General features: G+C 46.2%; 1 protein-coding gene and 1 non-coding gene across 3 annotated transcripts; one reads left to right on the top strand and one right to left on the bottom strand.

Annotated features, from left to right (window-relative positions):
- Positions 1–43,470: 43,470 nt before the first annotated feature.
- Positions 43,471–121,148, bottom strand: Cnksr3 (CNKSR family member 3). 2 transcript variants are annotated; one of them, XM_051205982.1, is made up of 13 exons: positions 120,938–121,148; positions 76,365–76,528; positions 69,806–70,008; positions 68,581–68,668; positions 61,864–61,905; positions 59,478–59,597; positions 57,686–57,745; positions 52,962–53,030; positions 52,359–52,505; positions 48,258–48,382; positions 47,536–47,744; positions 47,010–47,099; positions 43,472–43,847 (listed from the first exon to the last, which is right to left on the bottom strand). In XM_051205982.1, exons 1-13 carry the CDS (start codon positions 120,987–120,989, stop codon positions 43,552–43,554), a joined length of 1,665 nt encoding a protein of 554 aa, XP_051061939.1. In that variant the 5' UTR covers positions 120,990–121,148; the 3' UTR covers positions 43,472–43,551. The 2 variants fall into 2 exon arrangements, with proteins under 2 accessions (XP_051061940.1, XP_051061939.1); XM_051205983.1 differs by lacking the exon at positions 61,864–61,905 and having other exon boundaries at positions 43,471–43,847.
- LOC127237762 (small nucleolar RNA SNORD5) lies at positions 82,372–82,444 on the top strand. The gene has a single exon (XR_007835875.1). It is a non-coding gene; the product is annotated as a small nucleolar RNA SNORD5 (small nucleolar RNA).
- Positions 121,149–144,179: the final 23,031 nt, after the last annotated feature.

The following is a 144,179-nucleotide window of genomic DNA, read 5'->3' as shown; positions in this document are numbered from 1 at the left end:
CTTTAGACTGTGAGGATAAACAGTACTCCCCGCCACATCTCCCTGCATGAGCTCATAACAAATATACCTGAAATGTAAACACATGACTAAATTCCTATCGCGTCACTCTTGGTTACTCTTGGTTCCCTAGCTATAATTAAATGTACTGCTTGGAACTGGAATGAAGTACACTAATTTCCCCCCCAAGCCTTCCCCTTTTGTCCTCACCCAAAAGAATCATGAGCTATTTATAAAACTTCCAGTCTCCTCATCTGGTTCTACTTAGCCGACCTCATAAACCGTGCGTGGCAAATTTCAGACCTATAATTTGTGGCTTCCTGTTTCCCAGGTTACTCCTGAGAAGTCTGTGTGTGACTGTTTTCCTAGTTAAATATTTACACACATACTTGGGGTCCATGGCAGCTCATATTTGACAGGACTTAGCGACACCTACATCTGTTTCTCGTCATAACGACTTAAAAAAAAAAAGTGCCAACTAAACATTTTCTTAAATTTACTTGTACAAAAACATTGTCTCCACACTAGTTTTGAGACATTTCCTATGTAAAGGAAACAAATAGCCCCTCCTGGACCTCCCCCTTCTCAGTTCCCATCCTCCAGCTTCAGGGTTCTGTCTGGCCAGCAGAGTGATTCCTTTCCAAGCCTCATAATAGAATGTTTCGTCTTATTTTTATCAGTGTATACAAAGCACAAAACTCAATTGTGCTACAAAGGGAAAGAATGTTGTATTTACATCTTAAAGGGCCTCAAAAAGTAACAGCTGGCTTTGGGAATGACACTTCGGGTTCAGCAAGGTCAAATTCAGGCACTCCATGCTGGTATCAACTGCCCAGGGTCTGTTCTACACTCCAAAAGCATAGCTCAAGCATGGGCTTTTGAGAAAGAAAATTCTCAGCTTTTACAAAGGTTCTGTCCTTATTTCTTAGTCTCCAAAAGTTCAAATCAGAACATAAATATTTGTCTTAACTCTCTCGTAATAGACGAGGCCAATGGCGTCTATGAATCAGGCGTTTTCTAGCACAAATAGAATACATAGTTTAGACGTGACAATATGGCCTTCACAACACTAATTCAATAGACTGGTTTGAGCCAACTTTCAGTTCTGTTGTTTTGAGTTTTAACAGGCAAACGTGACTCCTCCCATTTATTCATATGTGGTTGTCCAAGCAATAACAAGGAGAGGTAGGGAAGAATGAAAACTGCAAGCTGACCAAAATTCGTGTGCATCCGAGGTGTGCAAAACCAAGAAATGACCCAGCGATTTTGAAATGCAATTTTTCCGTCTGTGTCTAACTCAAAGCACAGCCTTTTCTTGCGTGTGTGTCCTTTACCTTCCTTTCAGACACGCTCATTAGACTCTGGAGAAAGGGGATGGGACAAAAATAAAACTACAAATGAGTACAACTCACAGCCATAGCCTTGAAGAAAAGCTGTGTTCAAGGAGCCTTCGAAACCCAGCTACGTGGCACCTATGAGAATTTTATAGTCTATTAAGAATATTAATTCTTGCCACACTCACAGTAGATGTTCAGATACTTAGTCTGTGGATATTCTAGCTTATGATATAATGTGAAAACTACTTATTCCTGATCGATATCTCAACAAATCATGGTCTCAGCCAGCACTTCTGTACACAAATAAGACATACTTGTAGACACCCAAAGTGTCTTATGTTGTCTTTAGAGGAAGGCATGTAATTACACATTGTGGATAAATAAAACCTATAGGTGTTACAAAATATTGGTACTCATGAACATACATTACGTAGTAGATAAGCATCCCAGGAAACTTAGGTGAATGTCCAAATTTATCCCATGTTAACAGTTTTTTAAATAAAACACTATGTTAACAGGGGGAAAAATGGAAGGAAACCATGATTGAATCAATAGCAAGAGGAGGTCCATCTGCCAGAAATTCACAGTACATTCATGATTAATAACTAGCATGTAAAACACATCCAGGCATGTAAGTGCCAGGAAGGGATGTCATTTTATAAAAGGCTCATATACTAAAATTTACCATGTCACATTATGGTGACATGGTAAATATACATCTATGGTTGGGGACAAAGCAAAGGTACTTTATCTCATTACTCCTACTATAAGGTTACTAGTGTATGAGCCAACACAATAAGGTAAGAAAAAAAGAAAAAAAAATGCTAAGTAAGAGAAAAGGCTATTCCTTGGAAAGAACTTTGATATTGTTTTTAAAATGTGCAGAAAATTATAACACATCTACACAAAGCTCTTAGAAGCCGTCTTCGGATTTGGAACATCATAGGATAAAGGAACAACATAAAAGGTCAATTAAGTTTCTATGTAGAAGCAAAAATGTATTGGAGAAACAAATTTTGAGGGATTTTTTTTTTCATTTTTATAAAGGCTAGCAAACCTGTATACTAAACTCCCCTGGACACAGCTGAGAGAAGAGTTAAATAAAGGGAGGGATAGGATCGTGTCAGTGATCAAAAGACTTCTTTACCAAAAGTGACTCCTCCCCATTAACAGGTAACCTCTTCCCACTCACAATCCTATCCACCATTTTCAGTAGAGATTCGCAAGGTCTTTCTGACGTTTTCCGGGAAATTCAGAGAACCTGGGACAGGAAATTCTGAAGACGAAAATGAAAGGCAGAACGTTCCATTGCTTTTTTTTTTTTTTTTTTTTTTTTTTTTTTTTTTTTAAGCTTTATTTATTTTTGACTGGCAAGACGTCTCACTGGTTAAAGAACACTGGCTGTTGGTCCAGAGATATAGGTTCGATTCCCAGAACCCACACGGTGGCCCACAACCATTAGTAACTTCAGTCCCAGGAAATGTAATACCTCTTCTGGCCTCTTTGGGCACCAGGCACATATGTATTACACTGCAGACAGAAACACCCACGTACATAAAATTATAAAAAAAAAATAAAGGAATACAGAAGCATGGGCCATGCCAATTTTTTTTATTTATTTTTATTTCATGTGTATGGATTGTTGTTGATGTATGTCTGTGCATGATCCCCTAGAACTGGAGTTACAGACAACTGTGAACTACCATGTGAGTGCTGGGAACCAAACCCAAGTCTTCTGCAAGAGCAACAAGTTCTCCTAATTGCTGAGCCATCCTTCCAGGCCACACTCCACTACTTTCCGATTTCAAAATTGGCTGCACAGTTTTGGAATTACAGCAACATGTTGCTAGTGTAAGGAATGATTAATGACTCAATAACATGGAATAAAAAAATCAAAACAGAAAACTGACAAGAGTCAATGTATATTTAATAAAGTAGCTGGAACTATTTAGTGCAGAAAGGAAATTATTTCATCAGAACTAGACATTTAGGTATCCCTTGAGAACACCCCCATCCCTCCATCATGCGAGGTCGGAGATGGGAAGGGTTGTCTACAAACCAAGAAACGGGTCTTCCCCAGACCCGGCACCTTTATCTTAGAATCCCAGCCTCCAGTACTGACTGTGAGAAGCAAATGTTTAAGCCAGTCAATTTGGGGTATTTTTTGCCATCATGGCCTTTCCAGATTAAGACAAGTATTCACGCTGTAGAAACTAATAAGATAAGTCAAAAGGGCATATGGGCGCCAACGAGAAAGAGCCAATCATCAGACCGTGAGTTTGTAGTTGTACAAATAAAAGATTGGCTAGTAAGCAGGGAGGAGAAGATAGATTCTTCTTGAAGAAGTACATGACATGTGTAGATAATTCCAGGAAGTGAGCATCAGTTTGTTCCCCTCCCCGCTCCCAAAAAAAAAAAAAAAAAAAAAAAAAAAAAAACAGAAAGTACAAAGGGAAAAAATAGGAATTCCAGGTAATATGAATAAAATCAAACTCAGATATAAGTCACAATTATATAACAACTTTCCTGAAATTTTAAACCTTTAAGAAATCCTGAACAGCCAGTGTGGTGGCACACACCTTCAATCCCAGCAACCGGGAGGCAGAGTCAGGCAGATCTCTATGAGTTCAAGGCCAGCCTGGTCTACAAAGAGAGTTCCCGGACATCCAGAGCTACACAGAGAAACCCTACACAAAGCCCCCAGATTGTGTACACAAGTGTGTATGTCCACCGTGGTATGTGCAATGTATTCTTGTCACTCTTCACTATCACACAATACTGAGTGTGGTGGTGCACACCCTGTCACCCCAGAGCTGGAGCAGTGGAGGGTCAGAAGTTCAAGGCCACCCTTGAGTATTTGGGACTGGATGAATGAACTAAAAATGGAGTTATCACCTGTACCTTTTAGAATAACTAAAGCCAAAATGTGACCGTGCATACAAAGTACTAAGATCTACAGTTGTTAAAATCCCCCATGTACTAACTGTGAAAATTCAAAATGGCTTAACCACTTCCGTTAAAACTAGACGTATCTAACCCAGGCAGTTCTCCTGGATGTTTGTCCAGAAGAAATAGAAAGATGTATGTCTATTCATGGACATGTTTACAAATTCCGGGGCTTTACTTTTGATAGCCAGAAATTGAAAACTAACTTAAGTGTTCATAACTAAAAGAGATTATAGCTTACTCGTCCCTATACCGTCTAACTATGTAAGTAAAATATTAAAAGTAGCAAGATATTGGCAAATGTAATCACATGGACAAATCTCAGAATCATTAAGATGAATGAAATAAGTCCAACAGTAAGTGGAAAATTCAAACACAGACATAGTAATAAGAGCAGGCCAGTGAATTCCTGAGGATGCAAAGGCATCCTCTGGAAGACCCATTTTTCCAGAATGTGTAGATGGTTACATGGGTAAACACATATGGCAGAAATTATCAAATTGTGTGTTTTTAATGTGCCATTAATCTATTGTGTCTCAGAAAACTGTTTAGATCTTATTTTAAACATCCTGTTGCGTGGAATTTGGATCTATAAATTTGAGAAACAGGAAAAAGGTTGGAAGGGGCTGAGCGTGGAAGAAATGTGAAAGGCAAAGTCACTGAGGTGGGGGGGGGGGAGCGACGACGGACATAGCCATGTATCTCAGGCTCTGGCCAGATGCCCAGAACTCTTAAGTGGAGGGTCATGATGCCATCTTTTTCATCTGAAATGGTCCTTCAGCGGACTGAGGGAGCCCAGAACATCTCTGGCTGGGAACTCTTTCTTATTAATTTAATAATGCTCATTAAAACGGGAATACATATGGATCGTAATTTATTCTAGAAAAAATGACTTCTCTGCTTCCACACCAAAATCTGTAAAGAATACATTATATTTATGAAATAGTCCATTATGAAGTCTGCCTGTTGTTGGTGAGCTGTCTCCCCAGGTTTTTGGCCTTTATTAATCACATTGTTCATCTTTTCATTATTTATGTTTAAGAATTTATTACATATTTTGGACAACAGTTCATGACCAGACACATCTTTGGCTCCTAGGCTACGGTTTGGCTGCTCATCTCTGACAGGATATACCTTATTGCAGCACATTTTGAGGCTTACTGTGTCTCCAGTTCACCAAATCAAAATATTACTAAAAACACCAATTAACTTGATATATTCACTATCATTCAGATGATGGGTGCTATTCACAAGCATACAAAGAAAATGTAGGAATGCATTTACATTCTTTACAAATGATTGAGTTGGGCTGGAGAGACATTCCAGGTGGTAATGTGTTTGCATCCCAAGCCTGGAGGCATGAGGTCAACACCGGGAATTCACACCTGAAATCCTAGTGCTGGAAAAGCATAAATGGGTGGATCCCTGGGGCTGACTGGTGAGCCAATCTTGCCAAATCTGCAATTTCTAGTAAAAAAAAGTAAGCTGTGTGATACTTATAGAATAACACCCGAGATTGACACTGACCTCTACACACACACACACACACACACACACACACACACACACACACACACACACACACGCACGCATTCAAATACACTGATTAATCTTTCAAACATTGTTCTTTGGGAAGCAGCATCTCCAAGCTCACAGAGCATAGAGAAACAGAACAGTATCGACACAAGGAATAAAATTATGGCGTCCAGTAACTCCCTCACCCCCAATAATCCACTATTTCAAAAACCACAGAACTTTGGTGGTCTCCTCTGTGGAGACGTGGAGACGGTTAGTTTTTCATTTTGTTGGAAGCAATGTGAGTCACATAGAACATCCTGGCTACTTCTAAATTATACAACAAAAGGTTAAAATGGAAAGAAGATGAAAACATCCAGGCTCAGACAAGAACAAAACTGTCCAAAAAAATCTTGCCGATCGGGCCATTTTCTCTACTACTCACTTGCTATATGACCCTATATACCAAAGAAGTTTGAGGATAAAATGGTTTTTATTGACAAATGAAAGTTACTGGGGTGAATTAAGACCCTCATACATGGCCATAACCTCACAAGTCTCCCATGGCTAGACTCGTGCCATACAGTTCCTTGGGGCGGGCTCTGGTGGGTATCCTTAGTTCCTGGCAGACTGTACTACACCTGATACGGTCTCGCTGATCATCCTATGCATTCAGCTTTCTCAATAATCATGAACTCCTAAAATAGGTCCTATTTTGTTTTACACTTATGATGTGGCTTTTACTCACATCCTTGACAGAACTGGGTTTGGTTATATTGACATGTTCAATAGGTTCTTCTAGAAGAATATATTTTTCTCAAAATAGGAAAATTAAAACAAAAGGATGCTTAGAATAAAAAGTTCTATAGAGCAGCCATTCCTATGAGTCAGTTTTGCCCCAATAGCAATCCAAGTGTTCTCTGGGATTGATGATTTAACCTGTCTGCCTATTTCTCTGTGGAGAAAACACATATTTTTTAAGACATCTGAAATGGGGAGATTCAGTAAGAGACGCTCGTCAATTGCTTAATTTAAATCTGATGCATTTATTTTATTTTCACCCAATAAACGTTAGCTACAATATTTTGAATGTTTCTTTTAATAGTTGAGAAGGCTTTTCCGAACAACACATAAGACCTCAGTTCCAAAAGTGACTGAAGGAGAATGATCAACTGAGAGAACTATTTCAACACATAGCAATGAGCTCACTTCCTTAATACTGGGGACTTCTCAGAGGCCAGTTCTAAAAGACCATAACCCAAGGGACCAGCTGACAAAGAGCTTACAGAGGCTGTTCACAGAGAACAACAAAGGGCGTGCAAATATGGGAAAAGACCGCCACTCCCCCAAGTACAAAGAAACGAAGAATAAAATATTAATGAAGGCATGTTTCCACTTACTGGAAGGCTGTCCTCATAATACAGTCACAAGATGGAAAGGAATCAGGACAGTGTGAAAAAAAAAAGACTACGTGGGTAGGAACACACAAGCACACACATGTGCGTACATTTCTATACTCAGTCATCCCTTGGTTTTCAGGGGGATTGATTCCCATCACATGCTAATATGCACAGCTACTAAAGTCTGCTGTATAAAATGATAGCATTTGCATAGAATCTACACACATCCTCCTGTCCGGTTTTAATTCTCTCCAGGCTACATACAATGCCTAATATAGTAGAAATGCAATGCAGATAGTTCTCATGCTGTATTACTCAGTAGAAAATAACCTAGAGGACCTTAATACATACGTATCACAGGCTTATTTTTCTAAAAATATTTTTTATTCAAGGTTGGTTGAATCCCTGGAGTCAGAACTGCACTGGGAAGACTGCTTGGCGGGTAAAAGGTCTTACCGCAAAAGCCTAATGACCTGATATGATCCCTGCAAAAACCATGATGAAAGCAGAAAACTGACTCCTCAAAGTAGTTCTCTGACACAAATGTACGCTCCCGTGTGCCCCTGCCTGTGCAAACAGATTGCGCATATGCATACGTACTCTCTCTCTCAATAATATATACAACTTTAAGTAAATGTTTTAAGAAGAACTACAACTCTTCATTGCTACATCCAACCTCTCCACCTAAACCTTCCCCAGGGTCTAGCCTGACCTAAACTTTCTGCATGCCCTCTCTTCTGTCCAAACTGCTCTGTCCATGTCAGACTTAGAACTAACCAAAGAAACGCACATGCCCAAATCTCATTGCAAAAAATACCAACAATATGAAAGATCAAGCCAGCATCTTCTCTCCAAAGCCCACTAGTTCTAAAAAAAAAAAAAAAAAAAAAAAAAAAGTTTGCCAATGAGAAAAACCTGTGTGAGCCCCAGGACACGGGCGTTAAAAAGAGCAACCAATGCCAGGGGTGGTGCTGAAAGATTTTAATTTTAATCCCAGCAGCCAGCCTGATCTACAGATTGAGTTCCAGGACAACCAGAGCTACATAGTGAGACCCTGCCTCAAAAGAAAGGAAGGAAGGAAAGAAGGAAGGGAGGGAGGGAGGGAGGGAGAGAGGGAGGGAGGACAAAGAAAAAAGGAAAGAAAAGACAAAGGACAACTATAAACTTCATCAAAGCAATCAAGGAACTCAAAGGATATGCAAAGAAGCACCTCACGGAAAATGAACAGAAGGAGCTTCATGAGAATAAGTACCTGAGAAAACACGAACATAAGGGAATGACGTCAGTCTGGGACCTGAGGCTGAAATTCGGTAAGGAGATAGGAGCATTGAGGAGAACTCAGGCTGAAAAGATGAAACGGAGAGAACCATTTAACTCAGCATGAAAACTCAAACGAAAGCCTTACACATAGAATGAGCCGTGCAGAAGAGAGAATACTCGAGTGCTTGATGATGAAGCAGAGGGTCTAGACCAAATAAGCAAGGGGTGGGGGGAGGAGGTTAAAAACACAGGAAAGGAACGTACAGTACCCAATGCGGGAGACCCTGAAAAACACCAGACCTTCTCATGATAGTGATAGAAGGCAGAAGAATCCCATGTCAATGGTATGAGATCATAGAAGAAAATTTCCCAAACTAAGGGAAGACACACCTATGCAGATAACAGAAGCACACCAAACAGACGAGATCAGAGAGAAAATTCCCACGACGCCGGACCTCAGTCATTGTTGGGCAATTGCCTGATGGGATATTCAAATGCATCAAGAGGGAGGGAAAGAATTAATACTTTTACAGGCAACAAAGCATACATCCCAAAAGAGGAGAGTGTGAAATATTCCCAGACGCTGGGCTACACAAAAAGACTCAGCTCAGATTCCATTCTGAGCTATGAAATGAAATAAAAAGCGTCTTTCAAATATTGAGGAAGGGTGGTGTTGGGGGGGGGTACTTATCCACAGGAGAAACTATTCACAAAGCGTTTTCCACAGCCTGGATCAATCGCCAATCAGTATCAGCTGACCTTGTGCCAAGAAAGGTCAAGTGCTTTCAGAGCCATGAAAAGAACAGATTTATTTTTTTTCCAACATCAGAAGAAGACATGATCTAAATTCAAATTAACAAGTCTCAGTTTGAAATATGTGTTTTCCTTCAGCAAAATGCCCAAGTCCTTCCTGGTCCAGACCGGGGTCTCTGTGCTAGGAGGAGTTCTTATCAGCTCCCAGCTAACCTGCGGCTCCCATCTGTAAAAATACCAGAACATACCTCTGTCCCAGGGAGCACACACCCAGAGCCCTGGCAAGAAGCAAGTGAAAAAAAGCAAAGCTGTGTGTGTGTTGGGAGAGGTTGAGACATGGTAACTCCCACCAGGTTACTTCCTCCTGAGAGTCCTCCTCCTCTTCCTCCTCGCTGCTCCAGCAACAATGAGCAGAGCAAAATGCAGAGAAAGTGAACAAAAACCAACAACACAAAAGAGACCCAACCCCTCAGCAAAGCATGGGAAACACGCTCTGAAGGGACCAGCAGAACTTATGAAATTACAGCTTTCCCTTCGGGCCACACTCTGCCTAAGGAAGCTGGAGTGTATGCGGCTACGTGAAACCTAATCCAAGAACTTTCTCCGACCTAAGGCTTTGTAAGCAGGTTCAGCTGTGGAAAGGGCTGGGGGTAGGGGAGGGCTTCACACCCTGTACTGCCCTCAGCTTTATCCGTGTCTAATTTCTAGCCTTCCCTGGGGGGGGGGGGGGGGGGGAAAGTGGGAGAGCTTGTTTATTCCTGAAGGCTGACGAAGCATTTCTACACCCTAAAATGGCCAAAGGTGACCAGGACAAAGAAGCCCTTTGTGGCCTCCTTAAAAGTGATCGCTCTTACAAGGATCCCTGCCATGGCTTTCATTTAAAAACATGCAGGACAAAAGCAACTGAGAGATCAGGAACTGTGGCATTTTCTTGGGGCCTTTCTTCCAGCTTCGTCAGATCTGCTGGTCCTGTTTTGACTGTTTGGAACACTTGCCGTCTGAAGGACAAAAATAGTTGCCACGCTGTTTCAGCTTCATGTATCGAGAAGCTAATGTTGGTCATTTTTATGTGACTCTGTTTCAAAGCCTCCTGATTAAAAAGTGGTGGAAAACTTAGAAAGGTGTCTCTCCTTTGCCAAACTCAACTAAGGGCGGGTCGGCACGGGTCTGCTCCTATTAGCACAACTCCTGTGCTCATTAAAATGCTCTCCCACCCACAGACCCCTAAATCGCTGATACGACCACAACGTGGAAAGTCAGCATAGATGCCCTCTGGTCTGAGAGAAGTTGTCACTCTGTGATGGAGGCTTAGGAGAGCCATGGAGACGAGGCAAGGGCCTTTGTTGTTAAATGGGTGTGCCAGAAAGTCAGGAAGAGATGCCAAAAAAAAAAACATATAGGACATAGGACTAAGGGTGTGGTTCAGGCCAGCCATAGTGCGCCCTCTTAGCATGCATAACACTTGAGTTGAACTTCCTAAAACATGTGTGTGTTTGTGCATGCTCATACATACATGTACATGTGTGTGCATGCTTGTGTATGTATGTATGTATGTATGTATGTGTATGTTCTCCCCCAAATACCCTATAATGTCTCAAACATCTGATCTTGTGGCAATACTAGAAGACATATCCTGGAGAGAATTAGGGATAACAAGAGGAAATTCCATCTACAAGAAACTCCAACATGTGTTACTCCTTTCTTCTGGAACTATCGGGAACCTGGGCTCACAAAGTTATACCAGTATCATTGACTAATTCTTGTCAGGGTGTACTGGAGTAAAGGTCACAAGTCAGATGCTGAAGCAAACCAGCTTAGACATTTCAGAGCTCCGAGGTCAAAGAGACCTAGATTCAAATTCTGACTCCAGAGTCAAGATACTGGTGCTGGAACCTTCTCGCTGCTCTTTCCCCCAGATCTTTACCCGGGGTCCCTGGTTTGGGGACCTGTTTTCTCGTCAAAGAAAGGCAGCAAGCTAATAGCAACAGTGATTCCTGGAGCTTTCTGATCAAGGAACTAGATAGTGGGTATAAAATTTTAACACCTTCCCTGGAGGAACCAAGTAGTCATTTCCCCTTAGAGATAACAGCAGTATTAAGTGTGTCCATCTCTGAGGATGTGGCCATCTACATAGTCTTAAAGAACTCTGGCTCGGAACCCCCTTAGACTCTACTGTCTACCTTTGCTCTAGGGTTCGCCTCAGTGGCTCTCACTGCCCCAAAATTCCAGAAATAATCTTGGGCAGCTCACTGCCTATGGACATCCATCCACTGGCATGGCTACATCTGAAAATGTTGCAAAGTTTTATGAACTGATACTGAGCATGTGCAGTTGAATCAATTTCTTAGACATGGGGGGGGGAGGTAAAAAATTATGGTTGCGGCAGATACATTGTATTCATTCACTCAGAGTGCAGGCCTTCTTATAGGTGGGTGCAGGTGTGTGGACAAGCATAGGCACACAAACAGCACATACACAGAAAGAAAGCGGAAGGAAGAAAGGAAGGGGGAGGGAGGGAGGGAAAGAGGAAGAGAAAGGAAAGGAAGGGAAGGGAGAGAGAGAGAGAAAAAGAAAAAAAAGAGAAAAGGAAAGGAGGGAGGAAAAGAGAGAGGGAGAGGAAGGGAGGGAGGTAGGAAGAAAGAAAGAAAGGAAGGAAGGAAGGAAGGAAGAAAGAAAGAAAGAAAGAAAGAAAAAAAGAAAGAAAGAAAGAAAGAAAGAAAGAAAGAAAGAAAGAAAGAAAGAAAGAAAGAACATGATACACAATCTTATAAGTCAGTGCAGGAGGGAAGGCTCTCCTGCATACAGCACGTAGAGATTGAAATCAAAGTGGAAGATTAACAAACCCCACATCTAGGATCCTAACACCAGGCCCAGCAACTGAAAAGCAAAGCCACTCACCCGGAGTCCACAGCTGCTGAGTCGGAACTGCTGTGGTGACTGTGAATAACCAGGGGGTCTGCTCCTGCTCTCTAGGCAACTGTCCTGCACATCACTTTGGAATGTTAGCTGGTGTTCACAAAATAAAACTAAGTAGCGCTCTAGTGCCTAGTTCAAACCTTGCTGGACAAGTCCCCGGGGACCGAGGCAAAGCTGCCCTGCTTGATTAATCAAGTTGAAAATTCAAGTGCAAAATAATCTCAGAGGCTATGTTCCAAGGTAAAGCCCAGCTCTAGCTGGATAATACTGACCTTATTTACAAAGCAGTTCAAGCTCTGGTCCTTCTTTTGGAGGCTGTGGCTGTCAGAGGACCTGACCCAAATGAGACAATGTTAATTTACATGACTACAAAGAAACTGCGAAGGTGAGTTTGCATTCTGTTGCAATGAGACTTCTAACACATTCCCTGGGAAGTACTGGATAAGCCACAGGCACTCAGCAAATGTTAACTGCTCATAAAGGAATCTTGGCCATTTACAGGAAGGTGCTAGCTGTCATCCTCACAAAGGAAACCCTTTCTTTCAATCTTTGGTCACATGTGTAGAGAGATTAGGGATTTGTGACCTAGTGAGGAACTAAAAAATAAAGTCTTTATATCACATCCTTCAGGCTTGTCATGAATGGAAAAAACACTGTTGTTTTTAATGACCTGCACCCTGAGTGAATGGACAGAACGTTCCTGTGGCAGCCATTAATTTTCTACATTAATGGAATCTCCCAGCATGTCTAAGAAACTGATGCAACTACATATACTTCCATCAAGCCACAAAAACATTGCAACATTTCCAGTCTGAGCTATCCAAACAGAGTAGTCCTAAGGAGTCTAAAATGTATGGTTTTTTGTTTTCAGGATTTTTTTTTTTTTTCAAAGAAATCAAGGGTTCTTCCTTGAAATACAACTTTCTGTGTTGCCCAAGCGTCTTTTGAGTGAATCGTGATAACGTGCATAGAATTACTGCATGTTTTAGCAGAATAAAGAATGTTGAGATTCCCAAAGAATTATTTTGAGTTGATTCCCTTCTGAAAGGACTGTATTTCTCTACTTACACCAAGACTCGATACTAGCATCTGTTTACCTATATAACATCACTGCCATCATCTACCTCGCAGATTATATAATAACAAGTCGAAAGAAAAGGAAGCTTAGCCTGGTGGCATACGCTTGCAAGCCCAGTGACTGGAAAGTGGAGGGGGGATTACAGAAGGATTGTATGTTAGCTTGGGGCCTGTCTGGACCTCACGGCGAGTTCAAGACCTGTCCAGGCACCTTAGTGAGACCTCAGCCCAAAACAAATAAGAAGAAACCCAGGTTTTAGTTCTCAGCCCCTAAATGCAAGAAGGGAGAAAGAAGGGAAGGGGGGGGGGGGAGTGGAAGGAAGAGGAGGGAGGAAGGGAGGAAAGGAAGCAGAGAGGAGGAAGAGACAGACCAAAAAAAGAGAAGGGAGGATAGGAGGGGGAGGGAAGGGGAATTCAGAGGCAGAGTGAACAATTGTTCCCGCTGTGTACAGATTAGGTGTACTAGGTTTCTACAAGGATGTCCTTCCATTACAAGTCTGTTGCTCTGTTAGCAATATTGTGGTAAAAGGAAGTAGAGTCATTTAAATTCTGCTGAAAGGAGCCATGCAGAGGAACCCAAGAACATGCTGGAAACCTTAACTGTGCAGGCTGTCACTAAAATCTCTACTGAAGTGCCATACTAAGCTTATGATGATCTCCATAGAGGAAAGTCTTGTACGGATCCAGCATGCTACAGTTAAGAAATCAATGCCAGCCACATGCTTAGATTAGAGCCTTGAATTGTTTTCTTGTTTGGAAGCCAAAAAGGTGGCTCAGGGAAGAAGGAGGCTTGCAGACAAACCTGAGCACCTGAGTTCGGTCTCTGGGAGTCACACGATGGAAAGAGAAAATTCACACACACACACACACAGAGTGTGAATAAAATAAACATTTAAATTTGTTTGTATTTGGAACCAAGTGCAATCGTAGCACCTCATTTTTCCATTCATATTTCAAGGGAAGTACAGTGTACAACTTGATAGAATTAATGACCTCCCAAATAGAGATTGGTGTTCTGTGTCTGGCCAATGACCACAGTGACATAACAATCCAAGATTCCCAGTCAGCTCCATTTATGGAAGGATGTCATTTACAATTGTCACAATCGCCCGATTTTCATTCTATAAATGAGTTTCATTGTTTAGTCGTCACTCATTCCCATCCAGTAGTGAACCGAGCCTACCAAAGCCCCAGAGAAATGAGTCACTTCTGGATCCCGTCTTTTAATGACTTCTATTTCTACGTCTCTGTCACCTCTTCCTCTGCCAACCGTCTCATTCACGGGTCTCTAAGACAAATACAGGAGATTCCTTAATACCTGCAAGTTACAGTACTTCACTTTGTTTAAGACTCCATAGTGGCACAATGAGATGACAGGAACAATGTTTCTTTTTTACTTGTGTGTGTGCATGGACACGCATGTGCACATGTGTGTGTATGTGTGTGCATTTCTGTGCACGCTCAGGAGCAGGCAATACACGTGGAGGCCAGAGGCTGAGTCAGGAGTCTTCCTCTGTCTCTCCCCACTTTGGTCTTTCTTGAGGCAGGGTCTCTCACAGCACCTGAAACTCAGCAATTCAGCCAGACCGTCTGGACAGTGAGGCCCCAGAATCCGCCTGACTTCTCTGCCCAGCACAGAAGTTACAGGCCCACACGCCTTGCCTGGCTTCTACAGGAGTTCTAGGGATCTGAACTCATGTCCTCATGCTTACACAGCAAGCATGTTACCCCCTGAGCCATCTCCCCAGCCTGACAAGATCTTCCTAACAAAAACATAGTGAGTCTTCAAAACCGTGCTTTTACCCTCTCCTCGAGTGTCATAAGATCATAGGGCACCCCTATCGATATTCAATTTTCATGTTTGAAAGTCTAAACTTAACCAAGAGCTATAAACTACTGAACTACCTACAGAACTTTCTAGAAAGCCATTCACTGCACTCATTCAGAGAAAATAGCCTATTTTCATGTATGTCTAGGAATTAATCAACCCAGTCAGCCCCAGGCGGAATCTGGCTTGGTTGTTCTCGTTTGAGAGCAAACACATGATTCTGGACCAGCCCTGATTGCTAAGGGGATGCCCCACAAAGCTAAACACCGTGACTCTGAGTCTTTTCTGAGATGGCAGTGATCACAGCATCCCTGGAAGCTGATTGTGTTTTACCTTTAGCAGAGGACACAAAAAGGGCTAAGATTTTGGTCATTCATTTTCATGTGATACCTATTTTATGGCAAGTATGTTTCGCTAATAAAGAAAACTTTGGAAACAAAAACCACAAAACAAAAAAACAACCATCAGCTATAAACCCACTCTTCATATAGTTTAGCATATTTCACTGAAGTCTTTTTGGATTTTTTTGTTGTTTGTTTGTTTGCTTGTTTTGAGACAGGGATTCTCTGTGTAACAACCCTCGCTGTCCTGGAACTCACTTTGTAGACCAGGCTGGCCTTGAACTCACAAAGATCCACCTGCCTCTGCCTCCCAAGTGCTGGGACTAAAGGTATGCACCACCACCGTCCGGCTCAGTCTTTCTTCTCTGTAGTATTTAAAAAGTCCTGCTCCTATTTCTTTAAGCATTTTATGGTAACATTCCCAAACTATCATTTTACTGGTGATATTCCTTGATTTGGACACATTATCAAGCAGGCTTTTAGCTATGATGTCTGTGTTTAATAAATGATTGTCTTGGAGGTCATAGAGGCTGAGAAGTACAAGGTTTGGTGCCTGATGAGGGCTGAGTGTCAACAGATAGGGCCATGTGTCCTCATATGAGGGAAAGGAACAAGGGCTTGTCCCTCAACCCCGGCTCCCGCCTCCTCGTCACCTCCCAAGAGGTCCCAGATGGAGACTGAGTATCCACACGGGGGTCACAGCAGGCACTCGACCACAACAGTGGCTCCCTTAAAACACACAAGTCTGTCTCCGGAAACTTGGGAAACAGGAGGAAGCAGAAAGGAGGCACCATAGGAATGCCTATAGAGACTTGAAAACTGAAGAAAACACCGATGGCTGGCATGCGGAGAAGCCCGTCCCATTTCATGTCTAATTCTTACACAACTCAAAAAGAGCAGTGGTTTGTGGTTCGTAGAGGCAGGCGGTGGTGGAAGGAGATCTTGAACAGGTGTGCCTGACTCCGAACTGTGTCTTTCTGGTTATGTCATGATGTCATCGCCTTCACCACGGTCACGTCCAACAACATGCCCACGGTTTCCACCAGCCCCACTACAACCACCGCCATCATCTCTATCCTCAACACCACCTTACCATCTCTATCATCCCCTCCCCCATTACCTCCACCTACCCCTACCCCTCTGCCATCACCTCTGTTGCAGAGAAGTGTAGCCTGGGTAACAGTACTCTAGGTGTAATCTCCATCGCTACCACCGCCCCCTCCAAGGTCTCTACTCTCATCGCCACCTCTACTGTCCCGTCACATCTGCATGTCACCTACGCCATCTCTGTTGTTATCCCTCCTACTGTAATGACTTTCTTATCCTTGATTTCCTACACATCCTTTCTCCGCTCACACTTTCAGATCCTGGCCTGCTTCAACTTAACCTCCTCTAACTTTTGCTTGCTCGGTTGCCTGGGGAACGGAAAGATTGGTTACCTTTCTGTGACTTTTATGACCCATCTTAATCCTTCCTGCTTCCAACTAAAACCACCAGGAGCATATGCTGCGAACGTTATTCTTCTTGGCCTTAAAGGTATAGCAAATACCCCTGCTGGTGGTATTGTCTTCGGTGCACAAATCTTATTTTTTAGATTCCTCTTCACACATACACACCCATTATTTAAATATCACAGCTACTAGCAAATTGTCAGCCTGTGCTTCAGCCACCAGCCCTCATGGTCTGGCCTCCAAGCTAGATGGAAAGCAGAAGTGATCCGCTCAAGAAGGCTACACAAGTCAAAAGGAAAGTCTCAGGCAATAGCCATGAAGTAATTTCTTATCTCTTGTTGCCACAGCAAGCTACCTCAGGAAAGAACTTCCTAGTTCCATATTCTAGCGATGCTCATTTGCCCAATGCGATTTGTCTGAAATGGTCACACATGGACCTTCTACAGAAAGGACGCCTAATATATAGCATGGTAGATAAAAGGGAGAAAGAGTAGACAAAGGCACACCAACAAAACTTTACAGCCACACTTGTAACACTTGTATCATATGAGCAAAAAAGAAAAAGGTAAACCATTCTGCGTCTACTTTCCGTGCAATAACAAGTCACCACACAGGAACCAGATTCTGTCTATTACTATACTCTGCCTGGGTTTGGACTAGGAACTCATGAGCCCCTTAAGTCTAATGAAGTGTACTGCTAAAGAGCTTAGTGGGTTATAAATCTGCCACTATAATTAAATCCTATTTTTTTTTTTACATACTCATAGGCAGAAAGCTGAGCACTTCCTGTGTCTTTCGTAAAAGCCTTTGAGTCAGCAACACCTAGCCCTAGCTTTCAAACCAGAGATGTTCTGTCTACCCTATATCCTTCATCTAAAAGCAAAATCCCCTCCAGTTGCCTGTATGCAAAGGAGAATTCTCCACAAAGAACACACTTCTCTACTCTGTGAGGGGTCACAGAGTGTTCCTCCCAAGTGAACCTTTCGGGACTCAAACAAATGCTGAAGCGAGCGTTTCTAAACCAAACCACGGGCTGCAGCCCAAGCACATCTCAGTGCAAGCCTCGCGTACCAACAGAACGAACAGCAGATGCGCAGTCCTCTCCAGAGCTCTGGCAGAATCAGTGCCCCCAGCATGGTGTTGCAGAGCCATGTGCTCAGCAAGAGCCCAGCCAACTTCACATCCCAAGAGCCCTATTTCAGGTCTGGCTGTTCTAAAGACGGTTGAAGAGTACCTTCATAACACCCAGCAATTGCTTCTGTGTCAGTCAAAGAGTGAGTTTACTTACGTGCAATATAAAGAGAGCCGACTCACCAAGAGCTGCCTCTGGGTCCCTGACTTCAGAAAGCTCATAATAGTCTAAGGCCAAGACTGGAGATTCCACTCCACGTCTCCTCCACAGCCGTGGAGGCTCGGCGCACACCAGACTACCATTAGAAGCCAGCCAGAAAGCAGGGCTATTTCGAAAGAAGGGGAAGTGTCACTCACCTCTACTTCCTCAATTCTGCTCGTCTCCCTTCTCATTCTTGTTGAACCCTCCTGGATACAGCACATCCAATCAGGCCTGTCCCATCTGCCTGACTTCACTTGTCAAGGAAGACCACCCAGCGCGCTCCTCTCCAGGACACATGGACAAAACCCCCCGTGGCTTTACCTTCCTGTTTGGGAGGCAATCCGTGGGCATGAGGGGGGCAGTATGGGCAAAGCTTCTCTTGCCTTGCTGGGTTAAGGGCTGGAGAGATGACTCAGCAGTTAAGAACAAATACTGCTCTTCCAGAGGACTGAGGTTCGGTCCCCAGAACCAACATCAGGTCACTCACAACCACCTGTCACTCCAAATTCAGACAGCTCCAACAGCATGCCAGGTTCAGACGTCGCATCCTGTCATCTTTAGATTTAATCATTTCTATATTCTCATTGCTTCTCTCCCAACCATTTGGGATCCACTGAAGAGAAAGTCCAATTGAACTTGCTAAAAGCTGTTCCTAAATAGTAAGTCTGAGAGATGGCTCCGTCAGTGAAGTACCAGCCAGGCAAGCATGAGGACCAGAGTTTGGATCTGCAACATGCATATAAAAATCTAAGCACAATATCGCAGAAGCATGCCTGTCACCCAAGCAAGCACCGTGTGGCGAGACATGGTGCAAACACATCCCATAAGCTCACTGGATAACCAATCTAACTATTGGTAAGTTCCACGTTCAGTAAGAGACACTGCCTCAAAAATAACAAAATAATAGAGGAAGACAAACACTGTTTCCATACACACACACACACACACACACACACACACACACACACACACTACCAAGTCTCAGAGACCATCATAGAAGATGGGGCAGAAGGTTGTAAGGGCCGGAGATTGAAGGGGAATGCTGAGAACCAGTGATCGCCAAGCATCCCAGGGCTGTGATCTCACAGCAGCTGTGAGTACACACACAATGGCATGCACAAGATCTGCACAGGATCATGCCCGTCAAAATCCTAGCACGGACTGGGGAGGGGATTCATAAAGCCTCACCCCTAGCTGAAAAGCTTTTGGAAGTTGAGTCCATTTTCATCGGGGATATGGCCCCCTGTAGGTCTCCCATGTTCCACTAGATGGCCCTACACGCATGCACATGCCGGCAGCACTGGCTGGACTGCCCCTGCAGGGTTAAGAAGAGGAAGAGAAAGGAAGCGCTCTGGAGCTGGAAGGAGATTGGAGTGGAAGGAGGGGAGTGTAAGATAGCACTGATTGTACACACTGTATTCAGACGTGACATTCTCAAAGGATAAGTAGATATATCTACTTCTAAAATGTTAAAAGTCTGTCATAACTTACAACAACAGCAACCCACTCTTGGACCCTCGACATAGTTACCAACCCCTGGACTGAACCATGAACTAAGCACCAACGGGGACCATTCTGAGACAGGTGAGAGGCGACTCAGAAAGATGACCTCCTACGTGTCCCTTCTCAGGAAGCTACTTCATGATAAAAAATATACCAAAGTAAAGGAGTAACCAAACAATGAAACCCAAGGGGTGGAGAAGCACTCACTCCCACTCATCCAAGGAGTGATGTGAGGGGATGTCCTCTGGCTGGTGAGGGTGAGCCACTGGCCTAAATACCAAACCAAGACACTGGACAACAAGACAGAGCTCTAAAAGTAAGGCATCCTGGGTAAAAAATGAGTCACAGAGTCAGTAACTACGTTTGAAATTATTTCGCAAACTAAAAAGGGCAATAAAGTCAAGGCGGGAATATTAGAAAACAAAATTAGATGCCACTCCGAAATATAATCTGAGGATTAAGATATGGGGGAGGGGAACATTGGAAAAAGATTGCAAATAAGCTTTGATAATAGCAAAGCTAATAATGCCGGGCTATAGACAATATAACTAGCTTACCCCTGGGAAACATACCTGAGCTGACAGTTTAAGGGATTATTTTGACGTGTAACTTCATAGGTTTAAACCTGAGGTCACTCAGCTCCATCACTATGCCAGGACAAGATGTATCCTCCAAAACACGCTCATTCATGATGTCCTCCTCCATCCATGGTCCCCCCTCTCAATGGCCTGCTTGCTCCCTTTTGAATCCAACAGTGGAAGAATCTATTTGAAGGCAGAACTCCTGTGACCTGGTGAGTTTGTAGGACTCTTGCCTCTGATCTGTGCTTCCATCAGGAGCCAAGCCTCAAGTAGAAAAGTCATTTAAGGGGACACGGCATATCCAAACTATCACAACTCGTTACTGAAAATTCAATTTAATTAGTTAACCCGGGAAAGATGACTTGGTGGGTTAGAGCACTCGTTGCTCTTGCAGAGGATCAAAGTTCAACTCCCAGCACCAACATGGTGACTCACAACTGGTTATAACTCCTGCTGTAGAGGATCTCACACCTCTTCTGATCTCCAAGGGCCCCATGCACATACATGGTGCACTTACATACATGCAGGCAAAACACTCATATACATAAAACAAAATAAATACATTTTTAAAAAACGAATTAATTAAACGAAATTAAAACTAGAACAAGCACTTGTATCCAGAGCCTTCCATAATGGATGGCCCAGTTATAGAACATTTCCTTCAACACAAAAGGCTCTGTTGGGGAACAATGGGAAAATGGGAGGTGGTAAAAGGTATCTGAGGAGCCACCTTCCAATGTGGGGAGTCAAGAAGCAAAAGTGTGTGTATAATTGTTAGAATAATGCTACCCCACAAGTTACAGACACAGTCGTGGAGAACGAATCACAATGGGGTGTAATTATAAGGGAGCTGAGGGCATCCTCAAGCTCATCGCTCAACTCTTGTCTCCGCTTACCTGAGGTTGCCAGGCAACATCAGAGATTGGCAGATTGAACCCCAGAGCATGACCCGGGATGGCATGATCTAAAGATTTCTCCGCCAGACTTAATGAAGAGGTGGCAGAAGAGAATTCTCCCAATACCTGCTGTACTTGTTACTTTTACTGTCACTAGACACAAGATACCCTGGAGAGAAAGAGAAAAGTTGAAGGAGAGAAGATTTATTTTGGCTCGTGGTTTCCATGATAACAGTCCATCATGGAGGAGAGTCAATGGCTGAGCAGCTTGGGTCAGATCATGTTAGAAGGGTGTGCAGCATAGGCTGTTCACTTCACAGAAGACCAGGAAGCAGAAAGAGAGGCAGCAGCCAGATACAACCAGCAGAGACCCAAATATAACACTGCCTGCTGGGAACAAATTGCCCCCATGGGAAACAGTTCAGATTCAACCAATAAACTCCCCATGTAGAGCACTCCAGGAATCCCAGTTGTCTGAGGAACGGGACTTTATTTTCAAGGTAAAGCTGTCCTGTTTTACGTTTGGCCTCCTAACTGGACTGGCAGCTCTCTAAAAGCAAAGATGGATCATTGCTTATATTGGTAGCTTTGCGTGCTCGTTTAGAGCCCTCAGTAAATGACTGCTTGCCCAGCTGATACATACACATATTTTACTTATGAGGGTTATAATTTAGTACTGAAGGATCCTAGATCCTAAAAGCTATGATTTGTAAGCTCCCTGGGGCCGCTCCAACAGAATCTATAAAATATTCCGTCTCTCTTTGATGTCTGAAATTCCATAATTACAGTTTTACCCCTCCCCCCACCCCCATATCTCCCCTTGTGCTGCCAAGCCTTCTGGGAAAGGTAGACTTTTAAATTTCACTGTTAAACTTTAATGAATGTGAATCTGTCAAATTCTCTTGGAACATACAGAACCAACCCCTTTCCAAAAACAAGTAAAATCATTTTAAGGTGACTCTGAACATATAACATATAGTAATGCCATTATTTAAATGAAAATATTGCTAACACATATATTACAAATACATTGAGCCCCTTTCTAAGCCTTGGACTATTTAAGTCAAAGTAGCAGTCTACTTGAAAACATATCAATTCTTGAACATTCCTGAATAGAAAAGCACACATTATCTCCAGTATATCCAGCAGCATTCTGATATATGCCTCAAGCATTATTTGACCTTTTTCACTAATCAGATATAAACCCTCTTATCAGGTTTATCTATGCTTTTTTGTATTTGTGGAATGTCTATAACCTAAGGGGCTGAGACTAGAAAGGAGGTTACAGAAGTTTATCAGACCTAGCTGGGGACCAGGCAAGAATTCCAGGAATCAGGAATGGGATTTCAGATGACCAAAGTTACCCTCTGGCTGAATAGCAACTTCAAAGCCAGCCTGTGATCCATGAGACCCCCATCTTAAAAGCCAAAAGAAAGTGGAGGAATGCTTACTACGTGGGGGGTAATCTTAAAGAGATGTGCATGTAATTTCCTTGCTCACAGTAACTCTCCTGCCTCCCCCACTTCAGAGATGAGGAAAGTAAAGACAGAGAAACCAAGAAATTTGCCAAGGGTCCCAGGGCTTGCAGACGCCAGAGAATGTGGACATGAGGTGATCAGGAGGATGCCAGACCCTTAGAGAACAATCATTCTGAGTGGACTGTGTTTGCCCAGCATGCCACTGTTTTAATGCAAAAAAAAAAAAAAAAAAAAAAAAATTGTAGAAAGAAGTAAGATTGTCAAAAACAGAGACTTTCTATTTCTTCCTTCTTTCCTTTCTCCCAGACCCCACCCCACCACGCCCTAATTTTTAAAGCTCTAAAGCACAACCTGTATGTAACATAGGGCACATGAGGCCGTGTACTGTTCTATAAATTAAGTACATTTTCCGAAATTAAGCAATAGAAACCTAAGTGTATTTTCCCCCCATCTGCCTGCCCTGTTCTCCACCTCAGGCACACACTTGATTAGAAAGCTCAAGAGCTCCATTCTGATACCTCCAGTACATCTGATTTGCCTATTAGTCTCACCTACCTAGTGGAGTTTCTTTTAGCAGCTTAATATGCTTTTGTGAGAATTCCAAGGCTTAGAATAGTCTTTCTCTGATCCCATAAGTGAGATGCCAATTGGAGCAATTTGAGCCAAAATCATCTCCTTAAAAAAAATAAACAAAGGTTTATTTCTATTCCAGAGTATATGGGAGTATATGCCAGATGTGTGTAGGTGCCCATGGAGGCCAGAAGACTGTCAAATGACCTGGAACTAGAATTACAGGCAATTGTGAGTTACCAGACATGGGTGCTGGGAACTGAACTTGGGTCCTCTAAAAGAGCAGCAAGTGTTCCTAATCACTGATCCATCTAACCCCGGAGTTATCTCTTAATGGCCCCTAACTGTGTAAGACATCACAGAGAATTATGTAAGACTGTTGGTTAAGGACCTCTTACCCCATGATGGTGTCAAACTTTACTCAGTAATGATGGAGACACAATGCCCAGTCAGGAAGCAGCATCTTAGCCTTGTTTACCTCCCTTGGTTTTGAGAACAAAACTGAGCCAAGACTCCGTAGGCGTAGCCAGAACTCAACCAAGACACATGAGCCCCACTCAGGCAGGATCTCGTAAGTGACTCGGGCCTTTACAAAGTAGGGGGTCTGAGCTCTTAAGCATAAAGGCTCCCACCCAAACACCCTTTTTCCACACTCCCTTAGGTTTTTCTTTTGCAGTGGCAAAACACCATGAACAAAAGTGACTTGGGGCGCAAAGGGTTTATTTCATCAGCTGAGAGAAGACATGACAGGAGCTAAAGCAAGGCAGGAACCTAGAGGCAGGGATTGAAAGAGGAACCACGAAGGAATGCTACCTACCATCTTGCTCACTATGGCTTGCCCAGCCTACTTTCTTATACAACTCAGGGCACCCTACCTGTCCAGGGGTTGTAGTGCCCCCGTGGGCTGGGCCCTCCCACATCAATCATTAATCAAGAAAATGCCAAATAACTCTAGTTTGTGTCAGGCTGACCAAAACCAAATGCAAAACAGGACACCAATGCAGGTTCTGGTCCTCTGGTCTTGTGAGGGCTATTGACAACCGTATCCCTTGTGGATTAGCTGCCTAGGAAACATCAGGTAGGTTTGGTCATTGACCTAGCCTCGAATGAGTTCTAGACTCCTGCAGCTTCTAGACTATTGAGCACAGTGAAGGCAAGGTTTGAAGACAGGAGCACAAAAAAAAAAAAAAAAAAAAAAAAAAAAAAAAGAACTGGAATAGGTACCAGAAATGTCTTAAGACACATATCCACAGTGATATATTTCCAGTATAAATTAATTGTTGAATTTTCAAGCTGTTACTGGCAACTCAGTCAGAGTAGTGGCTGGCTGAAATTAACCCGTGGCTCGGAGCTTCTGCAGTCTCCACAGGTCTAGAAATTCACTGTGCTGAAACCAGAAGAACTTCCCTGATGATAGCTCTGCCTCACTCTGAAGGACAGGAATCCAGGGGTAGTGTCTGGTTCACAGGAAAGCTTACAGCTGCAGTCTACAAAGACTGTGGGAGACATGAAGGAAAGATGGAGGAAGCGGCCACGTGAACAACGGGAGAGGGTGCCTGGAGTTCGTCATTGACACAACTTTGGTGATTCAAAATATGAGATTTATTACCTAACAGATAAGAGTCAAAAGTGCTTGATGGGTTGGCAGGCCTGTGCACTGTGGAGGTCCTAGGGGCATTCATGTTCTTACTTGTCTGGTTTCTATGCTCTCTGCCCATTGTTCTGGGTCTCTCTGACGTTTACTCCCTCTTCTCCACTGTCACGTGACCTCCCCTTCTGACTCCCTGTCTTAGGAAAGTCCTTGTAATCACGCTGGATGCACTTGAATAATCCAAGACCATCTCTACATTTCAGCACCCTTCATTACATCATATCTGAAACATCTCTGCTTCTGTGTAAAGTAATACAGTCACAGGTTAGGAAGCCATTTTTTTTTTTCAGCCTACCAACTGTCTACTGGGGCAGACTCCCCCCACACCCCAATTCTAATAGTTTGCAACACACGCTTGTGCGTTCTTCAAGTTGCTGAATGTAGTCAAGCCTCAGAATGTGGGACAAAGGCAATCCCTCCAGTACTCTGTCCCATTAATGGGATGGACAGAGCTGAAACACGCCCTGCCCTAGATTCCCCACCCCCACCTCCCAGGAAAGTTGCCAGCCATCCCAGATCACCACTGCCTCACAGAGACGCTACCATGCTTTATCATCTCAGCTCTGTAGCAGTGACCCTGCAACATCTCCCCTCTGGACCCTGACATTGGCAGAACTGTACCCAGTCCCCAGCCACGCCTTGTAAGTCTCTGTGATCTCTTTAACGACACACGTGTTGATCCTAAAAAGATGACAGGGCCCCAAGAAATATCTGCTGAAACATTTGGTGATACTCATATCACCAAATCATATGTTGATTTGAAAAAAACAAAAAGCTGTCAACAGGGATTCCCGACCATAGTGCTAAACAAGAAGGGTGGTTGTGAATGAATTTCACCTACGTTGCTTGTGGCTGTTTTTAAAAGCATTCTACTAGTCTGGTAAGTGAAACTGTGCAAAAGATTACATGAATTGTATTTGCAGTCGCAGAGTTCTGAGATGCAGAAGGAAAATCAGGAGACTGTCCCTTCTCAGCCTGGTCTGAACCCATCACTGCCACCAAGTGGCAAACACTGACATTGCTTCCAAGTAGCAGAGGCCATGGTGGGTTCTGTGTCCTGTTACTGTCTCTGATGCCTAAGGAAGGTTAAGAAGTACAGGCCAGACCTGCAGTGTCCCAGCAAGAAAGCATGGCTTTCATGCCAAAGCAAGAGCTGGGAAAAAAGATGTCAAACTACTTGGGAGCGACGCCACAGAAATTGTTTCTTTGCCTTCTTTTTTAACTTAAAATTTTAACATAATGCTTCGTTTACTGGACATCAAAGGAGATGTGATGGCATATGAAGTTATTGCCAAGGTAACTTAAGAGTCTGTCTTTAACACATAAAACTTATTTTTCTGTTTTAACTATATATATATATAGTGGTCATTTATAACACCTGTATGCAATGGTGGTTTGAGGCAGTGTGCTCCGAGGCCTGATTCAGCTTATGCTGACTCTTGACACAATTCCCTGAAGCCCCAGGTCAAGACCACACTAGTGGGTACAGACATTCCATTTGAGCCAGATCTGGGCTTCCTGGCTGCAGGGATATGGACTTCCCCCAGTAAGACACACGAGAAGCCTGAAAACAAACATCTTCCTTTGAGATAAGAAATACAACACATCATATGTCAGCACTAGTCTGTGTTTTCTGTTTCAGGGGCTGGAGTCAGGGGCAGAGCGGAGAGGGCGGGAAACACAGATGTCCCTGATGGAAGCTCAGAGAGTGAGGCACCCCATTCATTCCAATGGCGTTTCTGTTAGTGCTCCAGCTCTCATAGTGTGGCCTCCTTCATCTGAGGAGATTCACATCAGCCTCAGCTCCTTGCAAACTGAGGGGTAAGATAAGCATGCTGTTAAACACATTAAAATGGGGTCTTATTTGGCTGTATTTTTATTTAATTTTTCCTTTTTAATTTTAGAATAGTTGAATGTCTTTGTCATGATGATTTACATACCTACCATTTGTTTTTAATTCCCTTACAACATAGTTGGACGATGCAGCCTATATAATTTATGCTTGGCAAAATAGACTGGCAAGTTACTTTTCAAATATTTACATATTTATGTGTATGTGTGTGTATGTACCTGTGTGCACATGCATACAGGAGCTCCTGGAGGTCAGAAGAAAGTAATATGCATGATTTAATCTTTCAAGTGTTACCATCCCTCTTAAAGACCTATTTATACATTCGTTTTGTCTGTATGTGTGTGTGCCTCTGAGAAGTTGTGTGTGCCATGTGCGTGCCAGAGCCCACAAAGGCCAAAATAAAGCTTCAGATACCCTGTATCTGGGATTACAGACAGTTCTTAGTTACCATGTTGGTGCTGGAAACAGAACCCAGGTCCTCTGCAAGAGCAGCTAGTGCTCTTAACCACTGAGCCCACCAGCTCCCGGATCTTTATTTTTGTCTACTTAATCTTATGAACACTGAAGAAAGTATGTGGAATTCTGTGGCCTTTGAGGACTGTCAGTTTCCTTTCATACACCAAACACAAGGTGTCTGGAATGTTTTCAACGTGTATGTTGAGTTCACAGTGGTTCCTCACTATTACATTCCCAGTGTAGCTCACGGTGCCGCCTTAATGTTTTTGCTATAAGACTTATGTCACTTGAAATGAGGACAGTCACTTCCTTTTTCCTTCCCGATTGTATAACTAGTCACCTCCCATCTTTTTTATTTATCGTTTCTAATTAGTCTTAGGTATTTTCCTTCTTTATAGCATAGGGCTTGATGCTCTGTGGAAACACACTTGGAGACATCGTATTTCATATGTTTGTGTCTGCCATAGCCTTGGAGTTTTTTCTTCCCTTCATACTTTCAGCTCTTTCTTATTCAACTGAACCAGTGAATGCCATGTGATCTGAGCTAGAATCAGAAGGGTGAATAGTAACAGCATTTACACTGGAACTCTTCAGAAAGAGCATCTTCCTGCTGGGAATTGACCACATATGAAATCAGTGCAGCTATGGCTACCTCCCAGCTCCAGCAGAAGAACCAAACACAAGACAAAACCAGGCATTGTGAACATCTACTCAATTCAACTAAAATCTAAGACACATCTGCCGCTAGACTAACAGTGGCCAACAGAACTTCTTCCAATGATAGGCATGTGTCATCATTTGTCCTGTCCAGAACATTAACCACGAGATGCACTGTGACCCCCATCACTTAGCAAGTACAGCCATGATGGTACCTTAATAATGGATGGTAAACGCAAACCAAGATCAGTGTCCTGACTAACTGCAATGCCAGAACTGTCCATAAGGTCTCCTGGGAGTCTATTCCTGTGTCCTGAGCTGAGATTCCCAATAATTTACCAGCAAGAAAGCAGAAATTGGAAGAATAAGTGTGTGGTGTGTGAGCTTCTAATCACTTCTTTTTCTGTTCTTCCGTGTTTATGTCCAATGGGGTCAAATATAAATAGCAGATTCTAGAGCTAATTTATCTCTAATTATGTCATCTATAAACAGATTGCTTTTTTCATGTTTTCTCTTATTACGATAATGAGCTAATTCTTGCCCAAGAAAATCTTTGTTTAGAAGACCAAATGAATCTGATTGCTGCATCTTCATTCCTAATTTATATCAGACAATGATTCTCACACACAAAAAGGTAAGGTATTACTGCCATCCTTCAAGAAATAATTACAGATTAATTAGTCACTCAAGAGTTGAGATTGACTATAATTAGATGATTCGATAATAATTCTCACAAATATGTCCCAAGTAGGTTCCCAACAAGCCAGAAAATTCAAGTAATAATAAAAATGGGCATTAATATGTACCTGACTCCTCTCTCTCTCTCTCTCTCTCTCTCTCTCTCTCTCTCTCTGTGTGTGTGTGTGTGTGTGTGTGTGTGTGTGTGTGTGTGTGTGTGTGTGTGAGTGATACCCTGTTTTTGACACAGGCTCTCACTGGGACCCAGGGCTTGTAGATCAAACTAGAGTGTCTAGCCAGTAAGCCCCAGGGATCAACCTGCCTCTTTCTTCCTAGCACTGGGATTACAAGGACAACCCATGTCCTAGTTAAAGTTTCTATTGCTGTGACGAAACACCATGACATAAAGCAAGCTGGGGAGAAAAGGCTTTATGTGGCTCACACTTCCACATCATGACTCATCACTGAAGGAAGTCAGGCAGGGCAGGAACCTGGATGCAGGAGCTGATGCTGAGGCCTTGAATGGAAGCTGCTTACTGGCTTTCTCAACCTGTTTTCTTAACAGAACCCAGGACCACCAGCCCAGAGATGGCTCCAGTCACAATGGGCTGGGCCCTCCATAAATCAGTGATTAAGAAAATTCCTTACAGTGGGAGCTTATGGAGGCATTTTCACAAGTGAAGTTCCCTCCTTTCAGGTAACTCTAGTTTCTAATAAGTTGACAGAAAACTATCTAGCACACCCATGGTACCTCGCTTTAAGAATCACAACAAAACCAAAGTTGTAAGTGCTGTAGCCTCAGCTGGAGATCAAAGGACCACAGTAGCTACAGCCTCAGAGCCTGGGAAACAGGAAGGACCACACCCTGAAAGGTGGGAAAGGATGCTCAGAATTCAGTGTCATTCTGCTCTTGAGCTAATTGCTAGCAAATTCCAGAGATCACAGAAAAAGTTCTTCTCAACTTTCCCACTAAGTAAGGGCCAATCTATCCCTGTTTTTCTACAGACTTGGCAGTTGCTCTAAGGTCTGAATTGTAAGAAGAAATTAGAAGAGAGGGAGAGCGTGAGATGCCCAGCCCTTCCGGATGCTTTGATCCATGCTGGCTACTCCACTCTGGCATCCAGACAGCGAAAGGGAAAGAGAAAGAAGCCAACCGCCATATGGCTAACCTCACAGACACAGCCAAAGCACCACCACCAAGGGAGAGGCCAAACTCCTGTCTCCACCCAAGGGTGGAGGAGCCCAGTTAATGTACCCGGTCAACAACAGACGGCCCTGGGGCAGGGTGGTCTAAGCAACTTGTCTGGGATTCACAAGGCATCTGTCTCCCCAGAGGAATTTACAAAAAGGCCCACAGGCTCCATAAAAAGGAAACTAAAGGGTATGTATGAAAGTCTGAGTCCGAACAAGATTATATGAAAAGGGCCACAATCTACACAGTGCACCTAGGCATAAACTACCACAGTGCTAACATGGAGAATTTGATACATTTGTTGAGTTTCAAATCCAGTTTTTTTTTTAAACAAAAACTAGAGGGAGGAAAATACTGGTAGATAGTGTTTGCTTCTGTGAAGGAATTTGAGGAAGAACAAAGGCGGAGGGATGAAGAGAAGAAAGAAATACCGAGTGCGGAGGAAGTCAGAGCTGGGGAGTTTGGGGGCAAAATCAGAGCAATCGTTTGAATCAACAGCTCATCCGCCTGTCACTCATTCAGGGACCCTTCCTCTCCAACTCCAGCTTTCCTCTCCAACTCCAGCTTTCCTCTCCAACTCCAGCTTTCCTCTCCAGTAGATCTCGAGACTCCTCTGCCCTGGGAGGTTTTTGAAGACCATTCCCCACCGTTAAGAAGCCTGTTCTCACTCACACCGCCTCCTCCCCTATCCCCAACTGAATTTTCCCCTGAGAGGGAACAGTCTGTGCTGCAAATAAGGTAACTCAAGTCCCAACCCCATCCTGGTTGTACTTGCCTGAACTCAACTTCTTTCTCGGAGAGGTTGGATGAGAACTGGTTAAGGGGATGGAGCATTGACTTCCTTTCCCATAATTGATGAATATAAATTAAAAATGTTACAGACAAATGCAAAGCGTGTTAGCAATGATAAGTACAAGCACAATCCTCCCCCTTAGACTCTTATGACAGCCAGTGCCATTTTGTTTCATCCTATCTTCTTTCTCCCATGACCCAAGGGGGGCGCGTGCTTAAACTGGCTGAGTGAGGTGACTAGTTGGACCACTTGTCTTGGCATGTGAGCTCATGCTCCCTATTCATGCTCAGTCTCTGCAGTATAGTGCTTGTGTAAGAACTTGTCCCATGCGAAACAGCTCTGCTCTCCACCCAGGAAACATTACAACTCACAGTCCTATATTCTCTTCAACCTGGAAACGCATTATCAGTGTTATCTGCGTCACTTGCTGCTCACATGGTCTCCTACATATGATTACTGAATGTCCTCACAATATGCCAGTAGTCATAACCCATCCAGTGGTCTGGGGTCCACCTTGACAACCACAGACAATTCTTTCCTTGTCACAATACCCCTATTAGGATCACAGGTCATGTGTATTGAAAGTGGGCTAAAAGTACAGGCGTGCTTGAGAAGCAAATGATGGAGGTCATTGTGTGTGTGTGTGTTGGGCGGTACTCTCTGAAGACTGATGACCTACTGGGTCATTTAAAAGAGCAACAAGTCAAATAAATGAAGCTCCCACCTCTACAATTCACAGACAACCACAACACTCAGGATAAATAGCAGAGTGCAGACTTGTGCGGAGGGTGGATTCTACAGTGTGATGGACGTCACCCCTGTGAGGGATTGTTTTTCTTCATTTGAAGTAAGAAGAGCTACACCTAATTTGGATCTTTGAAGTTGGAAGACACGCCTTCAATCTGGATCTTCTGGGCTGAGAAAAGACACGCCGATGCCTTTAACCCTAGTCTCAAGGCGGGAAGACAGACCTTTAATCTGAGCCACGCCTTCTGCTGGCAGCCTATACAAGGGTGTGGAAGAAGGAAGTTTAGCTCTTGGCCTGCTTGCCCTGACCTTGCTGCACATCCATTCCTTCACTGGTTTGGAGTCTACGTCTTGAGGATTCTAACACATTCTGAAGACCAGCAAGGACATCCAGCCTCGTAGACTGAACAACTACAGGATTCTCAAGCTCTCTGTTCAAAGCCAGTCATTATTGGATTAGCTGGACTGCAGTCTGAGAATCATTTTAATAAATCCCCTTTCTGTAAATACACAGAGAGCCATTCTGTACATTCTGTTACTCTAGAGAACCCCGACTAATACGCATAGTTTTGCAAAACATCTCAAAGCTACGGGGCTCGTCCTGTCTTTTGTTAGAGATCCCCAAACTCCAGTTGCACTTTGTGACAAGACCATGCAGGTGTGGAAACACTGAGGCAGTTAGAGACAGAAGAAACCCCATGAAAGGTTTTTCGGTGCTTCTGGTTGGTGTTTCCACAGGATAACAAAATCATCTTGCTCTTCTACTTTTGACAGTAACTGTCATGGTGGCATAATGCCAGGCTGCATTTTATTTTTGTTTGCTTAGCTTTCTGGAATGCATGAAATGATAGCACCCACAGAATTTCTGGAATTTCCTTACGACCTTCTCAGGAGGCAGAAGCCCTAAGTCTAAAGTTAGCAAGGCAGGATCCTGGCTAAGTTCAACAAAGCACTGACCCAAAAATACCCATAATAGAGCTTTGTTTAGCTGCCAAGCCCTGAAGAACCAGTGTCTTTTCAACACGGTACAGAGAATTGCCAAGTAGTATTTTCTAATTCAAGAGAAATGTGTGAGAGAATCTCCTGTTAGAATATGCCAGACATTCTTCCAGGCTGCCAGGGGGTATGAAGAAAGGCAGACCCATCTTCAGGAGCTAGCCGACCTCTCAGTGCCAGAAAACCTTTGGACCAACTACCCCTTTGTTTCTTGACTCCCCTTAGAAGCTGCAATGATATAAAAACCACAAGAAGGGCCCATTCCTAACTACCCCACCCTTCCCTCTGGCTCCAGGATCCCTCTAGCTTGTAATGGGCCCCATTCAGAGCTTCGGTCTCCTTGTTTCCCTAGACGATGATGCACACAAGTGGCAATCCTGCTCAGACATGGCTCCCCACTCAAAACCATCATCCTTAGGCTCTTCCAATGTTCAGACACAAGGCATTCAAAAGCAGATGTCAGTTCCTGGCCATCTATGCAGAAGGAGTACATTAGGAGGAGGGCCTGGAGGCCTGTCAGGGTTGTGTACAATCTGGGGACCTGTCCTGGGGACAAGAGACAAATTCCTCGCCGGAAAGATAGGCAGAATTCATAGTCCCCATGCAGACTTTCCTATCCAAGGACTTTCCTTGGAAGAAACGCCATCTTCTCCCATTCAGCCAAACCAGATCCCTTCCTTGCACAGCATCTGGATGTGTCAGCTCCCGCTGCCACTCCGATCTTCCAAACCACTCAGAGTTCTTTGAAAAGCAACGAGGTGCAATACAATGGCCTCAAAATTCCAAATCCCAGCCTCTAGTCTGTCTCTTGAGAAACTTCTAAGTCTCCTGAATGGATCTCTCCACTAACGATTCCAAAACCTTCATGTGGCGTAGCAAAACAGAGCCACACCACATAGCTTATCGGTATTTTGCCCTCCTTAGTCCCAGTTCTCAAACAAGGTACATCATTTCTTCCACCCGTATCTTCCAACCCAAGGCAAGACTGTCCCCAGGAAATGTCCCTTTTGAGGAGAACCGAGGTATCAAGACCTAGTCTTCCAAGGGAAAAAAAAAAAAAAAAAATTCCTTCAAAAAAAAATGTGATAATTATCAAACCACTGAAGGTAAATTCATCCTGCTTGGGGAAGAATTATTAAATATGTGTTTATTGTGGTAGCAGCTGCCCTTATGTGTACTGGATCTTTCTATCTGTCTCTTCACACCCACTTTGAGCTCCCTGCCTGCCCTCATGCCCAGCTGCTTCAGACCACCAGCTTAGGCCCTTTGTGGCTCCTATCATCAATAGCGTGTCCCCCCCCCACCCCCGCTCTCTGAACTTGGGTCCCGATAATGTGTGTGGCATTCCCGCCTCGTTGACAGCGATGGTCCATGGAGACCACACCTCCAAGCGAGGTGCCCACTCTCCTCCTGCCACTGCACGCTCTCTGGGTTCCAGGGACCTCTTCCTACCCTCTGACCTCTTCAGCTAGGGCTAAAGAGGTCGTCGTTGGGATGCTTCCACGCCCTATGGGAATCTCTGTGTCTACCATCACGTTTGTAAATAACTCACACGAGGCCAAGTGCTGACTACTCTTTCACACAAGTATTTGTGGTGTGTGACTTACCCCTCCCTTTTGTTAAGCCTTCATTTCATCTCTCTTTAATAAATGAGAGAGAATAAGTTAACCCTGGGGTCTACAACCTCACAGAACTAATAACATAACAGGCGTTTTGCTACAATGAGAACTGAAGAAAAGGTGGTTACTTATTTAGGTTATTTGATTATTTCAATGAGGCAATGGGAAAGGAATGTTAAGCAAAACAGAAACAAAAGTCAAGTCCATGGCCCATGATAACCTCAGATTGCTACATGTCCTGGCATGGGAACAACCCACAACTAATAGGAATGTGTGCATGTCATAAGTTTGCTTTTAATAGGACTTAAAGTCTTGGAAAGTAGAAACACACCACACACAGAGAGAGAGAGAGAGAGAGAGAGAGACAGAGAGAGAGAGAGAGAAGGAGAGAGGGGGGGGAGAGAGAGAAACACAGTTGTTTTTAATAATTAGGCCTTGCTTAGAGAAGATAGTTTTCTTTAATCAGATATTTTCTGCATTAAAATCTGAAATAAGTAGTCATTAATAAAAAGTGCTGAGGAGACAATATAACTTAATCGTTACAGGATAGCCCCATCTTAGCTGTCCCGGGAATAATTTTAAATGAATTAAAGGAGAGTGAGAGGTCCCCAGAATGGAAGAGCAAGTGCCCTTTCTTCAGTTGTATTGTGTTACTGTGGTGAGCGACACTACTGTGGCCTATCCAGTAGAGCACAATGCCACAGATCTCTAGAACTTGCCTAACTGCTTAGTGTGATTCCCACATGTTCCTTCCCTCCGTCTTCCACAGCCTCCGTCCCTTCTTTGACCCTGTGAATATGACCATTGTAGGCACCTCGAATGATGCTACTGAATTAGTTTGCTATCTGCTGCTGTGATAAACACCACGACCAAAAACAACCTGAGGAGAAAAAAAGAGTTCATTTGGTTTACACACTCCATCATCAGGAGAAGTCAGAAACAGAGGTGGGAATCATCGAGTGGTACCTTAGAGTACCCAGGGATGGCCCTCGTACGTGTTATCAGTGTCATCACTCCAGAAAACATCCCAAAGCCCCTCCCCAAGCCTGACCGTCACACTGCACAGGCTACCCAGGCAGGAGAAGAGCAGCACCACACTCTGACTTGCATGCACCATTTTCCACTGCCAAGAATAGAATCCAATCTCAGTCCCCACAAAATGAGTGAGGCGTCATCTCCATTCTCCGCTAATTCTGCAATAACAACACTCCAAAGCACTAATTGGGGAAAGACAACTAAGTGGTGCCCCGGTAATAATCAACATCTTTAAACACCAGCAATAACCAACATCTTTAAACACCATTTGCAAGCGAGGCTGTTTAACTGTTTCCCTTTTCATTTTCTTTTTCTTCCTGGGGTTGGAAGAAATGATACCTCTTGCGGTATTTATCATTTTTTTTTTTAATAGAATGAAGGGTTCACGGGTCCAGGGTTTCTGATTATTTACTTATAACCACAGAGTAGATTAGCAATATTCAGAGTCCAGTGTAGCAGAGGCTATTCTGTTCAAACTAACTTTGAACCAACTAAATTTTGGCTTAGACAACTTCAACGGTGTAGTTTGCTGTTCCCGGGAATATTTCATATAGAGTCAACAAGCCTTGAGGGGTTTAAGTTGTGTGTGTGTGTGTGTGTGTGTGTGTGTGTATGTGTATGTGTGTGTTGGGACGAGGGGACATATGGAGGTCAGAGGGTAACTTTCGTTTAATGGTACTCTCCTTCCCCCTTTCTATGTGTTCTGGGGTTCAAACCCATGTTATCAGGTTTGTGTAGCAAGTGCCTCACCCACTGAGCTACCTCACCAGCCCTAAGGCTTAGTGTTTGTGTGTCTACTTGTATTTCTTGGGTCCAAATTACCGTCCTTGAAGATTCAGATTAAGGGTGAATCTGCATGGGTTAGGCAAGGACTTAAGGAAAGCACGACAGCCAAATTTGATTAGTTCCTCGTTAGAACTAATACACACAGCAACTCTTCACATCCTGGCATTTGCATTTGTGCTGCTGATGCAAACCACTGGATACTCCCTCAGGGTGGCATCCTCTGCATCCCTTCAATAAGGGAATTCTGAAAATGGCACAGTCACCTTTAAAGTAGAATGCAGTGCTAGAAACACCATTAGCCTAAATCTTCTACTCACTTAAGTGCCTGAGGAGTAAAAGTTAAGCCTTGGGATGTCTTGGCTTTAATCCCTTCTTAAAAGTCCTTCTAATTCTGACCGAAATGTCAGCTGACTCTTAGTGATCTTTGACACATCCGTAAGCACAGAGCACATAAAAGCAAGCTGTATCAAGACATCATCACTGCCTTCCCTTCATAGACATTAACAGTGGCAGATCTGGAAACTAATAAGATCAGACCTGGAGGGTCCTCACCAGTGGAGATGAAGGGTCCAGGAAACCATCAGTACGAAGTGAACCTGGAGTGCAGAACCAAGAACAGGCTTGAGTTTTGCTGGGGAGAAAAAAAAAATACTATTTCTGTCTTGGGGCATTTGTAATTTATTAGGCTGTACTGTGGCTTGTAGCCATGAAATAGGGTCAAATACCCACTAAGTCCCCTGGTTCTGCCTACCATGACAGGGCACAAATGAAGCTCTCTAGCAAGAAAGGGACAGAAAAAGTTACCACAAAAAAAAAGTACAGCCGTCGCCCCATCCCAGTCCAGCGGCACAGGTAATTAAACTGATTTATCAGCAGAGGCCATTTACACGAAGTCCCCCCAGAGTCAGCAGAAGGGCCTTGGCATCTGCGCTAGCTAAGCTTCTGAGTGTTGTATCAGCGTGGTTGAAACTGCCCAGATTCTTGAACATCACGCAGTGCTCAGCAACGCTGAGGAACACTAACCAACAGCCACTCTTCATTTCCTTTATCCTCCTCATGGTTTCTCTTCCCCTTTGCCTTTCCACATTATTCCCCTTGAAAAATCAGAAAGAGGCCATAAAAGTGAGCTTGGGGTACCACTGTGAGACAGACATGGGTAACACAGTGATAAAGCCTTCAGGGCTGGAGGGACCAGGCTCAGATTTCCTTTGTTTTCATCTATAACTGATGAAGGGATTTGTTGGGTGGGGGAGATAAGCTGAGACTAAGCCAAGCCCATGGTCCTAACAGAACTCCAGTGTTCAGCGTGTGTCCAATCATAGACTGACATCCCTTCTTGGGTTCTGACTCAGCCAAGCATCTGAGTGACAAAGATAAGTACCAGTGACAACCACAGGCCAAGCCACAGACTCCATGGCAGCCTCTGACAGTGGACAAGGGTATTATTTTGTGGGTTATAGACAAAACGGTGAGTAATTCCCTGTTGGCTGGCCCTGAATGCTTCATTTACTAGAGGCTGAGATGAAAAAGCTCTGTTGTTACCGCAAGACAAGACTCAGCATCTAGATGCTCTGGAGAAAGGGCCCTAAGCGCTGTCACGTGACCGGAGGAAGCTCAGGCAGTAGACTCCAGTGTCATTTCTACACTATCGGTAACTGCAGGGCAGAGATAAACAACTTGCTCAACACCAAGTAAGTGGCATGAGATGGATTCTCTGGCAAAAGCCATTTCCTCAACTATTTCTGCTTTCTTGATGCCAATTTCCAAAAGTCATCGCTTTCTACATCCATGCTACCTCTCCAAGCCTCTTCTCTCTCTCATCCTGGCCAAGCCTCCCTTGGGAAAGTGAAATGCAGCTCTTAAAGGGAGCCTGACATTCCCGAAATTAGAAGAATAATTTACTTCCTGGACAATATTGCTTTTTATTAAACGTAATTTTAAAGCTATGTCCCAACCAAGATATGTCAAAATGGCAAAGAAATAGCCAAGTTAAATTAAAAACCCATTTAACACGTCTATTTGGTAGAACGGCGTTCCTCGTCTTCTAAGTATTTTTCTTCTGTTATTTTTTTTTTTCTCTTTTTTGTCAATCCTTCACAAGAACAATCACACTTGCAATGCTCCAGGCCAGGGGGGGGGGGAAGAGAGGAAGAGAGAGGGAGCAGAGAGAGGGATAATGAGAGAGAGGGAGGGAAGGAGAGAGAAAGGGAGGATGAGAGAGACAGAGGGAGGGAGAGGAAACTCGGGAGAGGGCGGGGCTCTCGTCACCCCAAGATGTCCAGGCTCACTGTCTTTCCTAACTTAAGCTTCTTTTTGCATCTTCTGCTGTGACTTTAGTTCCAAGATTTTTCAAAGAAACGTGACATTCAGGAGAGAGGGCTCCCTCAAAACAAGCCTGACATGCTGGCTTGGATGCTGTCTTCTTCAAAGCAACTGGGACAACAAACTCTCTAACAAGAACATAGGATCGGTATCCACCTTCCATCGCACATCACCTCCCATGTTCTCGTCCCATGAGGTCAGTCACCAATGAGCAGCATAAGGACACCGGATCCACTCAAAAGATGAGCTTCAGAAACAACCATGACCTTTTAGAATACACAGGCACATCAGGGTACAGCCTGAACCCAGGCCTCAGGAGACCTACACCACAGGCATGCATTCCTGCAGAGAGCCCCACAGATTAGACAATATGTAGCCTCTTGCATATGTGGCATTATTTCGCTAGTTCCAAACAGAATTTAGACTCTGTTCTCCAAATAAGTAGGCCATTGGTCATTATTTGAGAAAGAATATAACAGGAAAAAAAAATCCCTCTATAGGGATGGAGAACTACAGAGCAATAGTAATTAGGATAAATTACACTGCCTAAAATTAAGGGAAAACAAGGCTCTTTGGCCAACCTTAATGTGACTTTATTCTCTACTTTCATTACATTTCACACTAAGTGTTCTTTTGTGATGTCAGCCCACTTCTAAAAATACTTCTAATCCCAAATAAACAGAAGCCCTGTGAAATCGAAAACTTTCCAGATAATATTGTTAGTATTCAGGCATCTGTGCTGGCCTGTCCTTGGGGTTCTGACAGGACACGCCCTCAGCTGCAGTCACCTGTGCACATTCACTGCGTTCCCTTTTAAAAGGGTCCCGCCCACCTCCCACCGCCCTCTCTGTCCCCCTTTCCTCTCTCCTGTCCCCGTCCCCAGAGGCTGGTCTCCCCGCCCCCCGCCTTCCCCCTTTTTATGATCCTTTCCCCCTAATAAAAAGAAACTTTCTCTCAAGTGTTGCTTTTCTTAAATTACAACTAATACGATGGTAATTTCCAAGAAAGAAGATATACAAATTCCATAACATATAAGTTACAGAACCCATTTTTTTAAGTCCCTATAGGTCACCAAAAACCTGTGCTCAGCTTTTCTAAGCCTGGGTCATCACACAAGGCCCTCCATGTCCTTGAAGACACATTGTAAAGGTCAAGTTTAGGGTGCCCCTCAAGCCAATCTTTTAGAAGATGTTAAAATGTTCCTCTTCTGGTTGCTAAGTATGAAATACACAGGTAGAATGTCGCCACTTCCCCTCCCAAACTTCCTACACAATAAAAACTCAGCTCCACGGCAGTATTTAGTCGCCTTCTAAATACTCCTTTCATGACAAATCCGGTTCACAACCATCCAAGTCCATTTCTGTGTCAACGCAGAAGACTTTCAGCTCAGGCCCACTGTGTTTTGGGTTTTCCAGGAAAGCAATTGTTCTGTATATCGAAGTACACTTGCACAGCAGTGGTGATGAACATGAACGAGGGCTCTGTAGTCACGCCATTCTGATTTTATCCCCGGCTCTGCCAACCCCAGCTGCACATTCTTGGACAATACCCTCGGATGAAAAACAGAAGCGACCGTGGTACTCGACTCACAGGTGTTATTAGGAACAGTGCCAGGGATAGTTAGCTCTGTATGGCGGTGTCACAGACATGTTTTGTAGAATCCTCCACATTTTAGGGACTTGTATTGCTGTCGTCCTTTGGGTACCCAGTTATTAAATGGCCAATACAGCAGGTCTGTATTGGGTTTCGTTTATAGCTACTATGACCTCGGTTTCTTTCTTTTTAAAAATTCTATGTGTATGAGTGTTTTGCCTCTACACATGTCTGCGCACCACATACATGCAGTGTGCAAGGGAAGCAGAAGAGGACACCATGTTCCAAGACTGTAGTTACAGGTGGCTTTGAGTCACCATGTTGGTGCTAGGAACAGAACCCAGGTCCTCTCAAAGAGTAGCCAGTACTCTTAACTGCTGAGCCATCTTTTTTGACCATGTATGTGTATACACCAAGTACTTTTACTTTACTTTTTACTATAACAATATAGCCATGCTACCTAGGGCACTTGCATATTGAAATATTTCGTTTACGTCTGACTTAACGTAAATATTTCTTTACGTTTCAGCCGTCACATCATATCCAGGTGTACTACCTGCCAAATGCTTTTGTGTGTGCATCTTTTATCACCCATGGTTTTCATTTGATGAATCCTGTAGCACGAGGGCATGAAGAAAACACCCTCTCCATCAACACGAGCAAAGTGTGTGAACTCAGACTAAAGCAGCCTCACGGGGCCATAGGGCTCTGCGCCAGGCCCTCTGTGAAGATGCAATGGCTTTCTGTTTAGTGTTTTTATGGATTTCCTGAGTGCAAATGAGCGGGTCTCTAGTTCTTGTCCCTTCTCTTGGGCTCTTTTCTGGTGGAAGTCAAGCCCAAGTCAGTGGCTCGGTACCCACTGGAGCTGGACTCTGGCATTTTTCCTTATGTTGGCTTGCCTTGTCCAACTTTGATGTGATAGCTTTATCTTATTATGAACAAATGAATGAGTGAGTGAATGAATGAATACCTAGCCACTAATTGCCACGTATATCTGCTGAAAGAGATAAAATCAGTTTTCTCCAGTAGAGTGACACTATGTATAGCAAACACATAAGGACATGTGTCATGTTCAGAAGTAGTTGACCAACTCCACAGGGTGTGTGTGTGTGTGTGTGTGTGTGTGTGTGTGTGTGTGTGTGTGTGTTTTCACTTGGTTACAGTTTGGTGGGGTTTTTTGTTTTGTTTTTTTTGACTGTGGCTTTAGTTTGTTTTCTTGGCCTGGAATATTTTGTTTTTTGAGAAAACTTAAAAGTTTTGTGAGCGAGAAGAAGGAAAGGATCTGGAAGGACTTGGAGAAGAATAAGATCAAATATATCTAAATTTAAAACTTGTTCTAAAAAATAAAATGTAATTTTAAAAAAGTAAGGGGATGGTGTTGGGATGGGTATGACAGAACTAAAAAGCCACTACTTTAATCCACTATGCCATCCTTCATTTTCTGTGACAAACCACTGTCCCCATTGAAAGGGTACTATTGAGCCCAGGAGTGTCCACCCATTTCATTGCATGTATGCGTGTGTGTGTGTGTGTGCGTGTGTGCACATGAACATACATGCACATGGAGATAAGAGGCTGACACTGGGTGTCTTCTTCGTTTGCCCTCCATCTTACATATTGAGAAATGATTCTCACAGAACCTGCAGAGTCCAGCTGATGTAGCTGGCCAGCCTGCTCCTATAATCCTTCATCTTTACTGCCTGGGGACTGCTGGAATTACAGGCAGTCGCCACAGCTGCAGGGGTCTGGGTTGGGGCTGGGCATCCACACTCTGAGGCTTACCTTGGACAACAAGCTTTTTACTCACCCACACATCTCCCCAGCCCCATTTTGAGGAACTATTATTAGCCGTTGTTTACGTATTTCAAAAGTAAAGGTTTGTGAAATATTTTAGCAGCAATAGAGTTCTCAAACGTAATTCAGGTTAAAAAAAAAAAAAGATAAAAACACAAAAGAAAAAAACAAATTGTGGAGGCTGTAGAGGAAGCCAGAACTCTCCCTGGATTTCCTACAGCGCTTCCAGGAAGAGCCTGGGAGGTACCATCTGCTGCAATAATTTGAACTGAGCACTGCAGGGAGTTAAGTCCAAGTTCTGAGAACCCATTCCTAGAATGGTCATTCGATTTAGGAGAAACATTGTCTGCACAGAAAAGTGACCCACCCCACTAACCATGTCCCCCTAGGCCTTGTACACCATTAAGCCATTGAGACTATAATATGAAGAACCCTCTTCTAGACCAGAGAGGGAAAGCAAGCAGTGTGTGGGCACAGAGCCAACTCAGGCCAACAGGAAACTGGCAGGGGCCAGTTCTTCTCGCACGCAGCTCCTTCCTTGCCTCAGGAGGCCCTCTCCTATCCTCTACCCACATTCTGCGGGTTAAGGATCAAGAAGAAGCGACCACACAATCCTCACATCTCTGTGGCGTCATCTGGGATGCCCACCCAATAAACTACCGTCCCAAAGCTCAAGACACTGATGGCAAAACGCTGGTGTGAACCAGATCACACTAAGAAGTGGGTGCAGGGTCTCTTAAGCCCTTGGGAGGCATCTAAGACAGGGGAGGGGCTTTCTAACTCCTCCAGTGAACATCAGGCAGGTCAGCGGACAACCCCAGGGGTGTGGCAGTATGCCGAGGCCTGACTGCTGCAGCACTGCACAGGGAACTCTGGGAAAGGGCCTCTTCCTGGAATTCCGTTAGCATTTAGTTCTCCACGACCACAAATTCATAAGATCCCAAAAATGCTTGGGAGGATTTATTTCGGTTTTTAATATTAGTGCCCGTGCTGGTAATGGCCAGAGCGGTCACTTGTAAATCTGAAAACACTTCGAATGTCCTTTTGCTTGGGTTTCGCTTCACGTATGACGCAAAACATTAATATTTCAATTACATGTGACTTAAGAGTAAGAAAAATATACAACTCTATTTAAAACACTTAAATTAACAAGATAGGACTTTTTTTTTTCCACTCTAGCAAAATATTGTACATTCGGTTTAAACAAGAGTTAATATCCAGACACACATCTTCAAAATACCTGATGCTAGTTGAAAAATCAGTGGCTGTGAGGGCTTTCCGAGAGATTTCTAGTTAGCAAAATGTGTACAACTCGGAGGGGCGTTTCTTCCCCCAAAAGACAGACATCAAACAGGTCAATGATGTCAACCGATCAATATCCCATAACCCTAAATCTTGTTGCTTCATTTTCCCGAAGGATACTTTGGCTCTCAGCAAATCTTATAGTTTCTCTCCATGTGTATGTGTAACACCAGCAACACTCTCACCAAAAAAAAAAAAAAAAAAAAAAAAAAAAAAAAAGCACTTCTTTGTGTGCGACATGCCCCATCCAAAATCCGCTCCAGAGTCTGTATTGGCTCGCCTAAATGGAGGTTGTTACAGAAACGGGGCGTAACAGCCGACCTATCGGTAAAGCCCTGCTCCAAAGAGCTTCTCGCAGTGACCACGCCACTCTGCAAGGAGGCAGTGACACAGCCACACTTATAAATATGGTCTGCAGCTTTAAAAATTTAAAAAAAAAAAAAAATCAAAAGTTTTCTCATTCGGCTTTTTCAGATACAGAAGTTGGACCACAAACCAACCATATATATATATATGACAAAAGCCGTCAACCTTAGTCCCCGCTGCCCGAGAAAACAGAAGTGCACGACGCTGCCAATTCCTGACATTAAGTCGTCTGGCCGATACACCATTTACAGAGTATGTCTCCATGTTCCCACACTGGGGAGGCAGAAACAAGCAGGCCTTGTCATGTCTGTCCTTCCTTCTGCCTCCACAAACAACACCTAAGATCCTCTGGACCAGATGCCCTCCAATGACTTCAGATTTCCAGGAGCAGCAGTAGACAACCTTTAAAACAGAATAAAATGGAATGAAGTAAGGTCGCTGTGGAGCACTGCAGATGAGTCTGAAGAAGCTGTCCACTGAGGAAGAAGGCACTTGCTAGCAGGAGACAGGCAGGAGGCTGGCGGGGCAGCTCAGTGAGTCAACAGCTTGAGGCGCGTCAGCCAGCTGACCAGCAGGGAAGGCTCCCCAGAAGACGCCTTGGCAGAGGAGGCTGACTTCTTCTTGGGCCCTTCCTCCTGAAAGGGAATGGTGGCGCTACTGTGTAGATCAGAGTTGAGATAGCACCTGCTCCCTCGGATGTAGTCCGCACCTCGCACCAGGTGCCGCTCGGTTGAGGGTCTGGAGAAGCGGTACACAGGAGATGTGCTTTCTTCAATGATGGTTGTAATCCGCTCATTGCTGAAGTACCGGCAGAGGGCATCTTCCCCTGTTTTCAAACAAAGCCCGCAAGCCCATGAGAACAAGAACCCCCAGACCTAACACCACTCAAGCAAACAGTAAACAGCCAGCTCTCTTCCATGCAAGGGCCTGTGAATGCTTGTCCTACCCCCCCAGTAGTGTTTGTAAAGCGAACAACAGTTTCACCATCAGCGTTATGGTTAAATCAGAGATGCCAACACCTTCTCCACCTCCACACCACCAACCCACGTACTGACTGTGTGCTCCTCAGTGGCTGGGAGGATGTGGAGCCTTTCCTTTGGGAGGTAGGGCCTGGCTGGCAGATGCGGATCACAAGGGATGGTCCCTTGGAGGCTAGACCTACTCCTGGTTCCTGATGCTACTACTTACCAGTCCAAGTCTACCATCTCATACTCCCACTGCCTTTCCAAGCCCTGATGTGTTGTGAAAAACTAGGTTAATTAAGCAAAGATGTATTATAGTTTCTGCTGGGGAATGTTACTTTAACTACATGAAGGTGTGTCATACATGTCTCTGCTGCCTTTGTTAATGATGTAAAGACGAGTTACTTTGTAACATTTGTGCTGCATTTGTTTAATTATGTAAAGAAAGCACCTGATTGGCCTAATAAAAAGCTTAACTGCCAACAGCTAGGCAAAAGAGAGAAGGGCAAGGCTGGAGAGCATAGAGAATAAGAGAAAAGAAATCTAGGCTTGAGAGAGGAGGAGGAGGAAGAGAATGAGGGAGAAACACAGGGCATGTCTGGAGGCAGAAGCCAGGCAGCTACCAGTAAGACATGGGATGTCTCCATCAAGTCCCTCCCTTCAGGTCCCAGGGAGCCCCAAGGAAGAGGGGGGGGAAGAGTGTAGGAGTCATGGGGGATGGAGGACACCAGGAGAACAAGGCCTCTGCAAAGCTCTCGTGAACTCAGGGAGCACGCACAGGGCCTGCGCGGGTCCGCACCATGTCCTCTGCGTGCATGCGTGCGTGCGTGCGTATCATGGCTTCCAGTTTGGTGTTTTTACGGGATTCCGGAGTGTTCGAATGAGTTGGGTGGGTCTGATTCATGTGCCTTTTCCCTCAATTGGTTTGTCTTGTGCAACTTAAATGTGATACATTTTTCTTTTAATCTTCTATTTAAGTTTGTAATTTTTTTTTTGAATGAATGAATGAACAAAAGAAACTTTGCCACTAGGGTAAAGGTTAACAACTGAACTGTCTATATATACCTGCTATGAGAGGGAAAATCAGTTTTCTCCAATGGAATGTCACTGAGTAAGTATATCAACCACCCCAGGACAGGCCTCAAGTTCAGGAGTAGCTGACCAACATACTAAGCACTCCACAGGTTTTTTCTTTTTTTTAATTTGGTTACAGTTTAGTGTTGTTTTGCTTTCTCTTTATGGGTGGCTTTCTTCCCCCCCCCCCTTGGTTTTGGAGGAGTCTGTCATACTGGGTTTTTGTTTTTAAAGAAAGAACTTAAAGTTGGGCAGGGAGGGAGGGAGAAGTTCTGTAAGGACTTGGGGAGAAGAAGAATATCAAATATATCTAAATTTAAAATTTGTTTTAAACAAAAACGTGTATAATACAAAAGTAGAGTTAAAAAGAAAATCAACAAAACAAAAACTTCATCTAAAGGGGGAAGACAATACATAGTGGCTCTAACTATCAGAGTGTCTTTTCTAGAAGTAAAGGCCTTCAAAATTCAGGTGCTTCTGACAAAGGAGAAAACGCAGCCAGAGCAGAACTCTCCGGTGTGTCCCCGGCAGCAAACATGAGAAATTCCTGGCAAAGGCCTAGTGTCTCTCGGTTCTTCTGACCAACACCTTTCCACCTTGACGAATCCTCACTGGCAGTCTGTCTCTTGTCCAAGTAAAAGAAACACCCTCTGCTACCACCAAAAGAAAAGTCATATACTGTATATACCTATCTACAAAACTGGCAAACTCGAGGCCCAGTGAATGCCTGTCAGGGGCTGTGGAAGGTGGAGTCAGGCATGAGCACCACCAGGTATAAGCTGCTTTACAGGGCAATGGGAACATTCTGAAGTAGACGGTGGTGACTGATGTGCAATTCTCAACACATTAAAACCACCAAGTTGTCCACTCCCAGAGGGGAGGACTCCATCCCAGGAGCACTGCCGTTTTATCTCTTAAGTGGCCATGGGCAGAGAGACAGCATCACCTCTGAAGCAGTCAGGAAGTTCTCACAAGGCCCGATCCCTCCACTACACCTCTCCATATATGAAGGAGGACAGGCTAGATCCACGGCCAGGGAATGGTGATGGAGATGTTGGTGTTTTAAATCTAAACACAGGCCAGCCCTGCCACCTGCTGACGGCTGCAGACTTTGCTCTGCACACCAGAAACACCCGAAACCAGGGACTGGCTGGCATCTGGTCCCTTAGTGTAGCCCAGATGATCCGAGCCAGCACTCAGGTGACAAGGTTTACCTAGGAGATGTCGGGAGTCACTCGCTTGGAAGGTTAGACCTTCAGAGTTCATTCTGTCCTTTCTTTCCCAGGCTGAAGCCCATCGTATGTTTATCTCACTTGTTCGTTTCAACATTACACAGGTAATGCCATAATTTCCATCCAATGTTGGTAATCAGAGCCTATCTAGCAAAAATAGGGAAAGGTCTCACTATTGTAGCCCTGGCCATCCTGGAACTCACTCTGTAGACAAGGCTGGCCTCAAACTCCAGAGATCTGCCTGTCTTTGCCTCCCAAGTGTTGAGATTAAAAGCACACACAACTGTGCCCAGCATAAAAAAAAAAAAAATTTAAATGTTGCCTAAAGATTTGTGTAATAATTAGTAATAAATTACAGGGTGAATTAAAAACAATTTTTCAGACAGTAATTATGCCTCAATAATTTAAATAGGATTTGTTTATTCATAAGATTCAAGTTTTTAAAGAATCATGCAATTGAGGATGTTTAATGGATGATTTGTTTAAAAAGTGGACGGTTTGTGTCTAGAGCCTTTTAAAAAGTCACAATGCTGACTAGATTGTAAGAAGATACAGTGTTTCCAGTTCTGGAAAAAAGCAGTCTTCTAGCAACCTTCAGCAGGCCTGACCCACTGATGACAAGCTGGGCCTCAAGAAATGCTATCACCTTCAGGGTAAAGCATGGGGTGGCCTGGGTTCTGACTCCACTCAGTGCTTTTGGTTTGCTTAGACGAAACATACCTTTCCTCCCATGACCTCGAGGTCTAGCAAATGGGTCCACAATCCCCATCCAGTTCCCATCTGCAGGCATGGACAGAGGCCGGGGTTTGCCTTCAGAGACCAGAGGGTGAGGCAAGGTTAGTGACATTTGTCAACTCGAACAGAAGTCCACCCCTGCCTTCACCTCTAACTTAGCTCCCAACTATGCCCACTTACATAGAAGCAGTGACAATGTTTAGAATAAAACTACTTTTAAAGCCCCACTCTCTTAGTTTAGACAAAGGCATGCTAACGCTGAGTCCTGGAGTCTCCAACACTAAAGTTAAAATTGTAATGTGAGCTCACCCAGCTGGGCTTTGATGCCTGGCAGAGCAATGACTCAACAAGGCTTTGCTTTAGCCAGACGAATAAAGGGCTCATACCTAGAATTTCATTGAGGTTTATGTTTTCCTCGGATCACCTTCAGAGTCTGCCAAGTTCATGCCAGAGCCCCAAGTAAGGGGGGGGGGGGAAGTAAAAAGAAACAGACGCACACCGGAGAACTTACCATACGATGGCGTCTTCCTTCTCATCTTTGTGGGCAGAACGTTGGTTCCCACCGAATAAGCTGGCAACTGATCGGAATCAGTGATGGTAAATCTGCGTCTCTGGCTCTCCTGGTCCAGGAAGGAGTTAGGGGACTCTGAACCCTTCCACCCAGGCATCGGCTGTTTACTCTTACTGGGTCCTCCATAGGCAAAGCTCCCATTCTCGTCCCTGGAAGACAGTGTGTGGTCACTAAGGAGCTCACAGTCCAGCTCTCTCGCCCAAGAACGAACAACAGGAGCCCAAGTTAACATGGGCACATGTGGCTTCCAGCTCCATCCCACTGGAGAAGAAGTACTACTTTGCTAAACTCAAGTCACCCCTTCAAGTACGTACAGAAGCCCTACAGAAGAACAAAAGCCATGAACCTATTACAACCGAGCAAACACGACCTTCTTCCGTACAAATAAATTTATCATGGCGTTGGCATAGCTTAAGCTACAGAGATCCCCAAGCAGCTCCTTCTGAGGCCCCAAAGGCATGCACTTCTGTAAATTTTTCACAAGTGAGATGTGTTGGCAGTCTTGTCTTGAAGGGGCCTCACCACCAACTGTCTCAGGAGGTGAGGCCCAGCCCTGCAGTCCCACACAGTGAGGCTGATCTTGTTCTGTAAAGTGACTTCCTGGCTCAGCAGCTACCCAGTGGAGACAGCCATTCCACCCTACGAGATGGGGACTAACATACCGGGGAGAGTAGGGGACAGCGGGTGGGGGAGGGATGTAGAGGTCCAGGATGGCTGGCTTCTCCTTCTTCAGGGAGGCATCCATGGTGCTCTCTGGGGACTGGGTCGTGGTGGGTGGGGGTGAGGTCTGCAACGAGAGCCACACGGGGAGTTAAAGAGCAGAGGTCAACTTGGAGGTTATTCTTGGTATATTTTCCCCCCCGACCCACCCCAAATCAAGCCAGGCCTGAGGACAAGGAGAGGCTGAGCTCACCCACACACCCACGGCTACTGACAGAGCTCAGCATCCATGCTTCCATGAGGCCATCCACTCACAGAGCACTTGCAGAAGCCGTGGGGCTTTAACTCTAGCCTTAGCTAGAAATCCATGCCTTGGCTTCCTCCCCTGCAAAACTGATAGTAACCACCCTGCTGTTTGAGAAAAGCACACAGCGGGGGTCCTTCAGATTGGGAGTGAGGCCTGGGGCTCTGGGTATGACCTGCCTGCCCTTCTGACTCTCTGTGTCGTGTATGGCAGAGGCAGTCAGTGCCTCAGCTTCTCCGAGTCTCATCTATAAGATGGGAATTCGTGAGAACAAGAGCAGTACCCAGCTGGGCAGCTGTGGAAACTGAGATAACACCACCAAGGGCACAGGGTATGCTTGCCACACAGAAAATAAACCACTCACTCTGCTGACTCCAGCAATGCATGCCCACAGGAAGAACACGTTTTAAGTTTAAAACACGATTTGCGTCTTTACCTTAACGTCGCTGATCTCAGAGGACTTACAGTTTTGTTACGTATTTAATACTCATACATGTACATGTTTAGATCCAATCCACCCCCGTTGTGCACTCCCTAACCCTAACCCTCTTCTCCCTCTCAACTTCTAGTTCTCTCAGGCTCCCTCCCTGTCACCCCGCCCCACCTCCTAAGTGGAACATCTCACCCCAAGCTCAGAGCTCAGAGCTGGGACGTTAACCCATACAGTGCTGCTTGGGGGCTCAAGCAGGGCCTCACCTCCCAGGTGTCTCAAATCATTAGTCATTCATCTGAATGAACCACCTCATCCCTAGCCTGGCTGACAACTTCATAACTTCACATCTGGGCATCCACAGAAGCCACCTGTTTATATGACATTTCTTGTGTCTAGGTATGGTCACAAGATGAACTATGCCCCACTCAAATTCCTATGATGGGGTCCTGTGACCCCGCCCCCCCCCCCCCCGCCCCAGTGTACTTGAGAATGTAATTGCATTTGGACATCACGTAAGAGGTGATCAAGTTGAAATGAGGACACAGGATGCAATCAATCCAACCGTGTCCATATAAGATAAAGATACAGGGGGGAGGGGGAGGATGTGAAGGCAGACAGAAAAGGTAGCTATTTCTAAGCCAGAGAATAAGACCTCAGAAGAGACCAGCCCTGCATACCTGGACCTTGAACCCCAACTACTCAGCCTGTAGAACTTTGTTATGGCAACCCCAGTAAAGTAACAGATACAAATATAAAACTAGGCGTCAACCTGACCCCTGGAGGTAAAATCCACACCTTCTAGCCAGGTACTCTACCTCTGCTATTACATGAACCCAACTAACCACGCCAACTTAGAGGGTTTGAGATATTCTTTGCAGCAGGGGCTGGGAAGGACACTCAGAGCCCACATACTGAGATCTCAGTCCCCAGCTTCTGGACACGGTAATGGCCAGAGAATGGCCCTCAGCAGACGAAGCTCTCCTAAAAAGGGTCAGCAGGCCTGCAGCTGCCTGGTTGCATGGCCCCCTCTGTCCTGTAGAGGGGGCCATGCCTGGGACTGTCCTTTCCTCTCCTGCCTTATCCCTTTCCTTTGTAGTGCCTGCCCTTGATGCCACTTTGACAGGAATAGTAACTCTGCCTGTAGGAACCTAGCCTAAGACAGCCTCTGCCTGGTGGCCACGGGTCCGTGTTGTGGGGTGCGTGGGTTTAAAGACTAAGATGCCTCGCCCTCATCTCACCCACCTTCCCCCTCATCAGTAAGAGGCACTTCACCTAAGCAGTCCCTACAGCTCTCTCTTTCACAGCTCCCCAGTGTAAGACGTGACGACAACAGTTAATGCAGAGTGCATTCTTGCAAACGGCTGAGAGAACAGGCTAAAATACTTTCACCCCAAACAATGGTGTGTGAGGTCATGCGTGTACACGACAATACATACAATGCTGGGAATGTGTATGTAGTTTGTGTGATAATTCATTTTTCTCATTTGACTTTATGTATGAGCGTCGGTTTGTTTCTGTTTTTGCTTAGTTTTTTTGGGGGCATGCATGCAGTGACCATGGGGGCCAGATGAAGGTACGGGATGCCATGGACTAGAGTTACAGCGTGGGTGCTGGAAATGGAACCTAAGTCCCTTGGAAGTGCCTTTAGCTGCCGAGACACCTCTCGGGTAGCCTCCCTTTGATTTCAGAACCTAAGGGACTTAAATCCTGTGACCCATTTGTTCCCTCCTCTACTTTGCACTACTGACTTCCACTCTGTTAGCTGTGGGTACATTTGCAGCATGATGTATCACAAAGCACTCAAACGCACAGCCTGGAAGCACTACACCTTCCACATGAAGACGCAAAGTAAAACCCCAGGCAGCCAGCCCGACAAGCAACAACACAATGCAGTCTAAGACTTAAAGACTTTATCAAGCCAAGGTCTCACTTATAGCCCAGGCTTGGGAGTTACACCTCCAGGTGCTAAGGGTTGAACCACTACATTTGGCTTAAGGACTTGACTTTGCTTTTTTTTTTTTTTTTTTTGGTTTTTCAAAACAGGGTTTCTCTGTGTAGCTTTGGAGCCTCTCCTGGAACTCGCTCTTGTAGACCAAGCTGGTGTCAAACTCCCAGCCTCCCGAGTGCTGGGATTAAAGCCGTGGGCCACCGGCGCTCGGCTTGGCTTAAGGACTAAAAACAAAAGCAAAGGCTTAAAATATTATTGGGAAGTGAAAACTAAGACTCAGTGGCTAAAGGGGGTTTGTTGAGGCTGAGGAGGCGTCACTGGGCCCCTTAAGTTCAGCTGAGACAATAAATGCTGGTAATACTCACAGAGGCTTTAAACAACAAAACTCACCTAAAGTTAGATTGTCTTTTAAACCCTGGCATGGGCTGTGTATTCTGAACTAAGCAATGGTATGGAACCATTTCCAATTGCCTGAGCTAAATTCTCCATCCCCACCTGCTACTTGGAAAAGTGACACTAAGAACTCTGCATCATGGGAGCCCTGAGATCAGGGTTCAAGCTGTGTGTAGTATATCAAGTACTGACTGCTATTCCTTCTAGAAGAAGGGAAAAAAAAAAAAAAAAAAAAAAAAGGCAGCTAGTTCAAGGACAGCCAGGGCTACAAAGAGAAACCCTGTGTCAAAAAACATACAACAACAATAAAAAGTCAGAAAGTAAACATACAAAGTTGCAAAATTCGGAAGAATTTTCCCCAACATTAAACAAGTACTAATAGCTTCCAGGAAGAAGAGACACACACTCTGAGGACTGACAAAGCTGCCTGCCAGCCATGCAGGGAATTCTAAGGATGCTCTTGGGGTGAACTGTCCCACATGTTGGGTTGGGTTCTTCTTGGACAAAGTTGCCTGAGTCACACCATGCTCCTGTAAGTGCACCCAAAAAAACTGAGTGTCTCACCGAGCTAAGTGTCAGTGGGATGATTTCTCTGGCCAGCCACTGGTGTCCTACCTGGGGTAAATGAACATTTGTCCATGTTTCCCCCGGGAGAGGCCACAGAACATGATGAAAACAAGTGAGATGATCTGAACTGAGCCTTCTTTATGCCTGTGTGGTCCATGGTGGCAGCACCAGCCACAGGTGAGTAAAGGGAACCTGGAATGTGGCCAGCGAGATGGAGGAAGTGACCTTTCAATTATTTAAATAGTCACATATGGCAAGTGGCTTCCACACGGTTCAGCAAAGGCCTGGAATTGACATTTTCATGCAGGCAGGGTTAGAGAAAACTGACAGGCAAACCAGTTCCTAAAACAAAAAATTTTAATGTTTTTTTTTTCTTTTTTCTTTTTTTTTTTTTTTTTGGTGGGGTGGGTTTGACATCTAGTCTTTTCTAGATGAAGGTCTACAATGGTCATAGATACCTGCACGAGAGGCGGCTTCCACCGCAGGTTCTTCAGGGGAGCCGGAGTAAAGTTGAAAGAGCCTGTGGGCCTCTTCTTCAAAAGCAGCACCACACCCGTAGGATTCTCTCTCAACTTTCTCACCAGATTTTTCAACTGCCAACCGACCTTGAAAAGGAGAGGGGGAGACTTGCTCGTGAGCCATGAAAATCCAACCCGCGAACTTATCTCAAAGAAATTCATGTTATGAGCAAATAGGTCAATGCAAATATGTTCATCTTAGCACTACTTCAGGCACTGGAAAAAAAATGGGTACAAAGTGTAACTTTAAATATATATATATATATATATATATATATATATACAGGCTGCAGAGATGGCTCAGCCATTAAGAGCACTAGCTGCTCTTGCAAAGGGACTGGAGTTCGATTACCAGCACCCATATTAGGTGGTTCACAATTCCCTGTAAATACAGCTCTAGGAAACTTGATGCTCTATTCTGGTCCCCATGAACATCTACACATGCACTTTCGCACACGTGTGCATGCACGCACACACACACACACACACAGTTTTAAATGTACAGCTATGGAGGGAAAATTACTTCCCAATAAGTAAACTCACCACTGTCTGCCGATTAACTTGAATGACTTCGTCACCAGCGTGAATCTTCTGAGACCTGTCTGCAGGAGACTACACAGAAAAGAGAGAGAGACCTGGCTTAGGTGTCTGACCCTTTCTTTCTGCCTCTTTCTTCTGTAGACAATGACAATAGAAATAAAACTTTCTCAAGAAGAAATAAAAACAAAATTAAAGTGGTCTGTGGGTCTTGGCATATAAGCCTTGTGCAATGTACTATGATGTTGGTTGCAGCATCTCATTAACACCTGAATTCATCGAAATATGAAATGTGGGGGTATATTGTTGGAATGGTTAGCTGATAAAAGTCATATATTTGACTGTAAACAAGTGGGAAAACTTTACATATGTCTTGTGAAAGCAGATGAACCATTTAGTATGTAAGAATCACTGTAATTATTAATAAACACTAATCTTTTTTGTTGTATTTTACAAATTACCATAATGCCATTAAATAAGAAGTTAATGGAAACAAAAATTTTATTTCTTTAAAGAAAAAAGTGTTTTCATCATCAGGCTATGAGTAAGGAAACAAGAATCTTGGGCTGGAGGAAGACTCAGAGATGAAGCACTAGCTAGGCAAGAATGGGTTACAAAGTCAGGTGCCCGGGGCCTCGGTAAGGCTGGACGTGGTCAGGGTGTGTGTATGTTCTGTGCTCCTACTGTAAGACAAATGGCAGAGGCAGGAACCTGGAAGCTCCCGGGATACTTACTTGGGGGACTCAGTGGCAGACAACAGCAGACTCTGTCTCAAGGTCAAAGGCAAGACTGACACCCAAGATTGTCCTCTGCCCACTACACACATGGAGTGAGGCATGTGCACACCTACACTCATAGGAACACACACACTGTTATATATACACAAAAGAGCAAACACACATACCATATATACACACATATACATATATACGCATGTATACACCACATGCACACATCATACACACAGAAAGACTTTTCAAAAAGAAAAAACTGTGGGGCTGGAGAGGTAGCCCCGCAGTTAATTCCCAGCACCCACATGGCAGCTCCTAACTGTAATTCTAGTTCCAGGGAATCTGGGACCCTCACACAGATATGCATGCAGGTAAAACACCAATGGCCACAAAATACAATAAACCATTTAATAATAATAATAATAATAAAAAGGACAGAAAAGAATGTATGCTTTGTCCCTCCTGAATTACCTACTGCTATTACTTTACAAAAACAAAGAACTCCACCAAAGGAAATAAGCCACTCGTCAAATGTGCTGCCTAGGATACTCTTCTCCCTTAAGTGAACAAAAATTATTTCTGTTTAAGACACATCACATGACCTAAGAGGGAAAGATAAACCTTGGATTTCTAATTAAACACTATCTAGGTCAGAGTATTTAATTATGTAACGTACATTGAGCGGGCGGAACTTCAATTTACAGTTCTGAAGACAAAATAGCACTTGGGGACATGGGGGGCAGGCAACAAAACTCAAAACACACTGGCTGTATGTTCCTCACCCAACCACTGTGATAGGCTCAACAAGAAGTTAGCCGGCAGCATTAACTGTGGGAACACTGCCTCTGCTTTATCCGGCTCAGCTGAAGGCACAGGTAACTAGGCTGGTTATTTTCAAAATAGCTCATCGGTTGCCATAGCGACAGCAGTGCCTCATCAGAGACTAGCAACCAGCTCAACACTGGGAGGAGACACCAACCTCTTCCTTTTCAGTTTCTTTTTAAAGACGGATGCTCCTTCCTTTAGCAGTGTGCCAGCTGCTGAGGTTAAGTTCAAACCCCACCAAGCACCATCTACTTCACCTCCATGGGCTGAGGATTCATTTGAGGCAAGCTTCATTTTTATAAGACGTGCCCCAAAGCCAGGAAATGAACTACTGTCCTCGACTGACTTCCCTTCCAAAGCATCCGCGTGTCTTCATTTCTCAGGTGTGCCATCAAGTGATACAGGGTTGTGTTTGGCAGAGTACTGATAACCAGAGAGCCCGATACCATAAATCCCCCAGGCCAGGAGCTCTTACAGAAAAACGATGCTAGTTGTGGTGTGCCCTCAGAAAGGCGGTGACCCTGAAGGACAATGCCCCTTTCTTCTGAAGCACAATCCGCTCCCACTAGAGAGGGCTGTTTGGGCTCCTGAATAAGGTCACGACCTCCAGAAAGAAGTCAGATGAATAGAGAACACCACCACAGAATGATCTGCCTCACCCTGACTGCTGAGGTCACTCCAAAAACACACACTGCGCTGCTAAGAATGGCCTGCTGCCTTTGTGTCAGCCCAAAGCCCAGGGTGGAAGCACACAGAACTAGAGAAGCAGAGGGTGACTCCTGCCCACCACTGCCCCACTTCATCCGGACACTCTAAGTGAAACCACAGTTACCTCTGTCGGCGGCTGAAGAGCTCATCTGGAGCTAGCATTTCCTACTGCCAACCAAGTACAAAATATCCATGAGCCCATACACAGCACCCAGAACATAACCTTGAGAAGCAAGAGCATGACAACTCCCCAGCCACAGCTACAAGACCTAGCCCCGGGTCTAAGCGCATGCCAGGCCCTCAGTAAATGCTTTAGTGTTGAAAGACCAAAGTAATGGACAACACTTTTAATGGATACCCACATGGAATTAAATGAGCTTTTGGCTTTTCTTACTGCTTAACATGATTATAAGTAACTCCCCCATCCCTACCCCAGGGCAGCTTCCATTCAGTTCTAGAACAGATGATATGCAGGTAAATCCTAGGTCTGCCACCCTGGTTTATGAATCCAGTGGGAATTTGGGGAAGATACATTGTTATTCGTGCCTGACATTTCACTTGATTCTAAGGCAGCATTGTTAAGTCTCCCATTGTCTCTAAACAAGAGGGGGTAGCAGAGGAGGAGGGAGCAGCACACGTACAAACCACACATTTATCAAAGAGTAATGTGCCTTCAAGGAGACCAGGGTGAGTCTGGAACCACCCGAGTCTGGTGATGGCAAACAGCACAGTCACCAAATGACAAGACGTTACAACTTCAGTCCTTGGAGACTGAAATGGCCACCATCCTTCTGAGTCCTCCAACTGAACAATGTGGCACTTGAGTCTGCCCTTGCTGTGGTTGTGGGGGACTACACCAGTTCTCCAACAGGGACACGAAGTGGAGGCGGGTTACACAAAGGATGACGCTTGATTCCTCTGGAAGCATGTCTGGACGACATCAATACTTCCTGTGCCTCTGTCACCGATTGGGTGAGAAGGGACAGAAAGTCCTCGTGCAGGCTAGAGAGATGGCTCGGCATTTGAGAGCACTTACTATTCTTGCAGTGGACGCAGGTTTGGTGCCCAGCACCCACATCAGACAGCTCACAGTGCCCTGTACCCCCAGTTCAGGGGATCTGATTCCCTCTGGCCTCTGCAGGCACTTGTACTCTTGAGGTGCATATAAACACAGACACAGACAGACAGACAGACAGACAGACAGACAGGCACGCAGACACACACAGACACACACAGACACACACACAGAGAAAGACACACAGACACACACACAGAGAAAGACACACACACACACAGAGAAAGACACACACACACACACTCTAAATTTAACTTAAAAATCCCTCTTGATTCTCATGATCTTTCTTATCGCCAACAGGGAATACTTAAAACACTCCATCATCCACTCATTTGTCTATCAGAGCTACCAGGTTGATTTAAAACTCACTCACTACCTCTGCAATGTCATTTTCTTACTATAACACTCAAGAGCAAGCATTCATCAAAGCTGACATCACATTTTATCAAAAAGCCTAATATGAAACTTAAATTAGACACACATTTTCACCACAGCGGAGCAGGGGGAAAACTGCCTAATTTCCCCCTATATTTTGGAATTATTTCCTCCCCTATTGGTTGATTAAAGAGACTCATGCCTCAAACATTTGCTTCTTTTACACAGGTGCAGGGTAGCTGTTGTAATATTCCTACTTCATGCCAATGTCCTTCAAGAGCTAGCCATAGTTTAGGTTGCAAGAAAAATACATTTACTTAGCTCTACTCTTTTCAGATTCATAATGTTTGAGAGGATAATGAGTAATCCCAAGGTTGGGGAGATGGCTCAGTGGGTAAAGGGTTTGCTGTGCACATCTGGGACCTGAATTCAGATCTCCAGCATCCGGGCAATACTCTAGGCCCAGCGGTGCACTCCTATAACCCTACAGAAATAGGAGAAACCCTGGGGCTTGCTGGCCAGCTAGCCTAGCCAATCGTAACATCCTATCTCAAAAATTAAAGTGGAGGGTAACTGAGGAAAACACTCAACATTGACTTCTGTCCTCCACACAAATGCACACCCATATATATATATGAGCACGCTCACACAATCATGTACACACGCACACTGTACATACCGCCATCAACCCCAGTTCTACTGGGAATGACTCAACAACAAAGAGATAGTTATTTTTCTGCTTTTGGGTTCACACTTCCATGGTGTAAAAGGAATAATTAGTACAAGGTGGGGGGGGGGGGAGATGCCACGGCACATGAACCAGAACAATAAAGGGCAATTTAAATAATAAACTGACAGTAGCTGGAAACAAGCAGCAGCCAGTCCCCCAACAGAATAACACAACATGCCATCACAGCAGCTCTCACACGTCGCACACACGTAAGCCCAAAGCTCAGAGCTGTGTCAAATCTGTCTAAGCACACAAGGGCTTTCACACCTCATAAGTGCACACTTACATTTTCCGTGGTTCCAGTAATCACATGCAATCCATCATAGGTTGACTTGATGTACATACCCTAGAGGGAGTCACCAACATATTAACTCGTTATCTCAACATTCACAGAGAGCTGCAGCGAGACAGACTTTGAAAACATTGAACAGTTCCTTTGGAACATCGGGTGCTTTTTCTAGCCTTCCAAAACACCAGGAAACTCAACCCAGAGGGCATCGAGAGAGACAACTAAACAACCGAACACCGGTGGAAGAGATCAGATGGGCAATCTCTTTGATATTATAATGTGTGTACTGGGCACATAGGATTCTGCCACAATTCTAGGATGGAGGAATTTTCTCAGGCCTGCTCAGCGAGCGAGCCAGGCATTTCAAACAAGGGCTCCTCTTCTCTGACCATGGCTTTTTTCCCAGGAAAACAATGCAGTTGGCTCCATCTGGTATCAGTGGTACACATGGGATGACTTTTGAGAGCCTATTGTAAGTAAGGCAGAACGGGCTTGCAGATGAAGCATGTGAACTAATACAACACAGATAGCAAATCAGTAACTGCCCATTGCTCCGTCGTAGGGAAAGCCAAAGGATGGGTGGGTGGGAATGCTATCCCAAGAGACACCTTTAGGCAAACTCAGGCAAAACACCACGTTACCAGATGAATATCTCTGATGATAGCCCAAACATCAGCGTTCTTACTAAACTATTACAAGATGAAGGGAGACAGAAAAAGGGGGCAGCTGGGGTCAAACAGTTTTACCTGATTATCTACACTGACCTCGTCTAATCTGTAACCTACACCATTCTGCAAATAGAATCTCATGAAATCCTAAAACCCTCATGGTTCCCAGCATTCCTTCCAAGGGCTTTCAATCTGAAGTCAATGTGTGTCTGTCCTACGGAACTGTCCATCCCCTCCTCCCTCCCCCCGGCCATCACTACGATGACTCTGTGGTAGGAAAGGACAATGCCGGGGAATTCCTCCTACTTTAGACTATGCTAATCAACTCTTTACTTTAGAGCCAAGCAAGAATGCACTTCTACCCACTAAGAAGTTGGAGCTTGCTGACAGTGTTTTTTGTTTGTTTGTTTGTTTGTTTGTTTGTTTTGCCTTTCTATTTAAGAGCCTGTCTTCATATCCCTCATAATGCTTACATCAGTGATGCCAACTTCCTCCTCTGTGTCCATCACTATCACCATCACCAGCATCAGTAGCTACAGCCTCCCACTGCCCAAGCTCTGTGCTCTCAGCACTGGGCACTTGGCATCACCATCTAGGGTCATCCGTTCAGCAGGCCCATGAGGAAGTCCACATGGAAAGCTCTCTGGTTCAAAGGCTCTACGCTAATCAACGAGCCTCCTGGGTTTTTGTAGCTCCTCAAATTAATCCCGTGAGAAGTCACCTGCACTGCACGCATCCTGAGAGTTTGCTATTACACACCTCACACAGGATGAAAGAAACATTCCTGAGAATGTTCACTTCCTTCCACCAGCCTGCTCATACCCATCATAAGTGCTAACAGGGACCTCCAGAATAGATGGTATTCCCGCAGACCATCTCTCCTCTGTGAAAATGTTTTGTATTTCCTTGCATTGCTAAGCCCTAAAACATAAATGTGTAAAGATGGGAGGGGAGAGGTTTGAAATTGGATTTATGCTTGAGAGGTAATTATCTTAACAGAGTTTAAGATGGCAAGTCCCTAACTATATGATATGATATGTTATGATATGACATGATGTCTCCACTACTCCGTGAGGACAGTAAGACGCATTCTACGGCTTACAAACCAGCAGACTTCTTACCAAGCCTTCCCCAGGTCGAACATTCGGTAAGTGGACTTCCTCTAGGCAGGCACACTGGCTCATAACAGGATCCGCAGTCGAGCGCATTGTTTTGTCACAGATGCTATTCAAAACCTTGACCTGCAGTTGAGGGAGGAGTTCAATCGTTAACCAGGTTTATCTCAAGTGGATTTTTAAAGAGACACACCCCAGGCATACACTTTGGCTCTGGCCAGCCCTCGCTATGATAATCCTGCTCAGTGAACGCCTGGCGTTTGGACTCCGTGTCTACAGTCAGTAGGAATCTTTCTACTGTATCGGCTTTCTATAAAAGCACAAGACAGGAAGAAATCCCTTCGGCGTCAAAGGAGAAGTTCTGGGACCACCTACAGCTTGTTAGTATAGGTATCTCACACTCTCTTAAATACTAAATATGGACAAAGGACAAAGAGATTTCACTCTAAATTATATCGTTTTGTTTTTAATAAGCTTCAGGTTGGCAAGGTTCGGGGAAAGGCTCAAGCGACAAACGCACTGGATCCCCACAGACTTCCTCTCTCCGGGCCAGCTTTCTCCATTATTAACCTCTACACGGGGTTGTACATTTTCACAGCTGATGAACCAATATTTAAATCCATAATTGTTAGTAGCATTCACTTTTGTGGTGTAGATCCTAAATGTTTTATATCCAATATGAAAGCTTTCGACTGGGTGATCCCATTGCCGACAGTGTCCCCGTGCTCAGCATAATCCATCATTTCATCCTTCCTCGCCCCGCACTCCCGGGCAGCACTGAACTCCAAGGCTTTGCTTTCTCTACAAGATCAACCAGCTGGATTTACACACAGCATACAGCCTTTCCTTAAGAGCTTATTTCAATTAACAATATATACATTTTTTCTACGTCTTTTCACAAGTTGACAGCTCATTTCTTTTTTACTGCTAAGTAATAGTCTATGTTATGAATATTCCACATATGTTTATCCCTTCACCTATAAAAAGACAGCTTGTCTCCTTCCACTTTGGGGAATAAAGCTGCTATAAGCAGTTCAGGGCAGATTTTTGCTGACATTAAGTCTACAACTCCTTTGGGTAAATACCCGACAGTGAATCTGGTGGATCATACAGTTAGAATACGCTTAGAACTGCCAAACTACCCTCCAAACTGTCCAAGTCTTCGTCTCTCCAAGCAACAAGGGGCCATGCTCCACACGGTTGCCAACATTTGCTGTTGTCCGTTCTGAATTTTAGCCAACGCTACTAAGCATGTAGCAACGTGTCCGGGTTTCAGTCTGTAACTCCCTGATCACAAATGACCACATTTTATGCACTTATTTGTCCTCTCTGTGTCTCCTCTGGGTAAAGTGTCTCTTCAAATCGGATTTTAGCTTTCTTATTAGACATGTCTCAATATTTTGATTCTGTCCTTTAAAACATTTTTAAAATATTCTCCCTCTAACTGTGGCCCTGACACCTCACTGTCTTCAAAGTGGATCTCACAGAGGGACGTTCCTATTCCTTTTTCTTTGACAAGCTCCTCTTTTGGTTTCCTATCTAAGAGCTCCTCTGAAGCCCAGATGACCTAGATTTCCCCTGTAACATCTCAGTTCCATCTTTAGCCCCTTGGTCGCAATGACCCCCTTCCTGTCACTCTACAGACACAGGAGAGTACCCACAGGGAGTGTCTTCCTACAGAGGCCATCTGAGCTACGCAAATATTCTAACAATCAGAGCATCTACCCTTCCAAAATCAAAGGAGCAAAGGCATCCGGAAATTCCAAAGGGTGACTGGCTCTTCTTTCCAAGGTGGAGGATCCATGAGGTGGTACTTTTTCACATCCCTCTAGTTCTGTTTAGCTTCTTTATTTATGGAAAATATATTTATAGCAGTTTCATTGCCAGATTCCTCAATCCAAAAGAAGGAGGGGCTTTTTATCAAAAGGGCACAGGCTGCCTGTGTCAAAAGGAGGAAGCGATGATGAATCCTTCCAGAATGCTCTTTACATAGTCATAGGACATACCCCTCCCCCGTCGGAAAGCTTTTTGCCAAGGTATTTTTCTAAATCACAGTAGTTCTTCAATGAAGCACACACATGATTCTCACCCTGATTTGCATGCTAATTAGCTGCTGCATGATCATTCAGTGCCCTGCTGAATGATCCAGAAGAAACAACAACAACAGTAAAATCAAACAAACAGAGACCCCCGGTGTAGCCAGGAGGCACAGGAATTTTCACAAGCAGTGTCCTCCTTAAACAACTTTCACTCTTCCATCTAAAGTAGCAAATCCCCAGAGCCAGTATTTCAACATTTATCTTGACGTAATTAGCCAGTGCATGAAATTAATATGATTGCTACTGCCTTTGGAGAATGAATTGTACACTGAGTTTTAAGAAAATACACTTACCACATTTAGAACTTTATCCTCCATTTCTGCTACGAGGCAATCCTAAAAGAAGAGAGTTAAGAATGAAAAAGATTAAAAGATAAAGAAAATGGTCCAACACAACTGGTCACAAAGCAAAGAATAAAGGAGGTGGGTTACACAGCCCCAACTGGTGTTATCTACAGTACAAGCCCTACACCTAGGGCTCGGGGAAAATCCAGGAAGAGGGGGCAGAAAGAGACACTGGAGAAGGGCGTCTCGTCTGCTGCTAAATAGAGTCTTTGAGACATGACAGGGAAGCAGCACCCATGAATCTTAACGGTGTGGTTCTCTAAAGAAGACCAAATTATGACAGCACCAACTGCCGAGACAGCAAGGATGGAGGAATGTCAAACTGCCCTAGGAGAAGAGCCCCAGCCAATCAGGGGAGGGAAGATCTGCTTCCTCCAGGGATGAGGCAATCCCGGTGGCCTCCCCTAAAAACATGTGCATGTGTGCAATACTAAAGGGGTTCAGAGGTGTGTGTGTGTGTGTGTGTGTGTGTGTGTGTCATTAGTGTGAGGTAAAGTGGGGGAGGCATGGGAGGAGTTGGAGGGGGCAGAGGGAGGGGTGGAAATAAATGTAAATATAGTAAAGAGTGGGATTTTAGATCTTTTGAGAAATCACCAGTACACTCGGGCTAAGCCAGCCCTGCAGGCCTGGGTATAGAAATGGGACACAGTGGAGACAGCTGACATTTCCCTTCTCCTAAGGCCCTAGCACCTTTTAACCCATGCGACTCATGCTAACAGGTTTTGAAAATCTACTGGGAAAAACAAAACAAAACAAACCCATGAACTGAGAGCCCAGAGCTCAGTGGATGTGTGCTTGCCTAGCACGCACAAGGCAAGGCCCTGGTTCTCCAGTCCAAACAAACTACACAACTGAAGTCTACCCACTGGTAACGAAAAACTTGAGAATCCTATTTATGGTTCCCAATGTGACCCCAGGCTCAACTAGCCGTGGGCCAACAAGCCAGCAGCCCTTTGCTCAAGTCCTGCCTATAAGAGTAACTTCCAAAATAAGGCCTTGGGTAAACTTGGCCACAAAAGTTTATTTTAAGCACCAGTGATATTAAATCACATACTTCAGTCCTTAGAAGATGAAAAAAGTTGAACAAAACAGTCATTAACACGCTGCCAAAAAAGTGGTCTTGAGGCATGCTATTGATGACATTAAATAAAAGGCTGGAATGCAAAGCATTATTTTCTTAGCTAAAGAACAAAACTCATAACACTGTGCCAGCAGGGTTAGCCCATTATTGGAATCACCATTGTCCTTCCTCCAGAAGCCATCAAAATGAAACTCACATGAGACTTCCACAGGTAGCCTTCTAGAACCATCTGCACTGGGGGATTTCAACCCAGACCACCAGGCAAATAAGAGGAAATCAGGGAAAAGGGTTTCTCTTTCATTATTTTTTAAATTTAGATTTATTCATTTTATTGTAAATTTGAGTGTTTTGCCTGCAAGTATGTCTGTGTACCACAAGCATGCTTGGTGGCCCTGGAGATCAGAAGGCGGTGCTAAATCGCCTGGAACTAGAGTCACGAATGCTTGTGAACCAAGAGGATGCTGGGAACCAAACAGGTGCTCTTAACTGCTAAGTGGTCTCTCAGCCCAGAGACGAACCTGGTTTTCTTTAGCCCCTGAGTACAACCCCACACTGAGCCAACAGCCTCAGGTGTGTAAAAAGATATCAATCAGGTCTGAATTTACCAGGTTACAGTTCTCATTTAGGTTGGAATGTCATGTTTAGGTCATTTTTCTCGACCATCAGCACAGAGGAGGGCTACCAGTTTTTATCCTGTATGACTTCCTTGTCTTCTTAAATCTTTAAATTTTTTTCTCTGCCAGATATAAACAAAAGATGAAGCAACAGCTATTTTACTGTCCCCAAAAATCGATGCTGACTCCCAAGAAAAAAACCAACCTAGGGGAAAAAACTTAAGAAATACATTTTCCCACAAGCATGATTACTGATACAAACCTAAGCTACACAAGCCACTTTGTACATTAGTAACTGCAGCTTGGAGATGTATTGTCCTGCCTGTATGTCATGCATAGGAGCTAGCCCATCTATTTCCACAACAGGTCACTGACTATCACTACACAGAATTGCTACATAAACAGCAACTCTGAAAACTGTTCATTCACGTGGCTTTCGGATGGCGATGACACTAATGACGGTGGTCACCGAGTCAGAAGGCCACTCCTACTACACCAGGGCACATGAGTCAAGCAAGGCTGAGGCGTGATCTATTGGTTCCTGATATTTGATTCTTTGGAATCCATCCATCCAAATGGGCGAGACTGATCAACGGGCTCAAGCGAGAACCCCCAAACTGTTCAAGCCACCATGTGAACGGACTCACTCATTACCTTCCACCAAGCAAGGGCACGGTGGCTCCCCACACCCGTTCCTCCCCACCCGGAAAGGAAACAGCTGCAGGCATGACTTCATGTTATCTGGCATGGTAGCAGGGGAAGGAAGACAATGTTCCTGAACGAGTCACCCCCTCATGAGTCACGTGCTGAAGAGGAGTTTCACGACAGCCCTTGGTCAGCTGGATCGGCAGTCAGGGCCACCCGGGGCAGCTACCAGCGCGTTCCCAGGTGGGTCCTGTCCTCATTCCACCTCCCTAGGAATGGCACAGCCCTGTATAGCCTGCCCAACGCCTCTGCCCCTCCTTCCTGCTCAGTAAAATAGGACGGCAAGGCCGCGTCTCAGAAAACTGTTGGGAACTCAATGTGACCACAGGGCTCAAGGGCAAAGACACACCTGGCATGCAGTGCCCTCTTAATAAAGGTGTCTCCCTTTTGTCCACCCTGCTCCACTGGGCTCAAATACGACTTCCACTGTTCCATACCCGCCACTGCCTCCTCGTTCTGGTACCGCGTTACACTTACGTCTTCACGCCATTAAAAGGGTTCCCAATGTGGCTCCCAATGCCTTTGTTTCCTTCCTCTCATCTCACACCTGCATGTGTGTTTACACATGTGTACATGCATGTGTGTCCCTACACACTAATGACACGCATAAAGAAACGGTTCTTTCAATTATTATAGAAAAAAAAATTACAGTCCAAGAGCCAAGGGCATGTCTTTCCCAAAGTTCAGAAGGTGACATCCCATGTATATTTATGTGTCTTTAGGTCATCTTTCTTTAAAAGGTGCATATGTGTATACATGTATGTATACATGTGTGTATATATATTCATATGTATAACACATATTCATGTGTGTATACCTATCCATGTGTATATACATATTCTTATGTGTATATACATATAAACATTCATATGTATAAATGTATTCTTATTATATATATATATTCATTCACTTTTATAAAATACATATGAATGAACTGTCAAAGACCAACCTGACAGTTATGAAAGTGTGTTCAAATTAAAAAACTTTTAAGTTCCAGAAAATGAGGGCAGCATATATATTTCCTTCTTTCTCCTTAAATTATCAAGTCTGATTCTGGGAAAACAGTATTTCCACAAAATATCCAAAAAGCAAGACACTAATATTCCCACTAATATTCCTTTTGAGGCAGCGCTATGCTTTCTACACTATATCACATATCACCTTCAAGACCGTATTTGAGGTGGATGCCGTTTTTAAAACATCTCATATTTCGCTTGAGACTGTAGCTTGGTGCACTTGCTATATAAGTAAACATACTCACAAGAAGATGCCCTGCCTTCTAGTCCCAGCAGCACACACAAATGTACCAAAAAAAAAATCCTTCATATTATTTACACTTGTGAGGTCATATCTATGACTCTTGTAAATAAAACATCTCTCTCCCTCCCTCACTCTCTTTGCTTAGTTCCTATACTCTCTGACTACCTCTTTTCCTGCCAGGGTAAATACAATTTCTCAAACACCAGCTATATTTAATTCTCCCTTTACATATAGGTTTATGGACATCTCACTATATTTGTGTATATGTACATATACACACACATATGTAGATATGTTCATTAAAAGTTTTTAAGCATCATTTTTCTTTGCATCTTAAAAAAAGACATAGCCTGGCTGTCCTGAAACTCACCAAGTAGACCAGGCTGGCCTCTAACTCTACCTACCTCTGTCTCCCAAGTCCTGGAATTAAAGGCACTTCTCATTTCATTTTTATGATGCCTTGTTGTTGCTTTTTTTTTTTTTTTTTTTTTTTTTTCCCTTACTCACAAATGGGACTGTGAAGGGGAACTTACAGGAATCCCACCAGGCTGTCTGACAAGGCAAACATCAGTGTTCTCCCATTACAGGCAAAACAGAGAAGCCTCGTGAATCTCAAATGACTTATACGGGCCTAGGGCTGATCTGCTGTAGGGGTAGGATTTGGACCTATGAAGAATATGATCTTGGCCATCAGACTAACTCCCCCAGTGAGTACCACAGGGAAGCAGACGCAAAAGGCGCACACTCAAACTAGCAAGCATGGTACCTTTTGTGGCCTGACAAAACAAAAGACTAATTCCGTTAGCTTCTTGGGGGACAGCTGCCTGTCTCCCCACTGAAATGTACTTTGAAAATCACCCTCTATCGTGTGCCATGAGGCCCCAGAGGGCAGAAACAAGTGTAGAAGGACACTCCACAGAAGGCCCAGACACACTGGACCTGGACCTCACAGTTAGAAGAGGACTATATTTTCCCAATCATCAGCGCATAGTAACAACAGATCTCCACCTGCCAGGTGAGCACAACCTGCCAGGTCAGTTATCCCAATGACATCTTCTCAGCAAGGCTTGCAGCCATGGGTGCCAACCACCGCGCCTCTCCATCCTGTGTCCCTCCCTCCCCAGCTTGCTAACTTTATGTAACTTCACACATATGTAACTTTGCTCACAGACCTCGATTCTTGCTTCTCCTTCCCAGATACTAAGCTCATTGAGTCACAGACATCTCGTCTATGTATTCAGTCTGGCACCCTGGTGCCTAGAACAGTGGCAATCACAGGCGCCAAGTAAATATTTATTGAAGGAACTGTCCCAATGCCTGCAAAGCCAACATTAACCTCATCAGGCAAAGCCTACTGGTCCTGTAAAAACAAACACCATTGCATCTGCCCCCTGCCTCCTCACTTTCCATCTGCTCCCCCATGCTCCACAGCTGCGGCCCAAATCAGGCTCACCACCGAGGACCCCGTCAGAGAATAACACAGGTGCACCGAGGAGCTACAGTGGCCCACTTGTCAATCTTGTTATTTGACTCTTAACACTTTGATGTAATGGATTGCCTGTAAACTACATTATAAATCAAAGGAGGGATCAGAATAGCAAGCGGAGGGAAGCAGGGAAGGAAAGGAACCCTGAGGTAGGCATTGGGGAAACACAGAGCGCCATCAATGCCTGGTCTCAGACAACATGCGCTCTTGCATCACAGCTGACATCAGACGCTTCCCATCAAAACTGCCTCATACATCATAAAAATGAGCAAAAACACAGTTCCATATAGTGTCCCTGCGCATCTCTGTCAGATCCCAGATCCAGAGCACACGTGATCCAAACTCAGTGGCTACTCAAGACTAGATCTCAAATAACGGACACAAGCAAAGCTACATTTCATTCTGTGCATGCGATCGCCTGTGCGTGGGTGCTCGCAATCCCCATCGCTCGTGTTTGTGCGCGTGCGCATCCATTTTACTGCATAGTCAGAAATAAGGGAAGGAATACCTTTTTTTTTTTTTTAATCAGACCATCCATAGAAACAAATACCAAATCACAAAATTTAAAACCAAATGGTGAGATTGAAGGACGGCTCACTGGTTAGGAGCACTTGCTCATACCATAGACGACCCAAGTTGTATTCCCAGTATCAAACTGGGAGGTTCACAGCACCTGGAACTGCAGCTTCGAGGGATCCAATGCCCTCTTCTAGACTGGGCATTTGCACGTATGTATCTGGGCAAATGCACAGATGCATATACACAGAAATATACACATGGAGGGGGGAGACAACCCTATTAAAAGTGAAATCTTTAAAACCAAATAGATATGAAGAAAGAAACCCCTTCCTTATATCTATAACAAACTCAATTAAAAAATAATTTATGAGAATCTGCTATATGCCAAGTAACATCACAGCGCTCGCTGTCTTTTTATTTTAGGTTATATCACAGAAGCTAGACAGATCACAGGCTAACCTAAAACTTTACAGGTTCTTGCTAACATATCTAGGTCTGACTGGAGAGCCACGAGAGAAACTGACGCGCCGGGCCGCCATGAACAACAGAAATGGAGGCTGGCTGTGTGTAGTAAGAAAAACCTGACCCCGTCTCCCAGTGGGAGCCATTCCCTGTAAATGTCTAAAGGATAAGCTGCTGAGGTTTGAGGTTATTTGTTACAGCCTCACAACCTGTCCCACCCTGACCTTTTCCCCAGCAACAGGGGTCCAATGAGAAGTCAGAACCAGCAGCCACAACAAAGCAGTGAAAGATGGGAATGAAAGGCACTCCAGCATGCTCAGAGGAATGCACAGGTATCCGTGACTACCAGACAAGAGAGGTAATCCCTGAGCTGCTGGGGTGCTCATTTTTCACAGAAGACATCTGTTCAAATGGAAAGCCTTTCATCTCCACCGGATTCTGACGGAAGCGGAGGATGGGACACTCTGTGCACATACCGGGAATGCTTGGGATAAAGAAGAGGAGAAAGTTCTAGAAACTGATGATGATGCATTACTGACCTTCTGGACTGTCGTGGTCAGGTCGAGGCACAGCTGGATGATTTTGTTCTTCGTCACAGAGAAATCTGTGATCCCTGTGAACGGAGCCCTGGGAAGGAACAGGACTCTCGTTAGTGAGGAGAAGACGAGAAGGAAATAAATCCCTGGGAGTCCCCACCCTAGGCACATGCATGCACGGTGACTTAAATTGTCTTTCATTGTGATGTTTCTTCTGAACATATAAAATATAGAAATCTGACCCTGAGAACCAGCTCGAATACCAGAAGGAGGGTCCTACACATTGCCAAGAGAAAAAGCGATCGATAGCACTATCTAGCTGTATCACCCATGACCCACAACAGTCACCACCATGGTAAAATACTCTGAAAGACCCCGGAGGTGACAAATAGCTATCTAAGTGCTCACTAGCAATGATCTCATGCCTGGCACTATAAATTTAGCCAAGTACCTGTGGCTGGTGAAGCCATGGGATCCAGAGGCAGGCCCACGACTGCAGTATCCTAAGCCGGTATAATGTCTAACCACATTTGAAAAACTTGTCCTTAAACCCACAGATAAGTGTAGCTCTCAACCCTCACCAAGTAAGCTTCTTGTGCTGTAGATAGAGATCATTATAGAAAACCGAAACTGGTCACAAAGCAGGGACCAAATGACCATGGGGTGCATGCCCCCAAGTGATCTATTTTCAGCACAGCACCTACAGCTAAGGGAGAACTGTGGAAGGGGGTTCAACTGAGGGTATGGAGGGGAGGGTGGATCTAGGAGAAGCTGGACGGAGAAACGGAGGTTGAACACGAGCAAGATACACTGTCTGAAAGTCTCAAATATTAATAAAAATGTTGTATTACTTTTGAAAAAAATCAGGAATCTGGATAGGGGAGAAAAAAAAAAAAAAAGACAAAAAATACAACCGAAATGAGCTGAGCCAAGTCCACGAAATGCTTCATACCAACCACATACCTCCACCGCTAATGTTTAATCTCAGTAAATCACCTTTGGCACAGTTCCACACCCTCTGAACTTGGGTTCCTTCATCCCTGCTGTTGACCTTCAGAGTAATAACTTCCAAAGGAACAACTAAGATCTACCTCTGACCCGTGACCCCTAGATTCCAGGGAGAGGGGACCTAAGGAACAATGGTTTCTCTTCCCGAGGCAGAGCTGAGGCTTCAGAGCATCGCAGGGCTCCGAGAGCTCCAGGATGCACTGTATCCATCACAGCTTACCGGTCCAGCCAAGCCAGCAAGGCCTTGGCAGCGCCAATGAGCTCCACCACGGAAGTCAGGAACTCATTGGGGGGCTTTCGAGACGTGTTCCCATCGTAAACGGGACTCTTCCGCCGGCTACTTATGTAATTCTGCAAATTGTGGGAAGACGCTCGAAGTTTCAGAGCCAAGTTCTTCATATTATCCGTCTCAAGGCCATAATTCTGTGGGAAATAAAATCAAAGGGAAAAGCTGTTAAACTACCAACAATATCTAAACTCTCAAGTGACTGAGTAGCTGGATTAACTTATCCAACTCCCACAGAATCCTGCCCACTCCAGCCACCTCCTCACAAGCTAGCCCTTACTCTGCTCTTCCCACAGCCTCCTCCTGCCTCAAGGAAGGGGCTTTGCCCTCCCCTAGACCCTTATCATCTCAAAATGCTCTTTGTATAAATAGAAGCAAGGAGAGGACTTTCATATCACTCAGGCCTGGACAGATGTCCCCTCCTGGGACAGGACACTTGACCACTTAATTCAGAGCAGACTTCAGCCAACTGATGTATGGTGGGTTAACTCTAGTGAGGAAGGGTTTCTGTGCACAGCAGGGTCCTAGCAACCACACACACACACACACACACACACACCACACACACACACCAGATGTTCACTACCTGTATGTGACAACCAAGAATATCTCTCGAACATGACATTGCATAGTGCCTTCCAGTTATTCTCCAGACTGTCACCTACTTCTGCCCCTTCTGGACCACCAGCCAGGGCTCTGCATGCCCCTTACCACTGGTGACAAAGAGATGGATCTCCTACAAAAGGGACTGAGAAATGGCAGTACTATCAATTCACCTGCAACTTAACCTGTGCTTTTAACTCCATTAACTTATCTGCCTGCTGTAGAAACACCAACTTTAGCCTAGGAGTACAGCTCAGTGACAGAAAAAAGACAGAAATTTCGTGTGACGATATTGTCCTAGGCCCCCATTCAGATAAAAATAAAACAAATAATAACCAAGTCTGAGGTGATTTGGGGGAAGGAGAATTTGGTACAATATAAACAAACATGTTAAATCAATGTTTGGCCATTTTAGAGAAGAGAGGAGATATTGCAGGAGGTATACGATACTGTCCCAATATAATTTCAAAGACGGGACCTGGTGCCATTTGGAATCTGGGCACAACATATTAAGACACTTGCTGTATGCCAAGAACTGCTTGAGTTGTGTCCCTGGAGGGAAGTGGCCGGGGAAGGCACAAATGTGCCTGCAAGTTCGGTGTCTCAGCGAGGGATTCTAATGCTGTGGTGAAAAACCACAGCCAAAGGCAAGTTAGAGAGAAAGCATTTGTCTCCTCTTAAAGTTTGCAGTCCATCATCCAGGGATGTCAGGGCAGGAACTCAGGGCAGGAACCTGGAGGCGGGAGCTGATGCACAGGCCATGGAGGGAGCTGCTTAGTGGCTTGCTCATCATGGCTTGCTCAACCTGCTTTCTTATAGACCCCAGGACCAGTAGCCCAGGGGTGGCCCCACCCACAGCGAGCTAGGTCCTTCACATCAATCATCAATCAAGGAAATTTACCACAGCCTTGCCCACAGGCCAGTCTGCCAGGGTTATATCTTCAACTGAGGTTCCCTTTTCCCAGATGACTCTAGCTGATGTCAGGTTGAAAAAGAAAACTTGCCAGCATACCCAGTATCCCTTATCTCAAATGCGTGGGACTAGCCATGTTTTAGATTTTGGGTTATTTAGGATTTTGGAATACCTGCATGTACATGATTTACCGTGTGGATGGGACTCAATTATAAACATAAAATAACTGACTTTTTTTTTTTATTTCTATACCATAGCCTGGAGACAATTGCACATGGTATTTTTAGAGTGTCCAATGTCTTGACTCTGACACTTACAGGAGGTGAGATGAACAGTTCTCACGTCTGATCTCACGCAACACTCTGAATACTTCACAGATCTCAAATGGTCTGACTACAGACTTGCTGTCTGCATTACTACTATAAAGCTGAAGAAACCGAGGCCCCGGAGTGGTACATTGTGAGACTGCACAGCCAAAGACAAGGCTGGGATTCCAATCAAGAGACAGCAGGCAGGCCCAGCCTCTGGATCACCACGTTTCCATACTCCACTTCCTAACACCCTGCCCAAGGGAACGCCAAGCTGTGAGATCAGCACAGGGTGGACACTAGACAGACTAGACAGGAGTTCAGATAAACAGACTGGTGCAAGGTGCGCACACTTCATCCAGAAATCAAGAAGCTCGGGCAGGAACACTGACAGTTTGAAGTCAAGACGGACGCATAGGAAGGGAGGAAAGTATCAGGGCATCTCTGAACTGGCTCAGGCCACCTTGTGCTTGGGGATGAATATGCACAACCTATACATCTAAGGATGCACATATTTAGAGGCTTGCAATAACTTCCTTTTTCAGCAAGAAGTGAAGAGTTGATAACAAGAGGGATTGGCTAGTGAGAATGACTTTAAATCTGTACTGCTTCTACTCCTTTTAGAAAAAGATTTAGGAGCTGGGGAAATGGCCTGGTGGTTAAGGCCAGGGGCTGCTCGTGAGGAAACCCATGCTCCAGGCCCCACAGCCACATGGTAGCTCACAACCATCTGTAACTCCAAGGCCCTCTTCTGCCCTGTGTGGGCACAGGGCACACGGGCTAACAAAACACCCATACACACAAAATGAAAATAGATGTTTTAAAAGAATTAATTTTGAAAACTCAGAGGGGGTGGAGAGCCGGCTCAGCTCTTGGAGAGGACCTAAGTTTGGCTCCCGGCACCAACATCAGGTGGCTCACAACCATCTACAGCCCCACCTCCAGGGGATCTGACACCTCTGGCCTCCACAGGCACCGCAACCATATGCATGCACATACACCACACAGATGCACAAATGATTTTTTTTTTAAGAACAAAATCTTCTTTAACTTGGAAATTTTAGAAGGAAGAAAGCCAAGTTTTAAAAGCTTTTATACAATCTTCAAAAGAATACAAATCTTACATTCACCTTTTTCTTTTCCTTCTACCACCTGGCTTTCTGGCTTTTTCCCTAAAGTCTAAAATAGAATGTCCTCGTTCAGTGGAGAAGAGGAAATAAGAATAGGTTTCCATCATGGCTTTTCATTTCAAAGCCTCACGAATGGACAGATAAAGAGCCTACAGGACACAGCTTGTTTCGAAGGGAGTCTTGTACCTGGGATGCCAGGGAAGGCTCTCCCATTCTGTCACTTACTCAGCCTGCCAACTTCTAATCAAGAGCGTTCACTAAAAGCAGGAGTGGACGGTGGTCTGCAGCCAACATCGTCACAAATGTCTTGGAATTTTTACTCATATATATATATATAAGACACTTCTGGAAGCCAATGAAGATTAAAATACATTTTACTGTTGCAGAAGACTAAAATCCCTTCTCTTGACAAAGTTATTAAAAAGGGGGGATGGGGGAATGGGTGCTTATGATTGCTTCTTTCCATTTTTCCACTGGGTTGGTTCTAATGGGCCTCTTTCCCCCAAAATAAATCATAAAACGAGATGAGCTTGAGCATAATTTTATAAAGAGGCGAAGGTGGGGAGAAGCCCCCTCCCCTTTGCCCCTACTCCACAACAGAGAAGACGGCATGGTCTCTATTAGCTGGAAAGAGCCCTATTGTAGGGACACAATAAGGATTTCAGACTTCAGGGCCCCACACCCAAAGGGAAAATGAAGACTTTCTCAGACTAGGTCTGATTGTTTACTTTGTTTGTTTTTAAGATTTATTTAGCTGGCAATTTTGCCTGCAGGCCGGAAGAGAACACCAGATCTTATCACAAATGGTGAGCCACCACACGTGGGTGCTGGGAATTGAACTCAGGACCTCTGGAAGTGCAGCCAGTGTTCTTAACTGCTGAGCCATCTCCCCAGCGCGGAATGACTGTTTCCATGAGTCTTTCACCGAAACCTGTCTCCTCTGGAAACTGTTCTTGTATGGACATCAAATGGGTCGGAGGGTATGGCTTGGTGCTGGAGTGCACCAGGAAAAACAGGGTGAGAAAGAAGAGGAGACGCAGTGAAGAAATGAAGTTAGGAATAAGTTACGTCTCTGAGAACCCTCTACTGGATATATATCCACGAAAGCAAGTCTGCCTAGAAACCTCTCCGGCAGCAGGGTCAACTACAGTTCCACATCAGCTTCCCAGCAAACGAATTATTCAAAGCCAAACAGCCTCGCTCATGTGGCCATCCAAAGAGCATCATGGCATCAGATTAAACAAACAGTATAATTATGCTGTGTTATAACAGCATTTTACAGAAGATCCTATGAAGATTAGAGATACTTAATAAAACTATATTAGACTCAATCCTACCCAGAAAATAAGCAGTTTTACTTGCAGGCTCTGGGGGAGGTCCCCCTTCGTGCCCCCCTGCGACACAGTCAGGGTACAGTGCTATATAGAGTCCCCAGTGAGACTGAGGTCAGAGCCTGGCCTGCAGAGGAAATTAGCAGGAAATTGTAGGAGATAAAGCACAGCTTTAGGTCCTGGCATTGGTCCAGCTTTGTCCCTTTTTTTTTTTTTTTTTGTGCAGCATTTTTAAGGGGACAACTGCAACTCCTCTCTCTGCAACCCACCTGTCCTCCTCGCCTCCATACTATGGCTTTCAAGGCAATTTGCTCGTCCTCAAAGAATACTGCCAAGCGAAGGAGACCACACAACAGTGCAGAGCGTCCTCACCGGAAAGTCCGCCAATCTGTGTTTCCCCCAGCAAGCGCAACGGAAGTAAACTCAAGCACGCTTGGCTCTGAAGGGCAGACGGTTTTCATAATACACGGGGTAACCGGGCACACCCTCAACCGCGCAGAACACCCACTTGAGCCCAGGGCCACATCTAAGGCGACAGTTACTGTACAGATGACAGGAACAGACACCGCCTTCCCCCGGGCGTCACAGAAGAAGTAGCCTTGAACAGAGCCAAGATCAGGACCCCAAAAATCCTGCCTCCCAGCCCAGCACTCAGGCCACTTGGGCCACGGCGCCTCCCCTGTGGCAGCTCATTTTTCAACCACAAATAATTTTCCCATTGCTTTCCTAAACAAGAGCGGTGCGCCTCAGAGCGAGAGACGAGGCTCTGTCCATTTAAAGGAGAGTACTCGCAGTGTGGCGGGTGTGATGGAATGCAGACCAGCCACGGCGGTGTCGCCACACACATTGGTTCCCACCATGCTGGGTGATGTAACTGTATATCCCCTTGGCTCAGGTTCAGAGTGTTATTAACCCAGCCGGACTGCAGGGGAGGGTACTCAACCCTGACAGGTAAGTGAACACCTTCCTATGCGTGACCCCATGACAACACACCCGGCCCCACCCCAGCCAGTCTGTAAGCAAATGCCCTTACAGGTGTTTTAGGCCACATCTGCTTAAATCACTTCGAAGACACTGGTATAATGGAATTACCAGGGCTTGGGCAGGGTTGAAACACCTGCCATCTAGAACAAAGTTCACAGTCCTGTCCATTCAGCTGCCATTTTTTTTTTTTTTTTTTTTTTTTTTTTGGCTGCTTAGTCCAAGCACAAACATCAGCTATTTAAATAGAGTGAGTATCTGTGAAACTCACAGTGCTCTTTATAGCAACAGAAACAGACGTGGACATTTAGTGTATCTTGTTTCGATTTAGAGCAAGGTATCTCTGTCATTCTGTGCTTTATAAACGATTTGGCTAATATAGGTTCTTTTTTATAATAGACAACTCTTTTCTGTACATGATCAGACAGCACTTCAGGCCCTGAAGGGACATGTGGTTTGTGTGGACAGAGACTCCAACCGTCCTTATCATCTGAGGCACAAAAGCAGCCTCAGATAATAAATGCATTGATGACTGAGTTCTAATAAAACTTTATTTAACAGATAAGGGGTGTGATGTATACCTGTGCAGGTGTGGGGAAAAGATGAGGAAGAACAAAAGGAGGATTAAAGGGGATAGGAGACCAGGGGTGGGTGAGAGAGAGGACAGGAGAATTTACTAAAATACACTCTGTTTAACAAACATCAGGTTATCTAATACCTGGCATGCTAATTTTTTCATTCAGTCACTCATTCATTCGAAGGAAAGAAAGGGTCTAGGAAAGACAGCTCAGTCGGTTGGTAAAACACTTGCCTTGTACACACGAGGGCCTGAGTTGGATGCCCAGCACACAGACGACAATTCCAGGGAGGACGAGAGGGGGAGCAGAAGGATCCGTGGGGCAGCTCCAGGCCAGTGAAAGACCCGTCTCAAAAGTGGACAGCATTTCCATGTACACAGGCATGCGTGCGTGCACACTTAACACATCTGTGCACCCTCCCATACATACATACATACATACATACATACATACATACATAAAGACGGGAGCTGGACTGAGCTCATGGCTTACTATCTGCCAGCCTCTCCTCTGGAAGATGCCTCGTTTTCTCTTATATGTCTTTTCAATATGTTAAGTGTGTGCAGACGGGCTGACCCACATGAGGACTTGAGAGACTGAGAGCCTCAACAAAATCACCATAGAGCAGGGCACCTTCTCCCAGACTAACCAGTGCACAGAGAAGGTCGACAGCCTCCAACACCAGCTCCTGGTGTCCAATCCGTGTGACACCCAGTTCCTCGAGATCCTGGTGGGAGATCTTCAGCAGCTGCTCCCCATCTATCTTCTCCCGCTCAAACTTGTGGACGTATGGCTGCAGGCAGTCATCTAACCCTACAAAAATAAAGTGTGGAAAGCCTGTTATTGTCACGGTGTTGCAGTACCCCAAACACTGCCCACATTTCAATCGATGGTAGCAATCATCAAATGCGATGTCCCTGTGCTGTCAGTATTTGGTCATCTCGGTATGTGTCCCGCTGGATGGATCTCAAACGCATGGGACATGGGCGCTGAGAACTCCCAAAATGGCCCAGCACAGCGTGGCTTTATGACAGGTGCTTCCCATGTTAAAAAGTGGCTGGAGAGAGAAAGATGCCACGTGACAGATTTCAAGGAGGGTTTTTCCTTTTTTTTTTTTTTTTAAGGGGGAAAAGGTAGGGAGGGGACTGGCCTCCAGGGACAGAAGCAGCAAGAAAGAGGTGGGGGGGGGGGTAACAGACAGACAGAGGGAAAGAGAGGGAGGAAGGAGGGAAAGAGAGAGATGGGAGGTGGGCAGGGCCTTTTAAAAGGGAACTTATTGAATGTGCACAGGTGGTGCTCTTAGTGGCTGCACCTGAGGGTGTATCCTGTCAGAACTCCAAAGGCTGGCCAGTACAGATGCCTAAATACTAACATGTCCTGCATACTGAAGGGATAAACACCAACCCCTACTGATTTGAACTAGCTGTGTGCTGTTCACTAAGCAACCATTCTCTAGGGACAGCATCCCTCTCCCAACAGGATTGCCAATCAAGATGCTTGCCACTGTGGTTGAGACAAGGCCAGTTCAGCAACAATACTCCAGTGACAGACTCGGGAACAACCAAGTGACTTAAGTGGGGCCAGTCATTATCTTCCTTGATATGTGATATGCAGATACAAGAAAACAGAGCCCGGTTATAAGTCACGGGACATGACCCAGGCTGTGGGGCGGTCATCTGAGAGATAGTGACCTTGGTGACCTGGAAGGTCTGATCTTGGTGACCTAGAAGGTCTTCATCTGACTCCACTGGAGATGCTGCTATCCCAAGACTCTCTAAACCAGAACAAATTCCCTGTCTAGCTTCAGCTCGTTCGTGCTGAGTTTCCGAACTTTGTAACTGAGAATTTTATGGTAATATCCAGAATATTCTGGAAGACGAAAAAGGATAGTATGAAGCACAAACGTTCGATTTAACTGATCAAAGTGTGTGAAAGGCATCCCTGAGCCAACACAGACTCATGTGGATGGACACGGGGGAAAGATGACCATCAACAGGCCAAGGAGAGAGGCCTCAATCCCAGGCTTCCAGCCCTGGCAACTGTGTAGAAGCAAAAAAATCTCAGCCTCGCAATCACCGACTCTCGGACAAGACATGAGAGCCAAGCGACGAAGACAAAGCTAGCTGTCATGTTTCACACTCTCATATGTATAGTCTTTTTCCCTGAACAAAATAAGGACGGCCCATGGGCCGGTGGAACTACCAGGAAAGATTATACTCAGAATTCAAGCCCAGTGCTGACAGACTGGCCCTCACTGGTTTGTATGATCAGAATGAGTTTGGCCATCAAACCCGCAATGAAGAGCTAGGGACATGGCTCAGGCACTAGAGTGTTTGTCAAGCACAATGCACACATAGGTCTGGGTTCAGTCTCTAGCACCACATAAAACCAGAGGGCTGCAAAGCCCAGCACTCAACAGGTGGGAGCAAAAAGGTAGGTGTTCAAGGCCAACCTCAGCTATTTGGACGTTTGAGGCCCTGATGGAATGAATACAGGAGAACCTCTCTAGTGAAGGTTTACAATGGAGCAACCATGGGCCATGACTACTGGGTAGACAGCAACCCCTAAAAGGTAAGAAGTGAGGGTAAGGACCAGGTTCCTACTTGAATTTCCAGAAACCGCGGAAGAAACGGGACTCCTGAAGCAGAGCTGCAACCCTTGGGAAGCAGTTTGGGGCACAGAGAGGATTGGGTTATAATGAACATTCTAGGGCACGGGTCGCAATAACCAGAGCTTGACAACTGAAGGGCACAGAGGAGCGAACGTGGCCTTGAGGCTCCTCAAGTTTGAATATGAGCAGTCTGAGCTCGAGTCATCGGAAGTGCTGAGCGGCAGAATTATCAAGTGCAGGCATCACGGGGAGAACTATGGTTGCTTACACACTTTCCTGTAAGGCGGAGTACTGAATAGCTATGTCTTAAATAGCACTGCCACAGGGCTGTATTATCCCAGCACGCCACGGCCTATTGTTCATTTATCCTATTGTTCAGAATACAATTAGACATTCACGAGCAGCTAATTTAGACTATTACGTAGCCCCCGGAGAGGAGGGGGCTCGGGCATGAGTGAACGATCCAACAGCTTGAGTGAACGATCCAACAGCTTTGCAGATTGCTGCAGGTCATGCTTCTGCTTCCCTCAAGTGCACCTACTGATCAATCCTGTCTTTGAGGAGTTTATAAGAGACATATAATTAAGTAAAACTGCGTTCAACACACGCCGTCTACCCCCAATCCAATTAAACACACAACGGAATGTGAAGAAAGCAGGAAGGAGGAGCCTGGTGGTCTGACCCCAGCTCTGCTCTTACTGACATGTCTCCAGAGAGGCGAATGACTCAGTACCTCATTTGTAAGGGACTAAGACTCCCCACAGCATAACTATAATGAAAACTAGACGCCAGTGTTTATAAAGAGCTTAATACATAAAAGATACTCTGTAAATTTTGTTAAGCTAAAAAAAAAGAAAAACCGTAATTTATTTGAGTCTTCAACTTTCTAAGTGTCTAAAATGGGGTTGCTGCCAAGACAATGACACTGTCAAACACTAAGGTGGCCCCCTCTAGAATAATTGGTGGGGGGGTAAGGGAGAATGTCTTAACAGCCTATGTGATGACTGTATCCATAAGGCATCCCCAAACTTGGAAGCTTGTAGTCAGTACCGTATAAAAATACTTTGGGATTTATGTCAGTGTGTGCACACCACACAAAGAGGCTGCACTTGTCTGTAGTTTGCTCAGAGGCACCCAGAGCACTCAGCGGGGTCTGGAAGGGCAGTGTCCCACAAGTCTTACCGCTGAATAGTATCCCATTTAGAATTTATATCCCACTTATCCATGAAGGTCGCTTCAGTGAAAAAGAGCCCCCCCCCACAATTTGATTTAGAAGCTTTTCTTAAAGAAACATTTTCCATGTATTAGTTTCATCCAAAGCCTATCCACATCCATCTTCTCAGGACTCTTGAGGGTCAAAGCCATGCCCTTCCTTTTCTTCCAGAAGCTACAGAGATGCACACCAATCCTAGCAGTTCACTCTTTCCTCTTCAGAAGTTTCGCGGTCTCCCCTTCAAAACAACAAGCAACTTCAAAACAAATAAAGCAGTCCTCCATGAACACTACATTTCTCAACAACAACCAGCCAGCAGCTCCCTATTAGGCTCTGCTCCCAGCCTCCTGCAGACTAAAATCACACATTAAAGCTAGCTAATAAGTTGATGGATGGATGGATGGATGGATGGATGGATGGATGGATGGATGGATGGATGGATGGATGAGAAAGGATGGTCACTTCCAAGGACCCAACAACTCTCAAATGCCATGGATAATCTACAGTCTTTGTCATAACAAAAACAACTATCTTCTCTCCTGTCTGTCTCTGTCACCCACCTGTCCCCAAGTTTGCATGTTCTCTCCCTGAACTTCTTGGCATCTATGACAGACGTCCCTCTTCTGCCTCTTCCCTGCCTGGTACCCCACTGATCTGTGTCCATACAGGTCTCCCTACCATTTACTAGACTTTACAACATGTCTCAGCCCGAGAGTGGGGTAAGCAGGGAGACACAGGCCCTTGTCAACCAGCAAGAGCTTAAACTCTCTCTCCTGGTCTGCAGGCAAGACTAGGTTTTCCACGTGGCAGATTAAGAAAACACAAGAATGTTACTTATGTTTCCTGACGCAAAAAAAAAACACCAGAATGAATTTCAGCTTTACTAACGTGACTCAGCTCTGGCACGCTCACTGGATGTGCAAGCTTCTTACATGCTTGGGATCACAGGGACCAAAAGGGCATCCCTATACTGAGAAAGGAGAAGGTTAAACTCCCTGGCTTCCTTCCAGCCCACTATAATGCTTGTTAACTACTTATAACACAACTAGCTTTTGTCCTAAAGAGATTCTTACAGCCATGGCTATATATCAAAATTAATATGAAGCAAGCTATTAAAAATATCAAAATTGGGCCGGCAAGGCTGCTCAGCAGGTAAAGGCATTTGTCGGTTCGCTTTCCAGTTGACAAGAGGTGTACAGCCTCCTCGGCTACAACAGGCTCCACCACGATATGCTGCCACACCAAGGGCCCAAAACAGACTAGCCAGCAAAGGAGCAAACCCTCCAGAATCGTGAGACAAAATAACCATCTCCTCTTCTGAAGCTGGCTCTCTCGGGTATCCTTAGAGGATCAAAAGCTAACACAGCCTTTCCCCCTCCTTTCCATGGGAGCCGTCCTTGCCTGGGTTTCTACAGGAATCTAAGAAGCAAGTGTTACACTCAGTCTCACCTTCCTGTTCACGGATGTCCTGGAAATCCACCTGAGTAAGCCCATCCCATCCTTCCTACAGCCAAGTCCCTTGGGCGAGCCTGCAAATTTCTCTGCAATCCCACCTTCGATCCGCTCTCCCGACAAGTGTTCCCCCCAAAAGTCCCAATGGTGCCCCCACAGTCAGCGAATTCACCCCAAGGCCGAGTCCAGTGTGATGGACCGATGCCTCCTCAGTGATGTCAGTGGAGCGTGGAGTGTGTCATGCTCACTCTGGCTGCATCTACACAGCAGCAGCATTGATTGGCTGTGCCGAGGCCGGGCTGAGCCTGGGAGCCTGAACTCCTCACTTGGCTGCGGCTCCCAGCAGTGACGTGTTCACGGCGGTGACACACCAACCAGGCAGGAAAACAGACCCAGCCAGTCTTTCTGAAATTAAGTGAACCTAATGAATATAATTTCTTTTGATACATCTTGAGGGGGAAGAAAAAAATCGCTTTTCCACGATTACAGTGAATTTCTAAAGATCTGAACATGTTCCAGAAGACTCCCTTTAACTTTTTGTTATTTGCTTGAAGTTATCCACTGGAGCACAATTTGTACAGAAATATTCGCCAGCATTCACTGTGCAGTCTGGAGGGCCTTGACTGGTGTGTGCAGTCATAGACCCACGGGGTCTTCACGTTCTATGCGTTTTCTGCCTCCCTAATGAACATGTGCCCTTGGCTATCTCACAAAACTAACCTGACTTGCCATCCAGGCTGACCGCCACATTGCCTAAGTGACAGGGTGTGTCCCGGCTCCTGGCACCTCACCTGCAGATCCAAAAGCATACATTAAGCCAACATCCTCACAGGCTACCAGTTGCAGCTCTGGTCTGACCAGTCCCTCTGAGAGGTTGCTGACTGGAGCCACTCAAGAAAGGGTACTAGGTACGTAATAGGATGGGACCTCTGAGGATTCGTTCAAGTCTAAGAACCAATGCTTCTACGAGGCAGGTGAACCGTGCAGGTTACCTAAGTAAACAGATACAGGAAGAGGAAAGAAACCACCCAAAACCTTAATTCCAAACAGAGGTAATGCAATAATCAGCAAGTGAATGAACTTATTCTTCAGGAAAACATCTAAAACCTGGTTAGAGGAGCCCGGCTTTCTACTGAGTCACACCTGTATGAGCTGAAGGCAGCCGGCCAGGCTGCCATGCCTGCAGAAGCAGAGGCTGCATCCCTTGGCTGCTCCCCTTCCCAAGCAGAGGCTACCAGACAATGCTGGCGATCTGGCCCTGAAAGCTAAGTGAAGCGCTTTCTTTTGTCTACAGAATGAGCAATTGATTTCTGAAGCAAAGGAACAGCGCAAGTCATTTCTTAAGATACCAAGTTGGGATGCAGGAAAAAAAATACTAACAATTAGATGATGAATTAAAACTATTCAACTGCTAAATGATACAGACATGAACAAAAACTTAATTCTGCTAGAACAGGCCAAAAAAAAAAAAAAAAAAAAAAAAAAAAGAGCTTGGAGCCACAGCCATTTAGTAAAAGCTGGTTTGTATGCCAGAGAAGAGTTACTAAAAACACAGCATGCAGCCGACTGCGTGAACTCACAAGAAATCGGTCAAGTGCAGGGAGAGCAAGCACCAAGACGTTTTGTCCCCAAAGCAAAGTCTGTTTCGCACTGGTAACCCATATCTTCCAAGGCTAACGTCACTCTGGAGACAGCAGAAGGGGCAACCAGCCTTTAGGATTCACTATGGAAGACAAGTACTTGAAGAAAATATGACGCTGGCAAACACATCCATGGGGTTTCTGGCCTGCAAATGACCTCCTGAACATCTACACAGAAAAACTGGCTGCAAAGGTGCAGCCTCTCACACCCAGCCTGCCCCACCCAAGTAGATTCTGCACAACCGGCCACACTATGAAAGGGCCTGTCCTCCACCTCCCAGCACCCCAATTCTCCAACACCCTCCTCTCTCCCAACATCCTCCTCTCTCCCAGCATCCTCCTCTCCCTCAGCATCCTCTCTCCCAGCATCCTCCTCTCCCCCAGCACCCTCCTCTCCCCCAGCATCCTCCTCTCTCCCAGCATCCTCCTCTCCCAGCATCCTCCTCTCCCCCCAGCACCCTCCTCTCCCCCAGCATCCTCCTCTCTCCCAGCATCCTCTGTGTTGGGCATGGAAGAAAGAGAGCCCAAATTTGAGATAGGAGAAAGAACAGAAGTAGACATCATCTGAAATCATTTGTGAGAAATGGTTACTTATCGAGTGACTAAAGAGAACAAACACACAAGTCAGCCAACCAAAGTGCAAATGGTGTAAAGAGTGGAAGAGAATTCAGATTCCATAAGCAACAAACACACAGTATAAAAAGTCATGAGCCCTCTTCCTTCAGCCCCGCATTGGGACACGTGTAATGAACTCCAAAGATAACACAGAGTGTACAGGGGGGAAAAAGGGCATGTGCATGTATGTACATGTGTGTGGATGCCTCTGTAAACGTGTATCTCATGGCTAATGTCAAGCCAGGAAAAGGCAAATGAATTTTAGATCTCAGAAACAAACAAACAAACAAATCAGAATTGTGGAGATGCTTGAGGCACAGCAGGACCCTCAGGTAAAGAAACAGGAGGTTAAATGCTGTCAGTCAGAACAAGCCACTGCATCCAACTCTGCTGTGCTTGGACCACAGTAGGGGACAGGAGCAGGGAAGGCGCAGTCTGAAGGAGACAATAGGGACAAATATCTGAAGCATCCAGCTATGCTCCTGATGCCTCTAGCATAGCTTACTGTCCCAAATTACAGATTGTATCAGATCTGAAGAACAAGGCCAGCAAGTTAGCTCGGTAGGTAGTAGCTCTTGCCACACTTCCTGGTGACCCAAGGTCAGTCCCCGGAGCCCACATAAAGGTGGGAGAACAGAACCAACCCCACAAAATTGTCCTCTGACCTGCACATGAGCTATGGAGTACGTGGGCATGCAGCACGCACATGCGCACACACGTTTAAAAACTAATAAGAACTTGATGCTTCAACTGTGACTACAGCTATGGTCACTGGCCATCTTAGGCTCAATCGAAAGAAGCATTCACCAATCCCACACACAAGCTCATAGACTCAGGGACAAGCAGCCCAACATGATGGCACAGTGGCCCCAGCAGCAACCCTGCCCCCTGGGCCTCAGCCTCTCTTCTTGCTTGCTGTCAAAGCTAACTAGTGGAAAGTTCCACACACGCCAGACCTATTATTGCCTGCCACCAGAAATTCCGTGGAAAAACTGCCACCCGAAGCCTCTCCCAACCCAATCGTCTTATCAAACTGCATCGTCCAAACACCCAGGCTGAGGGCTCAACTAACCTGCTGGACAGGGGCTGCAGTGTGCCGAAGGCACCTGTCCACAGGCTCTCCCACAGAGCCTTGCAGTGAGTGGCCCCAGGGGATGTGGGCTAGGTTGCTATTGCACCAGCCCACTGACAGCCAAGTCCAAGGCACAGCTAAGGCGGAACACCTGATCTTGCCTTCTGTACTCAAGACGAAATGAATATGGGGCACGGGCTTAGGCAAGGGCAGAGACCCTCTGTGCTGAGTACTTACTCACTGTGGTCCATGCCAAGCCCTGCAAATGTGGGGCAAATGGCTTAAGCTATGTCACCTGTCAAGTAACTTCAGACAGAAGTGTTGCATCCATCTTATCAGCCTGGGGAGGGGCAGCGGGCTCCACTGGCACTACAGGCTCTATAGCGTTTCCCAGCTCTGTGACTTTCTACAACTTACTTAACCTCTCTGAGCCTTTGCTCTTATGAAAACAAGAATGGTTTACAGTCGGTTTCTTATGGGATTCGCTGGATGATTAAGTGTATTAAGATGTATAAAGAGGTTATTACTCTCAAAGCACTTAGAAATAAGCCCAGTTGTATAGTGGTGCGTAATCTAAATGTCTGGGAATTAAAAACAGAGGAGAAGAGAAAGAAAGGGGAGGGAGGGAAAATAAGAGTTTGGAGAAGGGTAGGGGAGAGAGAGGGGGAGAGAGAGAGTATGTGTGTGTGAGAGAAAGAGAGAGAGTGTGTGTGTGTGTGTGTGTGAGAGAGAGAGAGAGAGAGAGAGAGAGAGAGAGAGAGAGAGAGAGAGAGAGAGAGAGAGAGAGAGAGAGGAGAAGCCAGGGTTCAGGGACTTGGTAAGTAACTGGGCCTAAGTCACACACCACTGAAAGAAAGGTCATGTCCAGCCATTACCTACAGCTGTTGAACTGTTCAGAGCTGGTGTGCATCTGAGGGTCTGTTGACAACAAAGTGACACCCTCTGCAGCTGCTGCTTGTGCTGTGAGGTGACAGGAGCTGGAGATGAGGGTGCTCAGGTGCACGGAGAGTGGAGGAAGCCACAACAGCTGTGGTGCCAAGAGACAGCTGCCATGGACCGCGGAGGGACTCAGCGGGCCATGCTGACCTCTGGGGCAGGTTTTCAATAGCGATTTTACTGCGGTAATTCACATGCCATTCAACTCACCATGCAAAAAAAGGGCACAATTCGTGGAGTTTTAGTGTACTCAGAAGTTAACCACAAATTTAGACTCTTAACATTGAACCTTCCACTGACAGCCCCCTCAGCCCTCCACGCTACCTCTGGAGGGATGTCCACCTTCCTTCCATCTCTGCAACTGCCTGGATCTTTCACACATACATGGTTTTTACACCCTCTACATACAAGGCCACGAATAGGAGCCTTGCTCTTGCAGAAGAACAGTTTGCTTCCCAGCACGCATGTCAGGAGACACAACCATCCAACTCCAGCCCCCAGGGGATCTGGCGCTCCCTTTTGGCCTCCACAGGCACTGCAATGACGTGCACATACACAGTAACAAAAAAATAAAAATAATTTTTTAAAAGGCTGTGAGATGCATCGAGTTCGTTACTGATTGCTGAACTCACCCTGAATGTCAGTTCCTTGCTCCCAGCCCCGCTGACTTGCCCCTGCCCTTGGGATGAAATCTACAGCTAATAAAACCTGTGGTGACCCCGTCTCTTGCTGCCTGCCTCACATCCTGCCCCTTGTGCCCTGGTCACACACACACACACACACACACACACACACACACACACACACACGCTTGACTTTCCCACAGTATTTCATCCACCTCCATCCATCCTTCAGCTTCACTCAATCCTGACTCTACAGCAGCAGGCAGAGGTCAGCTAATCACGACTGACGCCCCCCCCCCCAGACTTGTGTGAGCTGTGTGTGATGCACTCACCAGCCCACACCCGGTCCCTCCCAGAGACAGACACACAGCCAGGTCATCCCTGCTTCTTTGTTCACCATTATACCTTGTCTACTGCTGGGCACCAAGGAACACACTTTCACAAGGGTTCCACGAATGACAGAGGAGAGGAAAAACCTAGATGAGGTTGGAGAGCTGGTTGGGGAGGAAGCGGTGGGTGCGGCTGTAGGCCCCGCCAGGATCCTTCTAGATCCACTGGTCTGACTTGCTTCCTCTCACTTTCCCTTGATTTGTCAGCTGCACCTCCCCTGCTGCGCGTGCTGCACCTCCCCATGGCATCTGCGCCTCCCCATGGCAGGCTCCCCAGCACACAATTCCCACCTGCTTGCTGTAACTGTGGCTTGGAGAATGCGGGCTCTCATGACCAGGGAGGGTGAGAATGGGGTGGGAGTGGGTACCTGTGTATCCTGGGGGCCACTGGTCAATGCCAGGTACTGTCTTTGATGGCCCCCTTCCTTTTCATTTGAGATGGGGTCTCTTAACTTAACCTGGCACTCACCACTGCCGGCACCTGCCCGTCTCTGCTCACCATCCCTGTCCTACTGTGGGTCCTCGTGCTTGAAGGCCTGCATTTTATGGACTGAGAGTTCTCCCCAGTCGCAGCCATGGTTACTGAAGCGTTCTGCTCATTCTCCAGGATATTCTCTTCCATACCACATTGTGGGGACCAACACAGATGCCTGCTGCCCTCTACTTCAGTGTTACTGAAGCGTTCTGCTCATTCTCCAGGATATTCTCTTCCGTACCACATTGCGGGGACCAACACAGATGCCCGCTGCCCTCTACTTCAGTGTCGACAATGTCACACGGGCTCTTCTCCCACTGTGGTCCTGGTAGGGAAAGGACCCAGCCTGCGGCTCTGACTGGCTGACAGACCCAGGGTGATCGCAGGGCCGAGTCACCAAGCCCATCTTCTGCACCAGTCTGTACTTCTTTCTGACTTTGTGCTGTTCCACGCTGCCTGCCTTCTTCCGACGTTTATCCCGAACAGACAGTTCCAGCTGTCTGCTATCAAAGCTCAACCTCGACACTAGGTGTCTAGTTACTGTTACTGTGATAAAACACTGTGACCAGAGCAACTTATCAAACAAAGGGTTTATGATTCCGGAGTCCGCCATCATCACTTCGGGGAAGTCTACCGACAGGCAGGTGTGACAATGTGACCTGAAGCTGACTGAGAGCTAAGGCCTCGCATCTTGAACCCACAAATGGGAAGCAGAGAGGTCAGTGGAAACAGCTTTCCAAACCTCAAGACCCACCCGCAACTGCATAGTTCCTCCAACAAGGACGCACTTCCTAAACCTACTCAGTGTCACCGACTAGGGGCTGAATATTCGGAGCTGCCAAGAATACAGATAACATCTCATTCAAACTACCGCACTAGGGCAAGGAAGAGGCACAGATGTACAGTTAACCTGGGAGGAACACTATACCCAGAGAGAACACACACAGTGCTAGGCCCTCCTGGGTTCTGTGTTCAACTTAAAATATCATGCGTACATAAAGCATTTGATTAGACAGCCAGGCTGTGGAGATGGAGAGCTGTCAGTCAGCATCCCAGCCATGGCCTCAGAGACTACATCCCTCTCCTGTTCTTCCCCCAGAGCTGCAGGAGGACAGAGTGAGAGACTGCCTAAGAGGCTCTTTGAGCTTCACAAAAGAGAAAAGCATCTGGCCCAGGGCACACAGCCTGCCTCCGGGAAAGCACACAGCGTGCATCCCATACCAGAAAGGAAACAAAACCTTGCAGGAGCCAGCGTACAGCCCTCAGAGTGCTCCAAGTTTGTCAGCAAGTACAGTCTCCACTGGCCCACGTGTGCAACCGCTTACCTCAGTCAAACCACTGTGTCCCGGGATGTAAAATACAAGGGGGTCCCAGCACCTCAAAGACTGTGGTTAATAAGAACCAACTTCTCTCTGATAGAAAATTTAAAAGAAACCCAGCATGGCAGCACAGGGCTTTGCTCACGCACTCAGGAGGCAGAGGCGTTTGAGGACAGCCTGGTCTACAGAGTGAGTTCCAGGGCAGCCAGGGCCACACAGAGAAACCCTGGTTCGAAAAATAGAAAAAGAGAAACAAATGCAGCAAAGAAAGAAGATTCCAAAGAATAAGGCCGATTTGAGAATCATCAACACACGAAACCGCACTCACTCGGTTGCAGCTCGGTATCACCCCACACCTGATGACCCCTTCTAAGACTTCACTGACAGGAAACCTGGAAGCCTAAAGCGGCCTGGGGCTGCAGACTATGACTGCTCCCCTTTGGAAACCAAGTGCTGAGACAGCATAGGGCAGGTGAGGCACTGAAGGCCCCTGCAGCCAAGGGCTGGGGACTGCTGCCTTCCAGGTCAGGTGTCACACACACACACACACACACACACACACACACACACACACACACACGCACACACGCACACACACCCGCACCAGCACAGGATGCTTATGGGTATCCAGTCACCACTACAGAAGGAACAGTCTTACAGAGCAGAGCGGGAAATGGCACACATTTAAGCAGACCCCGCTGACTGTCCTTGTGGGCCTCGGGGAGTCTTAACAGCCATGTATGCAGACACGGCTTTCCCAACCGTGTGGGGCAGAGGACACACTTGCAGCTGGATGATACTGTTCAGAACCTGCCTGTAGATGCCTGAAGTAGTTTCTCTAAGACCTCTGGGTCGCAACCCTTTGGCAAAATTCTATCTCCAAATATATGTACGTTACAATTGGTAACAGCAGAAAAAAAAATTACAGTTATGAAGTAGCATCAAAATAATTCTACGGTTGGGCAGGGGGAGGGGGGGTGTCTTCACAACTTGAGGAGCTGTATTTAAAGTGTCTTGGCATTAGGAAGGTTGAGAACCACTGCTCTAAAAGGAGGCGAGACAGACTCCATATTTATTGTTTCCAGGAAGGAGGGGTGAAGTCTCTAGCCCTTTCACTTGTGAACTAGCTCTAAGAGGCAAGGGAGACCTGAGCGAAGGGAGGGGACACACCCACAGGAGATGGCCTGCTTTCACAGGGTTAAAACCTTTGGTGGGAATTCTCACCTCTCCCCCAACAGCTTCCAAACTGCTATACCAAAAAATAAAAAGAGGGTCAGCCTTTTCTGGAATCAAATAAATATACATGACAGGTCAGGTTGTATACTGGGCATTCTCTGTGTGCCATTACCATCTCAGGTCAAAACAAAGGCCGGGAGGTGTGGCTACAAGGCAGAGGAAGTGGTATGCAGCTGTCCATACAGCTCAGGGGCTAAGTGCCTCTATAGCCCGAGGCAGCAGCAGACGACTGGCTGGGCAGCTCGCAAGTGACTCTGCCTCTACAGCTCATGTACCGACTTGTGTCTCACTACACAAAAGAACCATCTGGCCCAGAGAAACAGCAGCAGGGGCCCCATTACTGGGGAGTCTGGAGTGCTAAGGACCTGGGTCCACGGGACCACCGTCTGGGGCGGGGTTTGGAGCTCAAGAAGGCTACAGTGACCGGGAAGTCGGAGGGTGAAGAAGCAAGACAGGCTGCCCTACTCCCCAGAGAGAAAGAGCCTGTGGTGGGAGTGGGGTTAGGAACGAACAAGCAGGAACGTGGGAGCTGGCAAGGGAAAAGAAAATTTGGGGACAGCGGCTATCCCGTTTCCGTGGAGAGCCCCAGAAGACCTTGACCAATGTCCTCAAAAAAGGCAAAACAAACAGCAACTGAAGGCTTTCCTCCCTCTGCATGGAGAATTTGCAGATATGTGACTTTAATCACCCCATCCCTTCCTGTTTGAGAAAGGCAAGGCTCTTCCTACAAAACAAAAGGTTTCTGGGAGAGGCAGATAAGTCCCTCCACACACGGGAGATTCTGTCTGAGTCAGCTTAGGCAGACGTCATCGGCAAAGGTACAGCTTCAGGGACAGCCTCCTATGACCAGCCACAAGCTTGCTTGTGGCCAGATACTTCCCAATAAAATACAACTCATATACATTAAGTTTACTGCATTTAACCCAGTGGTTGTTAGTGTATTCACACACAGTTGTACAACCATCCCCACTGTTCAAGTTGAGAACATTTCCATCACACACCCACACCCAAAGAAACAGGATCGGCATTAGCTGCCACTCCTCAGCGCCTTCCTTCTCCAGTCTGTCACCTCTGATCTAGGTCCTACCTCTGTGGATCCACATACATGGAACTGTCTGTGTGTGCTCCTCAGCACCACAAAAACAGGGATTTAAATAAACGTAACGGGGAATGAACAGCAGGAGCCTGGCTCATCTCACGAAGCTTGCTTTCAAGGTTTACCCATGTTGCAATGCGCACGGGTACTTTATTGAGACATATGGTAACTATGGTAATGGTATATTTAACTTTTTAAGAAACTGCCAGACTGTTCCAAAAGAGCTGTTTCAATTTCCTTTCAGAGATTTATAAAGGTCCCAACTCTCCAATTCTTCACGGACACTCTCTTCATCCATTGTTTTATTATTGCTATATGTAGTAAGTAGTACTGTAACTATGTTACCAGATTTTAGCACCCAAATAAAACCAACTATCAAAGGGGGGATGTACACAGACGGAACCAAAGTATTATTTCCAAACTGAGATCATTTAAATACCACCTTTGCGATTCTGCCAAATCTGTGTCAGTCTGTAACCTATTGATGGCTCCAGCACTAAGAGACGGTACTGCTACTACAAAGGACCAGAACTCAATTCCCAGCACCCACGGCTCACAAGTGTCTGCAGCTCCAGCTCCAGGGAACCTAATGCCCTCTTCTGGCCTGTGTAAGCAGTTGCACTCACACTTACACAATTTATACACACACACACACACACACACACACACACACGTAATTAAAAATGATGAGAATAAATCTTTCTTAAAATGTATTCATTCTAATGCCGTTTTATAAACTTCTTTAAGCCGTGGTAGAATTTGCCACGATACACAAACACTGTGGAACAAAAGGGGAGACGGGCGGAAGTAGCTTCCTGGTGTAAAACCCACAAGCGAGGAAAGCAGCAATGTGACGGTTCTTCCTTGACCGGGTCAGAGCAGACCGTCGGGCGGCAACACCGTCAATGAATGAGGCAGTGCCACAGAGCCCTTCCTGTCTCCTGTCTCCCACACTTTAGAAACCCCTACCTTGGCCCTCGCCGCTCCTGGATGGAACCAGCCGAGCTAAATACACACACACACACACACACACACACACACACACACACACTAACACAGTCACGTCTCTATACTGCCCTCATGTCAGGGAAAGCCCACTACTCTTGGCTGAGGGGTGGCCCCTCTCTGTGTCAACTCGCTCTACTCTGGAAGTTTCCACCGCATCTATCTGCCCATGCTGCCTGCACACCTGGCTCTTCCGGTTTCAACAAAAACAACCTGAAGAGCAAACACACGTAACGTGAATGAAAGTGAAGAGCGCCTGCCCTGGGGAGGCAAGCCCAGACAATGCTATCCAGGCTGTCCACGAGGTGACAAACCGCCTGAATGGGTTTGACTGACAGAACTGGCCCCAAGTGCAATGTTAAAAACACACACAGTGCTCTGGCTGCACTCACATGGAATGCAGCAGCTCTCATTCAGTCCCACACACATGCTATTTACACAAAAGTTAGCTTTAAAACACAAACACACAGCAATAGCACATTTGGTTACATCGAGATTTTTAAGGCTAATTATCATTTGTCACCAGCCAAGCTCAATAAAGCACTGAATAGCATACTATATGGAAAGAAAAATACTGGCCACTAAATGGGAAGGGTTCCATTGCCTGTGTGCCTGGGTATTCTGGGTATTGCCACTTAGCCTTCAGACTCCAGTTCAATCCCCACCACCGGGACTAGCGGCCTGGCCCTCCACACTGCAGTCCCTCTCCTGTGGGTCTTCATAACACATCTCATTATGGAAGTGAATGTTCCAGTGGCTCCACACCGCCACAAGCTCATGAGGACAAGAACCAGGGGTGTTTGGCTCGCCACCATCCCCTCCCCACAACAGTGAGGAGAGCCAAACACTGGGTAAGACTTTGTGGAGTAACTAAGTTCAAGCGTCCTGGGCTCTGCTTGGTGTCCTGTAAGACTTGGCGGGTGCTGTGACTTGAAGAGAGATAATGACTGGATTAGCTACCAAGAGAGCACGACATTAGACACTGTGAGAGCCCTGATTTTGTCCCTTCTGCACACACCCATACAGTGTGGGTTGAGGATACTGCCAGGCATGATCACCCAAAAGTAGCTTTCCAGCTTACAGAGCTTTGAGCTAAATAAAAGTCTTTGCTTTTCGGACTGCTTAGGGCTGGAGAGATGGCTCAGCGGGTAAGTCCATTTGCTGAGCAAGTATGAGAGCCTGAGTGTAAATCCCCAGCACCCATATAAGCAACCACACACACCTGTGACCCTACCACCGAACACTATGGTTTGACTGTGAAACATGTCCCAGGCTGGTGGTGCTGTTTGGGGAGGTTGTGGAACCTTAGGAACTGGAGCCTAGCCAGAGGATGATAGATAACCCAGCTCTTGTTCTCAAGCATCCTCCCAGGATCCCTCCCCTGCCCTCATTTCCGTTCCATCGATGTGAGGAGGTGCGGCTCTCAGCCCCAAGCCTCCCCGCTGTAATTCTTCTCATCAGGCATTTCGTGACAGAGATAAGAAAGTTAACCACACAAGCTTACATCCAGAGCACCCATTCCTTTCACCTCCCACCTGAGAGAGAGAGAGAGGGAGAGAACCGCTTTATCAAGGTGCAAAGGAGGGAGATACAGTTAGCATCTGTCTACCATACGGCAGGATGGCACGGGCTGTGTGAGCAGGGGCCAACGGCATAGTTCCTGCTCACCCATGCTTACACAGCAGGGAGGTGCCAGGTCCCCTGGATTCAGGCACTGATGAACTCTGCAACCCTAAACGATAACTGAACATCTTTGTATCTCAGTTTCCTCCTCCAAACAACGGTGGCAGAGATGCTACCTCAGCTCGTGGTGCTATTATTATAAATGAAATGGCTTACAGTAACAACTGAAAACATTCCTAGCACAAAACCAAACACAAATACATAAAAGCAATGTATTCGAAGCTAATGAGAAAAAAAAAAAAAAAAAAAAAAAAGCTAAATGGGAAAGATGTATCCAAAGATGAAAGACAGAGTTTGGGAGTTGGTGAAGGATGCAAGTGATGACAGGAGCTGGCACAATCACAGATGTCCTCAGAAAGCTGCCCAGTGACCGGTGCGTGCATGAAGGCACATGAGCTCGGTGGATTTGGTGACCTCACGTTGGAGAGAAGAGGAAGGATGAGATGAGAGACCAGAACCATCAACAAAAAAGGCGAAATGGATCAAATTCGATGCTGAGAGTTCAGACCGGGTTCAAAATCTACAGAAAAGGATGACTCGAGGGGAGGGTGAGAAGTGTGGGGAGAGCATGAGGTGATGTGTTACCTCCTGCCCCTGCTGGGGCTACAGTGGCTCTCAGTGAGTCACAGAGCAGCTGGAACCTTGGCCGCTCCGGTACAGGGCACTGGAGGAGGGCTGGCCTTAGGAAGTCACGGCTGCCAGAGTACACACAACACTTAAGAGAATAAGGCGAAACAGAAGTCCCCCTATTGTTCTGACTGCCTCCCTTTGACTTGGGAGGAAACTGAGGCAGGCAGGAGGCTTAAGGAATGTGCTGATATGACTGACACAGCCAGAAAGTGGTAGTAGAAGCGGTCTTGGCGGCCAGGTTCATCCAACCCCTGAACCAGGGAGGAGGCTCAGACAGAGTAGCCGGACAAGTAGGAGACGCCTCAGGGTGCCGCTGGAGGCAATCAGTCTCTACCGGAGCCCTTGCCATCTCTAACCAGCAAGGGGGCTCAGCAGATCACAGCCATTGATAGCCTCTGCCACCCTGAAGTTCCCAAGCTCTCTCCCCCAACCCTCCTGACCTGTAGAGACAGAGATGAAACCAAGAATCCCCTGTTCTGGTTAGGATTTTTGTCAAAAAGACACAAACTAGTCACCTCCATCTGATTAGCCTTTGAACATGTCTGTAGGGCTTATTATTATTATTATTATTATTATTATTATTACTAATTGATGTGGGGCAGCCCACTGTGGGCGGCTGCCTTCCTAGGCAGGTGGGCCTGGGCTGTATCAGTGAAGTAACTGAGCAAGCCAGAAGGGGCAAGCGGTAGGAATCCTTCCTCTACTCCACCCCCCCCTCCAGGTTCCTGACTTGCAGGACTGTCACTTCAAAGCATCAAACAAAAGAAACCCTTTGCTTTCCCAAGTCTGTTTTGGTTAGCATTTCATCACAGCAGTGAGCAGTGAACTAGGACACCACCCACCAACAGCCAGCACAGAGCAGGGCGCCCTTTATCTGCCTTCCTCTGTACTTCGCGCAGGTCACCTTAAAAGCCTCGGCTCTAACAAACCTGGGACGTACAGAACACTCGTCCAGCACTGTCGCCGTAGCTGAGCAACTGGTGAGTCTATAGCCATCTCTACCCATCTGCCTCCTCTGGACACAAACTTTTAAGAAAGAAAGCATAGACGCTGCTTACCCAAGGTGCATAGGCAAAATATAATAGCATTACATTATACTATGTGTTATATAGCATATAATATAATAATGTGACCAATGATATAATAGTAGAAAAATCACGATCAGAGATACTTCCAGCACCCTCCACCTCACCCACACTGGACTCAGAAGGTGGGTCAGAAGACGTCTGGGTTTGCAGTAGCAGAGCTTGGCAAACCCCACTACCTTTCCCGAAGCAGCACAATTAGAGCTCTTTTCCCCATCTGGGTAACCCATTGTTACATAAATCTGAAAAGCAGGGCTGGTTTCATCTGCACACACAGCAAAATACATCCATGAGCCTCCACATACACCTCCCCAGAAACCTTTGCAAGGCTGGCTGGCTGACTTTTCCCTCAGAAAGTAAAGACACCCTTTGCCTGCACGAGGAATACGTAGAATAAAATGAAGAGGGCCATCAGTCACCTTAAAAATTAAGGGTGGCAACTTCACAGTCATGACACTCTGAGGTCACTCGGCAAGACAAGACGCACAGGTCTCAACAGGCCCTGTCGGCAGCAGGACGCCTGCCACAATCACGGAGAATATTTCATTCTTTTGTAAGCAAGGGATGGAGAAATCATTAACCCATGAATGATCTGGACACCTGCCAGGAAAACCACCAAATAAGAAGAGAAATGCCTTGGAAAGAAATCAGAGGGGGAAGGAACAACAATCTTGCCTTAATAGTACAAGGTTCGTGTGTCATGAAATTCACATATATGAAACATGAAGAGGCCAGCCCATTCCACTGAGCCTGGCAAATGGGATGGCATAACCCACAGTCCTGAAGAGCTGAGGCCTGCTCCCTTTATCTGCCACGACTTTACAAACAGCCCAGCCACAAGACTCTAGTTTTCAGTGCAGCTTCGAAGTATATCGTCAGCTGTGATACCAGCTCCTGACAACTCACCAGATCATCAAGCTTGGGACCATTAAAGGCAGCCCAGGCCGCAGGACCGGCAAGCGTCACAGTCTGTCCCTTCCCTTCAATATGCACAGACCCAGTGCCCCACGGAAGGACCAGCTCTCTGTAGTTCCAGGTCTTACCAGGACCCCAATATGGCAGTGTGACTCCCTCAATCTCCTTTCAATAGGTTACCACCCACTAAAAGCATGAGGTCAACAGTGGATACCGGTCACGACAGATGGCCCTCACAAACAACAGGATAAAACTGCCCTGAGCAAGTCAGAAACTTTTGTTTGTTTTTGATTTTGTTTTTCGAGACAGGGTTTCTCTGAGCAGCTTTGGAGCCTGTCCTGGAACTCGATTTGTAGACCATGCTGGCCTCAAACTCACAGAGATCCGCCCGCCTCTGCCCGCCTCTGCTAGGATTAAAGGCGTGTGCCACCGACACCACCACCACCCCCTCCCCTGCACCACCCCACGTCCCCAACTCTGCAAGTCACAGGCTTTAAAAAGCTGGGCCAAACTCCTCTCCCCCTCCCCATCCTGCATGCCTGCTTTCTCCCACATTACCTAACTGCTGCACGGCCTGCTCTCGTGCACCCTGAGAACCCTTCCTCCTCTACCAGGCCCCTTCTTGACATCCCAGCATCCGCCCCCTCCCTCCCTCTCCAGCAGCCTCAGCCCCCCCCCCACCCCCGTCCTCTGCCACCCTGGACCTGACATCATGTATTCACCTATCTGACTCCCTCATAAAGTGAGTGGTTCAGGGCTGTTGCCGTGGCACACATCTGTGTCCACAGTACGAGGTGCTTCAGACTGCTGCAGCTCAGCTCACGGGTGGGTGCGCAAAACATTTGCTTTCTGTTTTACAAGGCTAACACCAGAGCTGAGGAAAGAAGCCAGTGACAGAGTGCTTGCCTGGCAGGCAGGAGGACCTAGGTTCAATCTTCAGAACTAAAGGCAACAACTCTCTCTCTCTCTCTCTCTCTCTCTCTCTCTCTCTCTCTCTCTCTGTCTCTGTCTCAAATATTTAAGCCTATACAAAACAAAACAAAAGACTGCCTGGAAACAAAGCCCAAATTTCCAAGTAATTTCTTTTATAGAAAACTTCTGCAAAAAATAACTTGTTCTTTCTTTCTCTGCTAGAAGTTGGGTGTTTTAAGCCATTTGGGGTTCCTCACCCTATAAATGATCTTGACACCTAGCCATGCATCATGGTGCATGAGACAGCTATAAATGTGCACTTGGAAAAACATTCTGCTCGGGAGGAAGAAACTCCCATCTGCCAAGACGCAGGAAGGCTGGCCGAATGGGAATGTCACATGGCCACTTGGACAGCAGTTGGCCCTCACCTTCGGAGCCTGTGATCGTTTGCCAAACCCAGCTCCTCAGTCCTGAAGGTTAAAACCTTTTTCAAGAGAGCACACTGTTTATAGCAGAGGGGGCTAGAGAGGTGGCTCATCGTCAATTCAGCTCACTGCTCTTCCAGGAGTCGGCTTGGGCTCCCAGTGCCCATATGAGGCGGCTCACAACTGCCTGCAAGTCCCTCTGCCTTCCGCACCTACACACAAGCAGTGCTCACACACACACACACACACACACACACACACACACACACACACACACACACGAAATAATAAAAGAGGGGAGGTGCCCTTACTTTTTCTGCAGCCTATCTAAACTCAGCTACCCTTACCCAGCCCCGTACCTCCCTAACAGATGGGCAACTGGAGTGAGGGAGAAAAGAAAACACGTCAGAACAGAAAACACAAGGCTCCCAATAAAAGTGACGAGAGCTCGTGTTCTCGCCATTCAGACTCTTCTACTGTTACCAGGTTCTCCATGTTGGCCAAAAGAGCTGTAGAAACGAGGGCCTCACATTTCTGTGGGAGGCACCGGTTCAGTCCCCAAGTGAAGCTATAACTTCAGGAATGTTAGCCTGACCTCACTAGACAGCCTGAGCCAGATGTCCCTCCTCAAGCCCCAGCTGGGGCCCCCCAAGTAGGGGCCCATTAAAAGTAACAGCGAGGAGCTCAGCTGCTCAGTCTAGCACAGGAGAGAGAGGGGCAATCGTTTCCATATCCCACATAAACACAGAGCACCCAGGAATGCATGAGCCGTCAGGGCCTACAGTGGCTGCTATGGAGGCCCTAGCTAAGGTTAAGGACGAGACATAGACTCTGGACATCCTAACCGGGAGGCATTTCTGTTTACCTAGTTCAAAGCAGACTCTTTAAACAATAAAGAAAGGTGCTCTTACGTGGAACTTTATTCTTTTCACTGCTGTTAGAGAGGGGCTTTCTAATTAAAAACTTGTGACGAAGTTAACTTGAGATTTCATACTGTAACTGTGTGTTGTCGCTTCCCCAGACGCCTAACTGTGGGAGAGATTAACGCTGAGACTGGACGGACGGAATCTGGGGTTACTGAACCGCAGTGGCTGTGTCGGGGGAGGAACAGGAAGAAATCGCAGGACAGCAAGCACACACTCTCCATTGTGGATGAGGAACAACACAGACTTACCGTGGGGAGCAGAGTTGAGGATACGCAACGGGTATCCAGTGCTTGGTCACCCCACTCCACGCAGCGACAGATAGATAAATGAATAAATGAAAGGCACAGAGGGCAAGTCTCAAATAGAGCAAGAGGAAGCAAAGCAGGAGAGGCTGTGTTCTGAAACGTTAAGCCGGGTACGCATTCCGTGAAGTGCAATACTGTCCCCATCCTCGCTGGCGAGGGACCAATAAGGAAGGGATAGGAGGATTGTAGATGGGGTTGTCCAATCTGCCCCTTCCCCCTGCAGCAGACACCACGGTTTAGCTAGCGAACTTCGCCACAAACGTCGCGTGTTAAAAGTGCAGACTACAGCTTGGCCCTGCTGTGAGATGGTGGCTCCTAGTGGGGGCTGTCTGGGCCCTGGGGTCATGACCCCGGAAAAAGACTATGAGATGCCAGCTGCTGCTTCACTGTCTTTTGTCTCTCAACCGTGAGTGGTCCTTCCATGGTACCCTGGGGTGAGGCAGCTACCACCCCAGCACCAAAGCAACAGGACCAACCAAGCGTGGGCTGGAACATCTAACACTGAATCCTGGGAAACCCTTCCCCCTTTGACCGTTATCTCAAGGATGCTGTCCACTGCAGAACACTGGCTAACTCGGCAGGGACAGCTCCGGTCCTAGAGTGTGACTACTCTCTTGCTCACCATGTGATAGGGCTGACCATCGCTAAAGGGGTGGATGTAGAATTTAAACCTGTCTGAAGAAGTCATTGTGGGAGCACACCTCCTGTCTGCTGTCAAGAGCTAACGTCGCTGAGGTACTATCACGCCCTACATTCTTAACCTTCTTTCCCACGAGGCCCAGCTTCCATGAATGCCAGAGAGAAACAGTCAAGTAGGTATGGGACCACCATATTCAGTGATTACAATCACTTTATAAAGCCACATGGCCAAGAACTTTGAAGGCTTCTTGGAACTTACTTGACAGAACCCGCTCTAGTAAAATATCCAGGTAACTCATCAACAGTCTCTTTCCCTCGACTTAGGAGCTTTCACCAGACCCCTCCTGAGGGCTACGTACGGTAAGAGGAGTCAGAAATAGTGCAAGAGGCAGAGGTGATGCGTGACTCCGAGGAAACGGCATCATCCACACACAGCAGGACGCATGAACTCAGTCTGTCTGTGGCAGCACAAGACCATAATCAAACCAGGCCAAACCCCAGCTCTGCAAGAGTGGGCACAAGGTCCCACCCTTAACCGGGAATCTATTCCAAACTGATACTGGACAAGGGAAAAGCCAAGGCCAGTCACTGGGTTTATCAGCCACACTCCAGCACAGGCCCATGCCTAGGACTCAGGTTTTGTTTTGTTTGCTTGGGTAAAAAAAAAAAAAATTTTTTTCCTTTTGTTTTGTTTAAGCATTTGTGTGTGTGTGTGTGTGTGTGTGTGTGTGTGTGTGTGTGTGTGTGTGTGTGTCTTGAATTGTTTTTATTTTTCTTTCTGTTTTGTCTTGCTTAAAAGAGAAAGAATGTGAAGTTGGATGGGTAGAGAGGTAGGGAGGCCTTGGGAAGAATTGAGGGACGGGAAAAATGCATGATAGAGTATGTGGGGGGAAAAATTAAGGAAGGAAAAAGAAAAAGTCTTTTTTTCTTGTGAAATTTCCTTTTTTTTTTTTTTTTTTTTTTTTTTCCAAGATGGGGTTTTCTCTGTGTAACTTTTAGAGCCTGGCCAGGCTGGCCTCAAACTCACAGAGATCTACCTGATTTCTGCTTCCCAAGTGCTGAGATAAAAGATGTGTGCCACCACCACCACCGGCGTATGGAACCAACTGGTAATGTGAACTAGGCAATGTAAAGGCCTGTGCCTTTAAAAGCAGAGAAAGTTAGGATGACAGGCACTGGTAGCCATCTCCTAATGGCATCAGCTCACACTCCGCTTCCACGCACGGCTGTCTTTGGCCATTCTGAAAGGAGCAGGCTCTGTACACCTTCAGGGAGTGGAGGGACAAGGGCAGGTGGCTTGCAAACTGGAGAGCCCAGAAGGCATGCCGCCTCTCTGTCTCAGCAAAACAGGCCGAGGCCACGACAGCGTTCCAACAGCAACTGCCACTCTAGGAACAATTGCTACTGCAAGTCACTGTGGAGCCAGAAATGTCAAGTCCGGGTCTGCTGGAGCTTGGCAGACTCAGACACACAAGACAATTTTAACAAGTTGTCACCGGATGCTTCCCACGGTGTCATAGCCCATATGACAGGAATGACATAATGCCCAACCCTGTTTCTCCTTACAACGCTGGGTCCCACTTCTCAGTAACAAAAGAGGAAGAAGTTACCTTGCGCCACGCATGCACGCACGCAGAGATTTTCCTTAGCACTCTCTCCCTTAGCTTTTGATACAGCTTCTGTCACTGAGCCTGGAGCTAACCAATGGGCTAGACTGACTCGCCACCAAGCCCCAGGGTCCTCTTGTCTCTGCCTCCCAGCGCAGGCTTGTAAGAATCCACTGCCAAACCCAGGTTTGTATGTGGATGCTGGGGCTCAGAGTTGAATCCTGCTAGACAAGCCCTTCATGGCTGAGCCAGCTCCCAAGCCCCTTGAGCATTCTTCCCTGAGGAGGCTTTGCAAAAGCATGAAACAAGCTTTGGACAAATATTCCTCACATACCTCATTCCCCTCTCAGAGGTCTGAGATGAGCATCAAGCCACCTCTCACATACTATCCTGGCATAGAAGAAAAGAAAAAAAAATGACTGGATGTTTTGAGCAGAACTGGTGTGACAACCTCTTGCCAAACTGACCCAAGGTATTCTGCCGGGTGCCAGTCAGCTTGTCATAAAGCATCCAGAGTGCCCTGTCCAGACACAGTACATGGCCACAGGACCCACCTGTTCCTAAGAGAAATCTAGATCTCCACACAGACACAGAAATTATGAGTAAAGTTAATTAGGCTTGGCGACATAAAAATTACTGCTAAAAGTGATTTCAGTTTGTCTACACATAGTAATGGAAAAAGCTTTAAGACAGAATTCAACATAAAAGAACCAATAGGGTCCGGCTTAAGCTATGTACCAATCTATTTCTATAAAAGAAAACAAAGATACATGAGTAAGTATAAACATGTACGGGAATGTCTAAGCCAGCTTCTGGAAGACGCTGGCACCCGTTCTGAGACAGGGATTAGCAGAGAGGGAAGAGGGCTGTCTTTTCCAACCTATCTGGAGTTGTGTTGTTGAACTTCTTAACAAGAAAGCACTAGATGTCTCAGCAGGCAAAAGCACTTGCTGCCAAACTCGAGGACCTGAATTCAATCCCCAGGTCCCACATGGGAGAAGCAAACAGCCGATGCCTGAAAAACTGCCACGCGACCTCCACCTGTACGGCTCACATACCTGTATGCAAGTACACACACAAATATACCACACACACACACACACACAATGGCATGCATGAGCTCACGCACCTGTATGTGAGCACACATACATACACACACTGTGTGTATTTTATTTTATTTTTTTAAACAGCACTTCTGATTATTTAGTAAGTAAAAATAAAATCTCCAGGCAACTGAGTACAAAGGTGGGATGGGGCCAATGTCTGGAAACAAATTGCATTCCACAGCTCCCCAATGTTTAATCGGAGGCTTTCCCGTTGACATCCCTGTGGTGGCTGAACACTGCACGGGGCTGTACTGCTCCTGTGCTCCGGGCAGCTGTTTCCTGTCCTTCATCCTGTTTCCTCCAAGGCCATGGAAACTTTGAGGTGGTTCGGTCTGCTTCCAGGAGCTAAACATTCAAAGCTGCATCCACACCTTCACTGTCCCGGCTTCTTGGCTGAAGGACAAAAAGACCCGCCCGCACAAATACTGTGGTAGGCTTCTAAAGCAAAACATCCTGACCCTCCTCCCTGGTCACACCCACACAACTGAGCCACAGACTGTGAAGACAGGTGATGGACAGGAGCCACCACGTTCAGTCACCTACTTTAGTGGAGCCTTCTATAGTTCTCTGCAAAGGCTGATTCAGAACTCCAACCTCTGTAACACTGGGGCAGTGACCACAGACTACTGATTTCTGCCGCCTACTGTCCGGTTGGTAGGCTGTTTGGCCAGCGTGGTTTTTGAAACGCTTAGACTTGAACCAGAAAGGGCCTTGTGTGTGTACTCAACCACTGAACTACACCCCCAGACCTGCTGACTTTTAAGGTTTTAAGGTTCTAGGCCTAGGAGGCTCTGTGGCCTGCCTCTGTATCCGGCTGGCAAACTCCTCTTCGTCCTTTAAAACCATCCTCAGACACCTTCATTGTGTGTTCCTCTAGACAGACCCCCGCCCTGGGCACACGCTCACGGCACTACAGGCCACACCGTAACAATGGGCCCTGTGTCTCTTCCCTCACAAGGGCTGAGTATGCCCCTTGGCAGTGGGTCCCACAAAACCAGACACTGGGCCCGGTACATCGCAAGCAGTTACTGACCAGAGAGAGCTGTGCTGTAGAAAAGGGGAGGGGATGTGATATGCTACCCTAATGCTGATGAGGAGGACTTTCAGAGGTCAGAGCTGAGGGAAGGGGGAGGAGGGTGAGCAACGAGAACAACTAGGGAATGGGGAAATAACCCGATGAGAAATATCTTGAAGGGAGCCTAGAACATTCCATCCTAATCTTAGTTTGGACACTCCATATTGCCATGTGTGTAACTCCCTGGGTCACAGCCCCTTAAATGTAAGATGAAAACACTGTCTTCAAGAATTGCATTGGGGGTGGATGGTCTAAGGCCTTCATCTCCTCCCGAAATTATAGTGCTGCACTCCCAGCCATAGAAAGTCAAGCACAGCCCCATTTTCCTAACAGGCTGGCTGACTTAAGAGTTCACAGGACTCAAGTCCTGGCATAGCCTGATGCTAATCGCCTCCAGGAAATGGATCCTCTTTGTCCTCCTCCTCAAAAATCTGTGACCTCTCTCTCTCTCACACACACAGACACACACAGACACACACACACACACACACACACACACACACACACACACAGAGCCCTCCCCAACATGACAGACCAAAGAACTCTTCAAGCCTAAGTGTTAAATGTCCCCAACTTAAACCAAGGTAAGGCCTCTTTGTAAATCTAACCCCTGGAGGGAACCCTGACAGCTAAGCAGGTCATAGCACTGAAAGCAAGCACCATGTTAGCCCCACCAGCTGCCAGCTCTGGCCTCCTATCACAGCATGGCGGGGGGAGTTTTAGCCAAGTACACCACCCCTGACAATTCCCCTGAACAGCAAAGGCTAACTTGGATCGTAACAGTCTGTCCGATGTGTGCATGTGGTTTTTCACAGGGTGAAACTATAACAGCAATTTGAAACTTGAGAGCATCTCAGACAGGCTCGCACAGGAACCTACTGAATGGTTCACGTCTCCCCTGAGTTCTAAAGAGGAAGGGGAGGCTGACCATCCCACATATCTTACAAATGCACTTTGATACAGGGAATGGACCTGGAGGAGACTGCCCGTTGACTCCCAAGGACAGTAAAGCCCTGTCTTTGCCCATTAAGATTATTCCCATTCTACAGGAGCCATGGCTGAAGTCCTAGTCCGGAAGCTGCCACTTCAGTCAGATGCCTCAGAGAACACCTACTTCAGCTGTGGATAGGCGAACCAGGTCAGTGTTTAAACTTTCCATGTGACCTCCCACCTCCCAAAGCAAACATCAGGCCTGAGCTTTGCTTATTGCAAGCTCACGTTCTTTTCTGTCAGTTCTGTTCCCAATCGATCACTCGCCTAGCCTCGCCACTTTCCCCTTGACCAGGGTCCCCAGCGTTTGTAGACTAGAGATTGTTCCTAAGAACAAGGCACTCCCCTTTTGCACAAGGAGCCTAAGTCCTTTGAAGAGCTGGCAAAGCACTGTTGACTTGGACACAGAGGGCTGTGACTGGTTAAGTTAAAGAGCAGGGGTCACTGCCATTACCCTGACAGCTATTCCCACAGGGCTTACGGGTGCTGATTTTACGAAACGATTTCTTGGCTGGCTTCCTTAACTGAGCTTGGCGAGACTGGGCACCTTCCATGTGGTGCGGTCCTGCCAGGGTGATTACTCAGTGGTGTGCACATCACACCAGGGACACACCCAAATGCTACCATCACACCCACTAGTTATCAAGGGCCTTGGTGAAGCAGGAACAGATTACATGAGTCTCCGGTCCGGACTCTGAGAAAACCAGAAATATGGCCTTGAAGGGCACCTGACCCTAACCCATTGCCTTCCACCTGGAGGAAGCTAAGAGGTAGACTTGGCCTCCCCGGTGGCACAGCACAGTGAACAAAGTCAATATGACCTGGTTTTATTCCCCCCTGATGCTCCCTGAGATGTAACTTACTATCTATGAAGGGCAGAGCATCCTTGTTCAGTGTGAAATCGAGGCTGTCTGGCTGAAGAGGTGAACTGTCTCTGCCGTGAGAGATGCACAGTGCCTAATAAGCGAGCTGAGGTTCCCTTTAAGAAGCCATCTGCTAGCCAGGCAGTGATGGAGCACGCCTTTGATCCCAGCACTTGGGAGGCAGAAGCAGGTGGATCTCTGTGAGTTCGAGACCAGCCTGGCCTACAGAGCTACTTCCAGGACTGGCTCCATAGCTACTGAAAAAAAAACTGTTTCAAAAAACCAAAACAAAACAAGAAAAGAAGCCATCTGCTATGTGGATGTTGGAAGCAAAGCTTCTGCTACTCTCAACAGCAGCACAAGCAGGCGGGCAATCTAAGGGACATGAACTTCTCCAGCCACTCTACCACTGGTCCATAAATACTGAGTGATGATCCTGAAGTCACAGAAGGGGGGGGGGGGCAGGGAAGGAAGTAATGAGAAAGGAGAAGGAAGACTGGGGGAAGAGAGGGGAAGACAGATGGGCATAAAATTAGGTGATGTGTTTTCTCTCCAGAGTAGAGTCCTCTATGCCTCTATAGCAGGCAATTAACCTGCTCTACGCCTCTCTAGCAGGTCATTAACCACAGGCCTCTGCTCCCATACCCCGGATACATTCTGGTGACAAGCATGACCTTTAGAAGCTGACTCCTACTTTGTCAGGGACTTTGAGGTTTCATCTCACGCTGGATCACGTGCAGGCCAGAGACCTTCACCTGGAGGTCTTCCGTCTGATAACCAGAGACCGTTCCTTGACCATCTCAAGAAGCAAAGGCAATAAATACTATTTGCATTGGAGGTGAAGGTGATCTCCAATGGACAAAAAAAAAAAAAAAAAAAAAAAAAATCAAGTTAATCAAGTAGAATATGGGCTTGCCTAGCTGCCACACTGTCACTTCATAACTTCAGCAGTCTGAAGAGGGAAGAGGGTGGGACCCCAAACAATGCAATCTGTTGTTACAAGAAAATTAAGACAGGCTTATGGGCTTCTAAAACATGTAGTTGCCCAAGGACTGGGCCACAGAACTGTCTGGAGAGCTTCTGATGACAATTAGGTCATTAGGAAGGTCTGGTCCGCCTCTTACCTCTTCCACAAATCTACCCCCACAACACTTCATACGGCAGCCTCCGTCAGTCCGTCCTTGTGCCCTCCCCTTCCTGAGGCTGCTGAGATGAGTCTCCGTGTTTCCTTCCTTTGTTATGATGCTTAGAAAAGGCTCCCCTCATCTTTGATTCCTGAGACCGTGATTTTCAGATACAGAAATTTTTTGACAGCAGAACCAAATATTACCTATCATCTCAAGCTAATTTTAAAATATGGAAATACTTGAGATATTTTAAAATACCAACATGCATGGCCCCTCCGTGTGTGTGTGTGTGTGTGTGTGTGTGTGTGTGTGTGTGTGTGTGTTGTTGTTGTTATTGTTGTTGTTGTTAGAAACAGAACCCAGTTTCTTACATTTGATGAAAAATGAAAAATTTTTGCAAGAATTTTATTTTTAACATAAAGGAGAAATGAAAAATACTATCAGTGTGAACATGAGCAAAGTGATACAAAACAAACTCATGTGTTGCTAAAATAAATAGATTAAAAGGCATTAAACTGGAATTTGAAGCAGCTATGCATGCCCTCCAAGAGTGGCAGAAATCATGTTGGGGAGGAATGGGCAGGAGCAGAAATTTGAGGACTCCTTTTTTAAAAACACAATAATTGCTAAAATCTAAAACTCTACTCTGAAATTGTTTCAAAAACCACATTCCACTGAATTATAACTCTGGGCTGTTGAGGATGGATGTTTTCCCAGAGCTGAGTATATGTTCAACCCCAGGAGAGAAGCAGTAATGTCAGACATTCTGGGAAACAACACAGCGAGATGCAGGCAGCCTCCTTCAGAGGCAGCACCCAAGGTGTCTTTATACCCAGCCTTAATCAGGGTCTGATAGTTTGAGGTGCAAACTGTGTGTCCTTAGCTAAGGAGTCCAGGAACCCTGACATGGACACACCACACCCACGTGGCTGGGGGCAATTAGGTGACTCATCTGAGCCAGGGTGTGTGAGGGTCACACCAGCTGCTCTCTATCCTCAGGGTTTGGGTTAAAGTCACTCAGCTGTGAGCAGGAAGGACTTGGTACAAAGTACTTCGAGGGCTACGTGGGGGAGGGGGAGCTGAAAACGTGGGACGATGATGCTCATCTCACAGCCAAGTCCTTGGGGGCGGGGGCCCTCTATATCCCTGTTCACCTTTACAGCATAGAAATGGGAGGCTTTGGCTGTTGCCACTGGAGTGAAGTCCTGAACATACAAAGCCTACATTCTAAGCTCCAAACCATTATTAATCATTAATCCAAGACCTACAGCTGATCACGGGTGATAGCATCCAAGCATCCTAGACTGCAGGAACGCCAGGGGGTCGCACCTCACAACACGGATGGGCTTACTCCCTTCTGCACCCTGCTGGCTTCCCTTGCCCCCCCCCCCAGCCCCTGTCAACTCCACCCCTATCGTTTTCCACTCCTTCATGGGTCCTTCTTTACACTTAGAGTCACATTTCACAGATCAGAGGGAACACACACTCCCAGATTCGGGGTGACAAGTTCTTCGGGAGTCTGAAAGGTCAGTATGATTATATGCTATGGGGACAATAAACCAGGGCTCGCCTGATGAACTCTGAATCAAAGAATAACTTACAAGGGTCTGAAAACACAACTGTGCATATTTATACGTATGCAGGTGAGTCTATAGTACATATATAAGCACATACACACATATATATATACATGCATCATTTGTGAGCTTGTACATGAACACTCTCTCTCTCTCTTCCTTCGAGAAGGAGGAGCACCACTAAATACAAAGATTTTTCCCTGGTCCAGTCCCTCAGAGGCACAAAAAGGACCCTGGTGATCTAGCCTCCAATCTTTCCACTCTGCGCCTCCCCACAGAGCCTGCACAATGTTACACTGTCTCTTGACTTCTGGTCCTCTGCCAAGAACATGCATTCCCCTCCAGTAAGCCTGGCTGCCTCCTGCTCATCAAGGGCCATGACCTGGATGTCTCTTCCCACAGCAGAGCGCACGTGTTCACACCTGAGTTAGATGCATGCCGCTTCCCTCCTCAGGGTGCCCAGGGGCTTGACTGCCTGTGGACCAGTCTGTGCTCCACACTGCTTGAGTGACAGTATCAAAGACACAGCGGGCGACCCTTGCGTGCCCACTGGACTTGAGCAAGAACTCTGGCAGTGAGACAGGTGCTCAATAAATACTGCACGAATTGCATTCAAAGTTAATTGGTTCTCTTCAGTTGCACCCGCTTTCCTCTAACAAAGTTTCCACCCCATGGTCTGGAAACATGATTTATATATGATCTCGTAGCACTCTGGATGCCCCAGATAAGTCATATAAGACATCAAGGGTAAAAACAGCAATGCGAGCCCCCTGCAAGGTTTCAGATCTGACGTGAACGAGGCCTGCCTGCATATGGGAGTGAGCTACAGAACAGCAGAACCTAGGTAGATAACCAGGTCTCCATAGTTCTAGAACAATGTGTGTGGGGTGGGGGTCGAGGGACCCACTGGAGAAAGTGGAGAAGGATTACTTCTCTGAGCGTGTGTGCATGAGGTCAGAGGACAACCTCGGATATCATCTGCAGGAGCACGGTCCACCTCCTTTGATACAGGATCTCTCACTGACCGGAATCCACCACTCACACTAGGCTGGCTGGCCAACAAGCCCCGAGATTCACATGCCCCTACCTCCCAGGCACTGGGATGGGATCACACATGTGCACACCGCACCAGGCACTCCTATATGGCTCTGGGTGCCAAACTAGGCCCTCATGCTTGCCTTGAAGGCTATCTCTCAGTCCTTCCTCTCTGCAACTTGTAAGAAACGCCCCAGTTCCTGTATCATTGTGTTCCTTCTCCCCCATCCGTTTTCCGTCTCCTGGAGATATATGGTCCAGTCAGTCCCAAGCACTGTCTACGCTGCAATGGCCACCAGCTTTCCCTCTAGTACCCACGCCTCCCCTGATGGAGACACACGTGTCCACCCACCCTGCTTCACACAACAGGTTAGAAAGAATCACAGGGTTAAAGCCCAGCGACCCTGAGTCAGCTTTCCTGCTCTTTCTTCTACCTCTCTGCAGACGGCTTCTCTAACCTTCAGTCGCAGCATTTTAGGGAGTCTTCCCACTCCCACATCTCATCTAGCCAGCCCGTCAGTAAATCCGGCTGGCTTTTCAGGATTTGCAAAACACAAACTCCTCTCAGGGTGGCCACAGCTACCACCTAGCCCAACTCTCTTTCACGTGGTTATGGACACAGTGTTTAAACCGAGCCTATCCCCACCCAGCGTAGCCATCGCTCTGCCTGTAAAACACGAATCTGGTATCGTCCCTTGGCTCAAAACCCTCCGAGGGCTCCCTGAAACACTGCAGTAAAGCCAAAGTATCTTTCATGATCTCTGAGGCACCTCGCTGTCTGCCTCCCTCCTTTCCTCTCCCATCACAGCTTCCCCCATCCTCCTCCTCTCCGCTCCAGCCCCTTCAACACACCAGCCACGTCCTGTCCAGGGGTAAAGGTATTTGCTCTTCCTTCCTCGAAGAACACCCTCCCACCTGTTGGGCACAACACTCACTGAGATCTGTCCCTGGTCACTCTGGCTAAAACTACCCCTCCTCATGCCCATCCGTGATCCTTCCATGAACCATATATCACATCCGTATGCAAGTAATTATACCAATCAGCTATCTGCCCCGACTAGACCATCAGCTCCAGAAAGAAACAAGTTGTAGCCTTGTGCTCTCTACTGTATCCTCAGCCCTTAGAGCAAGGCCTGGTACCCGGGCAGTACTCGCTGACATTACCAGATGGGTGGGTGAAAAAACGGGACATTCTCAGCTCGCACGCTGTGAGTGGAGCAGGGAAACACAGCTCCCGACAGGCCCAGGGACACAGGGCTCAACTGAAAGTTTCCTTTTCAGGCCAGCCAGAGCTGGGAAACTAGCAAGCTTTAATAGATATTGAGCCAGTCGTAAGCAAAAGCAACCCCTCATTTTACAGCAGATACAAAAAGTGATAAGGGATTCTGTGAACTTTATTTGAGAAAAATGACACCCGTTCCGGAAGGTTGGACAGGCTAGTGGTGAGTAAGAAAATAAGCCAGGCCATGCCTGCAGAGTGCTGTACTGTGCAGTGCCTTACCCTTGCCCACCCTCAGGGGGAGATAGAAAGCTCAGAGAACCAGCTGTCCTGTCCACAGAGCCTCTGTGGCCAGCTGTGTTGGCCAGCATTACTATCTCACAGCGCGATGGGGCCCTGTCCAGTGATCGGCACCGCATTTTCCTGGGGCCTGAATGTGTTCTTCTAGTCTGTGGCCAACAACTAAGGATGCACCTATGGGAAAAAACTGGGGTGCCATGTTCATGTACATTACATCATTTCACACTCAAGTCTGAGGACCTGAATCCGGCTAACACTCCTCTGTCTCAACACATCCTCGTGTGCGCCAAGCAGCATGAGATTTGCATTCGTTAAGACATGAGACAATCACAGCACCGCAAAGGGAGGAGGAATTCTGTCATGCTGAGAGAGGAGAGGGCACATCACATGCAGTGCACCATGGGTGGGCTCACTCCCGGAACTGAGTCTTTGGTAACAGGGGTGGAAGGGGAGTAGATATGAACGTGAGTGCACACGGGTGTGCAAGGCAGAGGTCGAGCTCAGGTGTTATTCTTCAGGAGCAATCCCCCTTGGCGGTTTGTTTGTATTTTTGAGGTAAGGTCTCTTAACTGCGACCCAGGGCTAGATTAGCTGGCCAGTGGGCCTTAGATCCAGCTGGCCCTGCCTCTCCAGCTCTAAGTTATACAATTAAATCACCACGCCCAGCTTTTCTACTTGAGTTGAGGATCTGAACTCAGGTCCTCATGTGTTGTGGGGCAAACTTTACTGATTGTTCTATCTCCCCCGGTCCCTTTAACACAGTGGTCCTCAACCTCCCTAATGCTCTGACCCTTTAATACAGCTCCTCATATTGTGGTGGATCCCCTCAACGCCACCACCATTATTTTCATCGCTACTTCATAACTGTAACTTTGCTACAGTTATGAATGGTGATATAAACATCTGTGTTTTCTGGTGGTCTTAGGCGACCCCTGTGAAAAGGTCATTTGACCCCCAAAGGGGTGGAGACCCACAGACTGAGAACCACTGCTCTAGAGACCTTGTCAATGCTCCCCGGCCACGTGGTGTCCCCTCACGAAAGGACTCTTCACTAGTCACAGCTGGTCTCTCAGCCCTTACCCGCCCTACAAAGGCCGCCTCACCTCCACAGCCCTTGCCGGCACGCCTTTCCCAACGTCTGTGTTATTTTCTCGTTATCCAATGAGCGAAGAGCCAACTTCTTCAACAGGAGTGGACCGCAAGAGGTGCACAGAAGACTGGAAAACGCTTAACCAGTCATGTGCCCCACACGAAGTCAGTCCTCTGGACCCGACTGCGACAAACCCTGAAAAGCTGCAGCAAAGGGTTGGCAGGCTGCAGACAGCAACTACAGGCTGCAAACAGCAACGCAGGCTGCCTGGAGACAGGCTTCAATTGAAGTCCTGCTCCCGGCATAAAGCGGAGCTGTGGGTACAAAAGGGAACATTACACATACCTTTCTCCATTTTGAGTTTTTAGGAAGGGATTAACAGCTGACTAGGACCCAAAGAGAACTTAACAAAATGTCATCCATTGTGACCATCCATGCATGCATGCATGCATGTCCATAAATGTGTGCATGCAACCTGTGTTCACACACATACTTAAGTCTATGCATGATCTACATATACCCTTACAGACCAAAGATTAAGATGACCCATAATGTTGAGGGAGAAGCTTCACAATTTTTATCATGGGGAAGTGGTACTCCGAATTCCTTAAAGTACTTGGGAGCAGTATTCCTTGGTTCTGTTTGCCAGTTCAGAGCACTGTGAGGATAAGGAGGACCTTAAGACAACTGGTAATTTAATAATCCAATAAGGACTCCACTAAGGTGCCCCCAAATCTGGAAATATAATGCAATTTAAGTGGGTGCTACATTTCCCACTATGCCCTAACCTTAAGTCTTAGGTCCCAGCCTCCATTTCTAACATTGCACCCGGGCAATCTCCGAGTTTGAGATCCCGGTGCAACTCGTGACCCTTCCTGGTCTTCGGCACTCACTTCTGGGTGTCTCTCTTGACTCCCATGACACGTGGGTCCATATCCTGAGACCAAATAGCTTCATGCCAGTAACCCAGTGCTCAGGAGCCAGGGGCAGGACAATCAAGTGCCAGCCTGAGCTACACTAACCCTGAGACCTTAAACAAGGCTGGAGTTGTAGATCAGTGGCAGTGTTCTTGCCTAGAATACACGAGGTCCACACTTCCATCCCCAGCACCATTTAAAAAAACAAAAACAAAAAAACTAAATGAGTAAATGCCTTAAGTCTAGTGAAGGAAGAAACAGACCCATGAAATACCAATACCCCCTTGTCCCCAAGTGTAGTGACACAGACGATCACAACCAACAGATGTACTGTCTGTGGGATGGAGCTGCCAGCTGGGAGTCCACCGAGACAAAAACCTCAACTGCCCCCTGTGCATGCTGTAGAAAGAGCACTTAGAAACCCATATACTTAAGCATGTCAAAAAAGAAAAAGAAAAAGAAAGAGAAATCCCTTGGAGGAGAGTTCTCCATCCTAACCACTAATCAGGCATCAACCTAGAGCCACGGTGTCAGCTTGAATTATGATATGAAGGGTCTGGCTGCTGTCACTGATTTCTGTTTGGTCCCTCTGAAAGGGGACAGGCTAATGCTTCTGGACTTAGAGCCTGCATCAGAATCACCTGAAGATACTGAGTTTCAGGGGCTGGGATACGCGCCACACCCGTGTCCCCAGGTGATGCTGAGCACGCTGGTTCCAGGGCAGCGGCGTTAAGGTACCAGGAGGCAGCACAGGTACCACCTGCTTTGGAAAGGGTCTCTTCAAACACCCAGTCAGAAGCATCAGGGGTCAAAGACAATGATCACCTATTTGTAGGTCCCCAGCAGTTTCCCCGGTCCCCAGAGCCCAGCCCATTCCTGTCGGGGTCTAAACCAGAATAAAGGCTTTTTTTTTTCTCTTTACAGAGAGGTCTAGCTTTGTGTAAGATGCTCCACTCTGGCTGGGGTGCTCACAGTTAAGCCTCATTATCCCCTTTGTTGCTAGTGCACCTCACTAGTGGAGAGCAGGTATCTTTTTGATGCTCATTACTAAGAATTTTAAGCTGCAGGGTAGACAGAGAAATTTCCAGAAATGCCACTCACAGATGTGTCATCTGTTCACAGTCAGTGATGGCCCCTGTCGGAATCGGAATCCATGTTAAGATGGTGATGACAGGTTCAATAGGTGGGGGAGAGCCAGGCCCTCCCATCACGCCAAGCTCACCATGCTCCTCAGTCACACACCTCATGCTCCCACAGGCAAGCTAACTAGATTCCCCTGCTGACGCTGCGACTTGGAATTAACCTCGAGGGGCTAGGGTGATGGCTCAGTCACTAAGGTACTTTCCTTGCAGGCATAAGAACCTGCAACCTACAATAAAAACAAAAACAAGCATGGTGGCATATGATCGTACTTCCAGCAGTGGGGACATGGGCAGATCCACAGATTCCCCGGCCAGCCATCTTGGCCTAACTTCCAAGCCCCAGGTCTCAGCAAGACACTCTATCCTAAAAATAAATAAATAAAAAGCAAGGTAGATGATGCCTGGGGAGCAGCACCTGCCATGTTCTTCAGACTTACACACACACACACACACACACACACACACACACACACACACACACAGACATGCACACTCTGGAGCATGCACATGCATGAACACACAAATCCACACCTCCACACTCTTCTGAGAACATGTAAGGTTGTTCAATTAGTACATATTTAAGTTGGAAACACATTCACCCCAGCCCCCACCTGCAAACACTAACACTCCCTGCTCTACAAACCTCTTAAAATAGGAAATAGATTGCTTCCTTTCTCTACAATCTTTTCCTCAGGAAAACATGACTCAGATGACCACACTGCCCCTATCTGATAGATAACACAGGGTTTTTCCTCCTAGAGAGTGACAGCCTCCCTTGCCTCCAGGCGACCAAGAAACTGGGCCTGTAGTAAAATAGAACCTGCTGATTATTCGCCTACAATTCCCTCCCTACCTGCCCTTCCCTATTGAGAAGTGAGACACAGAGTGTTTAAAAAAAAAAAAAAAAAATGTGCTCAACTCTTGCTTGCTGAGAATTTCCCAAAATACCATCTATTCAACCAAAATGGCTCTGTTTTCTAAAATAAAAATATTTTCAGTCAGATCTGCCAGGTCCTGGACTCAAACGCTTTCAAAGTTTTCAAACACAAGGCATTCCACTGTCTCCCGCCTATTGATCTGTGACTTAAAGGACCACTTTGTCCTGGTAAACACGTCCGCATCTGAACCTCCCCGGGCACAGGTTTAAAATGCTTCAATTAGCCATGTGATGTCAAAGAAAACAAACCAGGCCAAGACCACTTTCACAGAAACTCTATTCACAGAGGAATAAGCAACGTCAGACACTGTAGCTCCAGCGGGACTCTCCAGAAAAGAACAGTGACTCGAACAGAGCGCGTGAGGGCAACAAGACAGTGACCAGCACACGTGGCAAGACAGGAATCAGCACAAGAGGAGGGAGGCCAGAGAGCTCACCAACCCGGGCAGGCGGGATGGAAACAGACGACATCCCGATTTCAACTGCTGTGTTCCAAGTACTGAGATTTGAAGAGAAGGATGAATTGTCCTAAACTCAACCTCAGGGTCTAACATGAGCAACGTCACAGTCTAAAAACATCATCTCCAGAATAAGGCAGCTGCATTTCCTAAGTTCACCACTGCCACAAGAAGCCAGACTGGAGCCAGGAGTTGATGGTGCACACTTTTAACCCCAGCACTCAGGAAGCAGAGGCAGGCAGATCTACAAAGTGAGTTCCAGGATGGGCAAAGCTGTCACAGAAAACCTTGTACTGGGGGGAGGGAACCCACAGAACCAAGATCAGACAAGGCCATGCCCTGTTTTTCATCCCAAGAACAAAGTTTTCCAGTGCCAGTCCACAGGCACACAAGCCCTCACAGCCTGATGTCCCCAAGCACGGCTAGCTGGGACTGCCACAGGGAGACAGGCTCACAGCGCACCCAGTGAGCTTCACAAGTGAGTATCTGACAGCCCAGGCTGGACGATAAGAGGTTTCCTTCCCATCTCCAAGGATGTAGAACCCAGGACAGCCAAGCTTAACACAACATGAACTTCTAAGTTTTGAAAACTGCTGTGGTTACTTATTCCTGAGATGGCATTTAGTGTCTCTTTCCACCAACAGCGAAATACACACACACACACACACACACACACACACACACACACACACACACAGAGTCTCAATATTGGCCAGAAGCAGTAAGTTCCATGTGGTCACAAGCCCAGAAGACATGACAGGCCAAAGGCCCATCGTATCACTCTAAGTACATCTGAGCCACGTGAAAATGAGCTTCAGCCACAATGAGCACTGACCATCACTCATCTTAAAAAATAAGAAATAATAAGTGAGACCCAAAGCTGTTATGAATACTCCAGAAGTCCCAGAGGATACATGGAGACTCACATGTGTCATTTACTTTGCTAAGAACTATGTGTGTTGTTGCTAGGTGATGCCTATTATAGAAAGAGAGCCCATGATTGCCTTTTCTGTCTTGAAGAGTACCCAGTCAAACATCCAAAAACTAAAGGTGAGAACTCTACAACTCAATCACTGAGCTCCCGTGACTGACAGCAGAGGGGCGGGGCTTACCAGCTAACTTGAAAAACATGTTTTCAGCTGTGTAAAAGGTGTGTGATGACCAAGGGATCTTATTAAAATAAGATTCTGATGTGACAGGCCTGAAAATGCCAGTGTTCATGGACCAGATGCCACGTGGGTATGGCTGGTGTCGGCGGAAGGGTCATTTTTTAACGTCATGCTAGTGGACTTACTCTTAAAGCAGATGCCAAGGGGCCTGGGGGCATGGCTCCATGGGTGAAATTGCTTGCCAAACAAAGTGATGATGTAAGCTCAAGCCCCAGAACACAAGTGTAAAGGCCAGGCACAGTGGCCAGTACTAGTAAAACTAAACTAAGGAGGCTGAGACGGGAAGGTCTCTAGAGCTTACTGGCCAGTCAGTTTAGCTAATACGTGAGCCCCGGGCACTAGCTACACATTTGTCTCAAAACCCAAGATAGACAGCATCTGAGGTTGACTTCTGATTCCACACACACATAGACAGGCACACATTCACACACACACACACACACACACACACACACACACACAGAGAGAGAGAGAGAGAGAGAGAGAGAGAGAGAGAGAGAGGAAATGGGAAATGTGGATGCATTGTTCACCCTATATTAACAAGAGGCACATAAGCAACCTTCCCGATGGGCTACAAGTACCACCCCAATTCTCGAGCAGGATAGCAGCTGGCAGAAAAGCCTCCCCAGCAGAGACCAGTGCTCCCTATGGTTAAAATCCATCTTATGAGACCTGACTGCTCGGAGAACAGTTCATGACCTGCAGCTATAGGATAAAGGGAAGGAAGCAATAAAATAACACCGCATAGCAATTTATGGAGCACTTACATAAGATCACAGTCAGAGGCGAACCTGGATGCCAACCGAGCTGACTGCAGTGCCCACGCTCCCAGCCGCTCAGCCCCTCTGACTGGCATGAGGCATCACGGAGATGAAGAGCTGGAGAAAGGCTTCAAAGCACACACTGCTTGTAAACCCATGACCCTGAGCAAACCTCATTCCTGCCTCCGTGCCTTTCATATGGGCTCACAATGGTACCTACCTCTCTGCTTGGGTTTTCTAAGGATTCAAAGGAGTGTCTGAAGCAAGCTCTTGAGACAGCATCTACCACATAATAAAATGCTTCGTTTCATGTTTTCCCAAAAATGGTAATTAAGAAAACGTTGTTGCCGAAGCCCAGGAAACAGAACAGAGCCAGAGAGGGCGCCTGCAGGGAGAAGTTTCTGGACCTACGCTGAAATGATGACCCTACAGCTCCGGAGACATCCTCTTTCCAGTGACCACAGAGGCCAAATGGAAAGGTACGCCCTCAACTGGAACCAGAACTGCAAACACCTGACCCGACCCCCAAATACTGTAGGGAGGGGTAACAGCGCCCAACAGTGCGAGGTAGCGCACGGTAGTTGACCTACACTGTAAAACCCACCAGCCCGTCCACCCTGAACACACAGTGAAGCCCTTTAAGGGCGTTGACATGCTGTGTGTTCTTTCCACGGAAAGAACAAATGGCAAGCAAACGCCTCCGATGCTGCCCGCTCAGCCTTGGAAGGGAGAACCTCCCGTCACTGTCTAATGGAGACAGAGACAGTGACTGATACTATGGGTGTCCCATCCGTAGGCCAGCAGGAGGCTTCTGGCAGGGAAGTTCACTCAGTATCTATCACACTGACCAAGAGCTGCCAGTTCTAGCTGATCACGGCCAAGAGAAGGCCAGGGACACTGGGCAAAGCAGCTTCTTCCGTCTTGAACACACTGCCCAACAGTGAGAGAAAGCAGAGATGCACCTGGGGATAGACGCATCTATTGTAGGGTTTTGACCAAGACGCTCAAGAGAAATGAAAATATGACACTTCGTACAACAGAGCAGGCTTGTGTCCTATTGGAAGTACATCTTTGACCATAGGCCCACTCTTCGTGTTCAATATCACGTGGTAGACTACCTATCAACACCTAGGCTTCCTTCTTTCCTTACTGACCACATCCCAACTGTTTTAAGACCACCGTGTACCCAACTAGGTACTGAAAGCATGGTACAGTGGTAGAGTGCTTGCCTACGACATGTGAGGCTCTCAGTTCAACTCCCAGCACCACACACGCACAGAGAGCAATCTGCGGTGACCAGCGCCCTCTCTAGCCTACAGTGGTCATGTAGCCATTCTGACAACTGAGCTGGAGACCCCATGACTTACAAGGTTTCACATGGAACTTTCACAAGGGGAGCCTTGGCTGTCACTGGGTATCGGCACAGGAAAGCAACCTGAGACAGAACAGCCATGCACACTGAAGTCTTACACCACATGCTAGGCCACAGAGACATCACATGAGACCAGGGTGACATGAGCCCCTGGGCTATCCAACCTCAGACTCTTGTACAAGAGAAAATTAAAACTCACACTTGCTTAACGCATTGGTTCTTCTGTTGAGTGGCTGGCTGGACATGTTATAAAACTTACAAAAAGCCTTTAACCAAGGTGTTCGGTTGGATAGGTGCCATGAACTAAAGAATTCATCTCATGCATACACAACTTTCTAACACACAGAGACAGTGTAGAATAAAAAAAAAAAAACATAGATTCTGGATGGTTCTCTGCCACCAACATGAGAATGCTGTGGGCCTACTCCTGTGTGCATTAGAGTCTCGGTGTAACTCTATGCACCGCCCTGGGAAGAAAATCCCGGGAAAATGGAATGAAACAGCATCTAACCACTTAAGTCAAATACTGCACACCAACCGGCCGGGTGACACCTGTCAAGGTATTTATGTTCTCTGCGCCTAGGTTTCCTCAAGTGCAAAATGGAATAACAGTTCCTGCCTCGATGGTCGTTGTCTTATTACAATGACTTGATACTTATACGATACCTATCCCTGTGTGTGTTAATATTTACCAGGCATCAATTCATATCGTGGTGAAACTGGTAATGGTGTAGTCAAAGTTAATAAAAAAAGCCAGGTGGGCGTGTTTATTCAGCACACTGCATTCTTTCTTAACATGAATCTCTAATATTGACATAAGCCCAGGCTGTAGATGCAGCTGAGTATAGACAGTGCTCTTCACAATGCTCATAACTGCCACACGCACAGTCACACAACATCAAGAGTGGCAACATCTACGTGACAAGCTACTTGTCACGGGATGTATTTACAGAAAGACTAGCAAAGACAGCTTAAAAACAGCCCCTAAGCGAATAAGTAGCATATGTCAATTGTTTATTTAAAAAAAAATCATACCTGTGAGACATTATAGCAAGAAATCGTCACTTAACATGCATGCAATCTGCAAGGACATGCCCCTTGTCATTCAAGAGTTAGGCAAGTATTTTCACTTTTTACCTTTCTTTAAGATTCTAACATGGAATGCATCTAGGTCCTCCTATGAGGTCAAAGGGCACAGAATTTGTAGAATGCTGGTATGTAACTTGATAAGCAAGCTTCAAGGGTCCTGAGCCTCGCACAGCTGTTCATTCTGGACATCCGAAACCCTTTTCCAGATGAAAGAAACCTCAACCAAGCTGGAAGGCCAGAGGCCAAATATTCCCCAAAACATGTTTTAACCTTTCTTCCTTTTAAATCAGTAATAATAATAACAGGATGCGAATTAACCCCATCCTAAGGAAGGATGAAGGAAAAAGGGGGAGGGGTCCATCTATCTATATCGAGGGTGTGACTCACTTCATCACCCTCCTGTTGCCTGTGACCATTTTTCTGGTTGTACATTATCAAGTAGGCAGGCACAGGCACAGGCAAGCCAGGGTCACACCCCCTAGAACAGTACCATTACAACAGAGATAGAATGTGAGCCACAGCATTGGCCATGCCAGTGCAAAAACATAGAGGCCATTAATTAAGAAAATTAAAAAGAGAGCGGCTGGCATTCTATTTAGTAATAAATGTTATGCAAAATACCATCACGTCGACGTGTAATAAACACTAAAGTTGTTAACGTTTCTCGTCCTTCCTCGCGCTGTCTTCAAATGCTAGTGTGTTGCACATGTTGCACACAGCAATTGCGATCAGCCAGTGCAGCCATCTGTGCCATCCCTCAGCAAACTAAACCGGGGCGCCTGGTACTGCCTTGAGTACCAGTTACACTTCGTGTCAAAGGGACTGGGCTTAAAATAACTCTTAAGCCTACTGTTGCTGACGCTGTGGTTTTACTGCGCACCCTGGCAAAGTCACCAAGACCCGTGTCTCTGTATCACAGGGTCCTGGAAATTCTGGCCACTAGGAGTACTACTTCCTAAGAAAGTATGCTGTACCGCCTCCAAGAGAAGATGGGAGCGATGGGAAGGACACACACCGGGACATTCCTTCCAGTGGCCTACATACACTGACTTGAGACGCTGACTTGAGAAAAGACAGGAAGAGTTTCCGTTGTGGCACAGCCATGGGCAAGGGCACTCTGAAAGATGACCTGGACACATCAGCATCACCTACTTCTTATGTCTACTGGGATGAACAGAAAGCAAAGTCAGAGCATTCAGTCAAGTGTGAAACACGCCACAACTCCAGCAGTAACTGCACAGAAAGGGTGCCCGCTCCGCACCTGGAAGACTAAGTAGGAGGAGAGGAAGGACAGTAACTCGAAACGAAGGTTGAAAGTGAGGAGGTGGGACACCCTGAGAGGTTTCAGGGGACTCCTGTTCTGTTGGAAGAGGACAAACAGAGTCGAGCCCCCTCTGGCAACTATCCCTAGTAAGGATGAGAGAAACGAGAAAGTAACAGAGACTCCCCCCTCCCATCCCCGCTGCACTCACTGCCCAGCACCCACTGGGTTTCCTCTTCCCGAGCACCATCCAAAAAGAACTACAGTTCCAGACACTGCTCTCTCTCTCAGGCCTTAACTGGCCTCCAAATGCTGCGCCGCCGCCGGGAGTCTTGACGCCTCTGGAGCCGAGTCCCCGCCTCTGCGGGAGTCCTGGCGCTGGGATTCTCTCAGGCTCGAAAGCCAAAACTCGCCCTCTCCAACCCAAACAGACAGGCTGGACCGGCCGCAGGAGTCTCCTAAGTCTACCTGCCCAGCCGCCCGGCCGGTCACGCCCGCGGGCTGCTCCGGGCCCGCAGCCTGCACTAGCTCCAGCGGCAATCACCCACACAAAGACGCCTTGTGTCTGCGCTTGGGCGACAGGCAGCAGGTCCGCGGGCACCGTACCCGAGCGGGACAGAGAGGGTGCCCTGGCGCCAAATCCCCTAGTCCCGCACGCCCGGCCCATCATCTTTCACGGAAAGGCCACACCACTGTCCCCTGGCTTAAATACGGGTGTCCCGTCCGCGGCACACAACGCGCACCCCCACCCAAAGGAACCGCTCGGAGCAGGCGCACCAGCTAGGGGCGCACAGGCCGCTCGGCAGAAGTTTGCTTTGTCGCCCGCAGGAGGGGCCAAGAAGCACCCCGGAGCCCAACCCCCGGCCCGCCCCATCTCCCGGGCTGCGGGGAGCGGGGGTGGGGGGGTCCTCTACGGCCCGCTCACCTCTAGTCCAGTCCACCACTTGTTTGGGACTCCACTTGGTCACGGGCTCCATGGTAAGCGACTTCACTGCCCGCTGGGCTGGGAAGGCGGCGGCGGAGTGCTGCAGCCTGCGCCCGCGGTTGTCCCCTGCGCGCCCTGGGCGTCCGCTCAAGCCTGCATGGCCGCGGTCAGCGCGCCATCCCGCTGTGGTTCAGCCAGGGCAGCGCGGTCCTGGGCCCCTGCGCACCGGGCAGCTGGGTCCGGTGTCGGCTGCTGCTCCAGCTACCGCCGTCCAGCTGCGGTTCGCACAAGCCGCTCAAGGATGCAGCCGCTCCTCCGCGATCGCCGCCACAGCGGGCGCACGGCTGCGACCTCAGACTCCAGGCAGGGGACTGACTCTTCCTGGCCGGGCGGGACCTTCGAGCTCGGCTGGCCCTCCGCGGCCCCGGCGGGCGGCCTCAGAGGTCCCCCGGGGTCTCCACTCCCTCGTGCGCCGGCGCCTCGAGCCTTCCCGCCAGCCGATCCCACCTCCTGCGCCACCGTCGCAGGCCGCCCGGGCGGGGAAGGACGCAGAGCGTGCGCGCTCGAGTTGCAAAGTTTCAGCTCTGCCCGGGGCTCCCGGGAATAAAAGAGGGGGCGGGGCCGAGCGGGAGCAACACGTGGGAGGGGGCGGGGCCGAGCGGGAGCAACACGTGGGAGGAGGCGGGGCGGCGACCTTGCAGAACGCTGCTTACTTTCTCCGCTGCAGCCCAGCTCGCACGCCCGGGTTGCACTTTTCCTTTGGAGAAGGCGAGGTGATGCGACCGCCTGAGCTCTGGAGAGCAGGTTAGCTCCTGAGAGGTCCCAGCCTGGTGGGAGCCGAACAGTCCGAATCCTTGTGACCAGTTTTTTTTCTTTTGCTTGTTTGGTTTTGTCTGTTTAAGCAAAAACCTGTGTGTTGTCGTTTTAAAAGCTTCCGATCAAGATCTTGCTCAGCCATTCGGGCCGTCTTCATTTTGGGTTTCCTAAAGGAGATCAGTTACGTGTGTCGGACAAGAAGTCCAGTGCACCGACTCTTCGGTTTAGTTAACAGCAGAGTGGCGGTTCTTCGGAGTTGTGTTTTGCCATACTTTCAAAATGACCTAACTCTCGATTCGGATTAGTCATTAACCCTGAGGCGAAATTTGTCAGCGAGCCAAAAAGGAAAAAAAAAAAAAAGAAAGAAAATAAAAATGCCCAAGTTTCCGCCTCTGGCAAGGGGAGGAGAGCCCTTTCCACACTGCAAGCCTCAATTTGGAAGCAGAGCCTGGGTCTGGGGAAAAGCCTGTAACCGGTGTTTACCTCCCCCGGCCCTCCCGGCCCTACCTCCCACACACACGCAGACACTCTTTTTGGCCCCTGTTGAGTCTTCTTTCAATTATAGTTATTGATTTCCATCTTCCCCTTGGCAACTATTACCCCTATCCAGGGCAGAGGCTGCTTGATATTGGGTAGGCAGCCGTGAATCTGTTCTCCTACTTCGACTACCTAGCTCCCCGCCTGAATGAGTGGTTGCCCTTTATTCATTCAGTAAACACCCGCAGATGCATCCTTTCCAACCACTTGCGTTCATTCAATATTTGTCGTGTTGGGATAGGTGCCACTTAGTACATGTGACAGTCAAGACTAGCTAGCACCTGTGTGTGTGTGTGTGTGTGTGTGTGTGTGTGTGTGTGTGTGTGCTGGGTGTATAGTGTGTAAACCACCTTAGCCCTCCTGTATAATTCACCAATACAATAGAGAGATACAACTATCAAAAATAGTAATTTTTTTAAACCAGAAGTAATTAGCCAACCCAGAAACTTGGCAAAGGCCACGAGAAGATTCCTGGTAGAATAGTTGCCCTCTTTTTAGAAATGATCTTTGGCCTGCCTCTTTCCGTAACCATCTTTAGGGCCACAAGAGAGAGAACCATCTTGACCTTTGCTCAGAGGGAACTGTTAAAGACAGTTTCGGTAATCACCATATATATGGTCAGGATGACCAAACAAGTAATTCATCTACAAAACAGTGCTGCTGCTTGCGGAAGGGGGCGCAACAATAACTTGGTTGACATAATGTGAATCAGGGGGGTAGAAATGACAGAATCACAAAGAGAATCAGTGCTGCAGATTTTGTTGTAGAATTTTCCTTGATGTTCTCTAGTGCCTTTGTATTCATTGGAGCATTAAAAGCTGGAATTCTAGAGTCCGGTTTGCAGAATATTGTCTCACGGTCAATACAATCTACCCTCTCGTCGAACGCAGATACAGACTATGCAAAGAAGAAAGCCACGTTAAGATCTCCAACCTGCAAGACCAATTAACCATCTAAATGAATTAGCCATCCATTTGCCCCACCAGTCCGGCAGGCTAATTACTATGTAAATAAGACCTTCTACCTTAATTACAGCTGTTAGCATGTGAAAGTTTTAGGGTGTACTAACTGCCTGCAGAAATGCAAACTTTCAACAGAAAGTTTGGCATATCAAAGAGGTGGAATTTTAGATGAGCAGCCACAGAAATTGATGTGTATACAAGAGAGAGAGAAAACAGTCATTGACACAGTTGCCAGTTTTCTTTCAGCTTGTCCCTGTGGCCTTGTAGCTTTGTCCCCCCCCACCCTTCAGCAGGAGCACCTCCCTCCTCCCCACCTTGACACCCGCCAGGGCTCCTCCCACATAGCTAGGATCTGAACAAACCTTTTGATTTTAACCTGATGCATTCATTACCATTCTGGTCCTAGAACCCATCCTCCTATATTCCTCTCCTTTTCTTTGTGAGCCTCCTTTCGGATTCTGGTCAGTTACGTAATTAACGATGTCGGGAACTCTTGTTACACACTGAACTGAGGAAGATTTAAAAAAAAAAAAAAAAAACACGCAGTGAGCCGTTCCTGGACATCTTGGTACTTTCCCAGGGAGGGTTTCTTCCGTGGCCTTTAATCAGAAGACAAGGCCCAGGGGGAGCAGAGGGACCTGGACAAGGGAGTCTGGGAATCAGTTTCACATTAAGAATTTGAGTCTTTGTTATCTTAATTTGAGAAGCAGAAACTAAGCACTCTGGAGACGTAGCTCGTACTATAACTACTGGATAAACACAGCAGTAAAAGACCCTGCACCTGTCTGTCCCTGCTGCAAAACACTTCCCATAGCGAAAGAAATGCTTCAGTCTCCTCTCAGCTGAGGGACCCTCCCTATGTGGTGATTCTATCATGTTTCTTTCCCGTACTATTCTCAGAACATTTAAGATCATTTCATTTCCTCCCGCATATAAATTGTCTCCTGTTGTCTATCTCTTTAACTTGAAAGGCAGCAAAGGATTCTGCAAATTCCCACCTGTGAAACATCCTCCAGTGGGGGGGGGGGGACAAGTGTTCTTATCTATGACATCACCTGGCTTCCAAGTCATCAGTTAGCTCAATTAACCCCTGCTGCTGCTGAACTTGGCTCCCACCCAATGGGTCTGGATCCTTCACACCGTGGTAATGAGATTACCTCCCTAAATACACAAGCGTCCCATCAGATAATCCAATCCGTGAGATTCTCAAACATTTTTTTCATTGAAATGAACGAAGCCTCACTTGCTTGAAGCCTTTTGATCTTTCCAGAACCTTAATGATATCACCCTGCACACAGCAGGAGAGCTAATGCTGGCCTCCCTCTTACTGACGCCTGTCCATGTCTCACAGACCAGGGAGCATCTTAATTTTAGGCTGGATCTGAGATCAAGTTGCCCAGGCTGACCTTGACCTTGGTTTGTAGCCCACCTGAGCCGTGAACTTTTGATCCTTGGCCTCAGGCTCCAAACTGGCAGGTATTAGCAGTGTAGCCCACCAGGCTTGCTTTCAGTGATGTCTTTCCCAGTGCTTGGGAAAGAACCTGGGGCCTTGCATACACATTTCAGGCAAGTGTTCCTTCCCTGCCTCCACTATCTTAAACCATATTCAGAAGAGCTGATTCTAATAAACAAACACTGACCGCTGTTTCGAGCTTTTCAACCTTCCTAATGCTGTGACCTTTTAAAACAATCCCTTGTGTTGTGGAGACCCCACACACACACACACACACACACACCCACCAACCATAAAATTATCTCCTTGCCACTTCCTAACTGTTTTGAATCGAGTATAAATATCTGATATGCAGGATATCTGATGTGTGACCCCCAAAGGAGTCAGGCCCCACAGATTGAGAAGCACTGACCTAGAGGCATATTTTGGGAGAGTTGCCACATGAAGCAATACCCACAAATAGTCAAGCCTCTCCCCCTCGAGTGCTAAAGCAGCTAGCGGAGTGCATTGCATAAACAAGGGACAACCAGTCCCATATCCCTCACCCCTTGGATGCATGGCCCTCTCTGTCACAGCTATTAGGTTGCAGAGTGTCTAACAAGAACGGAACGTCATCCCCTGCCAGTTGTCCTTACCGCTCCATATGATGCAGATTCTCTGGACAGGGAAATATGACCCCATCCGTTTCAGACTTATGGTCCTTGTTTCCAACACTACGGCAAAGCCACAGGGTGAGAGAGCGTGGAGACCATCCTAAAGTCTTTTGGAAAAATCATGTGATTCCAAGCAACCCTTGAGCGTTAGAAATAAAACACAGGTTTGACTATCATAATACTCTAGGATGGGCAGGACAGGCAAAATTAATTGCCTCTGACCTGCTTCATATTTTCTTATTTGAATTGGTTTAACAGAAATATTTTCCAAGACTATTTCAAGGCAAATAGGAGCCAAGCCTGGTAGCGCACACCTTTGATCCCAGCACTTGGGAAGCAGAGGTAGGCTGATCTCTGTGAGATCCAGGACAGCCAGGGCTATAGAGAGAGACCACGTCTTGAAAAACAAACAAACAAAACAGCATCAAATTAAGTAGGAATATATGTATTCAAATACTCAGACCTATAATGAAACTTTTTTTTATGAGCATTGAATTCAGTCTAAGTGTTCATTCATTCTTCCATTACTAGCAAAAAGGCATTTAAAGGAGGCCAATTTCTGCCAGTCTCAATTTATTTAAATGCTGCAGTCCAGTAATTTGTAATAACTCATGTAGATTCTGGCTAAAAGCACATTGATTCATGCTTCTCCCTTGGTTTGGTTTTCTTTTTTTTTTTTTCCCTTTTTTTTTTTTTTTTTTTTTTTTTTTTTTTTTTTTTGAGACAGGGTTTCTTAGTGTAACAACCCTGGCTGTCCTGGCACTGACTGTGTAGACTAATCTGGCCTCGAACTCAGAGATCCACCTGCCTCTGCCTCCTGAGTGCTGGGATCCTGCACCACCACCACCCTGCATGCTTCTCCTTAGATATATGAGCCAGAGTGGGACAATGTTTCCTAACTTTCCAAGTTAACCGGGCACATCAGGAAACTAGGTAAGCATTTAGGGTGAGGGACAGGCAGAAATAAAAAGGATGTATTAGAAACACAGCAAGTGTCAGTATACATCACAGGGAAAGGTTGGAGGTAAGAACCAACCTGTGTTCCCCAGCAGGAGTCAGGTGAATCTACAGGCTTCTGAGATTGTCTTAAAGGTCTCCTTGAATGGGAGGCCTTGCATTTACTACTGCAGAGTCAGCAAAATGGCGACTGAACTCCACAACCAGCTCACAAACAATGCTAACAGTCATGGCTGCGATATTCATTCTAGAAAATGGACGGGGGGGGGGGGGCAATCACTCTTTTTTTAGGTTCCATGTAAATTCTGCTTCTAGTGGCAGAGGTGTGGAGGTACAGGCCCATTTTCTTCCCCCTTTCCAGGACTTAGTGAGAGGCAGGCAGATCTTTGTGACTTCAAGGCCACCCTAGTCTACATAGTGAGTTGTATGTAGGGTGGCCAGCAGAGATATGTAGAGAGACCCTGTCTCAAAAAAAAAAAAATTCTTTCACCTTAAATTTCTTAGTTCTAGCGGAGAGAAAGCAGTTGCTGGGGGCAGCTGAGGGGGACAGATTTTCAAACAACCTGCAATAATTTCTTCCCATTGTTGTACAGCTACGTGGCTTAACGGGGTCGTATTAAAGTCACTGGTAAGTCGGTTTGGGATGCATTGGCTTTAAAACTGAAATAGGGCAGTGATAAGTAAAGACATGTGTGTGTGTGTGTGTGTGTGTGTGTGTGTATGTGTGTGCGCGCAGAGATGGGGCAGTAAGGTTCCTTTGTCTCAGAAGCTTTCTTATCCGTATCTAAGGACCCATTCAATTATTGTCCACCATGCGCAGCTGAATACCTTCCCTGCTAAACTGGCTCTTTCTTCGGTAATATAATTTCCTCTGTGTTTGTCTGTGGCAGTTATTGTGTCTCCCACTTTCTATGCCCTCACGGGACACTAACCACGTCACTGTAAGTGCTGGCAGTGTAGTTTGTCGGTCCAGTCTAAAGCAGCTTTTAGAAGCCTGTCTGTGCTTACCTCATTATCCATCCAACAAAGAGTTGAATGTCTACCACCGTCCCCTATTGTACAAGAGGTGTTAATGGAAAAAAAATAAAACAGTTAGATAATATAGATAGACATTTTTTTCCTAAAATAAGATGTGACTTCAGTAAGCTGCATCATTGCCCTCGTCTTATGGTGGCTGACGAGGTCATGTGTGAATATAGAGCTGGGGCTGGATTGTGTCGGAGAGAAGCAAGCTACAGGAGTTCTAGTGACTCCTCCAGGAGAAAAGGTAGTGCCGGGTCTCGTGTGGGCTGGTTGAGCTAAACCCAGATTGGCTGACGTATCCCTAAGAAGACACTCTAGGAAGTAGTAAGCAAACAAACAAGAGCGTGGACGAGGAAATGAGTGTGCATAAATTAGTGAACCGGAGACACGAAAGCTAAGAACCAATCATGAGGAGGTCCAGCCTTGAAAATGGCACTTAGGTTCCTTCCAAAGTCTTGCTGCCTGTGTCAATAAAGAATGAGCTAACAGCCTTATGTTAGGAAGAGGGGGCAGCGGCCACAGGTGTGTAGGTGGTGTGATGGGATTCATCCAGAAATAGCCACATCTGTCCTGTGGTCCATAATTTCAAAAGCTAAGATACAGGAGTAAACTCATGAGTCAGGTTCAGGTCAGCCTCAAAACAAGCAGAACTCTGGTGAGAAGAAAGTCATTTGACAGACAGACAGATAGCAAATAGGTATGTAGATGGTTAGTAGATTAGTAGTTAAATGATAAAACACAGATAGAAGATGGGTGGATGGATAGATAGATAAAAATAGATGAACATAATAGATGTTTATGCATGACTTATCCATATACATATATAATAGTAATTTTCACATTAAACAAGTACCTTTTATTAAAATTTTAGAATTCTGGGTGGTGGTGGCAAAGACCTTTAACCCCAGCACTCGTGAGGCAGAGGAAGGTGGATCTCTATGAGTTGGGGGCCGGCCTGATCTACAGAGCAGGTTCCAGGACTGCCAGGGCTACACAGAGAAATCCTGTCTTGAAAAATAAACCAAAACAAAACTTTAAAATGAGGGAGGAAAGTCTGACTCCAGCCCACATATTTTCCTTTCCTCAGAGTTAGCCCTTCAAGGACAAGGAAACAGAGGCACTTATACTCCAGCTCTGCTCAGTAGGAGATCGACCTCTCCAGGGGAGAATTCATTCCCTGGCATGAAGCAGGCTACATCAGCCAAAGAAAGCTGCCAGACAGACAGAGGTTGCTACTGTCAGTAGGTCAGGGAGATGGTAAGGCTGAGAGGAAATAAAGGGCACAGTTGCTAATTACATATGCCATGTTATAGAGTACACAACCACCTGACTGACACACCAGTATGGGGACACCATCAGCCTTCTCTGGCTCTGACCCTCCTCCCTATGAGCAAAAAAAAGCATCTGAGATCCTAACAAGAAAGGCTCACTCGGAACCCCAGCAAGCCTTCTAGACTGTGCCAAGTAGCTGGAACCTCCGAACACCTCAATTAAAGATATGCCAAAGTCCTGACCCCCTCAGGGTCAATGCCTCCTACCTTATTTGGAAATAGCATAAACACAAGCAAGTGAAAATGAGCCCTAATGGAACAGTGTTGCAATTTTTAATAAAGTAAATGTGGACACAGAAACAGACACTGGGAGAAGACAATAGTAGGAAGAGTCAGAGAAAACACGGTCATCTCCAAGCCTTGAAGGAGCTGAGCTTGCACACATCCTGATTTGGATGCTCGGCCTTCAGAACCATCACACAGTAAGTCTACTGTTTAACCTGCTCAATTTGAGTTACTTTGTCTTGACAGATTTAGCCAAAGAATTCACTGTTTGATAGCCCCAGGCTCACATCCAGTGCCTGGATGAGGTTCTTCCCAGGTTCCTCCTCCCACAGGCAAGGAGAACTCCCAGTCTCAGGGTGTAACTGTGTAGCAGAGAATTAGTTGAACCAGGCATTCACAAACTTCTATCAAAGTCCTCCACGCATGGAATGGCACTAGGGATGGAGATAAAACAGGGGAAAGGTTCTGAGCTTACGGATGCTAACACTCCAAAAATACTCTACACTCAGTCAAGGAAGTCTGCATCCAACCCCACATCTGACAGAGGGCTAATATCCAAAATACATAAGGAACTCAAGAACTCAAGCAAACCAAATAATCCAATCAAAAATAGAGTACAGATCTAAACAGAGATTTCTCAACGGAGGAACCTCAAACGCCCGAGAGACACTTAAAAAATAAAATGTTCAACATCTTTACCATCAGGGAAAGGCAAATCAGAATGACTCTGAGATTCGGTCTTAGACACAGACTCATTCTATTTTCAATGTTGATTGTAGTCAAAAGTTTAAGATGGCTCAGTCGGTCAAATGCTTGCTGTGAAAGTATGAGGACCTGAGTTCATATCTCTAGCGCCACACATAAAAAGCAGGCATGATAATGCAAGTCTGTAACCCCAGCACTGCCAGACTAAGGTGGGAGGACCCCTGGGCCTTGCTGGCCAGCCAGTCAAGCCAAACTGGTGAGCTCCAGGTTCATAAAGAGAACTTGTCTCAAAAATTTAAGATGGAGAGAGGTTGGGGAAAACACCAGATGTCAATCTCTGACCTCTGTATACATCTGTATACATACACACAAACACATACACCACATGCAGAAACACACACGAAGCAATAAAAGCTATTTTCGAAAGGGATCTGTTGAATTCATAGTCTCCAAGAGCCATATATGAAACTCCTGGATCCCAGTACCTGCGAATGGATTTTGGAATAAGGTTTTGCAGAGACAGCCATGATACTGTTGTCTAGACCAGATACTGAGCCAATCCTCACACTCCATCATCTGTCTCTTCTTTCAGACATCTGAACCACAGGTACATGGGTGCTGGGGATTCAAACTGTGTCCTCATCCTTGCACAGAAAGCGCTTAACCAAGCGATCCATCTCCACCCCCCTCCCAGGCCCCAAGGCTGCTTTTCTTAATTATTATATTGCTTTTGTCCAAATGCCAAGCTCTCCTAAGGAAACGCAAGTGATTAGGTTTAAAATAAGGAAATGCCTAACAGCATAGTCACCAAAAGTCAATCTGTAGATGTACCTGTAAATAATCAACATTTTAGGACTGCTAAGTGTGACCCTGCTCATTAAGTGATAGCCTCTTCAGATTATGTGTGACCCTAAGTGTGGTTTGGGACTCATTGGGCCCTAAGACCTTCCCGGGAGCTTCATATGGTCAAAAGTATTTTCAGTGATAGTTATGTTTTTGTCAGTAGAATTTTCCAGATTCTGCCTGAGGTGCTGCTGCCTTGCCACAGACTGGGCATGTACGCAAGGATATGTCTTCATCTGTTCCAGATATAATACACTTGCATAAATATAAAATGCCTCTCACAATTTTTTGTGTGATAATGTCTTTATTTTTCAACATATTATTTCCAGGGTAGGGAGATGGCTTGCTCAGTCAGTGAAATGCCTGTCACACAAACATGAAGGTCTGAGATTTACCAGTACCACTGAAGAGCTAACGCAGTGGCTCGTGCCTGTAACCCCGATGTTTTGGGGGGGCAAGCAAATATCTAGAGTTTATTGACAAAGCAACCTAGCTGAATTGATGGTCTCCAGGTTCAGTGAGAGATGCTGGCACAGAAAATGATGTGGAAAGCAATGGAGGAAGACCTCCAACTCTGACCTCGTGCCTGTGTACTTGTACCTGCACCCACACGTGCATGTTCCCATATGAACACATACATGCTCCCACACTGACATGCTATTTCTGTTAACATCATCGCAGCTAATTTAATGAATCATAAGTATTTCAGAATTTTCTTGGTTTTAACTTCTGTTTGGAGTAATACTGGCAGGTAAAATCCACAGAGACCCTGCACGAAAAAGTTGTTTGGGTCCCACATCAATTTTAAGACCGTGGTGAGACCACTGAACTAAACCCTGGAAACCCACCCATTTGGTGACATGTATCACCTTGACTAACCCTTCAGAGAAATAATCCCAACCTGGAAATCACATAGCAAGAGTAAAAACCAAGTTGGGGGTGGGTCCCTCCAAATAACGGCTACCCTCTAATGTCGTGTTCTAAAAGCAACAGGTTTTGTTTTGTTGCTTTGTTTTGTTTATTGAGACATGGCCTAACTGTGTATCCCTAGCTGGCCTAGAACTTGCTCTATAAACCAGGCTGGTCTCGAACTCATGGAGATCCACTTTGCTCTGCCTCCTGAGTGCTGGAACTAAAGGCTTGCACCACCACCACCACCCAACAATAGGCTCTTATCCCATTAGATTAAGAAAGAACAGAATTAACAGATATTTCATCTGTTACTTTACAGGCAACACTAAGATAAAATCAGCAGAACTTAGAACCCAGCTATTCAAACCGAAGGAAAGCTAACAAGGATTGCTTGAGAAAGTGGGTTTTGCAGCCCTCCACATTCTTTACAAAACAGAGCTGGCTACACAGGATACCAGAAAATTGGATCGAAGTTTTCTCAACTTTTCCAACTTGTAGTTAGCAGTTCTTGAGATGGAAAACAGCCCCTTAAGAGAGCCCAGATGAGCGTTGTAACATGTAACCGACTGCTCAGAGGTAAACAGAGTGAGTGTACCCACCCCCCTCTACCCTGAGCTCACAGCTTTCCCACTCCCCAGCCTTCTGTCTTTCTTGGCTTGAGACAGGGGTCTGGTTTAGCCACTTGGTAGCCCTAGAGCTCAGCTGTACCACCCATACCTTCTCACTGACCCGCTATTCACTCATTCACAAATGGGGTTGACGATGCGCCTAGCCCACAAGGGAGTTCTCTGGAGTTGTTATAGCTCCGGGCAAAATTTAGTGTGCAGTTCTAGAATCTACATCAATATGGAGCATGCACATGAGGCCGAGCGTATACCGATAGGGGAGTCAGGGTGCCCCTGACAGTTTCCTCACAGCGATCCAGGTGAGGGACTCAGCTTTGGGACAGTGGTTGAAGTGCCAGGCTGAGGGCTGTTCTGGTGTTTGTGACCAGCTGTCTCCTTCCTCTCTCTCCCTCACCAGCACACCCAGCCACAGCTCAAGGACTCTGGGGGGTCAACTCTTTGCCTTCATAAAACCTCACATTCTCAAAGAGTCACCCCTAAACTCTGACTTCCTTCCCTTTCCAGCACGGGATCGGTGGGCTCTAACCTGACTGCTGAGCTGCACTGCCTAAGACTGAGACCCTCTCCAGCCAACAGCTCTGGAGCTGACTCCGAGGTTCAGCGACCGACGTGTGTGGCAGAGGGGCACTCTGGGGAGACAGAGGAGACAGTGTGCAGTAGAAGGTGAGTGCGCAGGAGCAGAGTCCAGGCTTGGCGCATTCCCAGGTAAGAGGCCCTCAAACACCCTGTAAGGAAATGAAATCAGCAGGAGGTGAAGACAATGACAGAGAGGAATGGCAAGTTTCAGGGGAACATTCTGGTGGGATTCAAAATGCACGGAAGACAGGAATAAGGAGGAATCTATGAGTCTTTCTTACAAAAACATAATTATAATTATGTCATTTACATAAAATGCTAAACACCTATGCCTACCCACCGCGTCCCTCTGCAGCAAGATGTTCTGCTCGTTGGGTGGTGTGAGCTCATTCTTGCTCTTCTCCTTGGTGCTAGCTAACAGCCACACCTGGCGCTCATGTAACCTATTATCCCATTGACCATCAGCTTCCTGTCCAAAGCAATACTAATACCATGACACATCCACTGAGTCTGCAAATCAGTGTGTGTGTGAGCACACACGCATGTATATGGATGTACCCATGTATATATATATATGTGTGTGTGTGTACTGTATGTGTGTCTGTGTATATATGTATGTGTGTAAGTCTTTGTCTCTGTGTGTGTCTGTGTTTATGTATCTGTATCTCCATGTGTCTATATGTGTGTGTCTCTGTATGTATGTGTCTGTCTGCCTGTGTGTGTGTCCACCCTCCGCAGCATCCACCATCTTTGGTGGATCTCTATTGGTTGAGGTGAACAAAGGCTGATCATGCTTGTTCAATGCTTGTTCATGATGAAGGAATCTGGATGAGTGGATGCTGACAGTAATATGAACCAATTTTAAAAACTCTCCTCTAATGGATGAGTAAAGAAAACAGTGATGAGAGAGATTTTCTCCCTAATAACCCATGTGGCAGGTTAAGAACTAGGAGGAGTTAAAAAACAAATAAAGCCCAGCCCTGATTACAAAGGCATTACAACATAGTGCAAGCAGCCTGTGGCTAGCTAGAACCCGCTAGGTCTGACATAAAGAGACATCAAGCCTTCCCCAGTTCACCACCAGCTAGAAGTCCATAGAACAAAGGGTTTTACATTTGTGTTTGCATTAAAAGGTCTTAGGTTAAGAATAGATGGGACAAGGAACAAGGCACACTTGACCTCTTGTCAACTACACACACACACACACACACACACACACACACACAAAGGTTAAGCCATAACTTTTCCTTTCTTGCTCATCCCCAGAATCACACAAGAATATCAACATTACAATATAAACTTCCAAATTTTAAACGTCTCATGATCGTCAAAAATTCAGCCTCTTTAAACATTCAGTCTCTATTAAAAATCCAAAGTCTTTGTAAAATTCCAAATCTCTTTAAAAAGTCAAAGTCTCTCAGCTGTGGGCTCCTCTAAAAATCAAAAATAAGTTAAATACTTTCTTACTCTAAAAAAAAAGGAAGAACTAGAGCACATTCACAATCAAAGTAAAGAAAAACCAGACCCCTCTGTGTAAAAATCTCAATGTGCAGTGTTTGGGGTCCACTCTTGACCTTCTGGGCTCCTCTAAAGGGCTTGGGTCACTTCTCTGGCTCCTCCCTCTGGAGCACACAGCCTGTCTTCTAGGCTCCAGCTGCCTCCTCCCCATTCTGTGATACTGACATCTCCAAATTGCTGGGGTCCGTGTGGCAAAAGGGCTGTGTTTTCACCAATAGCTTCTCCTGTACTCTCGTCATGGTGCCAAGACTCAATTTCTCTCCACGGCCCGTTCAGTTTTGAGGCTTCAACTGCTACTGAGGCTGCACCTTTACTAGAGGCCTCTCCCGGCCTCTGACAGTGCCAACCCTCAGATGCTCTCTGTGGTCCCCTCATGCCTTCCAAACCAGTACCATCTGGGTGACTCTTATACCACCAAGTTCAGCTGTCAGCGCAGGGTACAACCTTGGCCGTCTCTTGAACACAGGCTCTGTGTGCTGACGCTTACGAAATTACCTCCCAGAAGACTTCATCTCGGTGACCCTGGTCTCCTCTTGGTCACCACCAATCTCTCAGCTGCAGCTGACCAACATTAAGTGTCCCAGTAAAGCAAAGGTTTTCTTCAGGGGGCTTCTGGTCTCTTATTAATCATAGGTGATTCTTCAGCCCCAGATAACCAGAACCACAGGATCTTAATAACTATTCAACCCATCTGGTAGAGTCTTTAAGTAACTTTCAAACTCCCCTTTGGAACTTCATAACCCAGGACTTCATCATCCTCATGTCTCCCGGGAACAGTTCCCCAGTGTCTGAACAGCCAATGGCTTTTTAAAACTAAAGTTCCAAAGTCTTTCCGAAATCCTTCCCAAACCAACATGATCAGGTCTGTTACACCAGTACCTAGCCCCTGGTACCAATTTCTGACCTTGTTAAGGTTACTGTTGCTGTGATGAAACACCATAAGTTGGAAAGGAAAAGGTTTATTTGCCTTATACTTCCATATTGTAGTCCACCATTGAAGGAAGCCAGGGAAGACACTCAAAACTCAAACAGAACCTGGAGACAGGAGCTGATGCAGAGGCCATGGATGGATGCTGCTTACTGGTTTACTTCTCTTTGTTTGCTCAGCCTGCTTTCTTATAGAACCCAAGACCACCAGCCCAGGGATGGCATCATTCACAATGAGCTGGGCCCTCCCCATCAACCACTAATTAAGAAAATGACCTACAGTGGATCTTATGGACTCATTTTCTTAATTTATGTTCCCCCACTTCAGATGACTCCAGTTTGTGTCAAGTTGACTTAAAACTAGCCAACATAGACTGCTTATGTTACAATGTGTAATTAACATCTGCTGCCCAGATTTAACGACAATCGGTTTGAAGTAGCAAATCCTATATTAAGAAGTTAATTAAAATAAGAGCTGTTCGTACAGTTCTTAGCTTTTCATTTTTAAATACTAAAGCTCTTTTCCAACCACAAGTTCCTCAATGCCTACTTCTAGAACAGTAGATTTATTCTCATGTAATAACTAAGAAAGGGGTGTGGGTTACAACACACATGAGTTATAAAACCTTCTTTTGTGAATAATTAGTAAAGTAAGTGTAAGGATTCAGGCATTATGCGGGCCTGACCTGCCACCTGGCAGAATGCACTCAGGCAGTACCCTGGTCAGCCCAGGGTTCCATGATTGCATGGTCTGCACGCGGGTACAAAGGACCCCTTTAAAAGACAAGATCCCCCCTCCAACCCCCCTCACCCTCCTACCCCACCCCCCACCCTCACCCCACACTCTTTCTCCTCTCTTCCCTGCTCTGTTTCCTACTGTTCCCCTGGGGCAGACAGGTCCTTTCCTGTCTCCCTCGTCTCTGCTGCCCTCTCTGTCTCTGTGTCTCTTCCCCTCTCTTCCCTTTCCTTCCTCCTCCCTCCCCTTTCTCATAAAACTCGCTTAAGCTCTGTCTGCCTGGAGTGTTTGTCCCCCCCGCCTCCATCACCCTCGCCTGCCACGGAGGTCCCCCACGCAAGGTCCCCTCAAGCTTTATCCTAACAGTAAGCACTGTGAGTTGGGAGTAGAGAGGATAGGTAAAGTCTGAAAAGAGCTGAGGGTTTTGTAAGAAACATCTGTGCAGATCCTGCAGGGAATGTTGGAGAATGTGAAAAGCTGGTCTCAAAGATGACCTTCTCCTAGGGACCAGCTAAGGGGATATCGCCTGGGTCTCACCATGGGTCTTGATCTGGTTGCAGAAAAGTCTTAACTGTACTGAGTAGCAGCACCAGGTTTCTCTGAGCTTTCCCTGCCGCAGGCACTCTGACAGGCATCTCCCAAAAGGATGCTGTAAACTAGGGCAGTGCTGCTTGCTCTACTTGGGGTTCCGACTTCTCAGCGTCCACACCGTTGCCCCTTACTGCCTACATTTTCACTGTTCGTTTATAATGTCTACTTGTGAAGGAATGTCTTCCAAAAACAAAACCACCAGACGATGTCACAAATCAACCCGACGTAGGAAAAAGAAAAAGAAAAAAAAAAAAAAAAAAAAAAGGAAGAAATTAGCCCTCAGTTTCAGAGCCCTGTGGTGACCTGGACACCAGCTGTGGAGGTCCCTTTATGGCACCATGCAGACAATGGTGTGCCCTGCTGGCCTCTGGGGGCCCAGGACATTCTCCAGCTATCTGCCAATAACAAGTTTCCCAGATGGCCTTTAAGTAATCTAGCAGGCTTCCCGCACTCACCCTTGGAAAGGCCAACCCTCCTATCCCTTGTATTGGGTGAAAAACAAGGTAAATGCTTCATTCTTGTTTTACAGCCAAGGGAAAGCCAGCCCTGATGTCCTTCTTTTTTCTGTGGAAAAAAAAAAAGTGCATTTTGCAGGGGTCGTAGGTCACCTAAAACAGAAGCAGATTTCCAATATTTTAGACATTAATAACAGAAAATCAAGTTATCTCTTTTTAAGTGGCTTAATCAAATTTGGGGTCATTTTATAAATTAAAGAAATACAAGATAATATATTACACATGGGGATGCACTTTTACAACTAAAACACACTTCTTTCGGAAATAAACAAAAGGCGTGTTCTGTATCTTAGGGATACTGATTTTTTTAAAAGTTGGCTGGAAGCAAACAGTGATTGGTTAAAAACACAGTGGCATAGACATTCCGCAATTAGGTGACTTACTACATAATGTAACTGCACTATCAGAATCCCCAAGGCAGCCCATCTTGCTCAGAACATGTCTCCAAAGAAAGTGCAACAGGCAAAACAGATGCCCAATCAGAACGAGGGGAAATAATTTGTTCGTGATTCCCCATTTAATCAATGGTTTGTTTTGAACACAATAGAAAGACTAAGTATGCTTGTATTGAAGATCAAGAAGTTGAATTAAAAACACAGCTTCATGTCATCTTAACAGAGAAAGTACACCCAGTGCTAACAATGCAATTCTAATGTAAGTTCATTCAATGGTAGAGATTTAGGGTCTGGTTAATGTGAGTGTGTGATGTTTGAAAAGTTTCTGACCCCTGATAAGCAGAAATCCAAATCAGACCGAATTAGAAAAAGCCCACATTTAACGGATACAATGCTCCTGGGTGGCCTTTCCGCCCCTCGGACATTAGTCAGGAAAGAGAGATTGAAAAAAATCTTACTTTCAGGAGTGGGTGGTGGGCATTTTAAATACCCTGGGGGAGTGGTCTTGAGCATCTCTTGGGGAGGGGTCATCATTTGGCAGGCTTTCTGAGATGCAGCAATGTTTGGAGGGTGATGGGGAGGGAGGCTTGGGTGGAACTTCCACCATAACAATGCTTTTTATTTATTTGCAAGTTTGTAATGATCAAATTTATTTTTAGAAAATGTAATGCCACTAAAAACTGTGATCCAGGAATTCTTTATGAATTCTCTTTTCATGTGCTTTGGTCTTCCAGCTGTTGCTTCTCACTGACCAAAATTTAAACAAAAAGGTCTATCTGGGCACTGCCTTCCATCAGAAGACACTCCTGGGAAGCCTCCAACGCTACAGTACAACACAGTCCTACATTTTGTTTTGCCAGACAAGTTAAATTTCTCACATTCCTCTTACAACTCTAGAGCCATCAACATAATGGTGTACTAAATACTTGAGACGTGCCTCCGCCTGAAGACCTCAGGAAGCTTCGTTTCATCCACTCACATCTCAGTGGCCCAGCCTCTCCTAGTGCCGTGGGAGGGAAACTTCCCTCTGCAGAGATTAAGGTAAGAAGATTAAGACGTGATTTGCACAGGAAAAGACATCTCCGGGTCACTAGTTCCCAAAGGTGATCTTCAGACAATGCGCATGCTTAGACATGCAAATTCTCAGGCCCACCTGGACCAACCAAACCAGAACATTAGGGGCCGTCACTACCCCTCGCCCCCACCCCCACAAGTGATTCTGATGCATGCTAACATTTGAGAGCCACTGATTCAGGCCAACCCTCTTATTTTACAACGGAAGCTTCCTTCTGAGGCACCGGCCGGTTAATGTTTTACCAGAAACTGTTAAGAGTCAGAATTGGAATTAGATTCCCTGTCTCTCGGCTTCATGCACTGAGGAGGGACGAGGAAAACCTTGACTTTGTTTGTTTGTTTGTTTCTTCTTGTCCTGACTGGTTTTGCTGTGGCTGTCTCAGTGTCCCGGGCTTTAAATAAGGCTGCATCCATAAAGAGAAACAGACGACCTATGCAAACCCTTTCCCAGACCCTTCATTCCCTTGGCCTGGCCCTGGGTGGCTGCTGCCTATGGAGGCGTGTGCTGAGCTAGTTAGCCCTGGAGCCCGGATGAAACCACTAACTGGCTTCAAAGTGGCACCTCCGTTCTCTGCTGCATGTGTCACCCGTGGGAGATGTATCTTTGGTCACATTAGAACTTGAGAGTCTCCGAAACACATTTCATGATTCCCTGACTTCTACATAAACTTTCTTATTGTCACCCTGCCAGACAGAATAAATCCATTTCCTGCTGGCCAGAAAGCTACATTCCCAAGATTTTTATTCACCCCTTTTCTCCCTTCCCATGTCTATGCCCTTTACAATGGTTACCAGACTGGCATTTGTGTGTTAAACTATGATTTGGTTTGGATCAAAAAGCAAACTTTGAAAAAAAAAATGTTTTTTTAAATTAGTCTACAAAGCATTCGGTTTCACTGTGACCTTTTCAAATCTAATTTTGTGTCTGTTGGTCCTCTGTTCCCTTTTCCTCCACATCCCCACCCGTTTATACTCCACTGTTGACACACATGTTCAATTATTCACCCACCTCCTTCAACATCTTTCCCTCTTGTTCTCCCATTTCTGATTACATGACCTAGATTCAAACACACACACACACACACACACTCTTAATGCTACAGTACAAATTTAAGACAGAACGTGCAATATTTATCCTTCTATGTTTGGGTTAACTTGCTTAATATGCTTCCCAGATCTTTCAATTTTCCTATAAATTTCACAGTTTCATTAGAATGCAAAAGTTAATCATAAAAACTTCATAAGGAAAAACCCTGACGACAACAACAACAAACATTTCAAAAACCGTAGTATGTCTGAAAATTCCATCCGAAGTAATACCCCACAGTTAACACTGTAGATCTATCGGGTCATGCTCCACAAAACAACAAGGTGAAATCTCAAGTTGCTTCCAGCCGGGTTGCACGCTAACCCACACCAGCCACTGAGACTTAGTTTATTCTCATGACATCATGTGTTTAAATAGACACATACTTTTGTGTGCAGGTGCTTTTACATATCCATAACTAACATACAACTTCACTTCTAACAGAACAAGAGTAGGAGACCATGAAGGGTTGCTAAAGAGAGCCACAGCAAAGCTGTCAGAGAGAGCTGTATTCTCAGGATGTGGATCCCATTGTTCTCTGGCCAAGTATGTGACATCCAGACAGACACAGCTGCATTCTTCTACATTTCAGCAGGAACGCAGGAGCATGAAATCTCCCAGAGCTCTTTTCTGCCTCTTCTTAGGGACCTCTTAATCATTACCACTAACATAAATATCACGTTTCAGGAGAAAGCCAAAAGGACTTGCGCTACGGAAAATCTCTTCTCTACTTGTGGACAATAGGCATTCCCCTCCTAAGTTAAGACCAAATCTCAGGTCCTGGGTTCATTCTCAACCTTTAATTTCTATGGCAGGAAACTTGTCTAAGGGGACCCTAACACATACAGAAGTAAGGATGTCTTAAGCCTCCAAATTAAATCTGAAAGTGTGTGATAAAAGGGAAGGAGGAAAAAAAAAAAAAAAAAACAGAACTTGTGGAAGCTTCGCAAGTTGTTCCTCTAAAATAAGCTACAGCAATTTATAGAAAAGCAAAGCTGTGAAGTTGGTATCGCTCAGGACCAAATTAGCTGCCTTTGTTAGAGGAGTACATGAGTATGCTTATACTCCTCTTACATAAAGACACGAAGGGGTTCAAATACGTTTAATTTGCTTGATGAAAGCATCTGAAGGGAGCGGACACTGAGGAAATAAATGCACAGTATTTTCGTGGCACTACAGTGTATAAGCCAAAGAAACACCTAGAGCGAAAGTCAGTTTTTTAAGAATGTGTATGTGTGTGAGCAGTGTTCGGTCCAGCTGATTCGTCGCGTTCATACCTGGGAAGGGGAGTGTGAATTGAGGAAGGAAAGAGGCTAGAGACAGAAGATAGAGCCGGGAGGGCATCCAGTGAATGCTGGCACCCGAGCTAAGTTTATTACTCCAAGTTCTTGTATATCCCAAGCAAAAGGGTGGGGGAGGCTAAAGGACTTCCCTACTGATGGTACAAGGAAAGAACAGACATAAATTCTTCCTTAATTCTCAAAATCCTTAAACCATCTAGTAACCCCATCTTAGGTCAGACCTCCTGTTATCTGGCCTCGAGGATTAAGACATCTAATGACCACACCTTAGGCCGAACATCCTTTAGCAGCCACACCTTGGGCCTTTAGGTCTTACACCTTCAACCTTGAAAGAGCAAAGATAGGTTTGAACTTTCTGGCCTTAAGTCCGTATGGACCAGAACCACTTCTGTGGACCCCACAAGGCAGATGCCTGGGCACCTGTGTATAGGCAAGGCCAGAAAATGATGCCTTTTAAGACAAGGTTTTTCATTGGCAAGAGCTTTCAACCCATCCTCTACCCACCTCATCTCTTACAGCCTACCTCAGAGCCTCTCCTGTAATCCACAAGCTAAACTTTCCTCAGCCTGTCCATCCACCTGTGTAGGCAACTGTGCCTACCCCTTCCCCGGGGCTCATCTCAAGTGTCCCCCACAGAGAAGACCTGTACTCTAGGAAAAGCTGGTCCCTTCTGCCATCGCCCAGGGTTTAGCTGCATTTCCCTATATGTGTGTGTTCTCAGTGTGCTGTATGTCCAACTCCCTCATTAGAATGGCAGCACCCTGGGAATTGGGCTCGGAAAACTGCCCCCTCCATGAACAGACAGAGAAGAGGCAGTCCATACGTGCTTAGAGAGGAAGGAGTTAATTCCTGGGTTCATTCCTCACTCTGATCTCTCAGAAGCATTTTCTCCTCCCACTGTGAGTTCTTATTTCCACAGCCTTGCTCCAAAACACACGCTTTCCACCCCCTCCTCAACCACTGCAGCCTTAACTGCAGCTGCTGTGGACAAAGCCACCACGGGCCTTCCTCAGGGCTTCCTACCCAACTGCTTGGCTATTTTAAGTTTCACATCTCTGTTTCCACAGAGCTTTCTATCGTACAGGCTATATGGTAAGTATTTAATATTTTTGAATAAATTAAAATAGCTAACCCAACGAACCTGTTATACATGTTGCTTTTTGTTTTACCTTAAGAGATAGGAAATCATGTTGCTCAGTCTGTCCTCAAACTCACTATGTAGCTGAGGGTGATCTCGAACTCTTGACCCTCCTGCCTCTACCTCTCCAGTGCTACAATTAGAGGCATGAGCCACCACACCCTCTATTCTTTTAAGTTCTGAGTACAAAACCTAGAACTATGCCCCCAACCCCCTCTCCTTTGAAACTCTCTCCTTTTGCCATCTACAACGCTGCCTGGCTTTTCCCCAGCTGGCCTTTTTACCAACTGTCTTCTTCCTGTATCTTCTACATTGGCCTTTGGTGGCCACCAACTGTGTATGATCTTCCTACTATTCATCGGAGGAGAGCCTGTCCAGTCAGTATCTCTACTTGCCAACGGCTGGATAAGGAACCCTGAGCTGCAAATCCTGTTCTAAGTTCGTGGCTATACCCACTTCCAAGATAAGCCTTTAGGTTGATAAAGCCTCCTTACAGCAAACTGCATTTGACCCAGCTCGAAGCCACTCTGGTCTAACATACATCAACAGAGAATTGTTTAATCAGTTGCCAGGTTTTTGAATGTCTGCACTTTGCCTTCCATTCCCCACTGGCTTTCCAAAGCATTAACAGAAACGGAAGGGGGTAGAATGGGAAAAGTCACCAAGAATATTCTGCACCAGCTCCTAGCATTGTTGCTCTTTTCTGAGTTTTACAAACTTAGCAGGCTTGCAAAACGTCTCGCACACTCCAACGGAGATGTGCGGAAACTTGCTATGCCTTTATTTTGGTCTTTTGCATAAGTCTCCAACTGCTCGCTAATAGGAAAAGCGCATTAAGTTCATGTTCAAGTCTGTCCAAAGCATAATACAGTCTAATCATTTAGCGAGGCCGTTTGAGGAATGCCAAGTCTCCCTTGGAAAAGTAACTGGGCCTCTGAGGAAGCTTCCCCTCCCCTGCTGCTTTTTGGAGAGGTCCAGGTGTGTGGGAGGAAGGGCTGTGATTGATGTATCTGCGGTCAGATCTCACTATGTGGCTCTGGGGTCCTTGTCACGTCAGCGTTGGTGGAACATGCGAGCTGGCCCCTTGGGCTTGTTCTCCACAGCTGACTCCTCACCTCACTCTGGCCTCTCCTGGATGTAGTCTCTGTCTCAGTGTCCTAGCTGGGCCTCAGTTGGCCCTGTGGTTGATACCACTTCTGCCCCACGCAGGAACTGAAGATAAATATCAGAAGATTCTGTCATGTCTTCAGAAGATACCACATATCTTCAGGGCTGTGCCCTGGGAAGAGTGAGGCTTTATCTTCCTCCTACTTGACCTCAGTGTCACTCACTTGCTGAGCAAACCCTGCGCTTCCAGGAACATAGGAGTGACTCTGGCTCTCCTTCCCTCTCTAACGGACAGCTTCTTTCTGTCTTTCTTTTCCTTCCTATCCTTCTCTTTTTCTTCTCCGTGTAAATTGAGGCTTCCTCTCCCATTGCAGCTTGGCACACTTGATATAAACTAAAACTTATAAGGTGAGCTCTCCATCCCGGGGTTAAGCAATTTCGCTTGAGCCCTAGAGCGTCGCAAAGAGCCATTGTCTGTTGCAAACATGATTCCAGTTACTTTGGAAGATCCCATTGGCTGGAGTATAAAAAGTGGATTAGACACAGTGCTTCCTAGATTCTGCATCCACAGCCATAATGGGAAATGCTAATATTCCATGCACAGATGCAGGCACAGAAGAAACACAAACATGGAAGGCGGGAAGCTCGTTGAAATGCAAATTGCAAAGACTCAGGCAAAGGGAGGTGACTGTCCAAACATGAGTTCTTACTTCTGGCTGAAATGATGGGGAGAAATGAGTGGGTCTGGAGCGCCCGGCCCTAGCCACCTTTAACTGTCAATGTGGTACAGATGGGTTACCTGAGAAGGGAGTCTCAGCTGAGGGACCACCCAGACCAGATTGGCCTGTGGGCACGTCTGTAAGGAACTGTCTTCATTGTTAACTGATGTAGAAGAGCTGTCTACTCTGAGCAGCATTACTCCCTAGGCAGAAAGAACCTAGAGATCATGTTAGCAAATGTTTTACAGACAATATTGAGGCAGGGCCTGGGGAAAGTAATTAGTTTTAGCTGAAGTCGACGGGATGACGCCCCGTGATGGGATTTGTTCCCTTATATGAAGAGGAAGGTGGGGCTGAGGGTGTAGCTCAGTGGAAGAGCCCTTGCCTAACATGTACAAGGCCCTAGCGCTAGATCCCTAGCGCTGGAAGGGAAATTTGTCTTTACGTTTTCTTTTTTGTTATTGTTTTGTTTTTTGAGGCAGGGTTTCTCTGTGTAACAGCTCTTGCCATCCTGA

Source organism: Phodopus roborovskii, unplaced genomic scaffold (assembly GCF_943737965.1).
Source record: "Phodopus roborovskii unplaced genomic scaffold, PHOROB, whole genome shotgun sequence".
NCBI lineage: Eukaryota > Metazoa > Chordata > Mammalia > Rodentia > Cricetidae > Phodopus > Phodopus roborovskii.
The sequence above is the reverse complement of the archived record's forward strand: the minus strand, read 5'-3'. Positions and strand labels throughout refer to the sequence as shown.

Bases quoted from the DNA above. Each gene is read 5' to 3' on its own strand.
- Cnksr3 (XM_051205982.1), bottom strand. From the start codon at position 120,989: ATGGAGCCCGTGACCAAGTGGAGTCCCAAACAAGTGGTGGACTGGACT. The intron at 61,906-68,580 runs GTCAGTAATGCA...CTCTTCTTTTAG, and splicing joins TGACCACGACAGTCCAGAAG to GATTGCCTCGTAGCAGAAAT. The intron at 47,745-48,257 runs GTATGTTAGTCC...ACTGTCTTCCAG, and splicing joins GCTGTCCCCTACTCTCCCCG to GGACGAGAATGGGAGCTTTG.